The 139,854-nt window shown below is 34.6% G+C and overlaps 17 protein-coding genes, 1 long non-coding RNA gene and 1 other non-coding gene across 26 annotated transcripts; 9 read left to right on the plus strand and 10 right to left on the minus strand.

Moving 5' to 3' along the window:
* Window positions 1-2,470: 2,470 nt before the first annotated feature.
* Window positions 2,471-5,022, plus strand: LOC130748323 (serpin-ZX-like). The gene is made up of 4 exons (XM_057601503.1): window positions 2,471-2,523; window positions 2,921-3,318; window positions 3,405-4,220; window positions 4,662-5,022. The coding sequence occupies exons 2-4, from the start codon at window positions 2,941-2,943 to the stop codon at window positions 4,728-4,730; spliced, it is 1,263 nt and encodes a 420-aa protein (XP_057457486.1). The 5' UTR covers window positions 2,471-2,523; window positions 2,921-2,940; the 3' UTR covers window positions 4,731-5,022.
* A 14,526-nt stretch (window positions 5,023-19,548) lies between these two features.
* On the plus strand, window positions 19,549-25,030 carry LOC130745235 (monothiol glutaredoxin-S15, mitochondrial-like). The gene is made up of 7 exons (XM_057597405.1): window positions 19,549-19,708; window positions 20,253-20,384; window positions 20,495-20,594; window positions 21,835-21,901; window positions 22,736-22,814; window positions 22,907-22,983; window positions 24,740-25,030. Exons 1-6 carry the CDS (start codon window positions 19,640-19,642, stop codon window positions 22,952-22,954), a joined length of 495 nt encoding a protein of 164 aa, XP_057453388.1. The 5' UTR covers window positions 19,549-19,639; the 3' UTR covers window positions 22,955-22,983; window positions 24,740-25,030.
* LOC130749826 (egg cell-secreted protein 1.1-like) lies at window positions 23,769-24,161 on the plus strand. Its single transcript, XM_057603192.1, has one exon. The coding sequence runs from the start codon at window positions 23,769-23,771 to the stop codon at window positions 24,159-24,161; it is 393 nt and encodes a 130-aa protein (XP_057459175.1).
* A 59-nt stretch (window positions 25,031-25,089) lies between the features above and the next one.
* Window positions 25,090-30,080, minus strand: LOC130745234 (uncharacterized). Of its 3 annotated transcripts, none has more exons than XM_057597403.1 (10): window positions 29,943-30,080; window positions 29,174-29,272; window positions 28,736-28,850; window positions 27,613-27,649; window positions 27,409-27,478; window positions 27,222-27,326; window positions 26,855-27,005; window positions 26,371-26,453; window positions 25,838-25,931; window positions 25,090-25,548 (listed from the first exon to the last, which is right to left on the minus strand). In XM_057597403.1, exons 2-10 carry the CDS (start codon window positions 29,202-29,204, stop codon window positions 25,464-25,466), a joined length of 771 nt encoding a protein of 256 aa, XP_057453386.1. In that variant the 5' UTR covers window positions 29,205-29,272; window positions 29,943-30,080; the 3' UTR covers window positions 25,090-25,463. The 3 variants fall into 3 exon arrangements, with proteins under 3 accessions (XP_057453386.1, XP_057453385.1, XP_057453387.1); XM_057597402.1 differs by lacking the exon at window positions 29,943-30,080 and adding an exon at window positions 29,471-29,907; XM_057597404.1 differs by lacking the exon at window positions 29,943-30,080 and adding an exon at window positions 29,407-29,907.
* A 6,987-nt stretch (window positions 30,081-37,067) lies between these two features.
* LOC130748567 (cytochrome c oxidase subunit 5b-2, mitochondrial-like) lies at window positions 37,068-41,128 on the minus strand. Its single transcript, XM_057601789.1, has 6 exons — window positions 40,879-41,128; window positions 40,722-40,804; window positions 40,303-40,353; window positions 38,771-38,837; window positions 38,289-38,368; window positions 37,068-37,428 (listed from the first exon to the last, which is right to left on the minus strand). Exons 1-6 carry the CDS (start codon window positions 41,000-41,002, stop codon window positions 37,375-37,377), a joined length of 459 nt encoding a protein of 152 aa, XP_057457772.1. The 5' UTR covers window positions 41,003-41,128; the 3' UTR covers window positions 37,068-37,374.
* Window positions 41,129-42,160: 1,032 nt separating this feature from the next.
* On the plus strand, window positions 42,161-44,442 carry LOC130749735 (uncharacterized). Its single transcript, XR_009023060.1, has 3 exons — window positions 42,161-42,885; window positions 43,498-43,637; window positions 44,128-44,442. It is a non-coding gene; the product is annotated as an uncharacterized LOC130749735 (long non-coding RNA).
* Window positions 44,443-45,252: 810 nt separating this feature from the next.
* LOC130749734 (beta-galactosidase 7-like) lies at window positions 45,253-47,928 on the plus strand. Its single transcript, XM_057603108.1, has one exon. The coding sequence runs from the start codon at window positions 45,288-45,290 to the stop codon at window positions 47,763-47,765; it is 2,478 nt and encodes an 825-aa protein (XP_057459091.1). The 5' UTR covers window positions 45,253-45,287; the 3' UTR covers window positions 47,766-47,928.
* Window positions 47,929-48,444: 516 nt separating this feature from the next.
* Window positions 48,445-51,416, minus strand: LOC130746175 (protein DUF642 L-GALACTONO-1,4-LACTONE-RESPONSIVE GENE 2-like). The gene is made up of 4 exons (XM_057598722.1): window positions 51,259-51,416; window positions 49,830-50,041; window positions 49,427-49,727; window positions 48,445-49,263 (listed from the first exon to the last, which is right to left on the minus strand). Exons 1-4 carry the CDS (start codon window positions 51,326-51,328, stop codon window positions 48,725-48,727), a joined length of 1,122 nt encoding a protein of 373 aa, XP_057454705.1. The 5' UTR covers window positions 51,329-51,416; the 3' UTR covers window positions 48,445-48,724.
* A 3,068-nt stretch (window positions 51,417-54,484) lies between these two features.
* Window positions 54,485-60,650, minus strand: LOC130746174 (boron transporter 4-like). The gene is made up of 14 exons (XM_057598721.1): window positions 60,538-60,650; window positions 59,889-59,994; window positions 59,705-59,787; window positions 58,490-58,682; window positions 58,272-58,410; window positions 57,654-57,819; window positions 57,405-57,571; window positions 56,964-57,137; window positions 56,771-56,866; window positions 56,462-56,578; window positions 56,039-56,361; window positions 55,473-55,752; window positions 55,253-55,378; window positions 54,485-55,022 (listed from the first exon to the last, which is right to left on the minus strand). Exons 2-14 carry the CDS (start codon window positions 59,990-59,992, stop codon window positions 54,984-54,986), a joined length of 2,007 nt encoding a protein of 668 aa, XP_057454704.1. The 5' UTR covers window positions 59,993-59,994; window positions 60,538-60,650; the 3' UTR covers window positions 54,485-54,983.
* Window positions 60,651-64,122: 3,472 nt separating this feature from the next.
* On the minus strand, window positions 64,123-71,084 carry LOC130742576 (protein ANTI-SILENCING 1). 2 transcript variants are annotated; one of them, XM_057594669.1, is made up of 10 exons: window positions 69,768-71,084; window positions 69,178-69,346; window positions 68,695-69,044; window positions 68,209-68,235; window positions 66,965-67,057; window positions 66,550-66,628; window positions 66,006-66,096; window positions 64,991-65,111; window positions 64,522-64,638; window positions 64,123-64,399 (listed from the first exon to the last, which is right to left on the minus strand). In XM_057594669.1, exons 1-10 carry the CDS (start codon window positions 70,119-70,121, stop codon window positions 64,325-64,327), a joined length of 1,476 nt encoding a protein of 491 aa, XP_057450652.1. In that variant the 5' UTR covers window positions 70,122-71,084; the 3' UTR covers window positions 64,123-64,324. The 2 variants fall into 2 exon arrangements, with proteins under 2 accessions (XP_057450652.1, XP_057450653.1); XM_057594670.1 differs by lacking the exons at window positions 64,123-64,399; window positions 64,522-64,638; window positions 64,991-65,111 and adding an exon at window positions 65,147-65,894.
* Window positions 71,085-73,039: 1,955 nt separating this feature from the next.
* LOC130743324 (serine decarboxylase 1-like) lies at window positions 73,040-75,507 on the minus strand. The gene is made up of 6 exons (XM_057595520.1): window positions 75,167-75,507; window positions 74,856-75,059; window positions 74,542-74,773; window positions 74,233-74,426; window positions 73,964-74,100; window positions 73,040-73,822 (listed from the first exon to the last, which is right to left on the minus strand). The coding sequence occupies exons 1-6, from the start codon at window positions 75,201-75,203 to the stop codon at window positions 73,169-73,171; spliced, it is 1,458 nt and encodes a 485-aa protein (XP_057451503.1). The 5' UTR covers window positions 75,204-75,507; the 3' UTR covers window positions 73,040-73,168.
* A 1,365-nt stretch (window positions 75,508-76,872) lies between these two features.
* LOC130743323 (uncharacterized) lies at window positions 76,873-81,954 on the minus strand. The gene is made up of 7 exons (XM_057595519.1): window positions 81,287-81,954; window positions 80,438-80,745; window positions 79,429-80,160; window positions 79,121-79,249; window positions 78,321-78,524; window positions 77,664-77,864; window positions 76,873-77,365 (listed from the first exon to the last, which is right to left on the minus strand). Exons 1-7 carry the CDS (start codon window positions 81,540-81,542, stop codon window positions 77,243-77,245), a joined length of 1,953 nt encoding a protein of 650 aa, XP_057451502.1. The 5' UTR covers window positions 81,543-81,954; the 3' UTR covers window positions 76,873-77,242.
* A 16,955-nt stretch (window positions 81,955-98,909) lies between these two features.
* On the plus strand, window positions 98,910-102,816 carry LOC130745342 (ADP,ATP carrier protein 1, chloroplastic-like). The gene is made up of 5 exons (XM_057597524.1): window positions 98,910-99,804; window positions 100,463-100,717; window positions 101,076-101,219; window positions 101,303-101,650; window positions 102,223-102,816. Exons 1-5 carry the CDS (start codon window positions 99,022-99,024, stop codon window positions 102,574-102,576), a joined length of 1,884 nt encoding a protein of 627 aa, XP_057453507.1. The 5' UTR covers window positions 98,910-99,021; the 3' UTR covers window positions 102,577-102,816.
* A 2,194-nt stretch (window positions 102,817-105,010) lies between these two features.
* LOC130742386 (root phototropism protein 3-like) lies at window positions 105,011-108,034 on the plus strand. Its single transcript, XM_057594489.1, has 2 exons — window positions 105,011-105,939; window positions 107,351-108,034. The coding sequence occupies exons 1-2, from the start codon at window positions 105,202-105,204 to the stop codon at window positions 107,894-107,896; spliced, it is 1,284 nt and encodes a 427-aa protein (XP_057450472.1). The 5' UTR covers window positions 105,011-105,201; the 3' UTR covers window positions 107,897-108,034.
* Window positions 108,035-108,341: 307 nt separating this feature from the next.
* On the minus strand, window positions 108,342-112,055 carry LOC130749071 (nuclear matrix constituent protein 1). Of its 2 annotated transcripts, none has more exons than XM_057602358.1 (7): window positions 111,830-112,055; window positions 111,594-111,709; window positions 111,386-111,504; window positions 110,786-110,948; window positions 110,454-110,677; window positions 110,030-110,351; window positions 108,342-109,840 (listed from the first exon to the last, which is right to left on the minus strand). In XM_057602358.1, the coding sequence occupies exons 1-7, from the start codon at window positions 111,986-111,988 to the stop codon at window positions 108,742-108,744; spliced, it is 2,202 nt and encodes a 733-aa protein (XP_057458341.1). In that variant the 5' UTR covers window positions 111,989-112,055; the 3' UTR covers window positions 108,342-108,741. The 2 variants fall into 2 exon arrangements, with proteins under 2 accessions (XP_057458341.1, XP_057458340.1); XM_057602357.1 differs by having other exon boundaries at window positions 110,030-110,354; window positions 111,830-112,054.
* Window positions 112,056-113,241: 1,186 nt separating this feature from the next.
* Window positions 113,242-117,126, plus strand: LOC130749567 (kinetochore protein SPC24 homolog). Of its 4 annotated transcripts, none has more exons than XM_057602942.1 (6): window positions 113,242-113,510; window positions 113,886-114,027; window positions 114,129-114,230; window positions 114,440-114,513; window positions 114,630-114,761; window positions 116,801-117,126. In XM_057602942.1, exons 1-5 carry the CDS (start codon window positions 113,333-113,335, stop codon window positions 114,734-114,736), a joined length of 603 nt encoding a protein of 200 aa, XP_057458925.1. In that variant the 5' UTR covers window positions 113,242-113,332; the 3' UTR covers window positions 114,737-114,761; window positions 116,801-117,126. The 4 variants fall into 4 exon arrangements, with proteins under 4 accessions (XP_057458925.1, XP_057458928.1, XP_057458926.1 ...); XM_057602945.1 differs by having other exon boundaries at window positions 116,856-117,126; XM_057602943.1 differs by having other exon boundaries at window positions 116,910-117,126.
* A 4,151-nt stretch (window positions 117,127-121,277) lies between these two features.
* LOC130743109 (pleiotropic drug resistance protein 1-like) lies at window positions 121,278-128,827 on the plus strand. The gene is made up of 21 exons (XM_057595222.1): window positions 121,278-121,822; window positions 122,443-122,563; window positions 122,674-122,847; window positions 122,949-123,108; window positions 123,353-123,429; window positions 123,556-123,609; window positions 123,709-124,383; window positions 124,498-124,814; window positions 124,910-125,070; window positions 125,153-125,256; window positions 125,343-125,487; window positions 125,573-125,650; window positions 125,741-125,865; window positions 125,963-126,295; window positions 126,455-126,745; window positions 126,842-126,925; window positions 127,020-127,153; window positions 127,255-127,482; window positions 127,581-127,752; window positions 127,937-128,191; window positions 128,290-128,827. Exons 1-21 carry the CDS (start codon window positions 121,497-121,499, stop codon window positions 128,551-128,553), a joined length of 4,278 nt encoding a protein of 1,425 aa, XP_057451205.1. The 5' UTR covers window positions 121,278-121,496; the 3' UTR covers window positions 128,554-128,827.
* Window positions 128,828-129,487: 660 nt separating this feature from the next.
* TRNAD-GUC (transfer RNA aspartic acid (anticodon GUC)) lies at window positions 129,488-129,559 on the minus strand. The gene has a single exon. It is a non-coding gene; the product is annotated as a tRNA-Asp (tRNA).
* Window positions 129,560-137,104: 7,545 nt separating this feature from the next.
* On the minus strand, window positions 137,105-138,167 carry LOC130749832 (uncharacterized). The gene is made up of 2 exons (XM_057603195.1): window positions 137,211-138,167; window positions 137,105-137,131 (listed from the first exon to the last, which is right to left on the minus strand). Exons 1-2 carry the CDS (start codon window positions 138,165-138,167, stop codon window positions 137,105-137,107), a joined length of 984 nt encoding a protein of 327 aa, XP_057459178.1.
* Between the last annotated feature and the right edge of the window lie 1,687 nt (window positions 138,168-139,854).

The following is a 139,854-nucleotide window of genomic DNA, read 5'->3' on the forward strand; positions in this document are numbered from 1 at the left end:
ACGAAAACTGATAAATGAGACCACTACTTTGTTCTCCCTTCAATGTTCATGATGGATCTAAACAAATGAAAATGAGTTTTTTCTGACTCTTCTTACCTCCCCCGCATTTTTCTTTTTCGCAAAATTATGTTCCCAAATGAACACTTAAACATTGTGGATGCAAAAGGAAATAAAAATGAGAGTAATTGGAGAGAAGAACCTGAAGAGAGATCGAATGGAAAGAGCTTCTTATTTGAATGAATAGGAAATATCATGTGTAGTGATCAAATCATCACTATCAACTCTCTTTCTTTAAATATTAATGAATGATTGATTTAAGTGGAACATGTGCGATTTTAAAAATGATTTTATTTCCGAATCATGTGATCACTAGAAGAGCCGATGAGCAATTTTAAAATTGCGTGTCATATTTTAGTAATTTATTAAATATGAAGCTAAGATGTCGAGTTGGCACATAAAAAATATTCACTCTCATTTCATGTCACCTGACCAATTTTAAACTGTAAGTTACAAATATGAAAATCACTACAAGAATATCATGACTTACTGATGGTAAAAAACCGTCGACGTGTCCTACCAAAGATTTACCGATATTAAGCTCCTCGACAGTAATTTACTGATGGTTTTTGAAGAGTGATCTGTAACTTAGCATCGGTCATAACCATTGGTATACGACATCAATCGTCGTTAAGTTACCACAACACAGATTGTCAATAATAAGCCGATCCGAATGAAAAACTAAAAACCTTTACCAGGGATAGAAGTGCTTCATTGGTCAAAAAAGTTAATTTTTAATTTCTTGCGCGACAATATAATAGAATTCATTTATAGTTTGATAAAAAGTTTCCATATTATTATATAATATAATATAATATAAATATAAAGCCTTTCATTCAATTTCCATATTTAGTCAACTTATAAATCAATAAAATAATAATATCTACTATATACAAAATTAGGAAACTGAAATAATGAACATTAAAATTAGGCTTAAATATGTTGGAAGTCCCTCTAAAATAGGGGTGCTTTGGTTAAGGCCCCTACAAATTTTTTTGGGTGGAATAAGCCCCTAATGTGAAAATAATATATGGTGATAAGCCCCTACCGTGAGGTTCCGTTTAATTTATGATGATTCTGTAAACGGCGTTGGCGTGTATTATATTTTGTGAAAATTATTCAATTAAAGAGGGTGCCACGTAAGTAAATGAGGGATCAAAAAATAAAAATAAAATGAAAATCCAAAGTAAAAAACACAAGTACGTTTGGGGATTTTACTTGAGTTTTTTACTTGGGTTTTTATTTTTTCAACCCTAATTTACTTACGTGGCACCCTCTTTAATTGAATAATTTTCACAAAATATAATTTACGTCAGCGTCGTTTGCAGAATCATGAGAAATTAAACGGAACCTCACGGCAGGGGTTTATCACTATATATTATTTTCACATTAGGGGCTTATTCCACCCAAAAAAAATTGTAGGGGCCTTAACCAAAAGATCCCTATTTTAGAGGGACCTCCAACATATTTAAGCCTTAAAATTATTTAATCACAATTATAATTTTTAATAGTTATTCAATAAAAATATGTCAATAATATGTAAGTTGTTTTTACATATATTTATCATATTTATAAATAACGATTCAAAATATTTAGACACTTCTAGATTTGAATCTTTTTTTATAGTACATAAATATAAATTTTTGAATTGTTTAAGTATTTTGAAGATTCAAACTAGGAATCGCCTCCTCAAGAGGTGGAAGTTATCCTCTTGAAGGATACGTTTGGTATTGTGTAGTTTCGGGTCTATTTCTAGTTCTTTTCCAATGTATAAAAAAAAGAGGATTTTACTTCTACTAAACTAATTATGAATAGGTTTGAACTTTCATAATATTTTCCTAATAATTAAATAGAAATATGATATACTTTTATGGAGTAGAAATATTATAGATATAGATAGATAGATATAGACAGATTTAGATATAGATATAAATTTTAATAAATGTATTAATATTATGTAATTGAAATTAAAAATTTATTATAAAATAAATTTTATATTTGTTTATTTCGAAATTTTTAAATAAATTGTTTTGAATTAAATCTGATAGTTTTTTTTTTGAACTCAAATCTGATAGTTTTTTTGTTTTTGTTTTTGGCAAACCTATTCATAACAAAATTTCGATTTCAATCTGATATTCATAGTTGTTTTGTGTATCTTGTAATTCATAGTTTGAATCTTTTTTTTGGGTGAAGATTCGTAGTTTGAATCTAAAACATTAATTTATATTAGATTACATATTAAATTAGATTAGAATTATATTTTTTTAGATAAGCAAGATTAAAATTAGAATTAGAATAAGATTAGATATTTTTCGATGTATAAAAAAAAAGAGAATAAGATTAGATTTGTTTTGTTTTTGGCAGATACACTACATTATATATATATATATATATATATATATATATACCGTAACAACATTCACTTGGTGCCTCATCTCTGCCCTAGCTGCTCTAATAAGTTTTGAGGTTCGGTTCTCCGGTCATCTCTTTTCTTCTATGACGCTTTTAATTTGTTTATGAGTTTAACTGTTTTTTGTTAAAATTTTAATTGCTTTTCGTTATTATTTCCTCAATTTGATTGATTGTTTAGTAGTTCAATATAAGGTTATGGCGAGTGAGGGTGTGAACTATAGATATTTTCTTAATCTCACTGAGTGACAGGATTTTTCTTGTGGTAAAAATATGTTCTGTTCTTGAGGGTGATAGGATGTTGTTAATATGCATCCTGTCCTTTCTCAAATCAAATTGTGAATCAAATTGTGTCAGTTTCAAGTGTCTGAGTTGAAGAAAAAAATATGAGTTTGGGATGATTATAATGCAATTTTCTCCATTTAATTTGAATCATTGCTTTCTTACTGTTTAGGATCGGATTTTGAACCATTAATGGACCTCAGAAAATCAATGAGGTGCCAAAGAGATGATGTTGCCCTCAGTATCACAAAGCATTTATTCTCAAAAGAAGAATATCAGGAGAAGAACATGGTGTTTTCACCCTTTTCTCTCCATATTGTTCTTAGCGTCATGGCTGCTGGTTCACAAGGCCACACACTCCACGAGCTTCTTTCCTTCCTCCGATCTGACTCCACCGACCATCTCAACACTTTGTTCTCTCAGCTCGTCTCTGCTGTCGCTACTCCTTCACATTGCCTGTCTTATGTCAATGGAATATGGGCGGATAAATCGGTTTCCCTTTCCCATACTTTTAAACAACTTGTGGCAACTCATTACAAAGCCACTCTCCATTCAACTGATTTTACCAAGGTAATTTTTTTAATTCGATCCAAAAAATCCTTCTGTTAAAATGTTTATGAAAAAAATATAATTAATTTTCATGTGTGGTTTGAAAGGCTGATCAAGTGTGCCATGAAGTGAATTCGTGGGTTGAAAGGGAGACCAGTGGCCTTATCACAGAGCTTTGTCCCTCCAAGGTAGTAGCCAACTTAACCAGCCTTGTCTATGCAAGTGCACTCTGCTTCAAGGGGGTGTGGAAACACAAGTTTGATGCTTTAAGTACATACCATGCTGATTTTCACCTCCTTAATGGTACCTCAATCAAGCTTCCCTTCATGACAAGCAAGAAGAAGACGCAGTATATTAGAGCTTTTGATGGTTTTAAAATCCTCCGTCTTCCTTATAAGCAAGATAGCGATAAAAAGCGCCGATTCTCCATGTGCATTTTTCTTCCGGATGCAAAAGATGGACTTTCAGCTTTAATTGAAAAGTTGGCATCAGAATCTGGTTTTTTGAAAGGCAAGCTTCCTCGGCGAAAAGTGCAAGTCATTCGTTTTGGAATTCCAAAATTCAAGATTTCTTTTACACTTGAAGCTTCTAATGTGTTGAAGGAGCTTGGAGTAGTTTCTCCTTTCTCTCAATGGGATGCGGATTTTACAAAAATGGTGGACTCTCCTTCAAATGGAGTATATGTTGAAAGCATGTTTCACACAACTTCCATTGATGTAAATGAAGAAGGCACTGAAGCTACGGCATTGGAGTTAATGTTCGCGAGACTGAAGTGTAGGACCCGTAATCCGAGTATAAATTTTGTAGCTAACCACCCTTTCCTCTTCATGATCAGAGAAGATTTGACCGGAACAATCCTTTTTATTGGGAAGGTGCTTCATCCCGACGGAGAAGCCTCATCACTAAAAGCCACGTTGGAGATGGTTAGTAATTTCAATATCTGATTGTATTTTGTGACTAGAATTGTTTTGTTGTCCGATTGAATATTGATGCCAACCATATGGGAAAGTTACACTTCTTTTTCACTTGGGGTGTGCATTTTATAATGGACTAGGTCTTTCGTTGGCATAGTATTTGTTACTTGAATTTTCAGCAATTCAGGCTTATGATGTGTGGAGTTTGAGAATCAATAGAACACAATCATGTTTGAAGTTTCCGCTAAAAGAACTCAATAATATGTCTTACATTACATAATTCCTTCTTTAAGTGAGAATGAAAATAAAGATAGTTGACATAAAATTTTAGTTATCTACACCTGTTGTGCTGTTGCATTATTGTATGATCGATATATTACAAGTGTAATTTCATTTTGCTACGTTTTAACCATTTGACTTACTTTTTTCCATAAAATATAAATGTTTTAGGAGGAGTTCTTCAGAAGTGCCAAAAAAAGGAGGAGTTTTTTTAAAGAACAGTGGGGAATAATCTACTGATTTTGAACCGGAGGGAATCGGGAGGAGGAAGATAAGGGTGATGACGGCAATGATGATAAGCCCGATATTCCACCAAAGAGGAAGAGGTCCAGTAGAAGTGGCTCCATGAAATTGTTTCACGCTCTCATTTATGATTATGTTGCAACATTATTAGGTTTACTAGTTTTGTTTTGTTGGTGCATATTGCATAGTCAATATTAGTGGGTTAAACATGTGATAGAACATGGCTTCAAACGAAGTTGTAGTGATCCTCCTTGTTACAAACATATAAATGAAATTAAAAATATGATATTAGTGGTTGATTAATTGATGTTTTTCTGCACTGTCCTTACTTATTATATTACTTATACTAGATTGGTCATTGTTAGGTTTTGGATGAGGTGTTAAACTGGTAAGTTGAATGACAAGAAACAAACATGATGTTTGTTAATATGCTTAACTGGTATCATGTTAATATGCTCCATCAATGCTTTCTTGGAAAAAACAGGAAATGGATACTTCTTGCAAGTTCATTACAATTAGACAAGTTAAGACTTAAGAGTGGTAGGAACATATTTGTTTAGTTACAATGGATACCTTTTTCAATTTTTTCCCCTACCGTTCTACTCTTTGAAGCCCAGCTGAATTATATATAGTGTTGTTGGTGAATTGTGATTATTGGACCTTCATTGTTAAAAAAGTACTAGTTGGCAGGCAAAACATGAATTCCTTTTAATCTCCTATTCTTTCACTGCCTTAATATGATGCTTTTTGGAAGCTTAAGAAGAAACCCGATGCACAACTGGAAGAAATCCTCCTGATTGAGAAATTGATTGGAGATTGTGTTGAAAGGATTTTTACTTAACCACTTTCGAATCCCTCAAAATTCGATTGTAGTACAGCAAGGGTTTTTATCGTCCTCAGGGAATTGAAAATACAACGCCTTTCTCTAGTCGAATTACTTGAGCAATGGATTAAAAGTTGATTGTGGGTTGTTTTGGTTACCGATCAATAGCATATGGAAAAACACAACAAACGATAGTAAAGAGGATTGTAAACAAGTTGAGAAAATGGTTGGGATCGGGTTTCATCAATTAACTTCGTTGTATTCTATGATTTCACATACAAGCCATGATTTATGATTGATTTCATCACACCATTTCTTTACTTCATCATAGTTCCCTAATGACAAAGATTATCAAATCACTTCCCAACTATCAATTCCTTGAATAAATTAGAAAGCAAGAAGCATTAAACTTAGGTGTTCATTGACTCTTGAACTAACTCTATTCCTAGAACTTAGATTCAAGAGATGGGTTTACCTATTTCAGATTTAAGAACAAAGTTTCCACTAAGCAATTAAATCAAATATCAAGTTCTAGTTGATCAATCTAAAGCTAGCATTAAGAACAAGATAACCCATTGAAATCATAACATAAAACATGAATTCATATATGACAATCAAGATGAGGACATAGAAATCAAAAGATTACTTCCAATCCCAACACAAAAAGGTTTAGCTATCCATTTCCATGGAAGCTTTCATGCTTACAAGAGTTAAAGAGAAGAAATGGATGATCCGTGCCGTCGTCGGCGTGTTCCCAGCTCGACGGAAGGTAACAAAGCTCCCAATCTCTCTATCCCTCTTCCTTGGTTCGAGTTTCTGTGTCTTCTTTTTCGTTCCTTTCGTTTCTGTGCTGAACTTTGAATTTATATCATTGCAGATCTGTTACAGGATGCTTAGCACTCCACTTTAGGTGCTTAGCATCCTGTTTCTTCATTATGAAGGATGCTCCACCGCCAGGTGATGCTAAGCACTCATGGGACACTCTTAGCACCCTGTTACTTCATGTTTAAGGAATCTCCATTGCCAGATGATGCTTAGCACCCTGGAACGCATGCTAAGCATGACTGGAACAACAAGGTTGATTTCTTGTGATTTTTAAAAGTTCTTGAGTGAGATTCTTCAAAGCTACATAGATTTCTTCATTTACAAGCTTTCTTTCATCCAAATGATGCACTTTCTCAAATACTCTTCAACCTACAACTGAAATTGAGATTGAAATCATTTTCTACATAATCAACTTAAAAGAGAGTTACTTATAAGAAATTTCTCATTATTACCATAAATAAGTGCCTAAAACATAATGTAAAACATGGTGAATATGACACTTATCAGATTGTCGTGGAGATCAACCATGGCTGGTATAGCCCATGCCAGTTTCTGAAGCTAGTGCCTGAAACAATAGTCTCAGTAGTTCAAATGGATTAAAATGAGGTGCTAGTGAAGACTTATCACTACAAAAAAAGTATTTTTAGTGGCATTGATATTGTTAAGTTGTGGCATTTATTAAATGCCCCAAGTGTTATTAGTGACATTCACCTTTAAGTGCCTCTATTACAGGTGCCACAACTGTTTTGTGCCATTTTTTTGCTTAAATGCCGGTTTAGTATGCCACAAATCGCTTCAGGCATTTTTTAAATGCCACAATTGCATCTACCATTGTATTAGGCTCAAATTTTACTGACAGCTTGTAAATGCCACAAAATGCATCAATAATTATTTTTTTTGACAGCAAAATGAATCAATAATTATTTTATCAAATATAAAGGCATTGATATATGGATCAACTATCATTTTTCCAATGCAGCAAAAAAAAAAAAAAAGGATCAACTATCACATTATACAAAATAAAACGCAAGCGTGTTGTCAATTTCTAACTTAACCACTGATTATTTACACAAGATTATAGGTTCTTACAACTAAGTATAACACATCATTTACATAGTCAAAATCCTCATTTATTTCATAGTTTAAGTTGAACGTAAACACTAATTGCACAGCTAAATAGTTAACTACCTACATACAGGGCCGGTCCCGACATTTTGAGGGCCCTGGGCAAATAATAAAAATGAACCCCTAAAACTTTTAACGTTTGAAATTTCATCAGAACCATTATGTTGGTTCGTTTGACAACTGACCTCTTGCAACCCGCCTATGGGTCGTATGTTCGAATCTAAGCAACGTGACCGCCAAAAGGTGGAATTCGAACCCGGTACATAAAAGTAACATACACAATTACTACCACTAGACCAGCTGAAGTCATTAATAACATCTTGAACATTAATTATTATAGCTAAATTGTATTTTAGGGAAAAGTTTAATGAGATTTTTTTTTGGGCCCCTTCTTTTTGGAGGTCCTGAGCTGTGGGCCTACTTGCACAGGCGCAGGGCCGGCCTTGCCTACATACAATCTAAATCTAACATTTCCCAGCATTGTGCACATGTTTTGTGCTGTCACCTACAAAGAATTTAAGAGGAAAGGTAATTAAAGACATTAAAATCAAGAATTGTTGAGTAAAAACTTGGACAAAAAATAATTGTAAAAGCTAAAATTTTGAAATCTGAAAGCAACTAAATCAAAACAATTTTCTTTTGATTGTAATCATGCTTAGGTAGTTATGCAACAAACCTGAAAGCTTCCATTACTAATGCAAGCAAATTAGTATTCCAGAATACCTGTTCATAAACAAGAGTTACACCAATAGATCTGCATCCAATAATAAAAACAGAATATATAAAACAGATTTATGGAAAACAGAATATTCAGATTGTTTTCACTCTTTGGTGTTGGTTCAAACTTAAATTAGTATTCTCTTCCATACCTAATGTCTACTATTATCATGTAGAGCCATTGATTTTAACAGCATCTTCGCATTGTGGTGTATTGTGATGCCTCCTAAACTGTGGTGGAAATTTGATCCTTAATGTAATCTTGCTCATGATTGCAGTTGCAGGCGTAAGTCACTATCTGATGTATGTAACAAGTTAATATTTTTTGTTGTTTAAGATTTCTAATTCCTTCAAAAAGAAACAGGATGTAAATTGATCGGGTTTTTTTATTGGCAAATTTTAGTTGTTAATAGTGTTAGTAAATTAGTCTCTTCTCAGAGTTCGAACCCTCATTCACCATAATCCCACTTGATCGGTTTTGATCTTTCAAATACTATTTCGTTTATTTTCATCTTCGAAGTACTAAGGTGATCAATCTAATATATTTGAAGGACCAAAACTACTATTTATTGTGTGCAAATTTTATGAAACATAACACGAGATTTTTTTTTTCAATGCAGAGCACAAGGCTCACTTTGACTTTTTTTTTTTTAATTTTCTAGACTTAATAACTCTTTTGTCTCTCACTTATCACGATTTTGCACTTTTTAATCCCTTCAGAAAAAAAAATTAGCAAAATTAGTCCCTCTCATTTATACACTTTTGCCATTTTAGTTTTAAATAAGGATCATTTTTACAAAAAATTAAGCAATGTGGAGGACCAAAAGTGTTATTTTTTTATTGGGGACCAAAAGTGCAAAATTGTGATAAGTGAGAGCCCAAAATAGCTATTTTAAAGAGACTTAATTGCACATTTGCTCCCTCATCCTTTACCATTGTGCGAAGTCGCTCTCCATGTTTAAAATGAGTGAATTTCCTTTCTCATGTTTCAAATTGTGTTGCCGTTAATAATGGAGATCAGACAGTGAACGTCTCCTTCATTCATGTAACTCGCGAGAAGAACAGAACTACAAATTTTCTAGCTAGGAAGGCCAACCGGGAAGGAGCACCGCGTAGGATTAGGGGCCAACCACCCTCTGATATTTATGCGTCATTGTATTTAGACGTCGTAGCTTAGTTGTTTCTTGTGTTTAATTTTCCTCTTGTCACAAAAAAAAATTGTGTTGTCGTTAGTTTTCCATCCAATTGCTAACGGCGGTTGCTATTTTCACCTCCTCCTTTTACTAACCACACCTTAATCATAAATAAAAATAAAGAAGATAAGTTAAATACAATTAAGGCTTAATTGCATTTTTGGTCCCTTAAGTATCACGTTTGTGCAATTTGGGTCTCTCATGTTCAAAACGAGCAATTTGAATCCTGACATTTTTATTTTGTGCAAATCAAGTCCCTCCGTTAGTCTGCCGTCCAAATCGTTAACGGAAGTTAATGACGTGGCACTCATTAATCTACTTGGCATTGATTAGTCTACATGGAGGGACAAATACAAAAAGAAATAAATAAACCTAGTTATATAAAACACACGTGACAGACATGTGCTTCAAAAGATGCACCATTATCATCTTCCCCATTTTTCTCTTCTTCCACAAGCGCGCCATCTCCGCCGTCAAATTCTTCTCCAACGACTGTCTCCTCGCCTCCTCCTCCGCCACAAGACTCAAATTGCTCGTTTTGAACATGAGGGACCCAAATTGCACAAGCGTGATACTTATGGGACCAAAATTTCAATTAAGCTTACAAATAATAGAAAATTAAATTAGTCAAAAGTTTTTTTTTTTACAATGAAGATAGAAATTAATTTTTTTTTAATTTAGTGTAGGTGGTGCAGATAGTAAAAAGGGGGGTGAAAAATAGCAACCGCTATTAACAATTGGATGGAAAGCTAACGGCAGGACCCAATTTTCACAATTTGAAACATGAGGGAGGAAATTCGCTCATTTTAAACATGGGGGAGAGAATTCGCACAATGATAAAAAATGAGGGAGCAAATATGCTGATTAGTGACCCTCCCTAACAAACTCTCTCTATTCCTTAATTTTCGTAACATTCTTCTAATTACTGATTAATTAATTAGATAATATTCTTATGGTTTTGTCTAAAATGAACTACATGATAGCGAGAAACTCTATTATTATTTTATTATATAATAACACAATTATTTTCTTTGTAAGGCAAAAATGAGGTATTTTGGCGGGAATTCCTTACACACTAAACTTGCGTGACCTCAAATAGCATGCAACAGCACCTGACCGAACGAACTGCAGGTAAAATTAGAGAAGTGAAAAACTAGTAATTAAAGTAATGAAAAGCTAGTTATTACAAGTAACTTGGTTCTAACAAACTATAATTATGAGCTTAACCGTTTAGCCTGGCTATAAATAGAGGTCACTCCTCCAAATCCCGCCAGAATTTCAAAACAGTGTTTTCTGCATTCTTGTTCTTGGAGAGTTCAGCAACCATGGTGATCTTCTTCTCTTCCATTTTTCTTTCTCTCACTGCCATAGTTTCATCTTTCCAATTCATTCATTCCTTCTTTCAGGTCGTTGAACTTGAAATCACTGAGCTGGATGAGGATGTGGATTCACCTCTTTTGGTAACTACTTCGATCATTTACACTGCATAATCGATCTGAAATTTTGTGTGTGTTGTGTTCTTCCACTGCTGTGTTGTGTTTCCACTAGATCACTCTGGATTTTGACGTTAGTTTTAGAAATTGATGAATAATATTGGTAATTAGTTTCAGATCATTCATTTGATTGCATATTATTGTTCTTGATCAAAAAATGCATCAAGTTGAAATCACTGCACAGGATGAGGATGAGGATCAGGATCAGGATTCACCTCTTTTGGTATTTACACTGCAAATGCAATATGCAATGCATAATCGATCTGAAATTTTCTTGTGTTGTTTGTTGTGTTTCCACTAGATCATTGATTTCTCCTCTGGATTTTGAAGTTAGTTTTAGAAATTGATGAATATTATTGGTAATTAGTTTTACATCATTGCATATTATTGTTCTTGTTTGTTCTTCCAGGTCGTTGCACAAAAGATACACGAAGTTGAAATCTCTGAGCAGGATTCACTGGTGCTTAATCATTTTCCTTCATTTACATTGCACTGTGATTGTTTAATCGATACAGATTTCGAACATTTTTTTGTTCTTCTACTGCAATGTTTCCGGTACATGTATAGTTTATTGCTTTTTCTGGATTTCAATTTTCTTTCGTTATCAAATTTCGTCCGAATATTTTCGCTGTTTTAAATTCTACATATGTGATCCCTGCTTTAACAAGTTTTGTTTGAATCACAAGTAGTAATGTAATGATCATCCACTAGGCTTTACTACTAGGAATTAGAGTCTGAATTTTGACATGTCTAATCTGAAATTTCAATTTCCAGATGAGAAACATGCTACAATTTGCCTTATTCAGTAGCTGTTATGTCAGAGGACTATTTCCTGAGAAGTACTCCGTTCCACCATTAGGTAATATTTGTGTTTGAATTCGCTGAACTTCTAGGATACGGTTTTCACTTCCTTGTACTGAGAATTCTACTTCTTTTCCTTGCAGGTGTCTACCATGACTTACAGAAGAAATACCTGAAGACGCTTCTATTGTGTGTAGCGGATGACGCAATCATTGAGGAATATGCATTTAAGACTTTTGATGACTGCAATTTTGACTTCAATGAATACCGCAATCCATATGTGGTTGCTCCAATAGGTAATTAGGATCACTACTTACAATTTACTTTACTTTCTACACTAGTTTTATTTTTTCTAGTTCTCTACAGTTTGTAACTCAATATCTAGCTAGGCTGTTAGTTAGTCTTTAACATATATAATATATATATGATGATCTCTACCTCGCTCAGATACCCATGTCCCTGTGGAAGATGAGCAGCAATTGCTCCGGTGTCACCTTGATACTTTTGAGCTTAGTGACATTCTCTCAAATTTTCCAGACATCTCAGTGGTACTACCTTTTCATTTTCCTCATAATTGTTAGCTACCTGTTCAAATGTTTCTTTATTTTTTTGTTTCTAATGGAAGTGCTCTGTCAGGAAACTGTATACAAGTTCACCTTAGTGAAAGAAGAAATTGATGGTCAAATTCCTCAAGTATTTGACAGAGCTTTGCAAGTTGAAGATCTCTTATGCATGAAAGTGAGTTTTACTTCAGGTTTTTCTTTTATGTATATCTTTGAACATCCTGGTTGGTTGACTAGTAATCTATGGCATGTGTAGTCACAATTAATTATTGCTGAACAGCTTAAGAGATGTTTAATGCAAATACTTAATAAATTTAATTTTTGAATTGTCTCTTATCTTTCAAAACACCCTGCATCATCTGAAGAGTGTGTAGATGAAGTCTGTATCTATATACTACCTAATATATGATCATGGGAATGTAATTAAAATTGATTATTAACACTGGTTGTAGGGAACTTATGTGGAGGGTATGAAGGAAGAAGTTCATTTGTCAACTGGACATGAACTTATTGCTGGTGCTGGTGGAGAAGGTACTTACAAGAAAGTCCTCCAAGTAGTAGTTGCTCTTCTCTTTAGCAGCCACAGTCCCACAACATTGGTAAGTATGATAGTTTTACAATTGTAACAATAGATAGTTTCTAGAATATGTGATCCATGTTTTTGCTAAATGATAGTAACTTGTTTCTGAAATTTAGGTGCCAAATATGAGAGTGAAGCACAAGCCTTCCTCAGACAAGTTAAGGGTAAAAAATACTCAGAAATACAAGCGTGAATCAAGGGGTGAACAGCATAGACATGTACCTAGAAAAGCAGCTCTTCTCATAGGCATGACCTATGCGAATCAGGAGGACTCATTGCCGTCTAGTGTTATAGAATGTCATGGTATGAAAGAGATTTTAAGAAAGTATTATGATTTCAGTAAAGATAATATACTAACCATGACTGAGGAAGAGAAAAACGAGTTGCACATACCTATAAAGGATAATATTAGATGGGAAGTAAGAAAGTTAATCAAAAATGCAATTGAAGGAGACACCTTATTTTTATATGTTACTGGTCATGGACAATATGCCAATGGACAAGCAGCCATCTCATCATCCGATGACAAGCCACTCGTTGGTGAGTTTATTCAATTATCCTTTTAATGTACTTGTTGTCTTTTAGACCATCTATCTTTAGCTTTACAAATTAACTAATTACTTCTCTATAAATTCAGAGACCTACTGGTCAAGGCTTGGTAAGAAAATTTCCAGTGGAGTTAGTCTCACAGCAGTCATGAATACATGTTTTGGAGGAAGATTTTTTGAAGATGCTAATGTTGAAGGTAAAGGAAACATTATAGCTTACTCACCATGCGGACCACAGGAAATTCTTGTGCAGGGACACTTCTATCACAGAGTCTTAGCACCAATTATGATGGAAGGGAGGGGGAAGTCAAACCAGGAGATTTACAGAAGAATAAAAAGCTCCCTGAAAGTTGTTGACCCAAATGCAGATCCAAGATTTCACTGCCCTGAAGAAGAATTGCCTAACAAATTTCTCTGTCAGAGCCTACCATGATAGAAGCTAAATTTCACTTCTACACGTGTACGCAAAAAATTCCAACAAGTGAAGCATTTCCCTCTTCAAATTGATCAAAGCCTCAACTAATCTTGTCAAAGATCCTAATCATTACAATTTTTTCTTTTTTTCTTCACTGGGTTTTTCTCAAAAGGAATTTTCTTAGTAAGGTTAATTGAGGTATAATTTGAAGTCTAGCCTCCATTGGAGTTTTTCTTTTAAGTGTTATTTTGAGTTGTAATCTTCTTGCTACTTGTTTTTTTTTCTCTTCGTGTTGAGTTAAAATACCCCTTTATACTTCATTTCAATATACTTTTTGGCTCTACCAAAAAAAATTGACTTATAAAAAAAATTATGTTTAAATATTCATTATCATTAATAATTTAAACAGACGTTGTTGACTCTCACTTTAATGGTAGTCACTCTCACTTTAAAATAAAAAAGTGAATCAAAATCTTTTTATATATTGGAATAATAGATAATTTGCATTCACACAATTATTATCTTAACACACATATCAATTTACTATATCAATCTACTATAAAAAAGAAATTTTCTCACTTGCATCCACATTTGAGGTTGTTTGTTGTGGTTGGATGAGATGTTGGTTCCATTGGTAATGCTTCCGCTTCCTTTCTAATAGCAAATGACATGAAACGAAAAATTTGAACTTAGAATCCTTATATAACAATGTAAGTTCCATAGGAATGGAAAACGTATTTGGAGATTGAACAATATTGACAATGAATGAATTATGAATACAATGGGCAATAGAAATAGTTGAATAAAAAAAACACTGCAGAAGGAAAAAAATCAATCATTCTTACACAGAAAGAAAGAGAAACTACCTCTGTCTGTGATCTTTGATCTCTGTTTTTGCAGAGACGACAGACAATGAGTGAGTTTTTTTTTTTTATAAGCAATAAGAAATATATTGAATAGAAGTACAAGGGGTACTTCAACCCAATACAAAGAGAAATGAGAAGATAGAAAGAGACAATGAGTGAGTGAATGAGGTTTGCGGGGTTTAACCAAAATTTAGGGTTGGAAAAACCGTTTTATTTCAATAAAAAGTAAATAAATTATATGAGAAAAATGATGATGCACACTAATCTCTCGCCCCACGGTTAGCGCAGTAAGCGGTAGGGGGCTGACCAATGAGTTTTCGAACCCCCAACCACTTGCGTAAAAATACTATAGTATAATTATATAAAGTATAAATATTAAAACAATTTTTCATTATAAAATATAATCGAAAAATTATTATGTTGAAACATGTGAATAAATTATATTAGAGTTTTTGATGCATTAATGCTTATATTAGAGTTTTCTTTTGTGTAAATAAAAGATATTACTGAAATTTAATAATTAATGATTAGTATTATTTTTTAGGGTTAAAAATTATAACTGTCCCTGGACTTTGAGCGATATTTGAAAATCGTCCATCGCCGAAAAATTATCTTAAAATCATCATCAGACTTTCAAAAACAAATTGGACCCGTCCCTCCGGCAGCCTCAGGTCCGGCCAGTTGCTTACGTGGCTGTCCACGTCAAACTGATATGACTCAAAATATTTAGATAACAAAAATAGAAGACCATATATCAATTGAGTTTTTAAAATTTTTCTACACCATCAACCAATCAGATTTCAATGACGTGAGAAAATTTTTCTTTTTATTTGATTTTATTAATTGATGTGACACATCCTTAAAATCTGATTGGTTGACGGTGTAAAAAATCTTTACACCGACGGTGCATCATCATTTTTCTCATATCGAGTCAATTTATAATAGTTTAACGTTTTTAAAATAAGTTACAAATAATATATTTATATAAAAATAAAATAATTACATCAAGTTAGTTAGTTATGATAAATTAAAATATTATAAGTATTAGTTTATGTAATAAATATTGATTTAATTATAACACCATCAAAATAATATATAAATATAATTCAATAACACTAAAGCTATTTATTTTTCTAGAAGATAAATAAGAAATGTCAAACCTGCACAAAAAGTAATTTTTTTCTGCTATACATTCTAATTATTTGCTTTATTTTTAAAAATTATTTGGTGTGTTGCGTACGCGTACTCGTAGCACGTGCCGGAGCGTATGACGAACTTGGTAACTATGGAGTCTATTCTATGTTTGGGTTGGGTGCTTAATTGAGAATAAGACATATTTGTCATTGTAGCAAACTATTCACGCCGCAACACCGCAATACGCGCAACTACAATAAATGCAACCGCGACCGCAACCGCAGTTTAAAACCCTGTCAGATGTGCAGTTAGGCTTAAGCTTAACCTTGCTCAGGCTTCACAAAAATCCTGGTTCCGTCACGGCATTCAAGTAATTTTAACAACTTAAGTTCGAACATGTTCAATTCATTTATTTTTTGTTTGGGGTTTATTATTATGGTTTCGGTTGTGGAGGGGCATGATTTGTCAAATTTTATCATTTATACTCAAATCTTAGTTGATACTATTTTAAAATAGATAAACATATCTTATCTTATTCTAATCTATTATAACAAAAATCATAATAATATAAAATCTAATTCCTCTAACAAGATATATCTTAATCTACAAAAAAAAAACTAATTCCATGTTTGCATTTGCGTGCAAATATACAAAAATGGTCTCAACAACTTTCCAATGAACGTGAACTTTTGATGAGCACTCAAACGTACTACAAAACCATTAAAAATTTCTAACCATTCAATTGTGAAACACTGCATTTACATGTTAAACCAAAACAACTAAATTTTAAATATTTGAAATACTTTCAGAAACTAGATTAATTTAACGCGCCGTGAAAAGGCATTCAGCACAACTCATGTTCCTTTTCTACCAATGTAGAGGGTACCTGTGCCATTAAAAAAACCATACAAAAAGTTTAAAACTTAATATATTTAAAATGTCTAAGATGGTAAACATATATCATGTGGCAATGAATGGGAACAAAAAGGTTAAAAAAATAAGGGAACATTTCATAATAACATTTACCTTACGTTTACTGTGGATCATCTTCACTTGCTTCTTGGGATATTTTGTTCTACTAGGGGAGTGGTAATAAACTCTCCCTATACGGATAACGATACTCTGGAGCATGCATGCTACGCAGCCCATTAAGGTGATGCTTGAGCAAGCCTCCATCCTCACTCAATTTCATGATATTTTTTCCATACATAAGAAGTGCACCATCTTTAGTCAAGCATATGGGACCACGGCCGTCCTTGTTTGGAATAAGAAAACATCTAGTCCAAGAAGATGACACTTTATATTCTTTCATGACTCATATCTCATCGTCATCCCATCACCAAAGAAATGGAGACCAAGACATCCTCCTAGTACACTTAAACTACAATGATGTTCATTGTCACGGTACAGTTTCACACAATCATCTGATAGATGAATCTCTGATAAACTTCTATCTATTAAGGCCCCGTTTGGAAAAACAGCTTAATTAAGCGCTTATGGTCATAAGCGCTTATGACATAAGCGCTTATTCATAAGCTATTTTTAAAAATTTATTGAAATAAATTAAAAATAAGCTGTATATAAGCATAAGTTGTTTTTCATAAGCTGTCCTGAGTAGCTTATGAAAATAAGCTGAAAATAGCTTATGGCAGGTCATAAGCTGTTTGCATAAGCTCTCCCAAACACTGGCATAAGAGCTTATGCTGTCAGATAAGCTCAAATAAGCTCTTCCAAACTGGGCCTAAATCAAAGGGAAGAATAAGTACAAGCCCCGTAGCCTTAGATTTAACCATCCAATGAAGAGACTAATTCAAGAACACCCCAGCCCTATCATAAGGATTTTGATACTGATCATATTCAAAATCAACACCATAAATAAAGGAAGGCACATTGGTTTTCAATGAGAAAACTTGAATCCGAGGATGAGAGTTCTTATCCGCGTCAGAAAAATTCTGTGCAATGTTCCTGCACGAATACGATTGTCGTATGAAAACTAACAAGTAGTCATCTGTTGATTTGTCATATCCAAAGCCGTGTAGAATATCAAGCAAAAACTCTTTTTCGCGGTATTTATATCCTGTATTTGGGAGGGACGGATCAATCTTATCATATGAGACTGGTATTTGCCTATGGGTACCGGTTCAGGGATTCCAGACAACGGCATCACCAATCATATTGCCCAAAAACATAATCCCTCTACAATAACCAATAGCCCAAAGAAGACGACGAGAACTGTGAGCGCTGACAGGAAATGTAAGTATATAGCGAGGGCGTGTGCGAGGTGGTGGTGGTGTATGCGGATAGTTGAGATACACGAGATCAGGGTCCTTGTCGTCAGTAAGTGATGCCGCCTTAAATTCTATGGAACCACCAAAGAATCCTATAATAAGACGATCAATTGGTGTGGCGGCTAGGTCAAAATGAGATTTAGCGAATTGGGGATCGGAAATGAGGGGGAGCCATAATTTGCACACACATTTGAAACGTATGAGAGATTTAACTGACAACCTCAACAGAATTTCTACCAGCATATCCTCAAGGAGACTGAAGTTCTTCATCCTATTCATTGTTGATTAAAACTGGTTCTGCAAAATGAAATTATGCAGATCCAATATTTGTTAAGTAACCAATTATTCCAAAAGCTTAAGCTCTTCTGTAAAGATCACATTAAATATTATAACAATATCACTATATCAGCAATCATCTATAAAAAAAAAATTTGAGCAATCACATTTAGCATAAGTAAAAGCAGATGAATGAAGGAGAGCAGAAGAAAATAAATACTTGGAATTGAGGCTCAACGACGATGGAACCCCAACTCTCTCCGTCTAATCCTCTAAAAATGTGAACGTCGATGGTGCTGATGCAATGGAGGTTAAAGGGAATAATTGACCAAGTTCTAGATTCTTCATTTATTTTTAAAATTTTTATAAGCCTTTCATTTTTGTTTTGCTTTTTGACCTTTTCTTCTAAATTGTTCCGCATTCAGTTCATTTTTTTTATTTTGAATTTTCGGAACTTTATTCTATTTTTATTAATATATTTCAGAACTTTTTATTATTTTGAATTTTTTGACCTTTTCATGTTTTTTCTTTATTTTCAATTTTTGAAGATTTATTTTATCATTACTTTTAGAATAAAAATTCGGACTTGAGTGAAGCGGTCAGCAATTACCTCCTATATGGAGTATGTCTGACCTTGTTCGGGCTGTTATTTCCAACCAGGGACGGATCTACATGTAATGGTATATGCCCCACCAATTTTTTTTTTTTGATAGTATGAATGTTAGTGTTATTTTAATAGTCACCTACTATATGTATGTATAAATATAAATATAGTTATTCTAATAGCATTTGCTCCCATTAAAACATTTTTGTTAAGGTAAAATTATATTTTTGTATTGCTACAAATATATATGTATATTTTGCCCCCATGACATAAAATTTATGGATCCGTCACTGTTTCCAACGATCGGATTGACATTTCGAACTTGGTCACATTTGAATATTATGGTGTAATGTTACACGACCAAGATGCATGGTTATGCGAACAAATTTTCTCTCGCGTCTAGGTCACTTACATATAACATTTTAAAAAATTAAAAAGAAATGTAACATCTTTATCCTATGTAAAACTTTTTTAGACTAATGATAATGATGCATATCCATTAATATTTTTGTTAATATGAAAAAAACAAACTCATATATACATACATATATTTGTATATATATCATGTAGCTAAAATTTATAGTATTTCACTCTGTTCTCAAACGCCATTGCTTCTTGTTGTTGTGTTACCTTCCTTTCCTCAGAACTCAGAACCATGGTGATGGCGAAATCCTTGTCTAGCATCCTTTTCAAGGGAATCGCAGCTCGTTCTCTCACCACACCGGTAAAGTTGGTTTCTTTTCAGTTTTGTCTGTAAAGTTTCATGCTTTCTGCACTAAACGCTTATGGGCATCCTTTGTTTTTTCGATTCACATGGTGGTGGAGTGTTACAATGAGTAAAGTTGGTTTTTTTCGTTGGAATAGTTGAACATGGGGTTTAGGGTGTGCAAAAAAATGGGGGTGATTGTGTCCCAATCCAGAAATTGCTTTGCTTTGTTCTCAAATCATTCTGATTTGAAATCACTAGTTATCTTGTTATGTCAATTACAACAATTGGAATATGAGAAACTGTTTCTTTTTATTCAATAGGATTTGGCAAATTTGGATCCTTCATTTTTTTATACTGTTATCTGCTTATTAAGTTTAGATTGGCATTTACAACTTACAAGCATATGCCAACATGGTCACTTTGTTTTTGGAGAGGTTGGCTTAATCTATGAATCAGTATTGTAATTCAGAAGACTAGAGTTTTTAGTTCTTCAAACTGTGTGTTGTGTTTTCTTTTTTGTAATGGTATTGGTCTTTTCCTTTAATGTGTTTGTTTGCAGATGACTAGTTCCTGTTATCTTGGAATGAGAAACTTCACCAAGGTGTCAGATGATCCCGACACACATGATGACTTCAAGCCAGCTAATAAGCTCGAGGGTACTGCCATTTCTTTGTCAAATGTTGTTGAGCAGGTGTGTATCATGTCAATTGAATCTTGTACACGAAAAATATATCAATTTTGTTGTTGTTCTAATGACATATTGAAGTTGAGCTGTTGTTCACTGTGGTTAATGTTTCCCAGGATGTCAAGGATAATCCTGTTATGATTTACATGAAAGGTGTGCCTGAGTTCCCACAGTGTGGGTTTAGTTCTCTTGCAGTTAGAGTTTTAAAACATTATGGTAAGTAAAGTATATTGTGTGATATGTATTTTATGCTTCATCCTTTGTTATTGTAGAAATTACATGTTCTAAACTCATCTCTTCATAGTAGGAGTATTGCTTCCCATGTTCTGAAAGTTGTGTATCTATAATTTTAATAGTGTAGACTCAGAAATCAGAATGGACACGAAGTTGCATTTCTATTAAACATTATGGTGATTAATTTGCTAAAGGCAGCTGACATCATAGTGGCTATTGTATTTCTATCTGAATTGAGATTCGGATCGTGAATCGGAAGACCTATTTTCCGAACTGTGAGTAGAATCTTTATTTGTATGTTTTATGTAGGATACATGATACAAAAAATAAGTCATAAATTGAAACACAAGCTGATATATCATGTAAGAAACCTTAAAACAGTCCAAGACAAGCCATAAATCCAAATAAGAAGAAAAACAGGGGGTGTCTGCACAAAGTCAAGTATCGAATCCCTCCAAAAAACACCAATAAGATGAAAAAATGTAAATTATTTTTCTACTTCCTATACTTAGATCCTAGTAAATGATCATAATCTAACTAATTGAATGATTCACCATCCCCGTGTTCAACACCAGCCCATTGCAATAACAAAAATTGCACAACAACAAGAAGCAAATTTCACAGGAGGAAACATGTAAGCAGACGGAGAGAAGTGTTGAGCATAAAGGGACCAAAGGGGGACTAGAACCGATAAAAAACAAGAGACATGTTTCTTAGGTGAGGCCAAAATTTCACTTGAATCGATAGTAGTGGGGACCATTAGGGTTTGATTGCTCTGAGAATGTTACATGGGTATTTTAGAGGTAAAATAGTCTGGTAGCTCTGGCCCTTTTCGTGAAGAAATTAAAAAACCACCAGAAACTGATATAGGTTTTGCAACCCGTGCCGACTAAAGTGCTACCCGTGTGCGACTCTGAATTGTGTGATTTGTGAATCATGCGATTCAGCAGCAAATCGTAATAGTGCGAATCAGCTCAGCTCGGATTTCGCGATATAGATTGAGATTCATGTTCATTTTAGATTCACAATGTGATCTGTATCGCTACCTCGAAAAACTATATTGTACATATCGTGTGATCAATATTGTACCTTGCTTTTAAGTTTTAAACAAATTTTCATAGTTTTGTTGTTCTTTTAGTTTACCTATGGTCTAACTTGCATTACTAGATGACAATTGAATAAGTTGCAGTTATAATTATATATTGCTAATTTGGTATTGCAGATGTTCCTTTGAGCGCAAGAAACATTTTGGAGGATGCTGAACTGAAAAATGCTGTAAAAGCCTTCAGGTAAGTTTGATCTTACTGGCTATATCACTCTTGCTTCATAAGAGTAGTGATCATAAGCATTAGTAAATATAACATTTATGATAATAAATGAAATGTTATCAGAAAAAGGAAGTAAATAAAAATATAGACTTGTTTTCAGTAGGAACTGAAATTACTCATATACAGTGTGAAGCATCAAAACATTATTTCAAATTGCATTGTGCGAACCCAAATATTGCAGTTAGATTCAAAGTTCAGACTATGACTTATAAATCATAAAACTTTAAGGTAATTGTTTTTCTATCTTAAACATTGAAATTTTCCATTTCAAAATTGCAATTGTGGTAAAATTGAAATTTTGACATGCTTTGATGGCAACGTAATTCAATGAAGGATCGCCCTGTCAATGGACTAAAGATCATTGACATGACATGAGTTTGAAGATCGAAATTTGTTCTCTTTCTTTCTTTCGGTTTTGTGTGACTTTGTTGCGGTCGATATGAGTATATCTAATGAAGTTTTGCTTGTTTTAAGTTGGCATTTGTTCATTTAAACCCCATGTTATCCAAACATCTGAAGCTCAATCATGTAATATCCGCTGGTAAATCAGCCAAAATATCTTTGTATGTTGTGAGTACTTGTGCATGCGTTATGGAAACTTGTGCAAAAAATTTCCTATTATTTTGCATTTGATGTGATAAGACTGAACATATTAACTGGTTCTTTGACATGGTAGTACAAGTCTAGCTGCTGTCAAATTTAATTACTTTTTCCTTTTAACAACTTAATATTTGACAGATAAGTCAAATGTATGTTTATGATGTTTTACTGTTCTCCCATGTCCATTGTCTGCAGTCACTGGCCAACATTTCCACAAATTTTTATTAAGGGAGAGTTTGTTGGTGGATCAGATATTATTCTTAATATGCATCAGGTAAATTCTCATTTAAAGAGTTGATTATTTTGTATTTGTACTTATTATTTTGTATTTGTACTCCTGTTTAATAGTATCTTACATCCATGTAGACTGGTGAATTGAAGGAAAAGCTTAAAGATATTGTGTCCAAGCAGTAAAAGCACAATCGAGATGATGAAATTTGGAGGTAGGTTAGATTTAGACCGATTTATTCGATGTAATCTCTTTGTTTTGCTGAAAGATGACAAGTGACTTTTTTGTATCAAAAATTCTGGATAGTATTAAGTTACTTACAGGATCAACCACACATTTTTCCTCTAGGAAGTGTTGGTTACATGAATCTGTCTAATGCCATATCTTTGCATAGCAATAAGTCTTTAGGAATAAGTCTTATGAAGTTTGTGAATGGATCATTTAATAAATGGTGCATCTACTGAGGACTAAAATTTGATTTTACTCTAAAACTTATTTTCAAGGTAATAAATATAGGAATAACAATATTAAAAAAATAGTTATTATTTACCACTATCTTATATTATATTCAATTCTTAATTGGAGAAAATAAAAAAAGAACATCATTTTCTTTGATTGAACAGTTAACTATTATTATTGATTTGATTTAATATGAGGAAGATAACATGCGGGTTATTAAGAATGGAGAATATGAACAGCTTGTATGATTTAAGAATATGATAGCTCAAATGTAGTAATATATTGATGTTGATTTACTATTTAAGAAATCCTATAAATGAAAAATGTATAGAAACTTCCTAATAAATATGAATTATGAAATCAATAGCCACTACTTTGCTGAGCCGTTTTCAGTCTCTTCACTTGTCCTGACCTTTCCTTTCACCAATTCCTGATAGAACCACTCTCACCTAGCTCTATATAAAGCTCACCCCAGAGTCACATACTCATCACAAATACCTCTAAATACATATCTCTCTACTCACTCTTTCTCTCCCAAAGATGGCCTCCACTCACAAGCTCATTGTTCTTGCTCTGATCATGATGGCTTTTGTGTCCAGCAACACTGCTGCACGTGCAATGAGGTCGCACTCCTCGGCAACCCTGGCTGCACGGCTCAAGCTAGATGGCGAGTCACCTCCAAACTGCTGGGAGTCGTTGTTTCAGCTGCAAGCATGCACTGGTGAGGTCATAACATTCTTCCTCAACGGTGAGACGTATTTGGGCCCGAGTTGCTGCCGGGCCATAAGGGTGGTGGGCCATGACTGCTGGCCTGGCATGCTTGCTTCCCTTGGTTTTACATCACAAGAGGGTAATATTCTGGAGGGTTATTGTGATGCTGTAGAAGAACCACGTTCCCCACCATCACCACCTACTGCTGAAGTGCTTCCTTAATGAATAAAGCTACTATACTAGATCTTGTGCTTTGGTTAATAAAAGTCATGAGAGATTTTTTTTTCTGTTTTTTATTGGCCAGATTATGATATGGAAAATCTGTATGTGTTCTGCCACGTTATTCATTATATGAAAATACAGTGAAAATTTAAGTCATGAAAGCTTCTTTGTCTTGTTTTATTTTTTCTTCTCCATTTTTTTGTGGAGCATTATTATTATTATTATTATTATTATTATTATTATTATTATTATTTGTTAGATTGAATATAGGTTACTGGTCCATAAGTCGACTTAGAGTTGTCCCTTGAGTTACTGGTTGTTTTGCATTTATCAGATCATTACGTGGTGTTATAATCGGTTAGTTAATGCGGGGGTTATGAACTTATGATTCCCCTGGCTTATGGCTTTCCGCCTCCTAGCTTGGTCGCGAACATCAACCCTTCCTTTAGGCCGGCTATTCATAAATAGCTTGACATTACTACTATTCCTTGTTCCTGCATAGCCCTGTACGTGTACAATGCGTTTTTTTTTACTTATTATTTTGTACTCCTGTTTAACAATATTTTGCATCCATGTAGGCGGCTGAACTGAAGGAAGAACTTAAAGATATTATGTCCAAGCTGTAAAAGCTCATGTGAGGACTGAGGTGATGAAATTTTAAAGAGAGGCAGTTTAGATTTAGGCCTACTTTTGCTGAAAGATGACATTTTGTGACTTCTTTGTATCAAAATTTCTGGATAGTAATATTATGTACTTACAGCAACAGCCATGCCTTTTCCATTGGATGGTGTTGGTTCCATGAATCCATCTAATGCCATAATGTTTGGATAGTATTATGTTACTTGCAGCAATAAGGTTACACTTCTTCATTTGTATGTGATGCAATGATTAATAACTGTCCTGATTTTTTTCTTATAAACAAACAATATTTTTAGATATATCTCTCTTGAAATTGAAAAATAAGGAGGCCAAGTTCCATGCTTAGTTACAACAATCATAAAAAATACTAAAGATCTCTCCAATAGGACAACTGAGGCAGTCCCTAGATTCTACAATAATAATAATATAATGAGAGGAATACTTATAAAAGAAAACACATTCAGATCTTTATGACTCAGGAACATGACAAAAAGGGACCCAGAAAATGAATCCTCCTCCTATTGATTATATTATATACCCCCAAACCATTCCATGATCTACCTACTTGTACATGTGCAGCTGCATGTGCTAAGTGGACACCTCATTCCCTGTTATTGCTCCTTCCACAGGCATGCTCTGTCTGATTGATGATGATTTTGTCATTTACGAGGTTCCATCAAGCCCTAGCCTTGAACTAAGCCAGGTGGAAATCTCATCCATCTCTCTAGGAACTGTGTAATGACCAAGCCTGCACGCGTGACACAAAAGGGTTATTGCACAACTGCTTTAAAGGAAATGGATTCTAAGTAGCCAATTTTTAGTGCAGTAGTAACTGCAGTCAAGCAATCTCGGCCATTAGATAAAAATGGAAGAGCTCTGGCTCTAAGAAGTAAGAACATGTCTTAAGTAGGATTTATTTCACTGAAATAAGAATCATCCAATCTCCGTCCTATTGGCGAGGTTCCTTAACTGCAGTGACTGCATAAAAAATTGACTATAACTTAAGTGGGATTGTTTTGTCTCAAATAAGAAGTTACCCTTCATAGGATTTGAATGCAATGTATCGAAACCCTGCTGAACTTAAGGATTGAGCAGATTTCTCTCCATATTTGCAGAGGACTACATCATCACCTACAAAATCAGTTTTGGAGGTTGTATATATCATTTAAAACTTCAACATAAAGTATAAACAATACAATTGCATTCATGCTTTGATGTAAGCATATTGATGGCAGCAAAAGGCTTTGATATAAATAGCATGTTTGGATGGACAATGGTTCAAAATTCAAAACACGCTAACTTTAGAAGTTTTTTTAGAAGTTATACTTATAGATTATCGGCATATTTGATTATGAGGTTTCTCACCGCAGAACATGCACATTAGTAGTAAAGATTTTATTACTAATGTGCCCAGACTAACAGAATTGGGTTTAATTGATAATGAGAGCAACTGGGAATTTCTATAATGCAGGCTAGAATCTTATGCAGTAAAATAGTGTTTAATACAAAAACATCCCTGTCAGATAAAAAGAACTAATGACATCAGTTGATAAGATTTATAGATACTTACTCGTTCCATGGCACAGCAAAATGGGCAATGAAGCTGCTCGCCTTCTTGCTTCATGTGACACTTCTATCTTGTTCCTTAAGCTCCTACAAGTTGCAGGTTCCACACAGTGGTAACAAAATGAGTTTCGCACATAGTACAAGGACTAATATATACTTCTCAATAAACGTTAAGAAAAGATTATTGGGAAAATGATGGGAAAATAACACTGGATGTTGCTTCCATAATATATCAGGAAAGCCTCTTGTTTCAGTACAATGACTTAGTTTTTGTCAACATAAGTGCTACAAGGAGTTATAGATGGGACTAATTTTGAAGTGGTCCACCAGTGATCCACTGTTGATTGCCGTTGATTCAGGATCGTCAATTGAAAAATCATTATATCAACGACTGTTAATGGTGGATCATCAGTGGATAACTTCGAAATTGGTCCCCCTTATTACTTCCTAAGTGCAACGCTAGGAGAACAAATTATCTTATAATATACCTTGATCCTGGAAGCCAGCCACTTAGTCCAACAACTGCTCTTAAGTTGACAGGGTATGGGATGCCATTTCCATACCTTCCCATGGCAAAACATGTTGCAGAGTATAGTGATATTGCTGCACCCATGCTGAAGCCTCCAATGCCAACTTTTACTGTCAGGCAATGAATTTTCAACAGAATGAATCTTCAAGATATCAATTATATGTAGAACCAAGAAGTATGAGTTATAGATGAAGTTACATAATAATAAAATAGAGTTTGATAAAAAAAAAATTAATTCTTGGATAAGGGTTATAGATGAAGAAAAATTCATTCTAATGTAGGATGATATCAAGGGACCTAGTAGAATTGCAAAGTTTGGAAATTACCATCAGCTGGCTCCGTTGACAATAAATTAGCAATATGTGCTGCTGAAGCATCTAAACCCTCCCAGTCATCGGGACCATCTTCTGAAAGTTCTCCCACATCAAACCCTGATTAATATTCAAATTAGCAAGTTAGACTTCTTTTCTCATAGAATTAACCAAGTAAGAGGAAGGAAGCATTTCATATTACATGCAGTGCAGGGAAAACCACCAAGTAATGCCACAGGACGGGTAGGAGCAGTTGGGCAAATCCATTTTATCTGTATCATACCATATCATGAGAAACATGGTATTAGTAACCAAGTGTTAAACATATTATAGTTATGAGGGAGAATATAGCTTAGAGAAGCAATTAAGATAATCTCAAATTGAATGAAGGTGTAAATGTTTTTACATTTGGAAGTCGAAGAGATTCCAGCAATTGAGATGAGCTGCAATGAAACAAAGTTCAAAATCAGATAAGCATATCTCTAGCCAGTAAATCTGACACCAACTCGGAAACTTTATGAAATTGTCTAGCATAAAGTACTCAACAATGAATTGAAATGCTCAAACTAATGTGATCACACTAAGTGCATGTTTTAAATCTGTCTACAATTGATTATGCTGGAAAAATCAGTTCTGAGGAAAAAAAAATTGATCCAAACATACTACAAGAATAAAAAACATTTCTGGAACGTGCTTCTATTCATATAATATATTCTTCTGTGGAAAGCCACGTTTAGTTCATTTGTGAAGAGAAAAGCAAGCAAGCTTGTGGTCCGGGGTTGAGAACTTAGTATATACTCCTCCCAACCAAGCTTCTAAGAACTATTATCACTACTTTCTTCAGCAGAATATATTCCATATAGAATCTAAACAGAAAGTAGTTCAAAACTGAAAAAATTCAACATCAGGAATACTTATTTTTGGATCCTACCGATATACTTCACATACTTTCTGATCAAATTTTCATCCATCGCATACGGATTGTGTACTTAAAGCAAAGAATGAGGCAAAACAGAAAAAGAAATGAGTAGGAGAAACTTTTTGGATTAGAAAGAAATGAAATCTAGCTGCAAGAGTGTGAACTCCTTGAGCTCCCTGACCAAACATTATTGAGTTTGCGTGCATGCTTGGAAATCATTCTAACATTAATTCCAAAGCAACAATCAATTATGACGAGAAGCTTCTGAGTTTCAGAATTGATTCTAAGAAAAGAGAAGTTGATCGGAACATGCCGTGTGAAGATTGGATTAGAGTAAACAAAGAATATCTAGCCTTACCTCAACTTTATACTTTCCCATCCAAAAGCAATAAAGAGCAGTGCAAAAATGGGACAAAAGGAAAGGTTGGGAAGTGAAAAAGGTAAACTACTAGAAAAAAAAAAGATTGAAGGTTGAACAAGTGAGAAAGGAAGAAAGCATCAAAGGAGTCACCTAGGAAAAAAATATAGAACTGGTAGGAGAATGAATAACTAAAGGTTATGAACAATATTAGCATGCTTATAACAAATATTGAATTGATAGCATCTATACCTCAAACCATTATCACCAAGGCCATGCAGCCAAACAATAGTGGCTTGATGTTTTCCTTTAGGCCTCACTACATGTGTCTTCCCAAACTCAAAAGCTCTTCGAGCAGTTCTACTACCTGCAATTGTAGCAGCTAATGAATAATAATCCTTTAAATGGACATCAGCATGTTAAACAATGCAACAAGCTAGAAGGAAATGTATTATATGTATATGACATGCTCCAATAATTGATTGATATCAATCTACAAACTAATAACACGTTGGTTACAGAGTGAAATGCTCAAGGATCACTTTTGGTTAGAAGCTACAAGTTACAAGTATTAGCTTCTAAGTAAACGTACATTGAATTCAATGCAAATCATGAAACCAAACATGCAACAATATCCATGCAAGTTCCAAAGAAGGATAAAGGACTAGTAAGTGGAGCAAAAGAACAAACCAGAACCCATGTGGGGATGTGCATGACTCATTTTGCTGCTTGGAAAACTGTTCAAAGCACTCCCCCACCTACTGAAACTTCAATGACTATGAAGAGTTTCTGCAATGAAGAAAAATACAGAATGGTGATGCCCTTTTATACCAAGAAAGGCATGGTGGAGCTGGAATAAAACGTGTGAATAATGAATATGCATTTCCGTGTAAGTATATTGAGTGAACGGTTATAGTGTTTGCCTGCAACCGCCTAGAAGGGTATCCATCAAAAGGAGAAGTAAAGACAAAGACAAAAGCATGAAACCTTTATGAACAGAGAGAATCAAAACAGAGAAAACAGAGCACAATCATCCATTCTCCTAAGCCGCACAGCTAAGAGAGAGGGCTCTGGACTCTCACAGAGAAAGAATCTATGCTTGTGGCCAGTGCTGGCCAGAAAATAAAGCAAACCACTGGAGAATATTACTGAAAATAACAAAAGAATAACCCAAGTTTGTAAAAAAGAAAATATTTTTTTTCACAATCATTTGTTTATGAATTTCTGCATGATTGAGGATACCCATTAACCTCAAACTAAAAAAAATCCAATTTTTGCACATTCTAGAAAAAAGGGTTCTAGAAAAAATGGAAAAAAAATCAACAAGAATTGAAGTTTGAAAAGGAAGCTGAGAGCTTCTTGGTATTTTCTCCTGCTTTCTAGTTCTTAACAGGTGACAATTAAGCTGGACTTCATGTTAGAATTGACAAGGAAAAGCTTTGGAGCTTTTCATTCTAACCTTCCTCTCTTTTCCTTTCTTGCTTGCCACTAAACTTGGTAGCTCAAAGCAATCCCCCACTTAAAGAAACGTTTTGTTTGTTTATACACATGAGAAATAGCATGAGTCCAAAAGCTGGAGCTTCACTTATGCATGGTGACAAAATAATTATAATAAATAGTATTAATAAAGGAGCATTTTTTGTAACATATTTAGGTGAAAAATAACATCCTAAAATCTCCATTTAACATATTTATGTGAAAAATAGCAGACAGGTAACATCTTTAGAACAAAAGTATAGAAAACTTTTAGGCCATGATCTTCACCAAAAGGAATCTTAAGAAAACATGACCATTGTTTATTGAATCTCAATGACATTATCCCAATTCTAAAATATTACTAGATTTCTGCATATCTTTGGCTTTGTCAGTTACATCTTACAAGGGGCTTTAGTGGACTCCAACTTGAATATATCCCACTTCTTTTCTTTGGCTTATAATTATATGGCTTTCCATTTTCTGTGTCCAAGTTGTGCAGATATTTGCAGCTTTGATTCTCACAGTAATAATAAATGTGTAATTTATCACAAAGTGAAAAGTGGACCTGGCATATATCCCAGACTCAGCAAGATAAAAATTGAGGTATACAGAGGTAGAGCCACTAAGTATGTATATAGGTCAATGAGTACATTCATTGTGCACCACTATGTCTGCTCCCCATAAAATACAGATGAAGATACTCTGTCCCGATTATGTGTTTGTCTCACCAATAAATTTGTGCCATGTAGACATTATTAGAATTTGGAAGACCTAACTCTACCCCAAAAGTTAGCTTAAAAGATGATGATATCTGGAGCGTGAAATATTCAAGAATGAACATCTGCGGGTAGCCCATATTTGGGTGGTCTTCACTAAACGGATCCAAAGTTAACCTCTAATACCATATTAGAACGTGAGATGCCTAATCTAATCCAAAACTAGTTCAAGAGGTGAGAGTTACCTTTCCATATATACAGGTTATATTGGTCATATTTTGAGTCAATGTAACTTAACAGGCATGAATATGAAAATTATAATTTTACATTAGTGGTTTTTAAATGACATGACATAATTTAATTTATACGATAGGGGAAGGGGACACTTGATTTCTGTCGTTAAAATAAAGCTTACTTGGAAATCATGATATATGTCCTTCCTTCTATCCACTGAGTTATAGTTTGGCACCGTTCTTTCTGAAGTTCTATGCTTGCATTGATGGAGATTCTGAACAAATTTGAACAATTCAAATTGGATATGCTTAAGATTGGAATGTAATCAAGCTCCAGAAGAACTCTTGGACAATTTATTTTGGTTTCTCTGCCTAATGTCAAACCCTCATGATGTGCTATTCGTTCTTCATACCAAACCTTACATCATTCATGTTTCATGCTTTCTTCTAAAGTTAGAACTTTTGAGTGAATTATCCTCTCTAACATTAGCAAGTCCCCACTTGAAAAAAAGTGAATGCCTCGCACACTATTCTTTTCCTTAAAACAGTATGAATTACAGTGTCAATTGTTGACACTTTTTTTTTTCCCTTTTAACTACTATGGTACAAAGATAGTTATGTTTTTTTTTTGAACTAAATGTATCCTACCCCACAAGAAATATTATGAGTTAGAAACACTCAAATGTTATTTGAGTCAAAAATATTCACATTATAGTGATGGTGAAATTAGCTCTTCAGCAAAGTTTTTTCTATTCACAATATTAAAACCCAGGACTTTGCTTATAATATGAATTAGACATGTACGAGCTGAATCAACTATGGAACCACCTATTCATAAAAAATAGTCTGTTTATGTAAGCCTGGTGAATTATGAGGTTTTATTTGGAACTTAGGTAGGAGTGTTTTGCTTTAGAGTCCCTGGTAACATAAATGTAAATTAAAGCATGCAGCCCATTATCCTATTCCTTTAAAAAGGAGAATACTACAATACACTATCTGTTTTAAAATTGCACACTTCATGTCAAACGTTTTTTATAGCCTTCAAAAAATACATCATCCGGTCATTATTATAGGCAAAAAAATAATATTTTAGATTCATTGAATAAATAATGTATCTAGTAATTATTATAGACTAGATACATCATTTATTGAATGAATTTAAAATTTTATTTTTTGTTTATAATAGTGACCGGAGGGTGTAGCAAGATATTCTCAATTTTAGAGGGATTAACAAAGTATACCAAAGCAAGTTGATGGTGGAATTTTTTCGGGAGTTCATGAGGAATATCTTTGGAGATATACATTGCATAAAAAATGTTAAAAATTAAGGTTTGGCTGTATTTAAAACAGTGTTAGGGCAACAAAAAGTAACATCAATATTAAATAGGTTGACTTAAACTGCAAAGTTGTGACATGGCAGATGCTAGTTGGTTGACATGTTAATGGTTGAGCATCTAATGCACACCAAGGTAAAAAAAAATAGCGGGATTTTCCCTCACCTAAGGAGAGCTTAGGTCAATTTTTTTTTTCTATAACAATGAATGTTGTACACACTTAATTCTCTTTAAGTTGTGTCTCATATTTGAGTTTTATAAATAAAAAATTCTGTTGAAAAACTAGTCACATTAAGATATAGATGTTCATAACTTGAATGCTCTGTTTGAGTGGTACACACTTAATTCTCTTTAAATTGTGTCTCATATTTGAGTTTTATAAATAAAAAATTCTGTTGAAAAACTAGTCACATTAAGATATATGTTGATAACTTTAACATAATTATCTCCAATTAAGATACATGTGGTAAAAAAAATATATATCAACTTTTTCTTTTGTCAACTCTTTACCAGCCCCACACTCAAAATGAAAAGAGAATAGCTCCATATCCTTAAAAAAATTACAACAGTACAAGTAGGAGCGTTTGTTTATGAGCCGACAAGAGATGCTGTTGGCACTACCTTTCTCATTGGAAAATAAAGTACTGTTTGGTGGGTGTAATATTGCAGATTAGGAGGCTAAAATAGGCAATGCTTTGCAGTAAAGGGAACATATTTGAGTATCTAATTGAAAAAGTGTGTAAACTTCAAAATCTGAAATGTAGAGTGTACCTGACCATTTTCAAATATTTTACAAGTTTTGGTTTGATATAAGCTGGCATGCACACTGAGCCAAATATTCCTTTGATTGAAGAAACAGATAACAAATTGTGACCAGAAATTGAAAAATTTGTATAGGGAAAAAAATAAAGAATGAATTCATTAAAATATATTTTGTTGATTTTCTATTGTAAACTAAATTCCTCATTTTGAAAAAGTTGAATTCTTTAGTTAATGTGAGATTTCTCAAAATATCATTAAGTTCCCAATAGCAAATGATCAAACAATTTCTCGTCATTCCTCATATTAACATACCTAAGCATTTTGACCTCGTACTAGTCCACACTCCGGACTCTGCAAAATGGAAATAACAGTTGTAAGGTACACACTATTCTATCATTGATCTCTACATATCACCCACATCTCTAACTTAAACGTTAAAGTGTCATTACAGGTACTTTCGAAGTCCCAACAAGGTGGAGCCACCTGAAAATCACCCTCCAAGCAACTGTTCCCCATCTAATAAAAAAATCACCCTCAGTTTCGGTTGATGATTAAGCAAATGCTTTATTCACAAATTAACATGACTTATGGAATATATGCAATTCATAAACTATTTTTATAATCTTATCAAAATACTTACATTACATATGTGATTAAACCATAAGATAAAGTCAATTAAAACTTTAATTTTGAAGGAATAAGATGTTTGTTTGCTTTTTAAGATATTAAATTTTTTTGTTTTGGACTTCACCCAAACATACAAAACTTCTAAACTATGTTATATCAGATTTTGAATTGGATGGAGGAAGACATAATTTAGCAACTTCCACCGCCAACAAGATCTATGTTTTAATAAGTGTGATTATCCACTTATTACTTCAGCTGCAAAATGAGGTTTTGATTGCTATGTAGATTTCAAGTTTTAGTATGATTATGGGTGGACCAATATCAATTACGAGACAAACATGTTTAAAAAGTTAAAAAGTTGAGCTCATCATTAAAAGTCAAATATAAATGATAAGCCGCTTTGATATATTGCAGTTCATGTCATGTTTGGTCCCGGTTGAAATGATATGATCATCAATGTTACGTTTTGGATTATCTTACGTGAATATTTAGCAATTTAATTATTTAAGACCATAAAATATTATTTAAGATATATTGGTGATTGCACTCTTTCCCTCCTGTTCATGATGACGTACTAAGAAAATCCATTATGCAATTATCTAGATTTGGGCAATAAGAAGTATCTTGATTCTTGTCATTTGCATGGTCCATGCATGTATAAGTAGATAGAGAAAGTGATTAAACAAACCAATATTCGTATTAAAAATAAGGCTTAAATATGTTGGAGGTCCTTCTAAAATAGGGGTCCTTTTGTTAAGGCTCCTATAAAATTTTTTGGGTGCGTTTGCAGAATCATCAAAAATTAAACAGAACCTCACAGCAGAGACTTGTCACTATATATTATTTTCACATTAGGGGCTTATTCCACCTAAAAAAATTTGTAGGGGCCTTAACCAAAAGACCCCTATTTTAGAGGGACCTCCAACATATTTAAGCCTAAAAATAACTTAAAAATATTTAGGGAGCCGTACTACAATTAAAAAAAGTCTATATAAAAATACTTATAATTGATAAAGAAATAAAAAAAATGGAGGAGTCGTAACCCCTACCAAGTACCAACCCCCATTAAATACGCTTATGAATATCTTGGGTGTTCAGAATAACCTTTATTGATAGACAATGAAAACTTTGTCTTGTGATTGACGTTGCTATCCATTTATGTGAGATATTAATAGAGTGTTTTTAGAAGATAAGAATTTCTGATTACTCACTTAAACCTTGAATAAAATTTATTGAAATATATAAATTGCCCCCCCCCACCCCCCATTAGATACGCTTATGAATATCTTGGGTGTTCAGAATAACCTTTATTGATAGATAATGAAAACTTTGTCCTTGTGATTGACGTTGTTATCCATTTATGTGAGATATTAATAAAGTGTTTTTAGAAGATAAGAATTTCTGATTACTCACTTAAAACTTGAATAAAATTTATTTAAATTTCTAAATTGCCCCCCACCCCTCCCCCAGGTTTGTTGAAATGTTAAGTAGGTATGGGCTCATAATTATTTTCCATAACAATAATAATTCTGAACAATAATAATTTTGTAAGGTCTATTTTCTTGGAGGTATTAGGTGGGGTAGATCCGGCTGTTGTAGGGTCCTTGTTGGTTTTCCTTTATTTTTTTTTTTATTTTTTTTTTTGTATTCCTCTTCATCTATCCTCTTGTATTGGGTTGAAGCACCCCTTGTGCTTCTATTCAATATATTTCTTATTGCCTATCAAAAAAAAAAATAACAATAATAATTCACTTTCACAATGGAAAAAGTTGAGGTTGAAGATTATAAAAAAGAAGTGGTAGTGGTTGAAGATTTAGTGAAAAATTGTACTAGGGTTAAGTAAAACATCTTCAACAAGAAAATGGTCCAAAAAGAACTATACTTGGTAATGCTTTGTGTCAAAAATTTCCTTCACCATCGTAATGCTCATTTGTTTGTGCTTGTAATTCGAATTAAAAAGAAAATGACAACAATTTCCTTTTCATTATTGGTAAGATGGGGATGTGAGTGAGGCTATGAATCTATTCTATTCTGATCCCAATTTCTTGATTTAAATTTTATTACTTCAATATGCTCACGTGTTGTTTCAAGGGCTCAAAAAAGGGCAAAAAGCATTTGGGATGCACGTTCCTAAAAAAAATTGTTGTCATTTCAATATTCTGTCGCTGTAAGCTTTTTTGTTTCCTTTCTTGTGTTCCTTTGGGAAAAATGAGGTTGGTGGATTATTTTTTAAATCATCCGGTATCCGATTTTAGATGATAAGTGTATTGTATTGAGATTAAATTAGAGAACTCTTTTTACACACTTAATTTGTATTGTCAACAAAACTACTATCTCATAGGTGAGATGGATGGACTTTACCCGAATATCTCCTCTCTCTTTTTTCCCTATGAAAAGATAAGAAAATAAAAAGAAAATGTATTTTATCTATTTTTTCTTTTAAATCTCTGAACGAAATAAATTCCCTGTCCCCACTTACTGGTTTCCTTTTAAATCTTCTTCTCTATTTTTAGAAAATTGCATTTTATTTTTTTCTTTTTTGGAAAAAGAAACATGTCAATGTCATGGTCAAGAATCTAGTTTTTTTTTCTTCAATTGGAAAGTCACCCTAATTTGGATACCAACCAACAAATCTAGATCAAAACATTTGTGGACCAGAACCGTCGAATTTAAGATTTGGGCTAATATTTACTTAGTAGGCCCATGAATTCAGGTCACTATTTCTGTGAAAAGCAATATAAAAAGAAAAGTGAAGCATGACTATGAACTGAAGACGTGGTGTGAAGCTAGCAAGTGTTGACACAATTTTTTTTATTGTTACTAGTAATAAAGCTGACACATTATTATTGCTAGTATTTTTCAATTACTCTATATCAACTTTAATATTGCATAATATGCTGGCAAAATTTCTGCCAAAATACTAACAAGGGCCTTTTATCTTTTACATCATTTAATCCAAATCATATAAAAAACATTTTAAAATTTTGGTTAAATTTGTATATATTTAGATGAACCTAAAATTAATTTTGAATGATCAGTATATAGCTTTATGCATCTTTGACAACAGTATATAACTTGAGTTTAATTTCTATGGAAGTGTAAATACAGTCATTCAATTAGAATTGATCAATTCATCATGTCATAATTAAATTTAAAAATATTTAAAATAAAAATGGAGAAATGATTAATACATGTGTAAAACTTTTATGCATGAGTAATGTTCATTTTCTTAACTTGCAAAACATACTTTAATTCGAGTATACTTTTACTCACTTGCATGATTTAGGTCCGTAAAGCAGCGGAGATTCTACAATCTACATATTCTGCTCATGGGAGATTTCTCCACGGGACATTGCTCAAGTATATACCACTTGAACCATCCACCCATTGTACATATTTAAGCATTGCTAAAGAACCATAGTATTGCTATCAACTATTTGGCAGATAATAACAGAATTTGATAGCTTAAAACTCAAAGTACTTCAGGTTCTACACATTTGCACTGTTAAAAAATCTTAGTGTTGCTATCAATTATTTGGCAGAGAAAAAATGTCAGCCTATCAGGATTTAATATCTGAAGGAAATGATCAACCTGCATCAAAACAATCACAGAAACTCTCTCTAAAGTTGCAAAACCGCATGGTATATAGACCAAACAAAACAAGGCCTCTTTGAAGGCTTGAGTGTAAAACAATGTCTTTCATCTTTGAAAACATTTATTCCTGAGGAAAAGCACAATGCAATCAATGGTGATCGCCATGTCCATAAGGATCACCGCCGGGTCCCACCACTTCAAGCTGTAACGAAAAAACGAAAAAACAAAACAATTAGTTCCCGTGAGATTTTAAGTACCCATTCAGTGTTTGGATCCGTTGACACAGATGTTACGCACACTTCAAGATAAAAAAAAAAAACAGAATTAGGAAGAAAGCTTCTTCACACTGAACTTAACTGGTACCTTGAGTGCATGTCTTTTTAGTTTAGACATACACTGGACTGATTTCTGAATTAAACATAACACCAGCTCAAATGTACATTGACGCGGTAATGAATGGTGACAATAGCAAAAGGTAACAAATCAAATTCAGCAAATTTTTTGGTTCAAGTTAATTAAAAATTTACTTCAAACTCAAATTAAGTCCATCCCCACTGCATTGCACCTGAGGCTAAAAGATTAGTTATTCTAAATCATCACTTATTCTCATGAGGTTCATACCCAGGTTAAATCATTGACCAGAACTCATAACAATTGCTTCAAATGCTAATCAATGCCAAAAAAATGTTTTTTAAACTTTGTTATAATAGACGCGTCATTTCCCACATTCACTAATTTAGAATGCTGATTCTTGCTAAAATAGGAACTGCATATTTACACGGCAACATGCTAGAAGTGCAAAAACCAAGCAATAAATTATCAAGGCAGATTCTGGAAATATTAGAAAGGGACTCAAAGCATGTCAAAAAATAGATCTTATACGAGCCGCATCAACCGGGGCAGTCCATAATAAGTAGTGGCCCTTGAAAGTTGACAATATGTAAGCAGTTAGTGCAACTGTGCACATGCAAGCAAACAAGTAGATCATTTTCAATCTACAAACATATCTTGACATTTAACTCCAAAGAACAATAAAATTCTTAAATGTGATTCTCAACTTACCACAAAATACTGTGCGCACACTGGACACTCATGAGGCTTGCCTTTCTCCAGCCAAAACCAGACAACATCATGCTCATCCTCTGCAGAAAAAAGCAACTTTTTTCACCAAATTCCAGTATTAATTTTTCCCAGATTGTGAAAGTTGACACAGATTCTTGTGGAACTGTGAGTTGTGGTGATCAGTTATTGGGCTCAGGTGATAGGCACAAAATATTAAAGGTGTATTCAATAAAGAAGAAAAGTAGGGCAGATGTGTATTTCACTGAATGAGTTGGTTAGGATGGGAGAGTGATATTAGGGGGCATAGTGGTAGAGAGGAGTATCATAGTGGCAGAGAAGAATCTCTATGTAACAAATCTATGTATGAGCCGTAGGCTGTGGTGGTAATTGTAACCACTGATACTTGTAGTCTCACACAAAATAATACTTCTCATTTTCTCTGGTTTCTATCAGATTCATAAAGAAAGACAAGAAACACTTACCACCTTCGCCACCTGGGCATCCAACTATCCTTCTGTCAAAGTAAGACCTAACAACAGCAGGTGCTTCCTATGAACCAAAACAAAAAATGGAATCGAACATGAATAAAGCATACTTTAAAACAATTATCTCCATAAGGAGTTAGGACAATGAGAATCTATACTATATAAAACTAATATTTCCACTTAAAATAAAGGAAAAATGAAGAAAAGAAGAAACATGAATACTTTAGCTCTGCCAATCAATGAAAGTGAAAACCAGAAAGTAAAAAAAATATTGCCGTCACCATTTCCTTCTCAAAATCTTGAAAGTAGGGAAAAAAAAACTAGGTAGTAAATTTATTATTAGCAAAAAAATTTTAACCAAAAATGAAAATAGAAAACATACTAAATACCTTCTAAGAAACTAGTGCATTCCAATCACGGTTGAATATAAAAAAGGGCATTAGATCCCTTGATATGAGAGGAAGAAGAAGACCCTCACACTTAATCCAAGTTGCAGAGCAACAACTCTATATATAGTTTAAGTACGTTTTTCGTTTCATGTTTGGAAATCCCCAAACGGTGGCTGGGTAAAAACTCAACAACCTCTAAAATCTCACTAGTTTTCCAGACTCATGCTTACTCTTCATCTTTCACAACCAAGTTTGATGAAGTTATTAAGGTTAAGCTACAAGTTTGTCAAGTTGGCTAACAACTTACCACTATCACCCATGAAAAGCTATAACACAAACATCCTCAACCTTTTTAATTTCTTTTTTAAGGCATCTTTATGTTCTCTGAGGATTGCTTCTAAAGAATATCAAACATTGGCAACTTAGCCTCCAAATGTAATAAATATATATATATATAAATATAAATTGTATGTGTATATGTGTGCGTGTAACAGTATATACATATATACATCAAATATTTGTCCAACAATGTAGAAATCCTGTTCAAGAAGAAGCTGCCGAGGATTGCATCTGAATTCAACTCTATAGGCATTAGGGCACCAGTAAGTGATTATGCTAATGTTATGGATTGTGCTATTCGTTCTAAAAATGTAACCTTCACATTATGAATTTTATAAGATATAATTTTAAAAAACTCATTTTCAATTTGGTCCTTATTGTCTGTTGTTGATATAGTATCATCAGTTGAGTTGGAGTAATATATAACATAGTGAAGTGTGGAGACCAAATTGAGAGTGGGGTCATGCATTGACACTAAAAATATATTAACCTAATGTTAAAAAGATTAAATAGAGTTCACATTTTTATCTTTTAATGTAATATGGCTACAAAAACATTCATGCAACTTTCTACCTTACAAATCTGGAACTATGAAAAAAATAAAAGGACATAATGGAGAAGACAATTAGAATATACATATCTAAAAGTAATTTTTAAGTTCAAAAAACATGTTTTTCCAGAATCACTTTTCTAATGCACACACATAAGGAAGCAGCAGCAAGCAACAACAGACATGCCACAAGTCACACAACTATAAACCTTTGCATGCATATAATTTCACAGAAAAGCAATAACACTAACCTTTGTCCCGAAAGGACCTTCTGGATGGTTTATCTCAAGAATATCCCTTCCCTATACAAAAAGAAACAGATTAAAAAGAAATTACAAAAATCCTTAAAATGAATGCCAAAAAGCACAAACAGACACAACAATACACAAAAACTGATCAGAAGACACACATTTAAAAAGGATATTATATTATTATTACACAAACAGTGATATTAACACAGGAACTTCCTCAAATGCACAATGTGCAAGTGGATAAATATGAGTAAACCCTCAATTTTCATCCCCAGTATAAATAAATCAAATATGTGATTTATTTAGGTATTTGACTAACTTGAAGGTAGTGAAAAACAAATTTAGGGTTTAATCAGATAAATACCACAGAAATCAAATGGATTCATAATATACAACACGATCGGTGAAGAGAGGGTTACCTCAAGGTCAGCTTGAATCTCCTCACGCTCGTGGCCAGTAGCGATTGGGACGACATCCTCAACCGTCTTCTTGATCGAACCAGCTGCAATAACCAACCAACGAAAAATGAATCAAATCGAACGATGAGCAATGCAATCGGAAACGAACGGAAAATACCTGATTGGGTGGCGACGTAGCGGGCGGCGACGGCGAATCGGAGGGCGGATCCGGGGTGAGGAGAATGAGAGAGAGTTGCAGAGAGGGATTTGAGGTGAGGAGAAGTGAAGAGTCTCCGCCACATGGTTAGGGTTTTTGGATTTCAGAGGGTTACGACGACGACGACGTTTTGAATTTGATGCAGCAGCTCTCAGGAATAGTGAATGGAGAAGAGAAGATGCTCTTTTTCTTTGGTTTGGAAATGAAAATGGAAGACAAGTGAGGGAGTAACGAAACTAATCAGCATGTGAGTCACGTGCCAGACACGTGCATGGTGTGTACAATTATTTAACATGAGCCAACCCATGGGCTCAAAAGAACATTTCTCTTGGATAAGAAACTTTGAAGTTACTAACTTGGTTCACTTTATGGGCTAGCTAACATCCACGGGCTTTTGGTTCACTTTAAATTATGAGTCAATAAAATAGTTAGGTGGGTTGACAAACAAAACAAAAAGTTAGGTGTCTTTCTTATATTTTATGTGTGTGATAATTTTTTGAAGCCTTAATTGCACATTTCATCTCTAATCTGTTAGGGTGATGCGATCTGAGTTTCTGTTTTCAAAATGAGGGAGGGATAAGAGTCCTTGATGTTTTCTCCGTTAGCAACTTTAACCATTTCATGGTTTGCATTCTCTCTCTATGCGGGTAGACCAATGTCTATCTTTGCAGGTGTTTCTACAACATTTTCTAGCAGTTGCTAATATTGACGTGGTGGACGGGTGGTAAACCGACGTATATGTTGTGTGGGAAGCTTGCAATCGAGCGGCTTTGGGGGAGGGGGGGGAGATTAGTTTTCTTTTGAGGCGGCCTTGCAGCAGTCTGCCGCGATTCAAAGCTTGTTAGTGGATCAACCTGTGTTGCAGGCTCCTTCGTCGCTAGCAACGTCATGGTCTCGTCCACCTCGAGGTCGGGTCAAGGTGAACTTCAATGCAGCGGTTGGGCCTGATGGCAGGCTGGGCATGGTTGTCCGGGACTTTGAGGGGGAGGTGTTGTCTGACACCCAAAGTGTTAAATCACTACATCAATCAACTTAGTTCAAATAAATATGATGTTATAATTAGGGTTAAATATGTTATATTCTTGACATACATATAGGGTGAAATTTAAATGAGTCACTAGAATTTCTTTTATGTCTTTTGGTCCTTGATACTTTTTTTTAAATTCAAATAAGGATAAATGATGTAATTATATTACTTGTAGTCCTTATAAAATCTCATTAATCACTTTTGGCCCTTCTCCCCTTTTCACTTCTTCCTCTTTCTCCTCCCGCCCAACCTCCACAACTACCACTCAATTTCTTCTCTTGCTTCGCTTCGTTGCTGGTTGTGGTGGTGAGGAAGAGTGCTAGAGGGTTGTGGTCACGGTGAGGGTCTGGGGTGCTGTGTCAATGCTGGTTGGGGTTTTCTTGTGCGTGGCTTTGGTGCGGTGGTGCTGAGAGAATAGCAGAGAGGTCATGGAGTTTAGTTGTGACTGATGTGCATTGAGGAAGAGACTTATGCTGTCATGGTGGGAGGCTTGAAGATGATGAATAACAGTGGTGCTGAAGAATCACTGGTGTGCAGGAAGGAGATGCAGAGCATGAGGGTTTTGAGAAGAAGGATTAGAGATTAGTTTGTGTGTTTTTTTTTTTTTTTGCTGGACTAGTGGACTGGCTCTGCTTTGGCTTCAATGGAGATGAAGGTATTTAAAGGACCAGCTAAAAAAATGGCAGAAGGGAAGAGGGATGAGGAGAATGTGAGGGGGATAGCTATGGAGGTTTATGGAAATGCAGGATTGAGATGAATTACAGAGGGATTTGAGTTGGCATGCTTGGCATTGTATTTGATGCATGAGAGAAAACAGGGGAAGAAGTCTTTCTGGTATACATACAATAGTCAATAGGAGCTTGATTGTCGATGATAACATTACCAAGAAAGGAAGCTAATATGTGTGAAGATTAGTTTTCACAAGCGATGACTTCCAAATGGTAACATTGAAGCTTTACCTACTAGACATGTCACATGACAATCATTTGATAAAATGTTTGAGTTATGTGTTTCTGTTCTTGTTCTTTTCGATATCAATATGTGCAGAAAGTTAGGTGAGGTCAGTGTATACTTATTTATCTTTATGTTGTATTTGTGATGAGTATTGATTTCATTTTCATTATCCTACATCATGACTTCTTTGCATTTGCTGTTCCCATTTTTAAACTTGTCTTGTAAGTTGTAACTTGTAAGTACTCCAAGACCTGTTGCATCAAAATTTGCAGCTGATTGATTCTCCTCCTTACTTTTCTTGTGTGTTTCATGTATGGCCTAATTCTATTAGTTTTTTTGCTTGATGGCTTTTGTTTTGTTTACTGTGTTCTTAGTTCATTAGCTATGCCTAGTTACTTATAATTTTTTGAGAAATTAATTGATTTTAGAATTTTATTAATCTCAGGTGTTATGGCTTTTTATATAGATAAAATGCAGAAATGAACTGAATTACCAATGAGGTTGTGATCATGAAACTTCCTTGCAGATAGGATTGCTCTAAATTTTGTAAACTCATCTATAAAGATTCACAAGCTGACATGAAAGGTGATAATTTGTAGGTGTTGAGGGATGAAAATGGAGTGGGGAAGAGGCATTAGTCCCTGGAGATGTGATCAGGATCAAGTTGGGAGACATTGTGCCTGCTGATGCCTGTCTCTTGGAGGGAGATCCTCTTAAGACTGACCATTCTTCACTACTGGTGAGTCCTTGCCTGTCACAAGATTGAGCATTCTTCATTTGATTTGGGGTAGAAGAGAATTTTTCAAATCTTAATTTGTTTATTTTGACACTAACAAATCTGTATGTGTGGTGTTTTCTAATTTGTTATTGGTTGTTTTGTTTTGGCTTATCAAGTCAGGTCCTTTTAAATTTAATCGTGTGGTGTTTGCATCTGTGTGTAGTTTTCAACAAATTTAGAAGATTGTAGGTGTAAGATTGAAATGCCAGACTTGTGCTTGAGTAGATGATTCTTACCGTGCCTAGAAAATTATTTGTTTCGTAAGTGCTCAATACATATATTAAGTTGCTTATGAATCTGAAGTAAGGATGTGCTATGATGTATTACTGGATTTGAATGACATTCTTTCTTCTTCCTGTCTTTGCAACTTTCCAAGGTTTAAAACAACCAATAATTTTGGATTATAATGTCTTACTAATACATTATGCGATACTTATTTTGGCGCTATCAGACTTCCAGTAGCTGCTAAACAACTTCTGGAGCGCAACTTGGGTAGAAACCACACAAATTGACTTGTGCACACATGGAACTGGCAATTGAGGTAAGTGAGAGGAATTTCAGTAGCGGCTGTCTAAAGTCACCAGCACTTGCAACTTAGGCTCCCACTAAAAACTATTTTTTTTCGTAATGAATTGAAAAGGAAGTTAATTTTTTCTCATATTAAAATGAAATGTTGTGAGTGTGAGAATTAGATTTATGAAAATTATTCTTGTAATTTCTTACAAACCAGACTTATCTTCTGGGTTTTAGAAGCTGGTGAATTAGATTAAGGAAAATTCTTATTTTGTTATTATTTCATTTATGTATTTTAATTTATTTTTTATTATTTCTTTTAATATGATCAGATTCAATGAAAAATTCAAATAAATAACAAAAGAAAAACAGGGTCATCCTTTGTCGGGTTGGTTAATTTTTAGGACAGACAGACTAAGGTCAAATTTGGATTAAATTTGATTTTTATTAGCTCAACTAACACTTTAACTCAGGCCACCCGGATAGACTTGTTAGGCTTAATCTATTGATAGATTTAGTTATTGTCTTCATGTCAAAATGACCTTAGGACATGATACCCTCATGTTGATGGATAGCAACAATGGTGTCGAATCTATCTTTGCATGTTTTTTCACAGTAATCATGTGTCACCATACATATCGAATAACTACAAATGTTATCTCCACCATCTAAGCAAGTCCTTATTTGAATGTTGACAGATTAAGACGATAGCTCATCACACTCATAATAGATTTTCGTGTAACAAGTAATAGCAAATTTAAGATTGTAGCTAATTGTTAGTTGCAGATAAGTAACCAAGAAGATAAAAATATAAAAAAGATATAACAAATTTAACTTTGTGTATATCATCATTTCTGTTGCATAATTGGATATCTAGGGAAGGATAACCATAAAAAAGTCAAAAGGACATTCCATCCATATCTATAGGGTGCATATCCATCCTTACATGTCTATTCCATAATCACAGACTCACATACTATTTTAGCTAGGAAGACAAAATCAATTAGTTGTTTATAAGTTATTTTAAGTAACTAATGTTCTTATATAAACCTTGCGTCCTATTTAGTATCTACAATAACTCATTGTGAACAATCATATATGAGAGTAATGGGGTCTATCTCTTGGGTTGGGATTCTTCTTTTGAGCCTAGCTCTGCTAAGCTCATGCCTCGCGGTAGAGGTTAGTTATGATGCAAATGCTCTTATTATTAATGGAGAAAGACGCATTATCTTTTCTGGTGCAGTCCATTATCCACGAAGCACAGTGGAAATGTGGCCAGACATTATGCAAAAGGCTAAGGATGGAGGTCTTGACGCCATTGAAACTTATATCTTTTGGGATCGCCATGAACCTGTTCGCCGCGAGTATAATTTCACCGGAAATTTGGATTTTGTCAAATTTTTCAAGTTAATGCAAGAGGCTGGGTTGTACGGCATTCTAAGGATTGGTCCTTATGTTTGTGCGGAATGGAACTATGGAGGCTTTCCACTTTGGCTGCACAACATGCCGGGGATTGATTTGAGAACCGATAACCCGGTTTACAAGAATGAAATGCAAATTTTCACAACAAAGATCGTGAACATGGCCAAAGAAGCAAATTTGTTTGCATCACAAGGAGGACCAATTATTCTAGCTCAAATTGAGAATGAATATGGAGACATCATGTGGGGTTACGGAGCTGCAGGGGAGTCATATCTCAAATGGTGTGCACAAATGGCTCTAGCACAAAACATTGGTGTTCCATGGATCATGTGTCAGCAGAACAATGCTCCTGCGCCTATGATCAACACTTGCAATGGATATTATTGTGATTGGTTTAAGCCAAATAGCCCTACAAGTCCTAAAATGTTCACTGAAAATTGGATTGGGTGGTTCCAAAAATGGGGTGAAAGGGTTCCCCATAGAAGCGCTGAAGATTCAGCATTGTCCGTTGCACGTTTCATCCAAACCGGTGGGGTGTTAAATAATTACTACATGTACCATGGAGGAACCAACTTTGGCCGCACGGCAGGAGGCCCATACATAACAACGTCTTATAGCTACGATGCACCAATTGATGAGTATGGAAATTTGAATCAACCCAAATGGGGACACCTTAAGCAGCTTCATGCAGCAATAAAATTAGGGGAAAAGATTCTCACTAACGGAACAAGGACAGACACTGATTTTGGCAACAGCGTCACACTAACAACATACACGGATGCCACAGGAGCAAGGTTTTGTTTCATTAGCAATATGGACGAAGGCAAAGACGCAAACATTGACTTGAAAAATGATGGCCATTACTTTGTCCCTGCTTGGTCTGTGACCATTCTCGATGGTTGCAACAAAGAAGTTTTCAACACTGCAAGAGTTAACAGCCAAACCTCAGTAATGGTGAAGAGGAGTGATGATGCTTCCGCAAAGCTCACTTGGGCATGGATAGTGGAGAAAAAGAAAGATACCCTAAATGGAAGGGGAAGTGTAAAAGCACACTCACTTCTCGAGCAGAAAGAACTAACAATGGACGCCAGTGACTACTTATGGTACATGACTAGTGTTGATATCAACGACACCTCCGTATGGAGCAATGCCACTCTTCAAGTGAACACTGAGGGTCACACCCTTCATGCTTTTGTTAATAAGAGGTATGCAGGATACCAACATAGCCAATGGGGAAATAACTTCACCTATGAGAAAGAAGTTTCTTTGAAGAACGGAACAAACATCATAACTTTACTTAGTGCCACCGTTGGGCTTCCAAATTATGGCATAGGATTCCATAAGATCAAGACTGGCATAGCAGGTGGTCCTGTTAAGTTAATCGGAAGCAACAATGTGGAAATAGATTTGTCAGCCAACCAGTGGTCTTACAAGGTCGGTTTGAATGGCGAGAGAAAACGTATTTATGATCTGCACCCACACGCCGGTGTATCATGGAGGACTAATGGATCTTACCCTGTTGGAAAACCCTTGACTTGGTATAAGGCAGAATTCAAAGCTCCTTCTGGATCAAACCCTGTGGTGGTGGACTTGCAAGGCTTGGGCAAAGGACATGCTTGGGTGAACGGACACAGCATTGGCCGTTATTGGCCTTCATGGCTTATCGGCACCAATGGATGCAGTGACTGGTGCGACTACCGCGGACGCTATAAGAAGGAAAAGTGCAACACCGGTTGTGGTGAACCATCACAAAGGTGGTACCATGTGCCAAGATCATTCTTGAACAATGACAAGAACACATTGATTCTGTTTGAAGAAGTAGGTGGAAATCCTCAAAATGTTTCCTTCCAAACAGTGACAGCAGGAACCATTTGTGCCAATGTATATGAAGGCCAAACATTAGAACTAGCATGCCAAGGTGGACAAGTAATCTCACAAATCCAATTCGCTAGCTTTGGCAACCCACAAGGGCAGTGTGGTTCGTTCAAGAAAGGAAATTGGGAAGCTACCAATAGCCAATCTGTGGTTGAAGCAAATTGTCTTGGAAAGAAAAGTTGTGGGTTTACAGTGAACAAAGAAGCATTTGGTGTTACAATGAGTCCAATGCAAGTAAATAATGGTGTTGCCACCTTAGCTGTGCAAGCAGCGTGTTAAGTCAATGTTTTCTCCAATCAAAGTGGAAATGAAATTTTTTAAATTTTAACATGAATATTTTTCCTTATGTGTTTTGTATATCTACTGATTTCAAAGGGAGATTTTTGTATGACATGTGTATCATGGGAGAATTGTGTTTTATTTCTATTAAAACAACTAATTATTCAAAAAGTTAAAGCTGTTAGGTAAAAGATACATGAATGATTTTATATTATTATTCTAACACGTCCTCTCTCACTTCAAGTCCAAACGGATAAAGTTTAAATGAACTCTTGCATGAAAGGCGTGTTAGAAATAATAATATAAAATCATTAATGTGCCCTTTATTCAACACATTTTCAGCCCTCACGATCAAGAGATCCACCCTTTCAACTTTGGAAACTCCTCCAAAATAGCCTGTCATTCCTCCATGATGGCAAGAACCTAACAAAATGAAAAGAAATATCCAGAACCAAGGAGCAGCCCAAAACAAGGACACAGGGTCTCTGTAATAGGCAAGTGTCTTGTGCCCAATAAAAAAATAGTACTTATATAATATGTACTACTAAGACTTAAAAAGAGGTATCTTATTGGCCAATTCTTTAAGGTTAGCAAAACCCTCTCATTGAAGAGGAGGAACCAGAGCAGTATCCTTGATAGAAAATTTGAAATTATAAGTGAGAAACAAAACAACTCTCAATTGGAAAACATGAAAACAAGTGTAGCAGATTTATATTATAATGTAAATTAAATACATGAATGAAACTCCATAAGCTCACTCAACAACACTTCCTATTCTTACATGAATTACCCTAGAGTATATATGCTTAACTAAATAGATTAATTACTCAACATTTTGATTTCATTATAACATGTTCGTATTAACTTCTTTTCCCTCAAAACCAATCTTGAAACCCAAAAGCTGCTCGCCAAAGCTTCTTCACAGAATTGATTCTGACTTTAGCTACACAATCTCTTCATCAAGGGTGTTTGTTAGGATAGCGAACACTGAGCAATTTGACATCATCAATAACAGGTCCACAAAGAGAACCAGAGTTATCATTCTTCATGGTGTAAAATGTGCTTAGGAACCTGATGCGAGTTCGTTCTGTCACAGCCTTAAACCTTAGTTTCCCTGTAACAGACCCTCCTTTGCCCTTAGATTGATAAGGAACTTGGACAGTGTCTTGACCAGCAAATGCTTCTACCACCATGGAACCTTCACATGCATTGTTGGCATCACCAACAGAGAATGTGAGGTCATAAACCTTGCCAATGTAAGTGATCACAACTTGTGCAATAGCACTTTCTTTTCCTGCAACAAGCTCAATTGCTCTTTTTCCCTCAGGCACAGCAAAGTGGTCAGAATCAACATACTTCACAGCCTTCAGAGACTCAACTATCCATCCTGGTAAAGGACCATGACTGTCCTCAGCGTGGGGTGGGATCAAAACCCCCCAAGACTCACGAGGAGACATATAAGGACCTTCTTCAAAGTTCCCATTTTTAAGCAAATTGTCTGCATCAACAATGTAAAATACCAAATTTAGTCAACTTTATGTGTGTCCCAAAATGGTAATTCAGCTATAAAAAAAAAGTGCATATTTGGAAACTCATTCGAAAATCACATTGAAGTCAAAATCATAGTCAGAAGAGCCCAGAGAAAGAAGAACTCAATTCACCTCTGGTTCTTCTGGGTGGGTTCAAAACCTTCAAGGCAACAGAATCAATAAGTGGGCCACAAGCTGGATCCTCTTCAACACCAGGGTTATGGATCACAATTTCTCCTTCTGGATAATCTGCTCTAAACCCACAAGCAAATGATTCCCAACCATTGCTACCATACATTGTTTGAATGGGGATGATTCCCCAATCCTTCTTCTCATTGGTTGGCACCACCGACACGTTCAGCTTCTCCTCCTGCGCGCATGTGCGGGCCGCGCTGAACGTGATCGAGTAGAACAACCCCTTAGCCAACTTCACCTGTTAAAAATACAATATTAAATATTAATGATCGAATCTAAGACCTCTGCTTAAGTTGACGATGACATATTAAAAATATAACATATATATATATGGTCTAACCTTCTGCTTAATGGAAGCTTCGTTGCCAAGTCTAACCGCGTATTTGCCCTCGGGCACCACTAGCAACATGTCGCCTTGTTGTTGCCCTGACTTTATGTATTCGACGAACCCTGAAGTTGTCCAATCCGGAATTGCATCCTTCCCGGTCACCACTGACCCTTTCAATTGGACTGGTTTTGGCCCTTTCTCGAAGCCACCATTTGGCAATGGACCTGAAAAAATTTGCAAGCACTTGCTGAGTTCATTACTCTGTTTTCTACGAATTTAAATGAACTAGTTGTAGTTTCTTTCTCAAGACCACTTTTTGGTCTTGTTCCCATGTGAGTATGTGATCAGTATCATGTTAGTGCAAGCTATGAGCACATGAAAAACTGACTAAGCCACGTGAAGAGATTGCTCAATGTTAGTGCAAGCTATATGTCTTTTATTTCTATAAAACTGATAAATTTTAGTTTTGATTTTAATTTATTTCTAATCCTTAAAACTATTAATATTATGTACTTGTGATCCCTATTTTTTAAATATAGGAACTATGCATGAATGGAAATTGAAATAATCAGCATTTTTTATCCTGTTTTATATTGTCTATTTACACTTTAGTTCTAGTAACCTATATAAGAACATAAAAGTGATACATTTAAAAAATCATGTACAATAATATATCCGTAAATTAAATTTTTATGCGAAAATATTATAGTACTGGGGCATAACATTTTTCTTTTCTTTGTTTGAATATCAAAACTACAGCTTTTGTATCACCATATGTTGCTTTTATTTTCAGTAAATTGATAATTTGATGAAAAAAATGGAAAAACTAAGTAAGAAAGGAGCTGAAAATGGGATAAAAGTGAAAATAAGTGGACAAAATTAATTATTCCTATGAGAAATATGATAAGCTATCTCATACATGACACAGCAGACTTTTCCTACGATTTTTAGAAAATATGGTTGAACTATAAGAATTGGTTAACTATGGACAACTATTCTAGTTCAAGCAGAATGAACATTTGAAAAAAAATGTAAATCTGAGGGTTAATTTTGCCATGGTAGAAAAATTAGTTTAATATATGAACAATAATAGAATGCCTTAAGATCTAACCACTACAAGAAAATCAGAGATTAGAGTGAGTCAAATACCGACACTAATGAGGTAAACTACAACCTGATGCAGAGCAAAACTACTACCATTTCACATGGACATGCAAAGTTCCAAATTGAAGTACAAGGAAGAAAGGTCAGTTCTAAGGCTTCCAGTGAGTGAATTGGATCAAAGCATTGCATCGATATCAAATCCTTTTAAAATGAAAATCAATTTTGAGAAGAAACTAATGTGTCTCTCGATGTGTCGGTATTGATTTTGAGTAAAAATATGATAGTCGAAAGATTTTGAAGCAGAATAAAGAAGTGATTGGAGTTAATTATAACTTACCATCTATGAAGGACAAAGCAGTGTGACATGCTGAGATGAACAACACTAATAGCAGCTTGAGCTTCTGCATTTTGAAGAATTGAGAGATAGAGGGAGAGAAAGAGAGAAAGAGAGAGATTTATGTGAGTAATGGTTGAGTTCCAAGTTCGTGTGAGCACCCGGTTTTATTTGAATCGTTACATGAAAAGGCCACTGAATTTTGTGTAAAACTACATTAATGCCACTGGAACTATCCTATCCTAAAACCATGCATTTCATCAAGATTCCTCCAATCCATTGTCCAGAAAGAGATAGCTTTGCCCTGAAGACATGTTAATATTGCCAAACACAAGCATCAACAATATAGTAAAAATTACTTCACTTAATTCAAATTTTATAATAAACTCATTGAATGCTTCTTCTGTTCTTCATGAGTAACGAGATTGACATCAGATTTTGTTTTTCTAAGCGCATATTTCACATAGTCGGTAGTCATGAGAATAATTTCTGAATGCTTTCAGATCACGTTAAGTGAGTATCTCACTCCTAACAAATCATTTTCCATGTGCAACATCTAAGAATCGAACTATGAATTAAATGTTTAAGGAACTCAATTATATCATACTATATTAGTAAAATTATCTGCTTTCACATCATAAAGCATAGTAGAAGAAGATATTATAACGTACAACATGCACTTTATCATGTTATCCATTAATATTATGTTTTTTACCGTGATATTTTCGAAAAATAATTGAAATTCAAAACATTACGATTTTAGCTACTGATATACTATGTACCTATATTTTATTTATTCCAGCCTAAAATTGAAGAAAGAATGGTTTGACGAAGCTGTTTTTATTGGAGCCAGCAACGTTTCCATAGTTTAAAGAAAGGAATTTTCTAAGGCATATATAGTAAACAATTTGACACGTGTTGTTTATACAGACATGGTTTTCAGATTTTGCATTTGTGAGGGTTTATTTATGTGCTACAATACATTCAGATTCAGTAGCTTCACATTTCAGGCGATGATTTCATCATGGGAAAGGTGAGACAAAACCATTAAAACCCACATGCAACTTCAATCCACAACATATATACATTGTCGGTGAGTGACATAGAGTGAATTTTGAGAGAAACCCTCCACATAGCTAAAGTAGTAAAGGGGTAAATCACCTTACAATCCAAGAACAATTTTGATTTTAAACACTCAATCCACATTTTTTTTCCCGAGTCTGAATTCTAGAGAAAGTCACTCTAAGAGTAAAATAAGTTATTATAACCACTGAATTAATTTATTGACTTTTTAAAGTATGTGATCGAATGGTTGTGATATTTACTTTACCTATTGGAAAATATCACATTAAGGATAGCTCAAGTGGTAAGAGTTAGGGACATAAGGGTTGGGTGAGATGAAGGGTTCAGGGTTCGAACACTAAGAATGACTAATTTACTAGTTAACATCGCTAACAACTAACATTTATCTATAAAAAAAATATTAACTAAAGATATAACTAAGATAGTCCTTATATTGAGAAGACACTTCTCTCACATCTTGAATAGGCTTTTTTAAAGTAGAGTAAAGTCTCTCGAATTTTAATGTAATAATATGACTCTCTCTATCTTTTATCTTCAACATTATACTATATATCACTTTTTTTTCTCATTTTAATTTGAGTTTAGAGATTCAATTAGAGTGTTCATAAAACATTTTCACACTCAGCAATGTTGTGTTAGCTTTGTTTCTCATTTGTGTTGACACAAATTGGAGACCACACCCCTTAACATATTGACTGAAAAGTAAAATTTTGTAACCCAAACATTGATTGACAATGAGTTTAGTGAAAATCCAAACATACACACCCATTTCTCTCCTTCATCATCATCCCTATACCCTAACAAATTAAAAGAAATAATTAATGATGAATATGTAGCTCTTTATCCTTGTTTGTGGTTGAACCATATATGATCCTAAAACACATGGCGCTTTGAATATGATCATGTTCTGAGAAGGTGCGTTGGGTCCAAGTTGAATCACAAAGACAAGATCGCCACTCATTTATTTAAAATTGGTGAATGTTGTCTTCCAAATAACATGGTTTCATGGATGCCCTCGTGGGGATTGAGCAGAGTACTCGGATCAACATACAAACCTGCACTAGATGATGATTGTTCAGGGGAATTAATGGAATAGGAAATGGGAATTTAAAATGGGATCCCTCAGATCCTATCTTAGGCAACCCATGTGACCCTAACTTATTTTAATTTCAATGTGCCTACATATTGGTTCATAATCTTTATTTTTCTTTTGTTTCTTGTTTTGTGGTCGGCAATAATAATGCTATAAATTTTATAGATTGAGCAAAATTGGGTATCAAGAAATTGATACTGATTTAGTGGCAGGTTGGAGAATAATTGCATTCATGTACACGTATTAGGTAAGGATTAACATGGTTGCATGTGGTTTCATCTATTAATCCCGCCGCATCTATCTATCTGGATTGGGTTTTGTTATATTCACATTGAACTTTCTCTCATCACATTTTTATTCACTTTGTCTTTCCATTACCTTTTCCTTATCTTAGGCAGCTTAGGACATAAATGTTTGAGAATTCTGGTGTGAGTTAGAATCTCATTTTTAACCAAAAATATAGGTGATGTAAAAATTACTAAACCAAAGAACCGTAATTTTAGAGGGACCTTAGACTATGATAACAATTGGGTTTTAGATCCTCTAAAATTATGGTTCTTTAGTTTAGATCCCTCTAAAATTATGGTTCTTTGATTTAGGTACCTCTAAAATCATGCTACATCAGCGTATGTTAGGCGATTCAGTAGTTAATGGACAGAAAGTGACGACAAGAGCTAAAACCTCAGCATTATTTTTCATTTAGGAGTGTTTTCCAACAAAAAATATTTAGAGAGGTCTAAACCAAAGAACCCTGAATTTAGAGGAGCAAAAACGTATTTAAACCTACAATAATTATTAGTGTGTTTGGTATGAAGTTACTTTGGGTCAAAGAAATGGATCCAAAATTTTGCTTTCATGTTTTTTTCTTCTTAAAATTTAAAAAGATAAAATTTGGATTTCCAAATTATCAATAGGGAAAACTAAATGATATCTAACACACATTGTAGTTGTTTTTTCTCATAAAGGTCATACTCTGATCGGTTATTGTGTATTTGATTTAGAAATGAAACTACTTATAAATACATTAAAATTGTTAAGGAGAACAACAATATGGAAGGAACATCTACCTTGCTCATATCATGTCCATATCAAATATTTTGTACTACAAAACACTGCTGAAATAAAAAGGTAAAGTAGAATTTTAATTTAAAAGTTATGGGAATTCTAATTTGTTTCACTGTTATCATCATCTAGAACTCAAAATTATCTTTTCTTTAATTATTGTTATTTTAATTTTAATGTCTTTGCAGCACTTCACTCCCTTCTCAAACGATGACAATGCTACCTATTGCTCCTTTTAGTGGGAACTAGAAATAGACTTTTCACTATTTATTTGCTAAGTTAACATATAAATTGCACAAACTATGACACTAAATCACTCCAATGCTTAATTACAGCAGTTGGAAAAATTCTACACATATTGCAAAACTTGATCTTCATCAATACATCAATATCATCATTTCCTTCCTCTATAAGTGACCCTAGAGCTGCTTGGATTGGAGCAGTAGCAAAACTTGATCTTCATCTATACATGGATATTCATCACCTTTCCCTAACAATGAGAGGGTGGATCGATTTTATCAGGATAAACCTGTAGCATAAAATACAATACACTTCTGTGAGGGAAAGAATAAAATTACTAAGACTATGTTTGGATACCTGTTGGCTCCAGCGCGAACGGATGTTAGCATGAGTTTCAAGGCAAAAAGTGAACAGAACTTTCTTATTGATCAAGATGAATGTCCGTTCATGTCACACTCAACCGGTATCCGATTTCACAAAGTTTCAAATCCAATTCAAGAACAGTTACATTGTGGTTACCTGGCTTTTTCTTTCCTCACTAAAGCTACCAGTTCTGACCTTCACCTCCCCTCTATGAGTAGTTAATTCATCTAATATTTCAGCATCATCTATTTCCTTTGATCCAGCTCTAGGTGATTCCACCTCCTGGAACAAAATAAACCAGCCCTTTTATATCCCATATTGATGCCTAAAAGAGAGATGAAAAAAATCAAAAGTGATAAAGTTAAGCATAACATACCCTGAAGGATTTATTGAAACCTGATCTAGGAGCACCAGATATTTCTTCATATTCAGCCGCATCTAGTTCCTTAAGATGCTGTGGTTTGAACAGCTTGGGGAGTATGTGCTGCCTCAATGTGATAAGCAAAAAGAAAGGTAAAGGGAACAACATTCCAGCTATGGGAATCCATGTCACTCCAAAACAAACCAAGAAATATACACATTGGAAGAGTGTGAATAAGACAATGTATTTGGAAGGAACTGACTCAACAAAGGATGCATGATCTCCTTCTAACAACCTGTCAAAATGAGTTGGCATTAGAAAGAGGATTCAATGGAAATCATTTGAGAATGAGATTGAAATCTTCTGTCCTGAAAGCGTGTCACATTCTCTGTCCCACCAATAAAATGTTGACATGACTGCCATGTAAGTATGAAACTGCCCCACTCATGTGTTTTTTAGTTGACGTGACAAGAATTGATTGTTGGTGAGACAAGAAATTGAGACACCGTTTGAGGATAGAAGATCTTGATCTTTGACAGTGGAAGTTTCATGATTTTGTTGAAGTTGATGAAATCACTTACTTGTACCACCTACGAGGTCTAACAAAAAGAAGCAATATCCTTTCCCAGAATTGATTCCCTGGAAGACTATCAATAGCCATGTAAGCAAAGTATCCCCAAAGAACTGAAGTTGGTATCTTTTTTATGGCAGGCATAGCAAAGACTGCTGCTCCCACAAGGAGTGATTGTAAAAGATTGCTCACTCTCTGCTCCTTTACTCTAACAGGCAAGTATGCATCAATGTGTTTCTCAGGATCAAATGTCCTCTTGCTGTTGTTTCCTTTATCTTCACCATTTAGGACAACCTCTTTCAAATCCTCTAGTTCTTTGACCACTAAATGACTCTGCAGACAGCCATATTGAGGAACAATTAGGAACTTAGATATTTGGCAATTAGTTTTTTTGGGCAAGCCAAGGGGAAGAGGATGAAAAGGCCAGGCTTACATCTGGACTTTTATCCATTTCTATAAACACTTCTTGCATCTTCCCATATATTTCAGAGTTGCTAGCATTCCTCCTTATGCTTTCCTTGGCACTTTTGATCAATTCTTTTTGCATCAGCTGCACCACATTTAATAGCCAATTCAGTGCATGCTTGGAAATCATTCTACTATTGATTCTAAAGGCAAAAGTAATTGTATGGAGAAGCTTTTGTGAGTACTTTTTAGGTGCCAGAAGTGATTATGAGGAAATAGAAGTTGATGCAAACATGCTCATAATACTGGTTACATATCCCAATACTTAATTACCCACCTGTTTCTTGAGAACAGCCAGGCTCTTGGTGTGCATAGGGGATTGAGGCAGAACTCCATTTGAAGGGGGTAAGCCAATTAATCCACAGAGCAAAGTCTTTTGAAATATTGTTTAGACAAAGCAAAGCATAAGTACTGATTGGATGACTAATGTGAAAGAAAATTAAACAACTCTATACAAAATAGACGTATACCATGAATCCTAGCAACGCTATGTCATAGTGATATGCAGAAGGTTTCCTGAGATTGAATTCTTTTGGTTGTGCCATCTGGGAAGCGACACTGTGGTCAAAGAAGTAAAGCCCCGCTACCATTAAGGCAGGAATAAAAGCAGCAAAAATATATGCAGGTGAAACCTTCACCATATCCTGCAGCAAATGGCAGATCAGTAATTTCCAAAACCAGAAAAGCAGTAAGTGGCAAAGTGATGACTTAATGCAATATGGTTCAGGAAAAAGTTCGGTCGACACCCCATTTACACCTACACCCAGAGTGAGGTAAAAATAGATGAGCGAAATTGGAAGATATGATGATTGACGTGATAGGAAAAGAAAAGAGAGTTATGAAGAGAAAGTGGGTGATTATGTGATAGAAGAGAAAAAGATGTATGAGTGAATCAAAACTCTATTGATTACTTTGATTACTGTCCAATGTTGTAAAGATGAAGACTCCCAAGCCAGAGGAGCAATGAGTCTTCTGGGAACTCCAGAAGGCACTTTATCAGCTACTGTGAATGAAAGAGCTGTCCACACCACCACCATGAAAGGCACCCCATAGTCTGCAATGAAACTTCTGAACCAGCCTGTTCAATAAACAAACTAGGTTAGTTTCCCAACTCCAACCATGGAAATTGGCTAAAATCACTTAGAATTCACTTGACAAACCTGAGCCATATAACCATGACCTTGCTCTTCTGCTTTTAAGAGCAGTATATAGAAGGCCAAAGGTGAATATAACACCCAGCAGTCCATTTGCATACAGCCAATGATATTGGTACTTCTCTGATGTTGGGTCTCCCTCTTTAGGAACTTTGAACTCATTTATCATTCCCTGAACATGCAAAGACTTGTATCAAAGGCCTTCTCTCATGTGTTATATACCAAACCATAGTTTGCATTTGATAGTTGATACCTAACCTAACATTTCACAAATTTGTGATGAACCAACTATCCCAAAAGCTTAAGTTTTTGGGTGAAGAAGATACATGAATGATTTTATATTATTTTTCAAACAAAGCCGCCTCATGCAATAACCAATTGGACTAGAAACGTGGACGACGCTTGGATTGAATTTGAAATTCAACTTTTTCTTGGAATAATTGAGAGAAACAAAGATCAAACTCTAGAGCACTAGTCATAGAGACCTAACTGTACCTAAAAAATTACCTCAGATATGACAATTGTTCTACCTCGAAGTTAGCTTAGATGTGGGGATTGCTCTATAATTTATAACCACTTATTCAATCATATTTCCAGTTATTGTGAGACCTTAATAAAACTGACCTTGATAGCCTCTTGAAGGAACAAGACTGTGATCAACATGCTAAAAAGCTCACCAGCAATCCTTGTAAATCTATTGATGATATTGCCAGCATTGAATATTGCTAGAAGAAACAGCAAGAGAGCAGTCCATACACAAACCCTGAAATGTCATGATATATAAATCACACACTGGTTACAAAAAAAGAACTTGGGGACTGTAAAGAAAATGTTTCTGTTACCATCCTGCCCAAGCCAAAAACAGTTCTCGTCCCAAGCCATCCCTATCTTTGGCAAAGTTGTACAAATATGTGTACATAAGGATAGTGGGTTCTGCTACTCCTAGTATCAGGAGAGGTTGCCCACCCAAAATTGAGTGTATGATTCCACAAATGGCTGTTGAAGCTAATGTTTCTACTGTGCTCAAGCTTCCATCTATACATAAAACAATCAAATTTTCAATACCAGTGGAGACCAATTTAGGGAGTGTGTTAAGTGTAAGTGAGAGTGAAAGAGAGTGAAGAAGCTAAACCTCATGATATAAATTTTCAGCCATCTATACTGTCACAATTAGCTCCTCACAACTTCTCACTTGACACACATTATATATATAGGAACTAGGAAGCATATTATAAAGTGAGAAGTAACTAAGATGAACTACTCTTAACTGTAAAATAGTATATGTTTTAGAATGGTAGGGGAGATTTTCATTTTCAGTAATGGAACCAGAAAAAAAATCAATAGAAAAGGGCAGCCCTGTGCACAGCACAAAGCTCCAGCATGTGCAGGGTACAAGAAGGAGTTCGACCTCATTTGGTCTATTGTAGAACTTGAACCCGTGACCTCAACCAGAAAATATCAATAAGAAATGCAAAAGTTTAACACATTAAGTAAAATCAACAACGGCTAATTGAAGGATTCAGTGTAAAAATTTAAGAAGTGTCTATTTGAATACTATTCTATTAAAGAAAAGAAAAATCATTTTAGCGGGTCAGTGCTTAATTTTGGGTGCACTTGGTCCCTGTGCAATTTGATAATAGAACATTAGAGCATCTCCAATGGTTATTTCAGGGTTGGTTCTTAAGATAAGAACCTGTTTCTTAAATTTGCAACTCATTGGACTCATTAGAGGAAGCTGAAGTAGAGGTTCTTATTGACCATTTTTAAGGTCCATTGCTTGCGGAAGCAACTGGTTCTTAGTGTTTTTAGAATTAAGAATCATTGTTTCTCTCTCACTCATCAACATAAAACAAGAAATATATGCGATACTGTGGGACCTAACCAAAGTAAAATAAGAAACCGTCATCGGAGCAAAATCAGTTGCTTATGGGTTACTTATATCAATGTGATGTTTTTGTGCCCATAGAAAATAGTGATAAGCAACCAACTAAGATTCCTAGCATTGAAGATGCTCTTAAAATTCATGGTAGAAAGAAGAAGATGAAGAAATAACTAACCTGTGGCTCTGCTGAGCTGCTCGCCAAAGGCAATAACAGGTAGAGCAGAAGCAAAGAAGACATAGGTAGTAGGGGCCAAAATCCTGTCATCAAACAGATAGAGAGTGTGTACATTAACTTTCAAATTAAAGAAGACTCTTTATTCAAGATCTTAATTCTGATAGATAATAAGAAACTTAGTTACCCTTTTCCTGACTTGAAGCCAGAAGTCCAATCATCTTTGTAATGCACTGCTCTTCCTCTATAATCCTCCACAACACCCTTACAAGGTGTTTTCAAGCTCTCCATTTCTTAATGCACAAGGTAATCATCACAAAAAATTCATATAGCAGATTATATTCACACAATCATAGAAAAATTAATCAAAATTGAAAACATAACAAGACTTAATGCATGCTTTAATCATGTTGGTTCAGTTTCGTTTGGTTTGAAATCAGGGCACATGAACCAAAAGAAATGTGAAAGTATACAAAAATGTCTGATTGAATTTGTCAAGAATTTCTGATTGATCAGCGAAAAAATTGAAATGGGAAAAGGGAAGAAAAATCAAAGAATTAAAAACAAGAGATTTATCAATCATCATGGTACAGTTCTGAAGACAAAAAAAAAATAAATTAAACAAGAAAACAGATTTTTTGTGACACAAATTAACACGACACGCAAGAATCGAAGAGAAATCGAATTTGTGTGAATTTGCATGTAACATGCAACGAAGAAATAAATCAAAACCCAAATTCAAAAGGGTATTATGATGCAAATTGATTTGAGAAAATTAATGAAGAATGTGGATGATGATCGACGTGAAGGGAGTGAGTAAGGTTGAATGACAGTACCGGAGAGGTTGTTGTGAGACGAAGCTAGCTACAACATATGATGAGTGGGCAAATCAGTTTTTGGGCATGTATGTATTTGTAGAATCACACTTCACACTCATTCATATAGGACCAGACAGAGAAAGAAAGACAAGTGATGAGGGTTATGAATAGAAATATAGATAAAAAAATTTAGGGTATTACATTTATTCCTAAAATTAATTTTAACAAAAATAAACTCAAAATAATCTAAATAGTTTAGTCATAAATGAATATGATAAAAAACTTATAATAAGCTTAAAAGAATTTACCTAAACATTTGGTAAGGTAATGTTGTGTTTGATTGAACGTAATTTGAATGGAGTCGGTCATTGTCTCTAAATTCTCAATCTACCGTTCGGAGGTTTTCAATTTGTTAAGTGGAAATAAAGTGTGATGATCTACCTCATAATTGATTTTGAAGTGCAAAGTACGGTGGAGAACTGATTTTCACATGTTTGAATATTTTCTATCAAAATCAATTGTTGACTCAAAATCAATTATAGATAACACATTATGTTGTAGCTTATGAGATAAGTAACATCAATTATGAGCTCAATTTTCAATGTTTGTTTAGTCAGATGTCATTCAATGTTTGTTTAGTCTGATGTCATTCAATTGTTGTAAGCATGTGTATGTGTTTATGATATTCACACTCATTATTGTCACTATACACAAAAAATAATTCTAATCAAATGAAATTCTCTTAAAAATCACTTTTCTATAAGTATATTCATACATAAATTACATTAGCTCAGCTCACATCTAAAATACTTAATTTTACAGTTTCACTTTGGCGTTGTTTGCTTCTTCTTCTGTAGAAGGGTATTGACAAATTCCACAAGTTTAATTGCGGCGTGTATGGAACCAACCACCCTCTAATTTGATTGCGTCGTTGTATCTTTGACGGCCGCTACAGAGTAGTTTGTTGTTTTGTTTTGTTTTTCCGCATGTAACCTAAAAATTCCACATTTTCCGATGTACCAAAAAAAACCTAAAAATTCCACAGGTTTTTGTTTTTGTTTTTTTAAAGCCACAAATACCACAAAAGTATCCCAAGTGGTCCAGATCCTTGTTTGGGTTTACACTGTCACAAGATCCTTTCCTGAGTACTGCCAGACTGATCAGCAAATATCAAATAAAAGGAAATTGAAGCTGATTGAAAGTCACTTTCGTCAAATGAAGAAATTGCTTGGCTATGAACAGCTGTTAATTAATACCTTCATTATTTCTAATGCACGTATTTTTCTTCCCGCAACACCCTACCTTCATTTTCATCAAATCACATGAATAATGTTTTTTTTTTTGAAATAGAATAATGTTTTAGTACAAATTGAACTCGCATTGATTTGATTTAGTAATTTTTTAATTGATTTATTTAATTAATGAGAAAATTTGTAAATAAACATTACAATAATAAAATATATATGTATTCACATAGAGTAAACCAAAAAGATGACCAACTCAGAACCCTGACAAAAGTAGGTCACCTTCCTATAGTCATCTTTATATTAAGTTAAGTGAACATGTGGATTATAAGTGAACATTTTCCTTCTATAGTATGAAAGATAAAGGACCTTTGGGCCTTATACCAATGCGCCCCAAGAGTCCTTACACGGTATAAGCAGCATATAGGTAGATTATCAACATATGCGGGCTCTAAATCTAAACGGTAAATACTCAAGGAGTCAAGGTTTATGAGTGAGTTATTCGTATAATGAAAGAGTAAATTTCGCCACATTACATAAAAAGTCCCCTAGAGACATTAAGGCTCAACTAACCACACAGTGGCGGCCCAAAAGGCCTTTGAATCGCTTCATTAGGAGAATCGTCTCTGTCTTGTGCATCTCCGACGAGTTCTAGATCATTGAAATATATTTTATTGATTAGAGTGGGTAAGATACTCTATACAAATATGAGAATGAATCAATTAATACCAGAAGAAGACTCATATTTTTTATACTTTTGATTCTGCCTTAATTATTTTGATCATATCTTGTAAACCATTTAAAGGAATATAATGCAATGAAGACGCAACAGGCAAAAGAAACAAACGATTTAAATAACAAAAGACGAATGGAGCAGAATAAGATCATAGGAGGGCATGGTCAATGCTGATTTCAGAAAACAAAAGAGAAGCTAGGCATCATTACTTTTTCAACCTTCTATCATGTATGAGTTGAAATTCATGTGTATTTCACTAAATTTACAGGTCTTCCTTCTAATTTAGTGGCTTTAATTTTAACTATGGGTCTCTCTGTTCTAATTTAGCGGTATTAATTTCAACTAATAAATGAGAGAATATTAAAATTAAAGTGTTCAAATGAATATTAGTAACATACTTTTATGAAAAAAATTAAAATCATTCCACTTTCACGAGATCCAAAGTGGTCCAAGTGTGGGTTTTCAGGTTTCCTGGGTATTGCAGTGGCAGGAAAAAGTTAAGAGAAAAAGAAACTCTTGAAAGCAATGTGTAACTGAATTAGGAAGATCATTTTCGTCATGAAATCAAAGCAAGAAATTTCTTACTCTGTTTCATGGATAGGTAGCATAGGCTTTGCCAGGAAAAGCTATTGGTTTGGTACTTTGGTTACGGTTCCAAGCCACTTTTGTTATTTTGGTGAACCTACGAATTACAATCAAAATAGACTCATCAGGAGACCGCTTCAAACTTAACGCGGACACAGGTGGTGCATGACTGTCGTCAGCCCGTGCCGTAAGGTGTTGGGTTAAGTCCCGCAACGAGCGCAACTGTCGTGACAAAATTTTAATATTTTTATGGTAGAATATGTTTTACCCTAGGTTATCTAAATGACCTAGGTAAAATTTGAAGTACATTATCATAATTTTTAGTCATATTTAAAATAAGTGAGGCCAACAGCGTAGCAGATTGCCTTGCCAAATCAGCTCATGTGTTTGGCTTTGGCACGCAGGTGCTGCAATTTCCTATAGTGGAATGTCATAGTCTTCTTAGTCAGGATACGGAGGAGGCCCTAGCTTCTCTTCGCGCTCCTGCTTGTTAGCGGTTCTCGCTCTTCGGGGCCTTGCCCCTCCATGTTACCAAAAAAAAAAAAAATAAGTGAGATAAAAAAAAATTATTTTATTTTATTTATTTATTTATTGATTCATTAAGGTGCGGGATTTTTTTTTGAACATGAGGTAAAATTACTTGATCATGAATCATTTACGTTAAAAAGTTGATTAAACATTTACGATATTAACCAATCATACTTTTTTAACGATGTGCCAAAAAAATAATTAAATACACTAAAAAGTTGATTCTCTTGCATTTCTAAAATATTATTTGTTGGGTGTATAAAAACTTTTATGCTTGTTTATAGAAATTATTTCCTTAGTTAGGGTAGTTTAAATGATTCATGAGAAAATTTGGGTTAAATAATTTATCCTCCAATCACATTGAATTGCATAAAAAAAAATTAATAATAATTCATGTCAGTGATTTGAATTGCATTATTCATAGCATGTACCACATGATTCATTGTGTGATGCAAATTATGGGTTTGCTTACTGGCATCGAATCGTGAGATTTGAGTGAATCCTGAGATCTTAACAACTATGACTGCAGTAAAGAAACTGTTGCATGTATCTACAACCAAGTTGTTCAAAATACAATGTACTAGTATCAGTGATATGAATTTTTCCTGTACCTGCGGATACATAACCAGGACATCCTTCTTTTCTATCAAAGTTCTCAATTTTGTAAGATTTCTATACAAAAATGTCAGGTATTAGAAAAAGAATGACTTAACTAGGAGGCTTTCAAGAAAAAATGCTGTCTGTTTTTAAGTTGACTCTTTGCATCTTCTATCTCCTTCATTTGTACCTGTAAAATAGAAAGGAAAAAAAAAACAGATTAACTTCAACCATCTAGACAAGAAGTTCAATAAACAAGATTGTAGGTGATGCAATGTCAACACAAGAAAAAAAAAATTCAAGATGCTCCACCTGGTGTAATGCATTCCAGCCTGCATCAGATTTCTCATATTGCACCATCCACTCAATGCCCAAAGGATATTCAACCGTATTGCGCTGGGCACAATGTGATGTTGATACTGCATTTCTCTATCAAATGCAAACAACACATAACGTAAGGCCGCAATAGAAAGAACTTATTTAAGCTTATCTCATAGCATAAACGCTTATATAAATGTTTGGGTAAGTTCATGACCTACTTGAAGTTGTTTTGAGTTTATCTTCATAAGTTTCTCATATTAGCTTATGAATAAACCTTTACCTATAAACTATTTTGATAAGTTTCTCAAATAAGCTTATAAATAAGCACTTACGTGAGAGGAGCTTATTGTCATAAGCGCATAATTAAGTTGTTTACCCAAACACACCCTAAATCATATTTTTTAACATGTTGGGATACAAGGTAAAAAATGAATCAATCAAGCTAGGTGAGTTAGGTTACCATCTCAGGGCGTTGCTTTTGACGCGCAAATCTGTCGAGGACAACATGGCCAGGGAATTCACCTTTCTTGCATGGTTCAGGCTCTGTTAGAGTTAGAGTTCCCTTCTCCGCATAGACAACCCTGCAGGAAACTTCCAAGCAGTAAGTATGAAGTAGAACAATGTTGTGTTGTAAAGTTTAAAAATGCTTTAGAAAAATTAGAGCCATTTAATATCAAAGTTATCCCTTCCATTCTATGACGGATGCAAGAATTTTCATAATGCATGGATCGGCCAATATGGCTAGGATGATCCAGCTTTATTAGTAGTCTCGAGATTAAGCCATGAATACATTGCTTATAGAAAGAGTTTTGTTGCTTATAGTAATCCTACTTAACTCACACGATTGTCTCCTATCAAGGACATCTATACTTCCATTACAATAGCAGATGATAATGGAAAAAGAAGAATGCACATTGATTTGCATTATTTAATCAGTTAATCCTTCCCCGCAGCATCAATGCAGAATCCCTGCTTTTGTTTTTATTTATCTAACCTAATTGTGAGGAAATATTAACTCAAACCATTATTCTGTGGTGACTTACACATCTGCGCATCTACGATCCATATATCAATGAATTAGAAGATTGTGTTCCTCAGATCAGAAAACTCTAACCAGCATTTGAGAGAAATCAAACATTTGATCTGATCTGATTCAACTGAATAAATATACAAGAGTTTCACAATATATACAAAGTGAAGATGAGTACACAGAAGCTAAAAATTTACCACTAACAACACTACATAATTCCCCCTTTTGCTAACTAACTCTCTAACCCTTAACTACTTCTAAGTTCTAACCGCCTTTCCTGCTAATTAAGCCATCCTCCTTTGGTTTATTTAACTGCTCTGATAACTTCAGTACTCTGAAATGAAAATAATGATAAAAGCACTAAAGAATATTAAAGCCATTCAGCTTAATTCTTTTGCATTCAACAATAACTTCAACATGAAGAACAAAGCCACAAATGAAATACCTCCCTTCTCCGAGAACAAGGCATCTCTTATTCAACTCAAATATTGCAGATTTAGCTGCATCTTTTGTTTTGAAAATTACCAATGCTCTACCTGTCAGCATTTGAGGAAACAAAATCAATTGGTCTAAAAAACACAACATCCTTGATATGTACCAGTGAATTTGATATTTCTCATCATACAAATCAGTGACGGATCCAGAAATTTAATGTTGTGAGGGCAATATATAAATATAAATTTGTAATAAAAAAAATTAACATATACTATTAGAAGTGAGGACATTTTTTATCAAACGTGACACAAGTGAGAGCACTTTTTACTAAATGAGCATAAAAAACCACATACTTTTACTACTCAAGTGAGGGCACATAGCAATGTGGGACACAAGTGAGGGCATTTAGCAATGTGAGACACAAGTGAGGGCATTTTTTACCAAATGTCCATAAATGCCTCAACACTTGCATCCGTCCCAGATACAAATGAAAGATCGACAATAAAATGAAACAAGAGATTGTTTTCCAGTTATAAAGATCAAACGGTAAATACCATAATATGGATTGGAACTCGGGCTCTGTTCTATCATCCTTGCCTCAACTTTCTCTTGGAAAGCATGCCAGACAAGATCCTGAACAAGAATTGAAGGAATTTTTTTAAGAATCAAGACCACTACACACAAAGACCCAAATCTCGTACTAGGAGAGGGAAAAAAACTTGTTTCACAACACTTTTCAGTAGTAAGTATAACAGATCTACAAATATCCATATTAAGTCTGTGCTGATGATGAAATTTCCATAAAGTTGGCCATAATCACAGTGGTCCTAATCTTTAAAAGTTCAATGAGCAGTACAAAATTAGCTTATTATATCATCATCTTAACACTAAGGTACATTAAACAAGCTCTATTGTATGGAAGATGAACAAACAACAAGAAAAGGTTTTGAAAAGTTGCATTTTATATACCTCAACTTCAGATGAAGTAAATGATGGATCCAGATTATCCAGTAAAACCAGGGTATCTAACTCTTCAGCTCTCTGTAGTCTTTCTTCCCAAGGCTACAAACCAAATCATTGTGAAAACAATCATTTTACACTATATCCTTATGATTCATAGAAGTATATAACTTGCATTTACTCTCTCAATCCTTTTTAACATGTATTATAAATAATCTTCTTTAAGCAAATATGGTTGGAAGCAGAGGAAAGAGTGGGAATCTTTACAAGGATCGAAGAACAAAAAACTTCAATACATTCATTATTTTCTGTTATAAAACACACTTCTTTTGTAAAATAAAAAAATGTTTGATCACGTTTCGAAAATCTAGAAAATTAATGTTTATTAATTTTAAAATCCAAATGAGGTTAACATCACTTTTCTTAAACCAATCTAGGCCAGTTTCATGTATTCTAAACATGCCAAAAGAAAATTAAAAACATTTAAAAGTAGTCATATGTAATTGTTGGTGCGACATTTACAATTGACTTTAAAAGGATGTTATTTAATATTTTTATTGAAAAAATAAAGACGTAAAATGAAGAATAGTCTATGGTCTGAATGAGACTTAAAAGACAGCAACCACACAATTATACAAAGCATTTTACATGGGAAACAAATTTCTCTTAGCTAATGCACACACACACACACACACATGAAATTCTAGACTAGCAAGCAGCCTTATAGTTTCAAGCAAAATTCTATTCTTTAAAAAAATCTCTTTTGCGGGTAAAAGAAGCAACTTTCAAAAAAATAACTAGTACTTGGCAGCTAATTTATCTCATAGTCATACCCTAAAATTATTTGATGTAAGAGCTTAGAAAATGAGTGCTTTTTACATCAGAAAAATACAGATAATATAAGAAAAGACAAGCATAGTCTGCTACTATAACTCCACTCCAGTACTTCAATCATTAAAAATGGAATAATTCAATAGTACACATGATGGAAAAAGTTATTGAAACTAAAAAGATAAGAAAACCTGTTTGTAGTTATCGATACTAGATCAAGAAATGGAGATGATGCAAACAAGTTTAGATCCTAGAGTGTAATGCAGAAGTTCCGAGAGAGTACAGAACCTTCAATGTAAACACTATTTACATATTATTTTTAAGCACAGACAGCAGCTCCATTCACTACCATCCAGAAATGAAAAATGATCAAAATCAAATCAAGAATCCACAATAAGTATAAAGAAAGAAAAAAAACTCACCATTTTCTTAAACCACTTTCTTCTTTCCTGAAATGAAGAAAATGGGGGTTGGCCGATCAGAACAGTGACTGAAGTCATATATGAAACCACATCTACAAGTTACAGATTGTGAATATTTGTTTTTGCTACCACCAAGATTCTCAATCATTTCACATTGCTTCAGAAATTAGGTTCCCCAGTTACACATTGTGAATATCCAGTGAAGAAGGGGTATTCTACATTTAAGGAGTGTGTGATGGAGGACTCAAATCATCGCATTCAGATCAAGTTTGGGTAAAAAGAAAACTTTGATATAAGATATATATAATGATGATGAACCTTTCATATTTCTATATTATGTGCATGGTTAAATTCTCAAGTCTCAACACACCTAACAAGCAGATAAGTTATGGTGTTTCTGTTTCTGATGCACTCCCCCCATCTAGGATTAGTATTTTAAAAGAGCAATTAAACTATGATAACCATCATGGGTTTTCAGATACTTACTGCACCCGGCCTTTCAGTCACCTCAATGGCTTTGCTGCATGTTTCGTCTGTTTTATCCTGTATGAGTTCAGCCTCCTTCTCAATGAACTCCTCTTCCTTAGGGGACTTGCTACTTGGACTAATGGCTGGCTTCTCTTCTTCAATCTTCCTCTTTTTAAATGGAAAAGAATTCGACGATTTCTCTGGCAAGACAATATTAGGAGGCATTGCTTCAGCTTTATCTTTAACTCGATAGGGCAAGATATCAGAAGGGTCAGTCCTAGTCTTTGTCACAATTTTTCTTGGATTTGTCCCAACATGCAGATCATTTCTGATTTCATTATCTCCCTTCCTATTGAAGAAATGCTCCACTGCAAAAACAGTAACACGTGAACTAATTACCTGGGAACATAAAAAATAATCCAGTAACTGAAAAAGTAGTTTCTACATGTGGTGTGTAGAGTCTAATTAATGAAGATTGCAGGTTAAGAGACATGAACTGACCTTCAATTCCATCAATCTTATCAGCAAATTTATCAACAAGTTCAAGCTTTCCAACATCAAAAGTGTGATCGAAAAAGTAGTCTGCCTTCTTTAAATCAGTATCAGATGGTTCAGGGTTTCTCCTGTCCTTTGAAGTGCAAACAACATTGCATTTTCCAATAATTGCTCCCTGAAGACAACATTTTTAACTTCAAAAAAATGACAAAGTATTTCATCCTAATTCATAACAAGAGTCTTGTTCATTTTTTGCCTCAAAATGAGTGCTAGTTCCCCATGTCATAAAAGATTTTTTAGCATGTTTTGGAGATGAATATAAGTTACAAACAATGAAGTCATTCGCAGAATGACCATTTCAGCTAGTGCCAATGGGTTGCATAAGAATCATTCTGATCAGACCAAAATAAGCTAATATATATTACCTCCAAAGATAGTTCTCTCACTGTATCCAGTCAGTCATGATCATAATTATTCAGACCCCTTAAACCCCGAATTTAACAACAATTTCATCTCCAAATTATCATTACACAGTACAGTACAGTACAAGTACTCAAATCTTTAATGAATTCATACAACTAAATTAATGAAATTACCAGATAATTGAGATTGGAAACACCTTTGCCCACACCAGATGCCAAGAATAACTCATCCCAACTTGGCCGATAATGCCCCATGAAATTGCGAATTTCACCAGGACGAAGAAACCAGACAACTTTCACCATCTTATTATGACTTGGCCCCTCATACATCCTCACAAGCTTACCTATAGAAGTTTCTACATGACGAGCGTCGTAGAAATAAGCACAATCATAAAGAGAGTACTTCACACCCTCATAAACAAATGACTCATAAAACTGGATGGCTTTATTTTTCACACCAACTCCCCTCTTACGACCCCACTTAAAATCCTTCAAATCACCACCACTTTGTTCAGATTGCAGTGACATTGCCTATTATATGTTCTTCTAGTCACAAATGCCAACACAGATAACACCTGAGACAATATTAAATCATCAAATAAATACACAGCATTACCACCAAAAATAAAGAACAAAGAAGACTAAACAAACAGTGAAGTACAAGATGCAATATATTATTACAGCAACCTAGGAAACAACAACCCATTAATGAAAAAATTAGAACAATAAATTCATCATGAACAGAACAATCAATGGAACTAACAATGATGAAGCACTAGTTGTAAACATGCAACAAAGGTACCACCTTGATTTCAAAAAAAAAAAAAAAACCCTTTGAATGCAGAAAAATAGGAAAAAATAGAAAATGGGGTTAGAACGTGGGAGTGAGTGGGGTTCGTTCGTGCCTGACCAACACAGCAAGAAAAAACAAAAGGGGTTGATCAAAACAAGGGAAAGAATCAGAAAAATGGTTCCTTTCAGCTGGGGAACAACACTACTAGTACTAATGCCTATGAATGTGATAATAGCATTGTAGAAACAGAGTAAAAACAGAGGTCAGTTCAGTTCAAGAACAATGTTGAAGAAGAGAAGGAAAACACAGCATCAGAAGCAAAAGCATGTTGTTGTTGAATAGGGAAGAAGGAATCAAGAGGGAAAATGGGAAGAAAACGATTCAATTCTGCTTACCGTGTCCGTACAGCAAAAGAAGCATGCAAGGCATGAGTGAAAAGGGGGAATTGAGTTTGGTGCCCCACCCCTTAGGCTTTGCACCCCACTTTATTAAATACGGAATTTAAAGTTCCGTATCAATACGGAAAATAAAATTCCGTATCTGTTTTAGTATATAATGAGTGGTTGAAAATGTGACACGCATGCTTAAATACAGTACGGAATTTTAAGTTCCGTATTCAATAGGGAGAATACGGAATTTTAAATTCCGTATTTGATAAAGTGGGGTGCCAAGCCCCATAGGTGGGGTGCCAAACCCAACTCCCGTGAAAAGGACAGACTATCACCTTCTTAAAGAGCTTTTGTTTTGGAGTGTTAATGCTCTCTATTTGCTCTATGTTAGTTAGTGAAGAAAAGAGAAGGATGGAAAAATAGGAATTGAGTTTGATATGTTTTCACATATTTAGTTTGGAAAAAAGATGGAAAAGCTACATTAGGTGTGATTGTTTTTCTTTTTTCTAATTTTGGAAGGGAATAGTGAGATGTGGAAGAGTAATGTTTCGTTCACACATGGTATATAACCTTGTGTTTGTTTATAGCCGTTTAGCAAGAAAGGAAAATTAGATAAGCGATTATGAGTAGAAAATATCCTTGTGGATATCGATGGAAAACATATCAAGGTAGAAAGAAGAAACATAAATATCTTAAATTGAAAATAAATTTAATAAGTGAGACATAAATTATTTGTAAGGGTTTATATAAAAAGATAAAGTAGTAATTATCTAACATACGTCTCTGTTCATTCCTCTTTTCCTTTCATCTCCTCTTATACTAAACAATCTAAAAAATCACTTCGCTTTTACTCTATTTCCTTCCTTCCACTTTCTTTCCCCTCATTTTTATTTTATTTACAAACAAAGTGTAAAAATCAATTTAACTTCCTTCCTCTTTTTAATTTTTACTTTGTCACGCCTCAAAATCATAAGAGATAAGTAACTGCACAGAGACTATCACTCTAGTATGGCAAACATTATCTTCACAAAATCATTTTTAAACAATTTTTAAAAAAATATACATGTTCTTGAAAACTTATAAAATTGTGATAGGTCTCCCTTGTATTTTCAACATTTCAAAAAATAAAAAAAATCTATCAAATAAGATATTCCATATCTAGACTTCCAAAAATGTATAGATTTCCAAATCCCAAGTGAAAACTATTAAAATAAAGCATCAATTAAGAGTTACATGTCTTAATAACTCGATTGATAAGGATAGGGAGTAAGTTCATCTTTTCCAGACCTAATCGGACATACAGTTCCCGTGGAAGATCAGGTTGGTGAGCCGTGTGATGAGAAACCTTCCCGCCCAATTTGGAAAGCACTGAATTAGAATGAGAGGTTCACCACCACATCATTGCATGCAAGGGGAGCTCGCTCGATTCACAAATTGGTCTGACTCGTAATTCACTTATATAAATTCATCTAAGATATCGAGAAACTTCAAGATATCCAGACGAGCTAGTGGTTGGTAAATCGAACACCGACAACAAAATTTGAAGCCTATAAAAATTTTAGCCAAGCTTTACCAATCATAACATACCATAAAATCCTCAAACTTGTGCTCAAGCCCTAAAAACAAATTGAATGAAGTCTAACATACAATAGAGTGGCCTTCTTTAAATATTTAAGTTGTGAGTGTACCTTAATGAGCTGAAGTGAGAACTTCTTAAGGATAAGTGCAATTCTTCTTCCTAAGGGTATAATCCTAACACCCAAAAATCACCCAAGATTTTCTACATTTGAGGTACCAAATTTCTCCTTCAATGATTTGTATTTTAAGGAGGGATTTTAGGGGTTTTGTGAGAAAAAAGTAGGAGAAGATAGGGGAATATGGGTGTTATCATAAGAGAGGAAAATGGTGATATAGAGAAAGTGATGGGGTTGGGAACAGAAAGGGAAAAAATTATAGAAATTAAGAGTCTCAACAGTCTTACAAGGTTGTAAATTTTTTTTTTTTTCATTTAAAATGAAACGGTGCGTTTCAACTTTCTTTCCCTTTTTTTCCATCCGAACAAAATTGGTGTTTAATTTTAAATTTATTAACACAAATTTATAAAAAAATAAAATCTATTTATTTAAGTAATTAATATTAGTTTAAGTGTTACTCAATATGGAAATTTGTGCTACATCACTTCATGAGCAAACAATTGATAATTTGACTTCATGAGATTCAAGATTGAGTGTCTAAATTTACTACAGAGGCTGGATGAATAAATCTAACTTCAAAATAAGGCTATTGTTATTATTGAAAAATTGGTATTTAATGTAGAATATTCAATACAATAGGTGAAATACATACATGTAACTTATGGTTATAACCATTTTATCTATGAATCCTTGTAGAGTTTAACAATTGACGATTACATCCATTTTGTCAGTTATAATAGCATGGATCACATTTGTGTTATTCAGTGCAGCCCTCCCTTTGTCAAATGAATTATGCAATGTACAAGCACAATTTTTCCCACCAACATTGTCTGCGATGCAAGGAGGCTTTCTTTGTCCACCTTGAAACCAAAAGGATCGCTTTGTAACCAGTTCACTAACAAATGAGTCCAGCATTTCAATAGTGACGTGCTGCATCACAACCACATGTGCAACATTTCCTTCACAAGACAAATTCCATTTTCGTACAAAGTCATCATCTGGAGGCCTTTCAAACACAACGGTATTACTAAACTCATTTCGCATTGCACCAATATCATTGTCATGTAGTTTGTCCAGTAAGTGACATGCTTTTGTGATGCACATTTGTGCTTCCCTCTTAAGTCCTATTAAACCTCTTTCTTGGAGTGCATACCAGAGGAAGATTGAAGCAAGCCCACAACGGCTACCTGTGATTGTGACATCCCTCGATTCAATGTATTCAACATCTCTAGCTAGTGCATTGACATGTTCTGTACGTGTTATTACAACACCACAAGGAATTGGGCATCCTAAGAACTTGTGGCCAGAAATAGATATACTTCCGATAGGCTTCTTGAAGTTAATCCTTGGAGCCTGTGCAAACATCCATCCAATATTATAAAATGACTTATATTGACCAAGAAATCATATATATATTGTTTTTTTGTATGTGAGTCATCATCATACCAATAATTTCGTAAAACTTAAATATTAGGGTTAATAACTTTCACTCACTTGTTTCAGAAATGGCAACATTATTCCAGATAGAGCTCCATCACAGTGAATATAGAATCGATCATGAGGGAAGCCACTTTCCTCAAGTGTTTGAATCACAAGATCAATGTCATCAATTGCTCCTTTCATAGTTGTTCCTGTATATTTTAAGTACACAAAAGAAAAATGGATTTAGCCAAGTGTGTGTATATTTTGTACACGGGCTAGTGTATGCTTAAGCTTGTTAATTATATGTCGTGCACTTAAGTAAGTTATCAAAGATGAGATACCTATGTTTAGGTTGATGATGGCGGGTTTGTCCTTGTGAGATAAAAGTAAAGCCTTTAAATTAGCACAATCAATCTCACCCGAGACCAACGTATTGACCTTTACACATTGCATTCTGTACATCCTTGCTATTTTGAATAATGAATAATGCGAGTTGTGTGATGTATATAAAATTCCATCTTGAAATTTTTCCCTCCTACATACATTAAACACAATTGAAAGATCTTGTTTAGAATATATAAACATGTGCAAGAGGGATTACTTGTAGTTCTTTGTAGAGTTTCAAAGAAATGAAATTCAACGAAACTTACCCCATTAAAATCCCATGTAAATTTCCTTCAGTACCACCTGTGGTAACGTATCCCCAATACTCACCCTTCTCTATCTGCCATAGTTTGGCGAACCAATCAAGCACACAAACTTCAAATTCTACTGAATTTTGACCATAGCCGCTCCCAAGAAATGGATCACCAGCATTGTTTAAGTGATAATGCAACAATGGCATCAAGGCGTCATAGTCAAATTCTTGATTAACGGGAAAACCTGCTTTGGTTGGTATCATTAGTAAAAATGTTGCTATTGAATAAAAGAGAGTTAGAAAACCCCAAAATATGATACTACATACCTAAACAACGCGACTTGTTTTGATTTAGTTTCACCACATATTTAGCAATTGTTTTGGACAAATTAACACGTGTCTCCCCGAAACCCTTGGTGATGTCGAGGTTCATATATCCTTCATTCTCTTGGATTTCCCCATTGATCTTCTCTTCTATTCTAGAAGGCTTATTGATTTGTGGGACCTCCTTAAGTAAGTACTCTTTGAATGCTGTAATATGAAAAGATATTGTTAGGGGGTTAAGATCACATGATTTTTATTTTCGATATCCAAGAAAAAGAAAAAAAACAAAAGATGCAGAAGGGAAGAATTCTTACCTGATTGTAAAAGGGATTCAAGAATCATGTCCTTCATGTTTCTGAATGATCTGAATCTCCTTGCTTTCTCTTTCTGTTGCTTTCTCTATGTGTTGCTTTCTCTCTAGCTTTGAACTTCACACTGTGTTTTCTGCTTATGTTGTATGTGTGTGGTGGTTTCACTGCATTTATATAAGGTGCATCCCCGCACGGCGAAAGCGGAAAAATCCCTACACTGGTGGGTCCTCGCATTTATATATTGACCAGCTATAAAAATGTGATTTTCTGTTCTCTCTTTTTTTATTTTAGACAACAAGCATTCCACACGTTGGTAGGAGTCAAAGTTAGTCGATTGCATTAATTTATTTATGTGTACTGATCAATGGGAATAACGTTTCAATTTGCAACAACTGCTCCATTATTTTGATACAAATAAGTGAATACAAAAACAGTTTAGCAATGAATTATCAATTGTTAATTTATAGAATACAAACAAAGAACAAACTTAATAATGTTTAGTGGAGTTGTCTAAATCTTAGGGGACTAGAAATTTCATCTATCTTAATTATTCTTAAGTATCATTGATCCACCTAAACTTAGAGTGATTTAATTCAAATCTTTTCATGAGTTGTCAAAACAAACCACGTTTAGTAAGTAAACGAAAAATAAGTAGGTAAATTTAGAGTTATTCTTTGGAGAAATGATAGACACGGAAACAAAAAAGTCACTGGATTAAATAAATAAATAAAATGGATCAGATTTGTTAGTAGAATCAAATCAAATCAAATCAGATGAGGAATCAAATCAACATGCTAAATCAAATCAACGTGAACACAATTAATGTGATAGACAAAATGGGGATTGTTGATTACAAAATATAAAAGTTGTTTTAGCATTTGTATAGTGCTGCAAAATATAAAACTCAGCATTTTTCTCACTTTCTTCCTCCTATGTCTCATTTAATATTATATTTCTCACCTACCACATCCATTTTTTACTATCACAACTCTCAAAATGCACATAGCCTATAATCACATTTCTTTCTTCTTAATATGACTAAACTTTAAATAGAGGCACTTCAGTCAAAATATTTATCAAAATTTTTTAATATCCCATGCATAACTTCAAAAAAACTTATATTTTGGAACAGAGAGTCCTTATTATTAGCATTTACTTATTTCGTTGTAATATCCCTTTCAAAAAAAATGATGTAATACCTCAAAATTAACTTAGAAGACCAGAATTCGGGGAAGAAGGAATCCACAGAAACAAATGGAACGAATCATGAATCAAATTCTCCAAAAAAACTCAAGGCCCATTTCTCTCTTTTTTTGGGTACAGTTCCGAGTTTATAAACAAAACACAAACAAACAGAAAAACCTAAGGCAAATTTCTACTATCCAAAGCAAGCAAAGGCAGGCCCATGTCTCTCTAAATCTACTTATACACAAGAGTTTTATTTTTAAAAAAAATTAGGTTTAATCTTTTGTAAATAATTGGCTGCAATAATCAGACTAATTAATTAAGTAAAAAATTTAGACTAGGTTGTGATCTAATTTATCTCAACCCCCTAATCTGAAGTTTTTTTACTTTTTTAGGTTGAATACCACCTCATCGTCCTCACTTCATCAATATTTCTCGCAGACAATGTCGAATTTCACACTGCTCTTATCTTCAATCGCTAGAATAAAAGCTTGAAATTGAAAATAAACATAAACACTACATCATAAAAACAACATGCTAAATTATATTCATGATCAATCTGATGATAAATTAAATTTACAATTACGTAGCCTACTTCCTACTTTCTTATAGTGGGAAGTGACAGGCAGCTCAATTGACCATGAATATTGACAGCTAAAAAAGAAGAAAAAAAAAAGCATAGGGAAGAGGAAGATACATGTTAAAGTAAAGCTAGCACATAAAAAACCCAAGAGAAGATACCTTTGATCTTTCGCTTGAAGTGATATTGCATAAAAAGGAAGGGAAGAGGAAATCAAGAGAAGGAACCCGGAAGGGACAAGGGGAGTAAAAGAAAGGAAGAAACAAAGCGCCCTACAAAGGATTGACCTCTATTTGAACTTGTGAAGTGATGACCTATTGACTTTGCGAGTTATATACAGAGAATAGCTTACTAATGAAGGCTAATATAGCTGCAAGCAACGCCTTTGGACACTCCTCATGGGGTAGATGGCCACACCCTGATATTGCAACCAGTCTCTGCAAGAGAAATGGGTAATAGAAGTATTATTAAACCTTGAAAAGGAAGTAATCATATGGCATGATATAATGTGTTTGCACTGAAGTTGCTTTCGGTTGAACGCCAATGTTCCCCGTTCTCTCCTTTCACATTTTGTTCATTTGAAAGCAATATTTAGCTTTCCCATGCAATAAAACATCAGGTCATACTGAAAAAATTATTTTCTACCTTCCGATTTCCACTCTGACCATTCGCACTCTAACTTCTCATCCTCATAATGTGCAGAATTAATAAATAGATGGGGACATGGATACTTACAGAATTTACAAATTTTGAGGCCATCGCCTGACATGATTTCAAAGAGACAAGTGAATCTTCAGCGCCAGCTATAACCAACACTGAAATGTCTTTTACAGCATGTAGCAATGATTCTGAGTTTTTTGCCGAAAGGATGGTTTCAGATGACAATTTACCAATCTCATGAAGTGCTTCATCCCATCCTTCTACATATAGAGGAGCCTAAAAACATGCAAGAACAGTCAGGTGTAACACAAGTCTATGAAATTTTCTCCCGAAGTGATAGTCAATATAAAAGCATGAGGAACAAACACCCAGGGAAAAGGTAAGAAGGCAGATAGATCACATAATTTTTTTTAAGGTAAAGTCACAAACAATGAGTATACTCTTCTACCATGATTCACCATTATATGGAAGAAAAAAAATGGAGAAAACTCAATTTATGGTTGCTTTCCAGAAAATGATGAAACAAAAAGAAAATACGTAAAACTAAAAAAAACATGAACTCTACCTAAATGATCCCTGTGTTTAATTAGGTAACTTAAGTTTGTGAGAGTAAATTATATGGCATGAATCTCTGGGTTGAGTAATAATTTTTCATTCTATACAGTTAATTATCTCTGCAGTTTGAAACACACAAAAGGAAAGAGATATCAACACGTGGCTTAAGGTACATACCTTATAGAGTGTCAAAACTTCTGTTGTCAGTTTGGTAGCATCATACCATGAACGCCGATTCACCACTTGAGTGATTTCAGTTCTTAGTAGTGGCCGAACCAAATGCTTCTTTCCAAGTGAGGTATGCAGAAGGATTCTAGCAAAGGAAGGAACTACTTCCCTTGACAAGCTAACATTTAACAATATAACCCCTTTCACAGTAACCTGAACAACACAAAACAGACTAAACAATTTAACAACAAAAAGTCAAAAACTTAAAACCTCAGTCATTAACAATTAGCTTACTAGAATAACTCCACTGAATTCGAGTAACATAATCAATGTAAGTGACATCTTCATATATAGACTCGAAGAACCATGTGCCAAGTTACGTAACCGTTAAATACTTTTTCTTTTCTATGAATTCCAGGTTTTTGCTCTGTCTTGTGTATTTTATTGTGCAATTAGTAACTAACATCATAAGCAATACCCATATATGAATATGTATTCTAAGCCCAATATTACAGGAACCCTTTGTTCCCATTAAGTAGGGTAGCATCCCATGCCATTCTAATCACATATCATGACAAGAAACTCAATAAAACTACAAAAACATAAAATGCTAGCGCTTAATTTCTCAACCCACATTGTTGTTTGGATGGAAACTTCAAAGGAACCTTTGCTATCATAATACAAATCAAATAACTTCTTTAGTTGATTAGGTCTACTTTACAGGTAACTCCAGATAAAAGCTCTGCAGCACAATGTAGCTAATAAATTAAATATCTATTAAGGAAAAGAATGCAGGGAGAAATACTCACATTGAAAGAATTCATCGATGTTTGAACTCTTTGTGCAGCCATCAGAGCAAGCAACCCTCCATCATCATGACCAATTAGCACAACTGAAGAAAATCCAAGCTCCGAACAGAAAGATAAAAGCAGGTCAACCTGTAAACCAATTATCCATCAAAAGTGAGTCCATCATTGCAAAGGCTGTTTAGTTGAATATTAACTGAAAGCTCTAGGCATTGAAAGCCAGAAATAGATTCTCCCCTTCAAAGGGAAGCAATCGCATCAGTACTGAGTGCTCTCAAAAACAGTTAAGACTATGGGTAACTAGTAATTACCTGACTTTCAAGTTTATAAGGATTAGGCAGTTCAGTTTTCTCCCAATCCTCCCGCCGCAGTCTTGAAGTCAATCCCCAACCAGGTCTATCAAATGCAGCAACTGTGCAATTACTCTGCTGAGCTAGAGATCCCATTACATGCCGCCAAGAGAAGACTCCTCCCCCAAACCCATGTATTAAAACAATACCCACTTGGCCAATGCCCTCTAAATTTTGCTCGAAAGACAAAGAATCTGATTTAAGTGTTTCATCATCTTCATGGATTTCATCTAGATGCAAAACAGGGAGATCTTCTGAAAGATGGGGAGAAGTTACTGAACCATCTAAGAGAGGAGTATGTAAAGATGAGCCATGGAATTGATTGCTATAGCTCCTGAAAAGTTGTCTCTGGATGTTTGGAGACACACATGTCAAATGTCTATTAAACTGCGACAGACCCCCAGACTTTGATGCAGTGCTGCAAAAAGCACTAGATTCAAGCAAGGATTTTGAGGACAAGGTAAGCAGAGGTGGACCAGGCAGGCTGAGCTTGTAATGGAGAGTGAGACCTTGGCAGGTGATGAATAAGCTGTCCGAGTCTGCAAGTAACCTGACTGGCACTTCTTCATCACGAGCTGCTCCGAAAGGTCGCCGCCTCATTTCACTGTCACTTTTTGGGGTTCGACCCCCAGAAGGTACAGGAGAGCGTGGGACCTTCTGATAGCCAGAGAATACATTTTTGCATGAAAGGACCTGCTCAAAATTAGGCAGAAAATAAATATTATTGTTTTACAAGTGCATCATCAAATCAAAGTAATCAAAAATTTACAATCGACCAATTTAGGCATTGTGAATTCAGAAAACTCCTCTTAGAGCTGGACCGATATACATGTGCGTCATCAAATCAATATTTTTTTTCAGTAATTATAATGGACCAATCAAAGTAAATATTACAACCACTTACGAAGAATTAAGAATAATAAAAACAATATACTGAGCACTAGACCAAAGATGTTGCAATGAGACTTACAGCTTCAGGGTCAGCTCGATGAAACATGAGCTTTCTCCTTGCTCTACAGCTGGTTCTATAAGCAACCACAATATGGCCAAGGGCAAACACAACTGACGAGAGAAATAAGACAGGCATTCCCCATGACTTTTTCAAACGGAGTATCTTCCTTGTAATGGAAACTGAAGCTTCCGCCTCAATCTGGGAATTCACGGTGGAAACACAAGCTTTCACTGAAAGAACAGCAATAGAAACAAAGGAACACACAGTCACCGTTCCAAGGTAAGGTCCATGTGAGAGAGCAGGACCATCACAAATGGAATAAACACCTGCATTCATTCACAAAAAAACCAATATGAGAACCAAAGTTCAAAAAATGTACAAAATTAACATGCAGAGACTATCCAACTACTGCTCCTTCCACAGATTCTATACACAGAATACAAATTAAGAAGACTATAACTTCTTCTGTAAAGATAATGACAAAATTTCAAGGGAAACCAGAAAAAAGTAAGATAAACCACCCTTCAATTCCTTATCAAAATTTCATGTACAGCAACCAGGCTTGTTAATAGCGCGCTATAGCGGCTCAATAGCCTATAGCGTGACGCCCTGGGGTTCACCGCTACTCCACTATTTGCCGCTATAGCGTTTTTTGGCTTGCCGCTACACTACGCTATCCGCCATTAACAACCCTGACAGCAACCCAATACAAGTTTTATCACCTAAAATCATAACAAGGCCTTTGTTGATAAATTGATTGTTCATCATCATCATCATCATCACCATCCATTATAATATTAGAGCAAGCAAAAACCGAATGAAAATGGCGCAAAAATGTGATGAGAAAAAGGGGAAAACGGATCATACAGATAATGATGAGCGATCGTATGACTGAAACGAGAGGAATGTCCGTCAACGAGCTCTTAAAATCGTATCGACGCAAATGCTCCTTGAAACCATAGCACCTGACGCACGTGAAGCTGGAAATCAAAACGCAAGGAACGAGCACATCAACCGCCGCCACAAGCACCGGCAGCGAGGTAACCAGCAGCGACGCCACCAATGCCGCGACGAAGAAAACCGTCCGAGCGCACCGGCGAAGCTTCTCGAAGCCCCTAGCCATGAAATAGGGATCCGGTAACGGTTCCCGGGTTCGGAGGAAGAGCGGTTAGAAATGAAATAAGTTAATTAGAGAGATCTCTGAATCCGAAATCCAACTGAAACCCTAGCTTAGCTAAATTCATTGAGTACAGTGGTGGTGGTGGTGTTGTTTTCCGGTGGCGTTCATTGGTTGTTTCCGGCGGCGGCAGAAGGTGGTGGTCGCCGGAATGATTGCTTGGGAAGCAAGAAGAACGCCATGAACGACGGCGACGGCGACGGCGATGATGCTAGGGTTCCGGTGGGAACGGAGGCAGAGAGAGAGAAGGGGTTGAACGATGAAAAGCCCTTCTCTCTGTGAAATTGTTCACAAGTGTTTTAAAGTTTTTGAAATCAAATTCCCAATCTCTTTCTTCTTGTTTCTTCTCTTCTCTTTACCTCTTCCCTTTTTGAATTTTTTTTAATGTGTTGCTCTTTTATATTCTTTTAATTCTTTCATTATTTCTCCATTTTTTTTGTGAATTCATTATTTCTCCATTTAAATACAACTTTACACTTATTTAGAAACTTTAGATAATAAGAAATTTACATAATATATGTAGCACAGCTGGTAGATAGTTGAAAATTTAAGCATTAGTCGCTTATTAAGAAAAAACTTAAAGCATTAGTCTCATACATGTTTTTTTTTACAGGATTAGTCTCATACATGTTTACCACAGGGTGCGTGGGAGAAAAAATATATAACAATTTTTTTTACTTTAGATGATATATATATACTTAAATTAGATATTTCACAAATTAGGTTAAGTTGATAGACATTTCCTAACAAATGTTTGTCCATACACAATAACTATTAATTTTAAATTATTATTAGCAATTTAATCTATAAGGGAAAATAAACAAATTAAATGTTTTCTTTACGAAAATGAATTAAATGTTTACTAATTTAAAAATGTAAAATTATTTAAAATTTCTTACAATGATTAAAATAATTTTATATAATATGTTAAATAATACTCTTAATTACAACACTTATAAAGAAACCAATGATCAACAACACATCATATGTGCTCATCTGGTAAGACCAGATCACTTTCCCATAGAAGACTCTGTATTCAATTTTGGTTGTCAATACACATGAGGGGTTGTGTTAATGGAAAATATGTAAGTATTTATGTATGGAACTTATGGTCCTGATTTCATGTTATGGTAATATGGTTGGAGGTGAGCCAACGCAAACTTTTTATTGAACAAAAATTATTGGCAATAACTACTCGCATTGCTGGAAGAAGGAAAGTAATCATTAGTTAATTCGAATTAGAATGATTATTTATTTGACATTTTACACTATTGATTGATTCACAGCCTGGCACCTTTTGCAAACACAATGCTCCATTTGTTCATATTTATTCCAGCCATTTATTCAGAATGTTTATTTTATTTTCTATATTTGTTGCTTTAATTTTAAAATAGACATTAGAGCTGGAGAATCATGAGTTCATGACAACCAATCAACACATCATTTCTTTTAAGTGTGGGGAAGAAGGCTTAATAGTCGGGTTCGTGGCAATAGTGTTTTTGAAAAATAAATAAATGAAAGTACTAACGGCACGATCTTCTTGAGCCCAAACGGTCGCAATTTTTTTTAATTTGACCAGAAGAAATAAAACTAATATTTTAACCACACATGCTGAGTTGTTACTGAAGGTTTAGAAATCTAAAAATTACTATTAATAGGGTCTAACACAGTTAGTAAATAGTTCAACTTCTTAAGCATTTAGTTGAATATTTGATATTTATACGGTTTGCATAGGAAAAAGGGAGTAGTCTCATGTATATTGACTATAGAGATACTTGGAGAAAAAAAAAACAAAAAACTAATTATTGTTGTCATTTTATCAAAACACAATGATAATTAACTTTTGAGAGTTGTATTTATGCACATGTTACGATGATTCCAAAAGGCATGTTTTTCATATTTTTTAAAGAGATTAATGATTGTGCTTGTGAGCGTAAAACATTTTTACACGAAATATTCAATGACTCAAATATCATGTATTTAAAAGCACTTATGTTAAAGAGATGGAAGGATTCAGTCACCACATAGTCAGTTTCACTCAGTGGTCAAGGTTATTAATTTGCTGTTACTGGGGTGAAGGGCTTGGAACCGCCAAATCAGATTCCACTTGGGTGGCAAGTAGTGAGGGATAGGTTATTTTGGAGATGGAGTAAAAAAGGAGAGTCAAACCAACCTATCTACATTTGCAGAATATGAAGTTGGTCAGTAATACAGGAACCTCGAGGGTTATGAAGTTCCCACGAAAGAAGATTTGGTCAACAACGGTCCCTAATAAACTGAAGCACTTTGCCTATCGTGCGGCCACTAATACACTTTCATGTAAGGCTAATTTGGAAAGGAGAGGAGTGGACGTCCAAATTGAGTGCCATTTATGCAAACAACTTGAGAGCGAGAATGTGAATAACTTGTTCCTACATTGCAACTGGTCTCGGGTAGCATGGTTCTCACACCCCCTTAACTTGAATGTTGACGTTGTATAGGTTGAGTTCACCACCTGACCTGGTTCACACATGTTCTTAAGACCCGGGGATGTGGAGGCTTCTGTTGCGGTCATCCAAGGCTTCTACGAGGTCTAGAAGGCTCATAATGAGGTTGTCTTCAACGAATTATTGTCTGATCCACATACTGTTGTGGAGCTGGACATGGTCGCATTAGGAGACTGGAAGGAAGTTCAATTGCAACGCTCACCAGGTGCAATGGCGTGTGACAAAACACCTCGATGGCAAGCCCCGCGACAAGGATGCTTGCAATTGAACGTGGATGCTGGGAAAACAGGTAATAATTCCACTGGCATGGGGTTGATAGCACGAGACAGTAGATTCACGTTTATGTTTGCTGCAACACATATTGAGGGTCCAAGGTTAGAGACTATTGTGGCATTACATTGGTGTTTGGAAAAATCACACAAGCTGAAATTGGATGCCATTATTGTTGAATCTAGTTCACTTTCGGATCAATGCATTGAAGATGGGAAAGGGTCCTCCGGACATTGAAGCTGTCATATAAGATTGCAGATATGTAGCTGGTTTTTTCCTTGTTAGTTCCATTAATCATGTAAAGCGAGAAGCAAACAATGTGGCTCATGTACTAGCTTTAGTGGCGTGTACCTTTCCCGGTACCACGTGGTGGGATGAACTCCGACTTGTATTTTCAACTGCACTTTTTGCATATTGGCATATTCGGCTTTCAATGATTATTAAAAGTTATGCACTTTACCTCAAAAAAAATATGTTCTTTTTAATTTTATTTAAATAAAAGTTAATTTTCTGATTTAACAATCCATCATCAAGTGTTTGTGTAAAAAATGTTCACACACACGGTGCATTACCATTGATTTTTTTTTAAATTCTTTAAATCATTATTTGTTGCTCTTAAAATTTTCCATGTTTAAGAGATGTATGGTTTTTTAAAGTGCTCTCTCTTTTACATTGGTGTGGTCAAAAGAAGTGGATCTTTTCTCCCTCGCATGGTGTGAGACAAAAGGAATGCTTTTGTAGATATGGAAATGGGACACTAGGGCAGCTCAGAAGACTAGTGATCGATGATACAGTGATGATATCTGAGGCATGCACTTATAATCAATTCTACCATGGATCTGCTCCATCACCTTTTCCTCTTTGATGACAGGATCCTTTGTTTTTATATGCATGTATGCTAATGCGTAACCAAAGGGGTATCTAATAATTCACAGTTTTTTCTGTTGGAAAAAGTGAAGAATCTCTGTTTTGCTTTGTTATCTGTTGTAACATGATAGAGGCAAGTTGGGAATCTCCCTTTTCCCTTCTTTAATAGGCTACAATGGAATAGGGGCTAATAATAGAACCGTAATGTAGGCAGAATCAAACATAGCTTATATTTATATCTCTTGCGGTTAAATATAAAACTAGAGCATTCTGCCTACTAGTATCAGGCTCGTATGAACTTGGTTAAAAAAAGTGATTTAGAAAAAACAGAAATTCATTTATGTTTTTTACAAAGGTAATAAGTGTTTTTTAGGGGAGATAATAAGTGTTTTTCACTTTTAAAAGAGATTAATTTTAAACTATTTGATCATAAAATTATAAAAGTGTTTTTTCATATGAAATCACGCATTTTTTGCAAACACATTGAATTATTTAAGAATAAAGATTTTGGAAGTAGTTGCAGCAAAAATCCTATACTACTATAAGTGTGGGATACGAAAAAAAATATAAACTATACTACAACTGATTTTGAAAATATTTGATATACAAAAATCTTTGCATCAATATGGTGTCGTTGTTAGGGAGTTTCCGATGATTTGTGGTGACCCCAAGCTCCTTATCAGGAAGCTCAAGCTCGTGAAGGAGATCCCATAGGACTTCAGGTTCCAAAGTGGTGGTGTCGCAACACCTTAGAAAGTTGTTACGACACCACCTCCAACTAATCGCGACCTCAACCCCAAAACCACTAACATCCATTGTGAATCGAGGTCCAATATCGACCCAATTAGGGTTTGGGCTGGTGTGAATTTGAAACTCAAAACAACAACAACAACGTCGATGACGATGTGGTTTTCGATTTCTTTGTGGGTGGTCATTGGGCAAACTTAGAGTTGTCAGATATGGTTCTAATTCTGACTCGAGTCATGAGGAGGGCGAGTTTGGTGTTCAATTGGTTCTGAGTTTAATGATTTTGATGGTCTAAATCTTCCAGAGCCATGCAATAGTTTATAATCAAATTATTAGTTGAAAACTGCTAGTAATACCCATTTTAACATTCACTTTCCTTTATTCTTTCATTGATTTGTTAAAGTTCATATTGGGTCTACTAAAAATTTGGATTCCACTTTCGATTTAATGGAACTCATGCCACATGACTGCCAATTAATGAGAAAGCAATAAAAAAAAGGCTAAAAAACATTTTTTGCCCCTGATGTTTCAAGTTTGTGCAAATTCTGCCCCTACTCTATTTTTGTCGATGTTTATACCCCTGACGTTTTCAAACAGTGCACCGTCTACCCCTCCGTCAGTCAGGCTTTCTCAGGAGAGGTTCCTGAGTAGATTGGAGAGATGAAGAAGAATATATGAAGTTGATGATGATCAAGGAAATGATATAAATTAAATTTTCTTGACGTATATATCAATTATGTATGTAACTGAACAGGTTAAATGCATGTTTTGCTACTTACAAGTCTTGAGTTTGAATCTCTCATGTCCCCTTTTTCTAATTTCACTTGTAATTTTCAAGTGGCATGTCCAAAAAATATATAAAAAAAGTCAAATCAGCTCATTTCGTTAGTTTTTTAACGTCTGACTAACAGAGGGGTAGACGGTGCACTGTTTGAAAACATCAGGGGTAGAAAGATCGACAAAAATAGAGTAGGAGCATAATTTGCACAAACTTAAAACATCAGGGGTCAAAAGTGCTTTTTAACCTTAAAAAAAAAGGTATTAAAATGAATGTTGCTAACAATCTTCTTTATAAGCGAATATTTTTTGTGATGAGTCCGATGTGTATGCAAAGCGCAAGTGCCCTACCGCATTTGAAACGTACAGTTGTTACCAACATCCAAAGTTGATTACTCAAAATCTTCTTTAGTCAAGCTATTAGCACTAGCAGTATAAACTATAATTATGAAATATATATTATATAGAAAATTTTCATTAAAGAAAGAAGCCAGGTCAACTGAGTAATATAAAAAGAGTATTTAGCTGGTGTCAGGTGGCTGTTTTCCCACTTCCAATGCTCAAAGTTCCAAACAAGAAAATAACTAAAATACAAACAACAATGAGGTGTATCCAATTATTATAATCAGATAATATATCAATTAAACATTTCAATTTTTATATTAATTCACTCTTAACTTTCTCTTACACTTAATTTTCAATCACTTTCTATTCCTATATCTACTCTTCCTATTAAATGAGATATCACATCTCTCTTTCTTTTAATTTCCCCCCTATTAAGTGTAGTTGGGATCAAAATGTAAACATAAATTTATTGATATTTATATGTTCATTCTCCTTGTAAAAGTATGAAATTTGGGGACTCTGTCTCTAGCCAAAAACTGATGAATCAATAGAAGAACCTTTGTCCATTACATTATTTTATATGCAAACCAAACAATGAAACAATGACACCCTTAAAACGCTATGCTCTGTTTTCTCTTTCACTGTCAAGGCAATCAGCACCAAGAAGCTAATCAGTAATCACAACGCCTGTAACAGTGCATGTGTCTGTCTGGCGTGGTCCCTTTCGTACCAACCAGAGCAAGATTCTTGTTTGGATTGTTGTGCTTTGAACCTGTTATATTAGTGAAACATCCTTCATAATTATGTTCTTAGTAAAGATACGTACAATAAAATAATTCCAAGAAAAATGTCCAGTTTTCTCTTTTGCAGGGAACAATAACGGACGATATGTCATATGCCTAGCTAAAATATTTTGCATCATCTTCCGCATGATAAAGCACAAATTGTCTCACCAATCATAATCATAATACAAGACATAGAGGCTAGAGGCCTAGAGCTATATAAATATAAAGGAGAACAAAATTGTCCAATAATACAACAGATTAATAGATTAATGATCGTTTGTTATAATATATAGTCGGATAAAATTAAATTTGATAGAATTCAGTTTGAAAAAATGAATTCGCGTTTACAAATAATATGCAAAAGTAAATATTATCTCATTGGAACAAGATTTGGGGGTTTTGTGCAACTAATCTTTGACGGTGCAATTTGATGAAGTTAGCATTAGAGGTAATAAGGGCTTTCCAGATCTTACTCAGGCACCTAAGTCTTATGAGGATTTTCACTGGAAGTCATGACAAGACCTCTGCAATGAGTTCTACGGGAAGGAGCTGCTGACACAACGACTCTGGTGGAGAAAGGATGTTCATGAGAGCGGAAAGCACCATTGAAGTTAGACAATAGGATGAGTAGATTAGATGAGGTTGAAAAATAAACCTTTACAACTATATAGACACTCGTTTTTGCCTTTAGCAAAAATACAACTGAATGGGCTTAAGTCGACGTATGTATAACACCACAACGAGGTTGTTTTTAGGAAATCATTATCTCAGAAGGCTTGCATAAAGACTTCATCAAGGTATAACGCCTCAGGTATGACCCTTACCATGTCTAAAATACATGTTTTGAAAATCATTTGTTGCATGTGAGAGACCGCCACCTTATCCCGAACAAATTAAAAACCTGCCGTGGATTTTTTATATACCTAAACCCTAGATCATAAACCTTCTAAATTGGTAAAGATCCCTGAAGATGCTTATTGGTTTTTTTTTTTTGTCAATTCTTATTGGTTTATTATTGTGCTATTTTTTTTGTCATCATATAGTACTGTATTGACAATGCGTAGAATTGAGTTAAAAAAAAAGACAATGCGTAGAATTTATTATTATCTCCTACACTGGACCAAAAGCCCAACAACAATGACCCAAGTAAACTGAACTAACATTCAACCAAAACAAAACTCATTGACCCGAAAAAACAAACAAACTCAAAACTATTTGTTGATCCCCGAAAAAACCTACAGTGTAGTCCGTGGACCAAAACAATAAAAAGGTAAGAAAACCCATATACTAAGGTAAATAAGATTGGGCTTTGGGCCCTAAACCGGCCTTTGCTCAATATACTAAGCACTTTTGACCAAAAAAAAAAGATTCCTAGTCCAAAAACAAAGGGAATAGTCGGCCGGTTGAGTTCATATCAGCCGACCAATCTGGTTCGGTCAGACGGTTTGGTTTAATTTGAAGAATCAACGGGTGGTTTGTATTCTGGTTCGATCCAGCTCTTGCAACATTGGTTTAAACATTTGAATGAACTCTAAAAGAAAATTAATAGAAGAAATTTGAGAGAGAGAGAGAGCTATATCATGGAGAGAGTTAGACAAGAGATTCGAAGTCACATATGTACGTGTTTGGTTCTCTTTTAACTTAGAGAAGAGAGGGTTTGAGGGTGTGTGCAAAGTACTCTTTATGATCTTTGTGACTTGCGAACAAACTACGGAGCCAAGTTTTTTATTTCTTCTTGTTTTGTATTTTATAGTGTGGTTACTAAACTGCTACAAGGTGTTTTCTCTCCACAAATGTCTTTTAACATGATTTCCCCCCTTTTCCCTCCACCTCATTTTTACTTTTTTATTTCTCATCTAATTAATGGAGTGATTCATCACTTCATCCTAACATTTGTGAATTTTCCTCATGTAACCAAAAAAATCCTAACATTTGTGAATGAGAAAAACTTATTAGTCAACTCCATGTCGTTTAATGCAATGATTTAGTTCTCTATTTATAATCTGTTTCATTTATTCTCACGTGCATCGCAAGTGTTCATACAATGTATTAGTACATTTAGTCTTGCCCCTCCCTCGTTCACTCAAATTTAGTTCTATAATTTATCTAACATATTGATACCCATAAACCTACTTTTGTAATCATAATGCATGATTTAATGCAAATACCCAGGTTAAATCTATTGAATTCTTGGAGTGCTTTAATTTCCAAGTAAAACTGACCACAAACAAGTGGTATATATCTGCAATTATACCAAGGATCGAGCTATGCCTCCAATCCAACATAGTACAGTCAAACGTATACTTGGATTTTGTTGCTTGTCAAAAGGGAAGGAAAATTAGAAGAAGCAACACTTAAGAAGTTAATTTGAAGCAATCACGGCTTTGGACTCCCTTTCTTGTACGTTCCAAGAAAGGCAGCACAAACTCTTATCTTCAGGCTTCAAGGGAATACCAACAAGCAGATGAAACCAACAAGCAGATGAAGTAGGTGAACAAATATGCATGAAATTACAAGCTAGTTATACTAATACTTGAGATACTGCGAGGTAACATTAATGCTCCTACAAAACCACATATCAAAATCAGATTTTTTTTTATTTAAGAGATTATTTTTTATGCACTAATAGTGTAAAAAAATGTACATAGTTATTTAATCACATTTTTCAATTTATATTTTAAATATTATTAAATTCAAAATTAATTATGTGCTAGTTAAATGAACAGAATGATAGCTCAAGTGGTAAAAGTTATGAGACATGTAGGTTGGGTGAGGAAGGTCCAGAGATCGGGCCTGATCTCTGAAAAATGCAATTTATTTTTCTAATGTAAAAAATAAGGAATATAAAACTTATTTACACTTTGTGAATAAAAATTAATTTCATTTTCAGCCATGCTCATATCCTCATATGCAACATGTTTTGGAATAGACAAAAATCTATATATATATGAAAATAATGTTTCCTTCTAGAAGCCTATGCCACATGCCCCTTCCTAAATAATTCATTTTCCCTACAAGAAAAAAAAAGACATCCCACTTTTTTTGTTACAACATATTTCATCTCTCACCCTATTTAATTTCATTTATTATTAATAATTCCTTATTCCATATGATACACTTGAATCTATATTTTTAAATGTTATATTTATGAAAGTTTGTAACAATTCAAGTATTATTACGAATCTTTTTCTTTTTTTTTAATTTTAAATATAAAAATAACTTGAAATTATTTTAAAAATAAATCTAACATTAATTTTTTATTACAAATTCAAAAATAAGATACACACAAAAAATTGGAATCCTTTGTATGTGCAACTCCAACAGCAGTGTTGATAATAAATATTGAAACTTTTAATTTAAAATATCATTATTTTCTAACCTATAACTATAACTATATCTATATATATGAAAATAAGGTTTTCTTCTAGAAACCTATGACACACGACACCCCCAAAGTCTTCCATTTTCCCTCCAAGAAAAAAAAACTCATCCTACTTTTTTGTCCCAACATAAAACCATGACTCACCATAATTGTTGTGGGCTAATTTAATTACAATTTTCATTTTCAGTTTTCTTTTATAATCATAAATTTGAAACAATTGCAAAACACATGCCTAACATTCAAAAAATTAAACAATACGGCTAACTTAATTACAATTTTCATTTTCAGTTTTCTTTTTTTTTTATGTAAAAAGAGATATTAACAAAAAAAAGGATTGAAACCCATATTCTTTTTTATTAATTTTTTTTCACAGCAAAATATATTGAAACCCAGCTTTTTTTTTATACAAAATTATTACAACACAGCTTTTAAAATAAAAATTTCATAATGTTTTAACATTATAAATAAATAATGCAAAATTATAATTTAAAACCCCTTTTTTTATCAGAAAAAAACCCCATATTTTTTTTTTACAAAAAAAAATACAACACAACTTTTAAAATAATACCAAAGAAAAGATGATTTGCAATACAATTATATTAAAAATTAGAAATGTTTTCCTATTTTTAATAACGATCAATGCTAAACAAAACACATGCCTAACATTCAAAAAATTAAACAATACGACTAATTTAATTACAATTTTCATTTTCAGTTTTCTTTTTTTTTTTTATGTAAAAAGAGATATTAACAAAAAAAGTATTGAAACCCATATTCTTTTTTATTGATTTTTTTTTAAAGAATTTAAACACATATTTTGATGCAGTGGTTATTAACAATTGAAAACTAATTCTAATGGTTTTCAACATGACACCCCCAAATTCATCCACATTCCCTCCAAGAAAAAAAATAATTCTATTTTTTTGTCACAACATACAATCAAGACCCACCCTATATATTATTGTCTTATTTAATTAAAGTTTTAATTTTGGTACTCCCACATTTTTTACTTCATATGATCATCTCGGCAAATTTCAAAAAAGAAAAGCATATGATCATCTCTCACCCTATTTAATATCCTCTACTATTATAAAATTTCATATTTTTAATGTAAAATTTACTTGAAAATATTTTAAAATATATCAAATATTATAAGAAAAATAAGAAATTCAAAAATATCAACATATAAATATTATATCATTTATTTTAATTAGTTTACAAATATTAAATAATTTATATAAGTAAAGTTTTTCAAATTTGAATTCAAATTAGTTAATTAAGGAATATAAAGAGCAATTTAAACCAAATAATTTTTACTACATTTATGACTCTTATTGTTACAAAGATATATGTGCATATATTGGTCAAGAAATTGTAATGCCCCGTATTCAAGTTCTCTACTTCGCATATTTTAATTATTTAGTTAATTTTATAAATACTTTAAACATTTAAATTAACAAGTGCTTCAAATTCAAATCATTTCTTTAACACAATCAATTTTGTGATTCAATTATAAAAATACATTTTTAAATGTTTTCCATTATTCAGGGATATCAACTCCTAATCATTTCATGGAATGAAAAAAAATATTAATAATTCCTTATTTAGTTATTCTAATTAATATAATATAATAAAAAATCAAATCAGAATATATTTTTTGTTAGCAATTAAGACACACTAATTTAAATTGTAATTCTTATATGTTTACTATAAATTATAAACGCGAGACCTTCCCATTCGTTGTAACTCACGTTTCTTCATTATTTTTACTCATTCATGTTTCTCTTTGGTTGCATTAAGGAGTTTGTTCAGATGCAATAACAATTTTTTAAAGGTACATTCTTTTTCACTCACGTTCTCTTCCCCTCTCATTCACTCCACCATACTCATGTTCGCCCATTTCCAACAGTTTCATTCATATGCAGAGTTGATTTGCTATAGGTACTTCTTTAAAATGTTTTTGCTTGGATAATATACCTTTAAAATTAGTGCCATACACATTTTTCCTCTTTAATGTTTCTTCCAGGTAGCAGATGCTTCATGATAATTAACTACATGTTTTGAAGAAGGTGATTCTTTCCTTCAGAGTTTATTTTAAAAGCTACGTTTTCCAAATAATAATTTATCTATATCTATATAAATATGAAAAGAATGTTTTCTTCTACAAGACCTATGCCACATGTCTCCTCTTAAGTAATTCATTTTCCCTCGAAAACAAAAAAAATTATTTCAACTTTTTTTATCACATGAATTGCTAAGTTTAATAATATTATGGCCACATACACAATACATTAATAATTTTAAAAAATGTTTAGAAAAATAATAATATATCAACAAAAGTAAATTGCCACATACCAGTAACCACATTTATTTTATTTTTTGTTACACTCAGAGGTAAATTCTTTTTTAATAATAAAACATAAGTAATACTTATAAAAACTATCAAAGTAAGGATATAAATTCCAAATAATATTATTTTCAGCCCCACCAAATTTTTGAAAAGATGATACAATACATGAACATCTCTGAACCTATTTCATTTCATCCATGATTAAATTTTTTTTATTAGATTTAATTTTTTTTGCAAATTAATCAATTCTGATTGTAAAAAAATTCAATTTTTATTTTCCCTTAAATTCTTTTTTTAAGATATATCAAATATTAAAAAAAAATATTACAACTTTGCAAATATGATTCATAAAAATAATTGGAATCCTTTTTTATTTTAATTAATAATATACTAAATACTAATAATAAATATTCGTAATTATTTCAAATAAAAATAAATATTGAATTTTTTAAATTTTCAGCATCATTATTTTTTATTTTGAATTTTCCAAAAAATTTCCAATTGAATAAATTCTTCCTATTTTAGATACTACAATTTTTATTAGGGGTGTAAACGGGTATGGTCTGATCCATGAACCCGATCAAACTGATCCGAACCAAACACATTATGATGGATGAGATTGGATCATTGGTTCGGTTCAGATTTTTTTACTGAATCTGATCACCATCGGTTCGGGTATCATATTTGGGGATTGAAACACTTTCAGCCCATTACATTACATATTTATATTTGTATTAGAAGTGTTATTTTTATTTCGATTATATGGATTATGTCATTATTGAATGTTCTGTTCTTTGAAAATGTTAGATTTTTCTATAGTTTTTTATAATTTTTCACGTTTTTAGAATAATTTTCGTGCATATTTCCAAATAATATTTTTTGATTTTAAATCCGACCATCCGGACCGAACCAATCCGAACATGTTAGAAGTAAAAATCATAAATTAGAACCAATCCGATCCGATTACACCCTTAATTTATATTTCTTATAATTGAAATTAATGCCTCTAATTAATTCCTAAATTTAATGAGTATAATTCATTATCTTTTTGAAATTCAAATTTTAAAAACGTTGATGCTCAAGAATTGATAATTTATTGGAACAATGAAATAGTTTTTAATAAATAATGAAAAAATTTAATTATATTAGACAGGATTAATTAAAGAATTGAATTTTCAAAATGGAATATTCCACATTTTCGAAAATAAATTGATATAATTTAATTAATGAATCCTTAAAACATTAATACTTACAATTTTGTTGATATGTTTGATTTCTGATTAATTTTTCATTGACAAATAATGAATATCTCATTTTAGGAAAAAATTAAACATTAATAAATCAAAATTATTAATTTAGGAAATAAAATTACATGTTAAATTTATAGCATTAGTAACAATTTCAGCATCAGTGTGTGCATATCTCCTCGACAACAAGGCAAGGACTTCCATTTTCCTCCTTTTTGTATTCATCCTATACTTCTTCTTCCCATTTTTGGGATTTCTTATGAAAAAAAAACTCATCCTGTTTTTTTTTCTCCATTCGTCTACTCCATGGTAAGTATTTTCAACCTTCTTCCATATTTTCCATACTCCACTCTTTCCTCCCTTTCATTTTTCTGTTTCTCAATTCGTTATTCGATTTCATGTTTATGAACTTTCACTTTAAATTTTCTTTCATTTGAAACAACTATAGAAGAAAATAATTTATCAATCATGTGCAAGGTAGTGCAAGGTAATGCTTTTTATCTTAATGCGAAAATAATTAATTTTGCTATACATGCACATTGGTTAGAATTCATTTGCTCTTTTGAGACATTTCTCACATTATTTCTTTAATCTATAACATTCTCTTTCACCTGTTCTTTGTGACATTGTTTAATAAGTATTTTGATTTATTGTTTTCAGAGTTTTATTCCATTTTTTATTTTATAATTATCCACCACCACTATATGATCGCAATATTATTAGTTTATTATTATCCTTTTATTCACTCCTTTTTATTTGTTGTGTAAAATGATTTATTTCATGTTTCATAATAGGGTGCTCGCGGTTCAGTTTTAGATGATAAATTCATCCGATCCGATCGTTTCAGTTTTATAATTTAATCATTCAATCTTTTTTTTTTTCAAATCCGATCCGATCCGATCCAATTTTTATTAGTTTGGATTGGATTAGATTGGATTTCAGTTTTTCAAAGAAACTAAAAATCTTGAAATAAATAACGAAATAGAAAATAAAATCATAAAACAAAACAAGAAGAACTGGAAAAGTTACAGAGAGAAGATATCATCAATATTGTAAAAAATGAATTAAAGTACGCTTTGATATGATGATTGTAATTTGTAACATTACTGTATTTCATGGACAATATCTAATTAACTCTATCTAAATTGATTATCAATCAATGTTAATTACAAACGTGTTGTTTTGAGTAAGAGGCAAAGAAGCAGAACATTGATGGTTTCACTTTCACTGAATGAAAAGAAAACATATGTCTCCTAACTTGGAAAAGGTTAAACACATTACTGTAAATGTTTGAGTATACATGAAATAAAACATTATAAGTATGGTTAAATGGGTAATAATGCATGTCAAAATTTAAATAAGTAAATACTTTTGGTTTGGTTTGGATCGGTTCGATTTTGAACATGGGAACCAAAAACCAAACCGATCCATTAACAAAATATCGGTTTTTGCGGTTTTCAGTTTTTTTGGTTATCGGTTTTGGTTTTTTGGATCGGTTTGAGCGGTTTTAATTCCTCTGGTTCGGTTATAAATACCCCTACTTCATGATCCTATTATTTACTCATTCTTCTCGATTCACCATTATATATCGCTTTTTATGGGTGTTTTGATGGGCAATTGGTTTTGTTGGATGCTCCTTGATTTTACTTCTTTTTGGATGGTCTTTTCACCTTTCTTAAGGGTTGTGTATTCATGTCTTATTCCATCATTTATATATATTTCTATTTTCGGAAAACATAACAAAAGTCACCCGTGCAGGGCACGGGTAATTCCGCTAGTATAATATACTTAACGGATTGTTAGGCCACCATACATGTCAAATCACCGAATCTGCTCCGGTTTTTAAGAAGAGAGTGCATCAAGTTGAACTGCAATTTGTGTGGGGGCAGATGCAAAGGGAAAGTCTCTTTTAATTGGGCCAACCTCTGCTGTTAAGTCAGCCATTCATTCATAATTGAGTTCACGTTATATTACGTTCAGCATTCTCAAAATCAAACTTAAGCCCAAAAATATTTGAATAGTAAGGACTTTTGGCACATGAAATTTATCAAAGAAACAAAATTCGCTTGTTTTTTAAAAGGTTTAAAATAACGTTTTAATGTGATATTTTACATTTAGATTTGGTTTTAGTAGTTTTAATTTGCTATGAATTTCATATTGTTAAGTATTAGTCAATTCTCTAGCTAACATACAATCACTATTGTCACGTATTCAATAAAATTTAAGTCTTTTTTACTGTGTTAATTAACCAAAGTATCTCATATTCAATAATTGTGACTAATGATTAGCTATTTAATAATGTAAACCTCACCACCACACACTTCACGTTATAATTTGTTAACCATATTTAATTAGTTTTTTCTTTAAGTGAAAACTGAGATTACCATTGATCAGAAGTTGAAAGTGAGAGGTTAATCGGTCTTCTAACAAGATTGTTCTTACATCAAAAGAATCCAACTCATACCATACATAATTGGGAAACGAAAATGCATATTTAAACATAAAATTAGCAATCCTATTGCAATTGCTGAATAACGAAACTAGCTACTGGCAAGCAGCTTGCAATCATCTACAGATAGGAGCAAGAACTTCCTTGTGAAATTGATTGTCTTGCTCTACACTTAGTTCTTTACAATGAGATATACCTTAAAAAAATTGAGATATTAATAGTGGGAGCCAAGACTAAAATTATCGATAAAAATATGGATTAAAAATTAGATAGTAGAAACTAATAAAGCTCGATATTATTGTTAAATGGATGATTAAAAACTTATCTACACATTTTAAATCTTTTATTAATTTAACAAAAAAATAGAGGAGTTAAAATGGGAGGAAAGAAAAAGAGAAACAGAAAACGTAATTCAGAAGGAAAAAAAATTCAAAGGCATATTTGGTCATTGGAGAGAGGGTGAAGATTTTGGGAAATCCAACTTTGGCTTTTGTATTGTTAAGTAGAAGATTTTTCCAGGGGGGTTTTATCCTAGGGAGGTTTTAATGAGGCCTGTTTTGTTAAGTCTATTTTTAAGGGGGTATTAGGTGGGGCAGCTTCGGCATTGGTAGGTTTTTACTTTCGCTCTTGTTCATTAGTTTTCTTTTCTTCTCTCCTCTTCTTCTCATCTCTTGTATTGGGTTGAAGTACCCCTTGTACTTCTATTTAATATATATTTAATATATGTATAATTGCCTATAAAAAAAAAGTAGAAGATTCTACGAGTAGAACGCTCTTTCTGACTGTTTCCCTCTGCACGTTTTTCTTCTTATTACTGTTATTTTCACTTGTTTACCAAAAATATTCTTTTCAGTGTCTTCACTGATCTTTCCCATTTTTAGCAATTTCATTTACCACAATTTGTCTCCTAGTGGGTCAATTGATTTTTTATTTTTATATTTAGATGTTCTTTTAACCACAAACATTCTTTTTGACATAATCTTAAAGATCCAATTTTAACATTAGAGATCAAACAACTATTTTTAACCATCATTTTCGTCACACCTGTCTTGGTAATTTTTTTTTATATTTACCATCAAGCATTTTCCTTGATTTTTTTAAACCACAAGCTTCATTCTCTCTGAGACAATATTGTTTAACTCGAATGTGGTGTATGTCAAGAATCTTAATAAAATTGTGGCTTCTAAAGATTAAACTTTTGTTATAGGCTCAAATAACCACTTTTAACTATCAATCAACTCCAATTATGTGTATTTTTTTTTAAAATTTACCCACCTCCATAATTCATTCTACCAAACCTTTATATACCCCCGGTCACTATTATCAGAAATAAAAACAAGTTTTTAAATTCATTCAATAAATGATGTATTTAGTCTATAATAATGACTAGATACATCATTTATTGAATGAATCTAAAATGTTGTTGTTGTTGTTTTTTTTTTCTTATAATAGTGATTGGAGGGTGTATTCTGTAACTCTTACCACTTGAGTGAAACTTGCAAAAATGAATTTTTTTAATTTAAAATTGTTTTTGTCATCTTCCTAACCTGAAAAAACCCTTTTGAGGGTTTGGTAGATTCTATAGAATATAAAAGCAAAGATATTTGTATCAATCTCCATTTGAGAATAACATAATCTTCTCCAATCTCAAGCCACCTTATCCCTCCTCCTTGTCTCTCTTTTCCATTCTCCTGTTGTTGAACCAAAACCAGAGAGAGACATGGAGGCTGTTCTTCATTCTAGAGGGCTTCTTTCTCTTCCCCCAAACCCCAGAAACAGGGTCTTACACCCTTCCCATGGCTTAAAGCAAAGATTTTTCACTCCAAAACCTAAATTCCCATCTGGGTCTCCTCTTTCTTCTCTATCTTCTCATGGGTTGTTGTCAAAATTCAATCTTTCTGCCTCCAAAACTAATGTCTTTAGTCAAAAGGACAAGAAAAATTTGTTCATTTGCAGGGCTGAAGCTGCTGCTGCTGCTGATGGTGGGAAGCCACTGTTCGGGGAATCCGAGGTTGAAAAACCGAAGATTCTGGGTGTTGAGGTTGCTACCCTCAAGAAGATTATACCACTTGGGATGATGTTTTTCTGCATCCTGTTCAACTACACCATTCTAAGGGATACTAAGGATGTTTTGGTTGTGACGGCGAAGGGAAGCAGTGCTGAGATTATACCGTTTTTGAAAACTTGGGTGAATCTTCCTATGGCTATTGGGTTTATGTTGTTGTATACCAAGTTGTCGAATGTGTTGTCTAAGCAGGCTTTGTTTTACACTGTTATTGTCCCCTTTATTGCATTCTTTGGGGCATTTGGGTTTCTTTTGTACCCTCTTAGCAGCTATATCCACCCTGAGGCGTTTGCGGATAAGCTTCTTAACATCCTTGGGCCGAGGTTCCTTGGTCCTCTTGCAATCATGAGAATCTGGACTTTCTGTTTGTTCTATGTTATGGCTGAATTGTGGGGGAGTGTGGTTGTTTCTGTGCTGTTTTGGGGGTTGGCTAATCAGGTAAATTCATACTTTGAACTTTGAAATGAATATGAACCTGTTTGGATGCAATCAAAGAACAGTTATTGTAGCTTATTTAATGCATCTTTTAGTAGATATCCTGTATCATTATCATTGGTTATTGGATTGTTTTACTTTTCATATAATTGTTTTTTGTCATCTGCATACTGGTTTTTGATTCATTTTTTTCAGGTTGGCATGTTAAATTGTTAATGTTAATTATTCATTGATAGTCTGCCTCTTTCTTTAGCTAATAGCATGTTTGGAGACCCGTTCGGTAATTATGTTTAAAGCCAAAATCAATTCTTAGAGAAGCTCTTGTCATGTGAGTAGCTTCTATGTGTGAGAATTGATTCTAAGAGGAGAAAAGGTTGATCCAAACATGCTATAAGTTGCTAAGCTTTTGATGAGGTGCTTATATGTTGTTATTTCTGAATTTAATTCATGATCATCTAGTTGCTTATTTCCCTTGCTAATATGCATAAAATCTTCTGTGGATGTGATGTTGTCATTTGATTGCAGGGGAAAATGTTGCATCCTATTTTGAACTGCTCTATGCAATTTATTATGAATATAAAGCAGAAAGAGTATATATGATGCTATGGAGTCTTAGTCCTTGTGAAGGAGGATGCTAATATCTCTTTTTTTTCTGCTGCAGATAACTACAGTTGATGAAGCAAAGCGGTTCTACCCACTATTTGGACTTGGGGCCAATGTAGCCCTCATATTCTCTGGCCGGACAGTGAAATACTTTTCCAATATGAGAAGCAATTTAGGTCCTGGAGTTGATGGTTGGGCCATCTCTCTAAAAGCAATGATGAGCATAGTTGTGGGCATGGGACTTGTAATCTGTTTCCTGTATTGGTGGGTGAATAACTATGCTCCTCTTCCAGAACGTAGCAGGAAGAAGAAGGTAATCTTTTGAAAGGCCTGTACGATTGTGCATATAGTTGTTGTACTTGTACCCAATTTCATGCTCATTCCATTGTTTCCATTGCTTAAATTATTGTTTCATGGTTGAGTCTTCTAATTGAGTTGCTAAGACAACTGAAAGCAAAATAATAACAGCATTTCCCAGTTTTATCTAATGTGCCTTTGATGTTAAGCTGTCATTTTTGTAGTATTATTGGCTCACTTTTTTTTTGTGTGTATGACATTGTCCTAGCTATGTGGTGTTATTTATGTGCTAGAAAATACGAAATTCTGAAACACTATACTTCTTCAAATTGTTTAGCCAAACTGACATTTGACCTTGTTATGCATTTTTTCAGGAGAAGCCCAAAATGGGAACAATGGAGAGCTTGAAGTTCTTGGTGTCTTCAAAATATATAAGGGATCTTGCTACATTAGTGGTTGCATATGGAATTAGTATCAATCTTGTTGAGGTTACATGGAAATCAAAGCTCAAAGCTCAGGTAATATAGAACTTCCTTACTTTTGGTTTTGTTATTGGTTTGTTCTTTTCTCTCCCTCACACATGGCTCCGCAAATTATGCAGTATCCTAGCCCGAATGAGTACTCAGCTTTTATGGGAGACTTCTCAACTGCAACTGGAATTGCTACATTCATAATGATGCTTCTAAGCCAATTTGTTTTTGACAAATATGGATGGGGAGTTGCTGCCAATATCACGCCTACCGTCCTACTCTTGACCGGAGTTGGTTTCTTTTCTCTCATATTATTTGGCGGCCCGATTGCACCTATGCTAGCGCAGTTTGGAATGACACCACTGCTAGCTGCTGTCTATGTTGGTGCGTTGCAGAACATATTCAGCAAGAGTGCCAAGTACAGCTTATTCGATCCATGCAAAGAAATGGCCTACATACCCTTGGATGAGGACACCAAGGTTTGAACTCTCATCTGCTACTCTCTCATACTTACACTTAGTGGACATGAAACTTCTAATGATTTTGATTTTATAAATTCCAAAGACATTTCACTTTTCAAAGCTGTGATGAAGATTGAAAGTTATATAAAATCACGTCATCTTTAATTTCAATCATTGCGAGATCTAATGGTCAAAATTTACTCATGGCTCTCATATATAAATATTCCGATTACTTATTGTATCTTCTCTCCACCAAGTGTGCGTTTAGGTAAACAGTTTAATTAAGCATTTCTAGCAGTAAGAGCTTATGGCATAAGTGCTTATTCATAAGCTAATTTGAGAAGTTTATTGAAATAAGCTCAAAATAGGTTATTGGTAGGCATTAACTCTAATGCATAAGCTAATCTGAGCAGCTTATGAAAATAAGCTCTTGTGAGCTTATTAGTAGATCATAAGCTATTTATATAATAATCTCAGTGAATTAGTGAAAGTGTGAAACACTTGCACAAACGCTTATGCTATAAGATAAATTCAAATAAGCTCTTCCAATTGGGGTCTAATTATAACTTGTTTTATATTCTGTGCTGTAGGTCAAGGGGAAGGCAGCCATTGATGTTGTTTGCAACCCATTGGGGAAATCTGGAGGTGCTCTGATTCAGCAGTTTATGATCTTAAGTTTTGGTTCACTAGCCAATTCAACTCCATACCTGGGAGGAGTGCTTCTGGTGATTGTTCTTGCCTGGTTAGCAGCAGCCAGGTCCCTGGACACTCAGTTCACCGCCTTGCGTCGCGAAGAAGAGATTGAAAAAGAAATGGAAAGAGTGGCTTCAGTTAAGATTCCAGTGGTGGCTGAAAACAAGGATGGAAATGGTTCTCTTGCAAGTGCTTCTACAGCAGGTGACTCCTCAATTAGTCCTTCTGAAGCCTCAACTAGTTCTTCATGAGGGAAGTGTTAGGTGAAACTATTTCTTGTAGGTTATTGTCTACTCATCTCATAGAATAAGTTTGCTTCTCAATTTCTTCAAGGCCCATAGTTATTATTGTTTCTTTAATCCATAGATAAATGAGTTTATTCTCATTATGAAGGTTTTTAATTTTGTAGAAGCACATTTTTTTAGATAAATTAAAGGATGTTGTAATCACATTGAATGTTTTGAATTGATGCTACCATATTTCATTGCCAAGGTTGAATCTTAACATGGGCTTCATGTTGAATTTGTGTTTCATCAATGTCGACCCAAAGCCCAAAAAGTGCTGTTTTTCAACTGAATTGAGAATTGAGATCATAATTGTCCAAGCTGGAGTAGAATTATAACCTGCATTGGAATACAATTCTGCTCAGGCTTAGCCCAAATAAATACATTTTGGACTATTAATCTCGATTACGTGTTTGGATATTTGTTGAATGCACAACTTAAAAGAACCTTGAACATTTGACCAAAAAAAAAAGAACCTTGAACACAATTCATAGAAGAGTTTCACTTGCGATTTGCACTGATTCGAACTCTTCGGATATCAGTGAATGCAACATGAAAGAACTTTGAACCCAATTAGTGAGAAGAGTCTCGCTTAGAGTTCGCATTGATGCCAACTTTGAACACAATTAGAGTTCGCATTGATGCCAACTTTGAACACAATTTGTGAGAAGAGTTTGAGTTTCATTTACTACCGGTTGCATTTAACTGGAAAGAACTTTGAACACAACTTGTGACAGCTTACGGTTTACACTGATGCAAATCATTTCATTATTCTAGTATAGTAAATCATTTCACAGTAACCAAGTGAAGCAGGCCCATGGTACATTGGTACTCAGAGTCAGAGGTCAAGATGTCTGTTTCGAAAGCAACAAAATACTTACGAGCTTGGGTGTTGTGAATGTCTGAATGACTTGCTGGAATGCAAAACGCTAAACTTTGGCATTTTCATAAGACCCTCTCTCTCATGTATCCGTTTCCTTCACATCCTTCTAGGTTCCATCATTTTGTGCCAATTGCCAAGTGCATTGCATTCTTCATTCTTCAAATCAGCAATTATTAGTCTCAAATGATGTCTCATTTCTTATCTCAACGAATGAAATCATATTTATTTTGATTGAATAATTCTGTAAAAAATTTTACACCGTCGGTGTATAGAAATTAATCTCTAATCTTAATCCTATTAGCCCATGATCACCTTGATATAGTAAAAAATGTGACATTATAAAGAAAACAAACTAGCTACAACTCTTGCCGGTTTAAACCTATTGGATTAATTTAAGTGATACGTGCTTGATTATCCTTAAGCAATGTGTATGAAAAAAATCTCCGTTGGTAGAGGTAGCCCCCCATGATGTGGATGTTTTTTAGCTCGAACAAGATTAACTCTTCTGAAAAGATCTTATACAACAACAAAATAACCTATTGGATTCCTTGACATAGTATTCCACCCATGTAAACGGAATAAGTCCAAATCCCTCACGAAATACAGAATATGTAGAGAAAACAAACGAGTCTCTTTCAAATCCCTTTCAACTTAGAATCTGTTTTTGTTATTTTTGTTCTTAATGCTGCATATATGAGCAATTTGGTCTGTCTGTCGTAGTGTTGGTGCAAGCTGTGGTGTGTGATGGTGGTCCTATTTCTCTCCCAACAACACTTTCCCTATTCTCTTAGAAGCCCATAAAACTGAAATTCAGTATTTTATCATACTCTATAATGCAACGATTTCTTTTTAAGTATTTATAAAAGTAACTGCATATACCATTACCCTAGTGTCTTGTGTTCGTTGACTTGCTACATTTAAATATCATTTGAACTTAAATGACTAAAGGTTAATGAATAAAGAAGATTAAAATTATAAAATGGAGTGCATCAGAATAGAATCTCAGATAGCTATTTTCAATGAAGTGTACTGCATGTGAGCCAAATGATGGTTACTTCTATGCGTTCTCCACGTATGAACAAAACAAATCTTTATTGTTTACTAGCTTTGTGATGGAAAGTACTGATCATGCACATTTTCTAAAGGCATGGTTGTCATTAAAAGAGAGAAAACACAAAATATCAACTCTCATCGTGTATCATGTTTGAATCAACTTCTTTTTCCTCAAAATCAATTATAACAGCCATAAGCTACTTAGTGCATGTTTGTGATACACAGTGGAACCAAAATCATTGAGGATCACAAAAGTTGTTTCTTTCTACCGTGACTTTTCACCGTGTATCCAAACAGACCAAACCTGCACTTATAGAGGTTTTTTCCTAAAATTGATTTTAACTTTAGAATCAATTGTGGAAGAATTTCCATACATGCAAACGAGACAACATGGACACCCTAGTTTTCTTCTATGTCTCTCTTCCTATCCCTAACCGATCACATCAAGTATTACACTTGTCACTTGTGACTTTTCTCTTTCTTTCTCTCATTTTAATTTGTCTGAAAACACTAGCATGAGGTCTACTACCATTTTCCTAAAACATTATATAAAAAACAACATATGAACATGACTTTGCAACCAAAAGAGACTAAGTGAGCATAGCACTTAGCAGAGGAGAGGAGAGAATTGTGCCTGCACTGTTGTACTGACCAAAATGAAGAAGCAGGGTTGTGAAGAATCACTTCCAGAAAGAAGTCCAAGCCACTTATCCTCAGAATGCTGGTTCGACGATGCATGCATACTTGACATGGATTACTTCGTGAAGACACTCTCAGGCATCAAACAGAAAGGTGTTCGTGCTGACTTGGTTGGTTCCATCATCACTCACTACGCTTCAAAATGGCTCCCAGACATCTCTTCAGCTGAAAATGGCCTCACACAACAGCAGTTTGAGTCGTCCACAGCATCACCTGAATCTGTGACAGCATCATGGATGAAGAAGAGGTTCTTCGTGGAAACCTTGGTTGGTGTTCTGCCTCCTGAGAAGGACTCCATCCCCTGCAACTTCCTCCTCCGTCTTCTCCGAGTCGCCAACATGGTTGGTGTTGAGGCCTCTTACCGGCAAGAGCTCGAGAAGCGCATATCGTGGCAGCTAGACCAGGCTGCAATCAATGAGCTCATGATTCCCTCTTTCAGTCACACTTGTGGGACACTCCTTGATGTTGAGCTTGTCATAAGGTTGGTGAAGAGATTTGTGAGCTTGGACCATGAAGGAGCTAAAACTGGTGCTGCTTTGGTTAAGGTGGCTAAGCTTGTTGATTGCTACCTTGCTGAGGCTGCTATGGATGCCAATTTGAGCTTATCTGAGTTTGTTGCACTTGCTGGAGCTCTTCCAAGCCATGCAAGAGCTACTGATGATGGATTGTATAGAGCCATTGACACTTATCTAAAAGTATGTCCTTTCATTTTAGCTTCAAATTGCTTGATTAGTAGTGTTAGGAATATTGAGGAACAATGACATCAAGAGAACTTAACACTACATCTCCACTCTTAATCTTGGATCAAGATCTTATGGTCCCTAAATGATGTCTCGATTTCTTGTTCTTCAAATGAATTTTTGTCATGTCAATTAAAAGAGATACGAGGGGCCGGTTACAAACTTAACTTATATGATAGTTTTAATTGACATGTCAAAATTTTATTGGTGAGACAGAGAATGAGACACATTTTGGACACATGAGATTTCAATCCCAAAACCTCAAGTATTAGGCATATGATTGTCTCATCTCTTATATTGTCTTCAACAAACTCATTCTTAGTCAGGGAGGAGCCCTAGCGACAACAGGCTAAGGCTACACATGACACTATTTGGTGTCCAATTCTTTTGATGTCTTTTTCCTCAGCCTATTGTCCAGGTCCCCCCCCCAACAAGTAGAGTTAATTCCTGCTCTTCAAACTATAATTTTTTTTTGAAAGACAATGAGATAAGCAACATGAGGAGGAGGCATTCTTGATATCCTAGAAAGAGTTTCTTGTGTTGTCACCAGCATTGGATTTTCCGGGACCAACCTGGGCAAATTGGAAGTGAAATGACATAAATGTTTATTTTGTGGGGGCTATAGGATCATGGCTAGCTGTAACCAACATTTCTCTGAATTTGGCTTTTCTCTTGTCCACATTGTGGTCCATTTAAAAGGTGATCTAACTTTTTAGCAAAAATGAAACATACTTAATGATTACTTGAGTAACGAAAACTCTTTCTAATATAGATGTTAAAGATAGGCTTTCTAATAATACAATCCTGTCCAGTTTATGGTTAGAAGTTAGAACTTCATTTTACTATCTAAAAATGCATAAACCCTTTTGTCATGTATGACAGTACTGGATGATGCCACTAGGTGTTGTTCAAACTTCAAAAGTCATAACAAGAACTTATTGGCAAAAATTGACTTTAGCTTAACCTGCTGATAATGTTGTACCAAAACGTTCCTATATCAATACTGTTTGAAGACTTTTTAACATTTTGAAGAAACATAAAAGGACAGGAATTAAACAGAGAAAAATAGGAAGGATTTGAAGAAAATTTAGAGCATTATAGCACTATTTCTTGTCAAGAGTAAGTGCTCTTTGGTATGTTGTTGGAATCAAAGATGGAATTAGGAACACTCAAAATGGGACAGTCGCCTCCCAAGAAAAAAATATCTTAATCAAATAGTACTAAATAATGTAATCACCCCCTTGAAATTCTTGCAATGCACACTCCAATGTGTATTTTGCATAATTTGTTAAATTTTTGTCCCTCTTACTTATTTTTTCTGGTTACATCCCTGGTTGAAACTCTTACCGTTATGTGTTTGTTATAGGCACATCCAAGCGTGTCAAAGCAAGAAAGGAAAGGACTATGTAAGCTGATTGATAGCCGGAAATTGACGCCAGAGGCCTCACTTCATGCAGCTCAAAATGAAAGGTTTCCAGTAAGAGCTGTCATTCAGGTGCTCTTCTCTGAACAAACCAAACTCAATCGCCACATGGATTGGAGTAGCTCTTTCAGCAGCTTGAGGAGCCCGAATGGCAGGTTCGACCAGCCGACACGGTGTCTTTCAAAGCGTGAAATGAATGTTCAGCAGATGGAGATAAAGAAGCTGAAGGAAGAGGTTTACAGGCTGCAAAGCCAGTGCAATGCCATGCAAATGCAGATGGAGAGGATGTCAGAGAAGAAGAGTGGAAGAAGCTTCTTCAAATGGAAGAAGCTTGGGATGGCAGCGTTTAGTAAAGGCACGGGAGAGGTGGAGGATGACCAGGAAGAGGGTGAAAGGGAAGTTGGGTTTGGAAGGCAAACGCCTATGGACATGAAATCTGGGCTGGTCAAATGTAGGACTCCCCACAAGTTGAGGAAATCTATGTCCTGAGATCTGAGAAATAATGTAAGATAAGCCCTGTAGTATATGGAATAAATTCAATAAAGATGTGCTATACCTAAGTGGATGTGAAAAATTAAGAGTGGAGATGTAAAGATTTGATTTCCAGGATGAACGTATAATAAAAATGCCAATAATCTACTTTAAGCATGTTTGCATCAATTTCTTTTTTCTTCAAAAATCAACCTTGAAAGCCTGAAGCTACTCATAGTGTGAGTAGCTGTCTCACAGTAGCTTTTCCCCAAAATTGATTATAACGTTAGAACCAATTGTACAAGGATTTACATTAACTCATTGTTAATGCATTGATTTGCTTTTAAAATGAAATGATGCAACTTAATTTTCAACCAATCTACTTTATTTTTAACCTTCATAGTTTACACAAATCTGCATCAAGACGCTTTTCCTGCTTTGAATCAGGTATGTGCAACAAAGATTGTTTTTAGCACAAAACAGACATTGCAATATCAGATGAGATAACTTACAAATATTTAGCACAAACTAGCAGGAAAGAGAAACCTAATGCCTGTAGCAACAACAACAAGCTGTTATCACTTAACAGTATTTGACAACTTAAAGAATCTTTATGCACAAACCAAACAATAGAATAATTAATGCCTATATTTTACACACTTATTTTTCTCTTTTGTTTAGATTTTGATGAATTTCACTCACTTATTCAACTAGACCACTCACACAAATTGTAAAAGGATCAAGAAATAAATAAAGTGCAGCATTATGCATGGGCTGCTGCAGTGCCTGAAATTCCCATTGATTCATAATTTCAAACTTTCTTGATAGTTTTGATGAAACTGTTTGCTGGTGCAAGATCCTCATCACTGCAAGATCTTCCGAATGCGGTCCACACCTTTTCTCATCCCTAGAAGCAAAGATGGAGATGATGGGATTCTCCTCAAGGTCCTGGCACTCTCTGATCTAACAAGGCTTTTCCCCTTCTTGTGTTGTTCCTTTCTTTCCAGCCCTTCAAAACTATTAGGACCATTTCCTTCACCTGTGCAAGCTTCTTCAGAGTAATTTTTATATCTCGCAGGCATAACACTTATTGCTTCATTTTCTACTCTACCCTCATTCTCTTCCCAACTGTTCTTATCTTGAGGAAGGTGCAGCTGTTTCTCTTTATAATCAGAATCTGAAACTTTTGAGATCTTCAGCTCCTGCTGTGGGAACTTCTGATTCAATTTTTGTATTATTTCCTCAGTCCTAGAAGAAGCATTTTCATTGGCTTCTTGAGGATCCATTTCATCTTTTTTACTATTCTCCAAAAGCATTTCAAGCCATTTTTCAATATTCCCTTTGCCACGTTGCTTCCTGGTTTCTTCATCTTCCTCAGTTTTGGACTCATGAAGATCTGCGAATGAAGTGCCATAATGTCTCTTGCTTTCATTGATTTCTAGCTTCTGAAGTCTGTGTTCAATTGAACTTTCTTCATCCAAGGCAACATGTGCTCTAGTATGCTGCTCCTCATCAAGCTTTTCTTCTGTGTAATCATTATTAGTCGACATTTTCAGCTCCTCAAGCTTTTCTTCTGTGTCGTTGTCATTATTAGCTGGTATTTTCAGCTCCTCAAGCCTTTGCTCTTCATTTTCCGATGATAAGCCAACTTCAGACGCCTTTTGTTCCTCCTCCAAAAACACCCTGAGCTCCTTGTGCAAAGATGTCCTTGGCCTGATTGACGGCAGATAGAGAACAGGTTTACTGTCTCTTTCTTCACAAGTGGAATAATCTATTCTTGACCTCTTCCTTCCTTGTTCCCATTCAGGTCTAATCTGTTTCTCTATATCATCTCTTTGCCTATACTTCTTGTGAAGATCTTTCTCTGCATTATCACAGATTTCTCTTTGTGCTTCAAGTCTAGCCATCAGTGCATTAGCTGCAGCCTGGTTCAATCTTACCTGTTCCTTATAAATGACACTCCTGCACCAAAATTGTTATTTAATAATGTGTTTGAATCAATTAATTTTTCACAAGAATCAATTCAGAAACCCATAAGCTACTCACACAAGCTTCTCCCCATAATTAATTGTAAAAGGTTTCCAAACATGCACTAAATCAAGTTAAAGTTGTTACAATTTAAAGAAAAGTATGAAGATAACTGGGGCTTACTGGTGCATAGTGTCTCTAATCATCTTCTCCAGCATGGTTCTGTAAGAAGATTGAGCCTCCGCTAATCGTCTGCATTTTTCTGCCTTCCTCCTACGTTTTATGAGCGCCAATTCCAGGTCTTGAATAGTGAGCTTCTCTTCTTCATTTTTGAGCTTCATTTCATACACTTCATGATCTAGCTTCTGCATTTCTGCCTGCATTTTGGAAGTTTCTTCTCTTTGCTTTAGGGAATCTCTGGCCATGACAATGGCTTGGTAGGGGTTTTTAGCAAACCCTGGATCTTCATTTTCTTTCAGAAGATTGCCATTACTTCTTCTTGCAGCTACTGAAAAGGTTTTCCAATCAGAAGCTGGTCAGACATATAATCTTCAAATCAAAATGATCAATTCAAACTTGGCATGATTGACCATGCACCGACACTAACCTATTGCAGGAGACATAGGCCTTTGCCTCCTATTATGATCAAGTTGTCTTAAAGCCAATGCATCATAAGGGTCCCTTCGCGATTCTACTATTGCAGCTGGAGCAAGGCCAACTTCTTGTTTCAAGCCAATGAAGTGCTGTGGAAAAGAATGAGAATCCACTATTTGTGAAGCATTCAATTCATGATTTTCTCCTTCAGAGAACAAAAATGAAAAGCCTCTGTGCCTGTTTGTTTGCAAGAATAAACAAATATCATCAACCTATCTATCCACTAATGTTTAAGAAAAAATTGAGGAACATTAGACAATAAATAGACCAAAGGAAAAAACCTACCTGAAGTCAGAGTTTGAAGAAGCGAAAATAGACAGGAACTGGTTCACAGAGATACCCAATTGAAAATCCCACCATGGCACTAAGAATTCCAGTTTATTTTTCTTCCTTTTACAGGCTTGCCGCTGTAAAATCCTTAGATTGCTCAAAACAGTCAAGCCTCCCCCTGCAGACGAAATAAATCACAGTAATTTAGGCGGCATTTGGAAGATCAAATTTGAATGTTCATCTTATAGCATAAGCAAGTTTGTAAGCGATTTATCTATCAATTGTTTTGAGCTAATTTCATAAGCTGCTCATATGAGCTTAAGTCATATTAGTTTAAGGTTGCTTCCATGTGACTTTGCGGTCACATCTTCGAGTGTGAAATCAGCCTCTTGCCAAAATGCAAGGTAATTGTAATTTTGTAAACCTCAGGCGTAGCAGGAGCTTTATAGCACTAAGTTTCCCTACTTATAAGCTTAGTTTAAACTTACTTAAACAAGTTTCTCAAAATAGCTTTATGAATAAACATGAGCTTGTTCATATTAATGAAGTTGTTTGCACAAATGCTTAATTGAATTCTACACATTCCTAAAAGAGAAAGAGAGAGCAATTGATTACTTGAACAAGGAAACCAATGATCAATGTCCCAAGCAAGAGGAGAAGCTGAATCCGCATGATAATACAAAACATTCCCATATCCATCTACTCGAATCACCGCAGGATCAAAGCCAGCATTCCTGAAAATTGAATTAAAAAAACAAACAATACATCAACAAATTAATCTTAAAATTTCCAAATTTTTCATGAGCTGAAATTGCTTGCTTACCCAAGATGGTTGAGCTGCTTCCACAAGATACCAACAAAGATTTTCGGCTTCGTAGTTGGCTTAGCTTTTGGATCAATCAACGGAAACATCTGATCCAAAACACTTGCTCTCTCATCCTAATTGAAATCAAAAAATTCAGTGACAGACCCATAACTTGTTTTTCCCTCAAGTTCAAAACTTCACAGTAAAAACGAAACAAAGAGTGAAAAAGAGAGTAAAATTTCCAACTGGGTTACCTCGTGTTCGTGCAAAGCATAAGGGGTGAAAGTGAAGGGAGGGCCATGACTGTAGGGACTGAAATTTTGGTCACGGCAGAGTTTTGCGTAGGCTTTTGGGTACCCAAGGTTCTCGTTGACTGCCATTTCATCTTGAGCGAAGCCATAGTCTTCCGCCATTGTCAGTGTTTAGTTTCAAGTTTGAAGTTTCAGATGCATGCAAGGAAGAAGAAGAGCAAGAGCGTGTGTTTTGTTGATGGAGGACTCAACGGTCGAATTTGCATTTACTTTTTATTTTCAAACTGAAAATTAATTAATTAATTCAAAAATTGGTGTGTGTGGGTCATGTGTAACGGTTCCATGGGACATGTCACAATATTTTTGTGGACCAAAGTGGGCTTTGATATTTTTATATGATTATGATGGGTCATGGAATTCAAAAAGAAAACAAAAAGAGAGATGATGGTGAAGATTGTTTGTTTCTAATTGTTGAGGATTGGATCATGGTAACATTTGAAATCAGAAAGTTGGAAATGACTCATAACAAATTGGGGTCACCATCCAAAAAGTCACTTTTTATGTCAAGGCACATACACCTTAAAAGAGAAATCAAATTGCAATGTTTTGCTCCACTCACTCCTCACAAATTTGGACATTCCCCTTGATGTGAAGAAAATTTTCGATGCTCGAACACTCAGTACTCTTCTTTTGTTAATATCAATATAAATGTGACAATTTTGATAGTTTACATTTAATTTTTTTGAAAAGTATGAATAATTTACGACTAGCTATTCATGAATATGTGTCATAATATGAATGGAAGAAGTACTCACCACTCATTACTATGAGAGGTCTATAGCTTTTTCCCTTAGTTTGATTTATGGTAAATTTGTCATTTATCATTTATATTCGCAAGTAGGGATGCCAAGTAAGAATAATGTTAAATGTTGTTCTGACAAACTTTGAGGTGTAAGTGTATACTTCTTAAATTTAATGTTATTTTTATTCACATTAAAATTAGGAAATTTATTCATTAAACAAACAAAGTACAAAGAAAAAACAAGCTCCAACTCTAAAGGGATGCCATTGCCATCTCTCCCAAGTCCCAACAGAGTTTCTTTCATCAACAAGATTGTGTTAAAAAATTTTAAAAAATATATATGTGATATTCTATAACATAACAAGTCAAACTAAGGGAGTGAGAATTTAAACCTCTTTTTATGGGTTTATATTAGGTGGGTCTTAGATTTTCCCACCATAATATGAATATTCCCGACTCAAACAAAATTATTATGAAAATGTCTATAAGATTTTCCCACCCTAATGTGGTTCTTTTAAGATTGAATATTAGGTAAATCCATTAAATAATATATGAAGAAAGGGGTAAGAAACTTTATTAGTACAATATCATATAAAATTTTCCCTCCTTCCACTCCAATAAAAAACCTAAATTTCAATTTTGAAACTAATTCCATTCACACTTTACTCTCCAATTTCAAAGGGAAAAGCTTTCCCACAGCAACAATGGCGGATTCTTCCCGAAACGTCGACGTGGAGGAGCTGATCTCCTACAGCGACGACCTCCTGAAGGTGTTGCGAGACCCGCGTGACCTCAACGGCCTCTTCCACTGTCTCCAACACTCCCTCTCCCTTTCTTCCACATGCGACTCCGACCTCAACGACGCTCGCTCCTTGCTCCAAGGTCAATCAATCGCCTCAAATGGGTTTCAGTTTTTTCGCTAAAGTTTCCGTTTTTACGTTTTTTCTGCTTGCTTTCATGGTTTTAGGTTTTGCCCATCATGTTTTTTTTTTTTTGCTGAATTGCTGTTTTTTGGATTTGGAGTTGGCAAATTGTGTTATTTGAATGACCATTTTGAACAAATGCTGTGGAATTTGATAGAAAGTTTGCTTCTGTTTAAAGTGGAAGTAGCTTGTGCATGGCATGCCAACAATTACATATAAAAGAACTTGACTAGGAATTTCACTTTTAAGCAACTAGTTCATATAATGGTATCTACTATGAGGTGATCTTCTTGATTGTAGTGTCATGCTCTTGACCTGTGCTTGTATGAATCAGATTATCAGAAAAAAATTGATGCATACAAGCGAAAGATAGAAGAAGCTGGATCTGAGACGGTTGCTGATGCAGAACTGGATCTTCTGCAGAGAGAATTGGAGGAAGAACTTGAAAAGGAACGCTTGTTGAAAGAGGAGTTTAGATAAGTGTCTAGTTGTTTCCAGCTTTTCAACTGCAGGCTCTTTTTGAGTTATTTATTTTCTGACATGATATAATATCTTACTATCTATCTCGCATCAACACAGCCATTAGAGATGAGTTTAATGATCTAGAACAGCAACGAATGTCCATCCAAGAGCAAAAGAAAGCTTTACATAAAATTGAGCAAGATAAGCTGAGGACACAGTAAGTACATTGCCAAACTTGAATCTATAATTATAAACCTGCCATATACATGTAGTGTTTCTCCTTCATATTACGGTCTCAATCATGTGAATATGCCTTCTCAGTTACAATAGCAAAGTCAATTTATTGTTTTAAACTGATGAAGGTCCTTGACTTCTACATTTTCTATGTAAGTTGAATCATAAATGCATTATTCTCTTCTGTTTCAGAATGACACTTTCGATGTATGCTTCTGTCACAAATATTGTGCCAAACTTGGATGATCAATCCAAAATCTCAGGCTGTATCCTTTTGTTGAGAATACTACTCTCTTTCCCTTCATTTATTCTCTAAATGATATTATCTGACATCTGTCCTTCAAAGATACAAAAATTGCCTGCTCCTTAAACTTATTTGCAGACATTGTGGAAAAAGATAAAAATGCGGTTCAGAAGTTTGATTATGACACCACAAAGATGACTATCCTTGATGTATGCAATGACATCTGGAAAACAATAAGTGCCTGATGCACGTGAAACACGCCTATGTGAGGTGATACATGTAACAATATAACATTTCTCAACTTTGAGTGTCATGTTACGAATCCTGCAATTCACTTATTTATTGGCCAAAGAAATGTTTCAAATTAGTATAAATGACAATCTTGTGAATGTTGATATTGAGTTGTTGACTGCTGTCATAGGGGAAAAATTGCTTGTGGTGTTTCATTAGTTGGTTTTTCATGTCTACAGTTAGCTACTAGTTTGAATCTTTACATAGTTGACAACTTGGTGTATTAACCAATATGCTACAAAATACTCAACTGGTTCGAGCCGTTTGAGGTCTATGCATAAAGATTCTGGTGATGACACAGTACTAATCTAGGGCTCTACTAGAAGGTAATGTAATCTTTTAGTGAATTTAAAATACTAGACATTGAAATCCTATGTTTGGATATCAGAAGCTTAGAATTCTGAAGTTCCAGGAAATTTAATGGGGGATTTTCATTGGTTAAAAGTAAGGAAATCAAAATGATGTCAAAATAGGTGGAATTGTAAGAACAAGGTTCCTCCTCTTCCTCCACCATCAAGCTCCTTTCCCTTTCACCATCAAGCTCATCCACCTCATCTCTTGAGCTCTTCTCGTGCTTGCTCTTCAGTCTCACACTCTTTCTTGCGTTCTAGCTTTCTCGTGCTCGCTCTTCAGTCTCACTCTTTCTTGCGTTCTAGCTTTCTCGTGCTCGCTCTCCAGTCTCACTCTTTCCTGCTTCTAGAGTTTTTTCCTTTCTCATCGCACTCATCGTAAGTTATCCTCCCTGGCGCACAATGGTGCACAACTATTATCCGATCTCTCTATAAATTTTTCATTTTTTACTTTTTCGATTATCAACTTTTCTATTTCTTGTTCATGTATTTTGATTCTCACAACAATCTTAGATAGTAACTTCCATTTTGGGGCTGCTCATGCACTACATGGAACATATTAATATATGTGTGTTGTAAGGATGTTATTTGTTAAGTTTTTAGGTAGGGAAACTGAAACACCAGTGTGTGGGTTTTAGGAGTGGAATGAGGATGCATAAATTACCAGAGACATCAGAAAATAATTTAATAAAAATTTGTGAAGGTGATATCAGTAGCAGGCGTCTTTGCTGGGATTCCTTTTGTGGAAGTCGGAACTCAGAAATGATAATAGGTGGTGATTTTTAATGAGATCGCTGATGGGAAAAGAATTGGAGATATAGGTTGTATAGTCTGCTAGATGGAAAAAAATATAGCTGGTTAGTTTTCAATGCTAGATGACCTCTATAAATTCATGTACAAAGAAAAGGTGAAAGCTATATTGTCCATTCCACATCGATTCATGAACAAATTAATCCTCTGATGGTGATATTGGTTGGGAGGAACATTGTGGAATAGTTAGCAGGCGAGAAATCTAATTTTTTATTTTATGTTGTGTTTTTAGCCTTTTATATTAATTTTTCTTTTAATTTGTTGAAGTTTAATGTTTATTTGTGTAGAATGTGAACATATAGCAAAACCTGTTGGTGCGTTACGATATTATTATATAGGTGAAAGTAGCTATCTTGTTAGTATGTAGAGATTAACTTGGAGTTAGTTTCTGAGGTTGACAGCTTGTGTTAAGTTGAAGAATTCATGCTAACATGACCTTCTTCTGTATGGTTCTTTAGTAATAAGATAGAAAATGGTGTATGATTAGGGATCATTATATGAAAATTCTGTCAAATGCATTGCGTAGGGGATTTAGTTCTGATAGTTTGAGCTGTTATAGCTAGTGTGATTTCATAATTTGATGGTAGTAGTGTAGTTTGATACTTTGATCATTTACAATTTTGAGAGCATAATCATGATTTTCTTCACTACATATTACTTGATCGATTGCCTTCATGATGTCCATCTTGTTATATATATATATATATAAACAACAACAGCCTTGCAACACTAACGTTATTGAAATACATGTTTATTCAAACTTCTATATAGATCACATAGTGTAAACAGATGGGAAAGAAAGAATGGAAAAAAGAAAAGAAAAGAAAAAGATGAATTATTAATGTTGGTTTGAATCAGGGGAAGATCCCTACGTTAGCAATGAGCTCAACTTGGTTTCCTTGCCTCACTTCAGTTCACACTGTGGTCTTTGGAGCTGCTGATGGCATTTTACCCTTTGTTCAACTAGGTGGAAGACTTGCAGAAAGACTCTGGTTTATCAACCACAACATATTGACCAAATCCCCTTCTTCTGGGAAGCAATCTCTTTTTTTTAAGAAGGTATTCCCACAACCGACACTTATAAGACTAATCCCTTCGAGGTTTTGAAATCACATTAAATATGTAAACCTTTCCTGACAAATTCTTTTCCATACATACTGCATAAAAATCGAATCTTCAACTAATTGCTTAAGAGTCCAACTATTTATACCGTGCTGAACATTGTTGGTAGAATAACTATATATGTGTGTGTGTGATGTGTGAAAGACTTTCCTATGAAAGATTGACAGAATTCAATCTTCATCATCAGGTCTTATTATGACATTTTGTGGTCATGTGCGCACTCACTTCATATTTTTTTTTTTTTGAACTTCACTTCATATTGTTATCCAATATAAAATGTAGTTTTTTTTTCTTCTGGGAGCGGATTCATTTTTTATTTTTAGTATACATACTAAAAATGCTAGAAGCTTGTCGCCTTGCAAGAAGTAGCATGTCACAAAATTAATTTAGTATGTCACTCTTACTAGCTGATCAGACACACTTTTGCAGCTCAAATTCCCCCCACATTAGTTTTGTACTGTTTTGGATCAAAATTCTTAATGCCTTAGGACGAATTTTAGGATAAGTAACTAACTCACATGGTCACTGTAAGAAAATTTGTTTTAATGCTCAACTGTATCAATATGTAATGATGTGGTAATTAATTTTAGCTACTATATAGTTAACATGTCAAAGGCAAATTAATTAGGTAGTGAATCAAATGAGAATGCAAACAACTAAGTCATGAGTCTAATTATCACCATCATTCATGGTTTTATCAGGAGGCTAACCATTGTGTGGTGAAGATTAAGCTTCTTTGATCCGCGTACTATATGAATAAGCTGTAATTGATATGGCTACCATGATAAAAATGAACTAATTTTGTGAATTTAACCATTATGCAAATAAAAAAAACTAATCATGAGCATTAACAAGAGGTTAACCATCTTGGCTTTATTCACCGTTTAATTAGTTTACTTTTATCATAATAATTACTATATAATACCTAATTAAATTGCTCACATTATTATCTATGATTAACTTTTAAAATAAACTTTCCAACATGGAACATAAGAGTTAGTGACTCATCTTAGCCTTTGGCTGTGCCTTCCCTGTTTATTTTTTATATTTTTTAAAACACATAATATAGTCTCTATTACTATATATTATATCTAAAAAAATTAGGCCTGGATTGATAATGAATCCTTAAAATTTAATAGAAAAAATGATTGCGTGCCATGTTTTTTCTTAAAATAGAATTATAGTACAAGTGTACAGCCTAATCGTGATGGCTATCCCAGTAAACTAATTATATAAAATTATAAAGATAATATGCTAAGCTAAAGTTGATTGATCACATAAAAAATTAGATTGAAAAGAAATAGAATAATACATTATCTAGAAGGAAGAGTCATAAATTTTCTTCACGGTCAAGCCACCAAAATCGATTCATGAATTTGGATAGGAAACATCCCTAGTTCCTCTATCAATTTGTTTCTTGACTTTATGTATGTCATGATGTCATGCCCATGTATAAGTGCAAAACGACAACTTGCATAGGCTGCTTCACTGTATGAAGCAAGGGGCTGCTTTTCTCTCGCATCTAGAAGGCTAACTACTTCATGTATCCTAGTAATATGAGGCTATCTGGCACCGGTTAGCATTATTCGTAAAGAAAAAGTAAAAAAGCACTGGTTGGCAAGTGGCTTCCAAGAATCACGTCATTAAGTCACCAAAAAGGTAAAAGGTGGTTGGTTATTTAATCTAATCCTAGTAGACCAATAAAACTTTTCATAAAAAATGTTAACTCATTTATATATGAGGCAGTTACAACCCCATATTTTTGGCTTGAGAGTTGAGAGTTGAGAGTTGAGACTTTGTGAATAGGTGACTTAGGGTTATTTTGTCCTCTTGGGTTGTTGCTGTAACTGTTTTATCTTATTGAGGTGAAATATACATCAACCAATATATGAAATTTGAATTCTAAAAAAAAAAAGAAATATGTTTGATTTATGTCGGTTTCAAATCTGAGATATATCGGTTGGTATTTGAAGGTTTTTCAAACCAACAAGCCACTATATCGATTACCTTTAACACTTGATTTCACATTTTATGTTGTTATTTTCACATTTTAAGTGTTTGACTATTTGAGCGTGTTCTATGACTTCTATCAAAGTTTATAGAAAATGAAAAACTTGAACATGTAAATTTTAACCTACTATTGAAGCTATTTTTTGACAGTGAATCTCGCTTGTTTGCTTAGAGGGGTTTGATTTTGAGTTTGCTTTGGACCATTGATATATAAAATAAAAGGGAAAAAATCATGTACACAACTATCTATTGTAATTATTTTGTAACCGACTGCATGCTGGTCAATCTAGAAGTCTAATACTTATTGGTCTATCTAAAAGTTCTTTCAACGCAGAGAGAATTGATTCATTTTTATGACCAGCGTGTTTTTTAAGTTTTAAAATCAATCTAGAAGTCTTATATATTGTCAAGGTTTTGATGTTTCTACATAGTTGCCAAAATTTGGGAAAGGAAGACTAGAAACAATGCAAATGTGAGAAGTTTCAAAATTGGGTAGACACGCACATTACTAATGTTTTTTTTTATATACTCAAAATTGGAAAAGAAAAAGAAAAAAAATATGTCATGAGGAAAGAGATAAAGAAAAAAATAAAGCGTGAGATGTGTCATGTGTCTGAGTGTTCACATATAATGATAATGATATGGGAAATTTCCCTGCTGAGATATTATTACTTGATATTAATCAACTACTAAAAAACTAATTAATAATATTATATAATAATGTTTTTCTTTAGTTTTTTAAGGCATTCTCACAAGCGACAAACATGAGATTAATTTTCTGAGACTCTGAAATCTAACAATTGATTATGTTTTTTACATTTATTTACAATGTGATGAAATCGTACGCTATAATTGAGAAAATTATTATTATCATTGTTATTTTGGTCACGAGGATAATTATTACTAAGCTCCAACTTTGCTTCTTCTTACATCAAAATATCTCAAGATTCTTGTGACTTTCATTTCCATTGGGCTCCGGCGGCTAATATTTAAAACTGTCCTGCTGTATTAGCATCACCAAATTGAATATCAAACTAGAAAACAACGGCCAACTAGTCTTTTGTACCCACCCCCCACCCCCCCACACCCCCCCCCCCCCCCCTCCTATTTTTAAGTTCCTAATGTGTTGAATAGTTTCTTTTCTTTACAAATACATGTTTGTTTTTAGTAGGAAAGATAAAACAATAAAACTAAACTGTTAAAACATCTCTAAATAACATTGACTCTATCCTATCCAAAGGATCTTTGAGCTTTGTGTGAATACCACATTGAAGATGGACTCCTATACCAGCTAAGCAGTCAGCAAACTCGTTAGCATGTTTGAGCGAATTTGATATTACAAAGGAAAATAATTAAATTCACAACCAAAATTGCCCCTCCACCTTGAGAGAAAAAAATGATGTGTGATATGACAAAAAAGAAAATATAAATAAAAAAATATGTGAGGTGAAATATGATTTAATAAAGTAAGTATAATATAATATAAAAAAATTTATATTAAGAAATCGATCTTCAAAGATGAACAAGTAGGCCTAGTAGCCTTCCTTTAATTTCAATGATTATGGAACAATAATATTCCCTTTATTATTTTTTCTTTTTTAAGTTGATTGTTTTTGTGTGGGAATGTTAACTTAATTTGAATATTGTTGGTTTAAGTAATAGATGTTTGATTCTATTTAAGTAAGATTTCAAATTTTAGTTTTGTATATAAAAACTCATCCACCGAAAGAACTAGCCTCGAAAGAATATAAATTCATAGGACTCCAATGAGATTGTCTACATACATATATTAGATAGATGATGATTGATTCGAGTGATATACATATTAAATGAACTATAATAAAAATATTTTCACATTAACTCAACTAACCATCCACCCATAACCATTAAACTAACTACATGCCTTACTAGTTACTTGTTATACATACCTTCTAAGATGCAATACCTTAAAAGTAGCTGCTAGCATGAATAGATACATTTTTTTTTCTATAGGCAAATAACCAGGAAATTTCCTCATTCTTTATTTTGACCATTGGAAATAAATACCCTGTGATGTGTTGTATTTTTCTCTTCTTTTCTTTTCTGGTTTTATTATTTGACCATTAGAATAAAAAATGATCTCATACATTTCAATGTTTGACTCTTCAACCGCCGCCTCTATATTGGGAATCAAAGGTATAAATACACACTAGTTTCTCCATCCCACAACTCATTACCTTCATCAACAAGAGAAAACAGAAATAGCAAAGTTTCATCTTTCATTTCATTTCATTTCTGCATTCATTGATTCTTTCTCTCATCATTCACTAGCAAGCAGAAGAAAACAACACTGTTGTACTTGTTTAGTTTCATCATCACACAACAACAACTTTATCTTGTAGAAGAAGAAACAAGCTCTTGTTGTTCTTGAAGACGAACAATAATGGAAGGAACTGATATATACAGAGCGAGTAATAGTATAAGATCAAGAAGCTCAACAGTTTTCAGGAACAGTGGAGTGGAGGTTTTCTCAAGATCTTCTCGTGAAGAGGATGATGAAGAAGCTCTCAAGTGGGCTGCGCTTGAAAAACTTCCTACTTACAACCGTTTGAGGAAAGGGTTGTTGACAGCTTCTCATGGACCTGCCAATGAAATCGATGTCACTGATCTTGCTTACCAAGACAAACAGAAGCTTCTTGATAGGTTGGTCAAGGTTGCTGAAGAGGACAATGAGAAGTTCTTGTTGAAGCTCAAGGAGAGAATTGACAGGTAAACAAAACAATCCACTGATCTTGTTTCTTGTTTCATCATCAGCTACCATTCTTTAATCTTTACTTCACAGTTTTAGGTTGTGTTTCGTAAACAGATCAATTAAGCGCTTATGATAATAATCACTTTATCAAATAACTGCTTATTCATTGAGAAATTTATTGTAAGAAATTCAAAGTAGCGATAAGTATTTGATAGCATTTTTAATCCGGTTATGTTGCCTCAAAATCAATTATGGCCTTAGAAGCTACTCACAGTCACATACACTTTTTTCAAGAATTACTTTTGCCTTTTGGAATCAATTCTAGAAGAATATCCAGACATGCATTTATAAGTTAATGTGAACAACTTATGAAAATTAAGCTCGATAGAGCTTATAGGCTTTAGAGTCAATTGTTGAAGAATTTCTAAACATGCATATATAAACTAATGTGATGTGAGGCTTGAAATAGCTTATATGTAGACCAGTTCTATTTTCGTAAACATACTGAAACACTTACATATGCGCTTGTGCTATAAAGTAAGCTCGAATATGCTTTTTCAAACGTGATTTTACAATCTCATATGAGGCAATAACTTAACTAATAAGCTTTTTTTTCCCTCTTTTGGTCTACTACTAGAGTTGGGCTTGATATTCCAACCATTGAAGTTCGATATGAGCACTTGAATATTGATGCTGAGGCTTTTGTGGGAAGCAGAGCTTTGCCTAGTTTCATCAACTCTGCTACTAATGTCATCGAGGTAAGGAGGGGCAGTTCATGGTTCATAAACTTTTGGATTTCTTCTTTTCCATGATGTTCTGTTTTGCATTGAGCCTCATATTCCATCTTTCTCTCCATTTGATCTTTCAGGGGTTTCTAAATTTTCTCCATATTCTCCCAAGCAAAAAGAAACATGTGACTATTCTTAAAGATGTAAGTGGGATAATTAAGCCTCGCAGGATGACACTGCTTTTGGGTCCTCCTGGTTCAGGAAAGACCACACTCCTTTTGGCCTTGTCAGGAAAGCTTGATAAAAGTCTTCAGGTACATGAGATTTTCCTTAAATATCATTGATTCAAAGTATATTACTTAACATGAAAAATAAAAAGAGTCTAATTGGAATTGGATACCTATATTTCGTCCAGTTAACCGGGAACATCACTTACAATGGGCATGGAATGAACGAGTTTGTACCTCAGAGAACTGCTGCCTATATCAGCCAGCATGATGTCCATATTGGTGAAATGACTGTGAGGGAAACCTTGGCTTTCTCAGCAAGGTGCCAAGGAGTTGGATCACGTTACGGTTAGTCCTAATCTAATTTTACCACCCTGTAATAGCATGTTTGGATCAACTTCACTTTTTTCAGAATCAATTCTGACACCCAGAAGCTATTCACTGACAAGATTCTGTCTAGAATTGATTTTGATTTTAGAATCAGTTGAAGAGCGATTTCCAGACATGCATTTAATATTTTCAAAATCTAGTTTAGGATGGTATGTACTGTTGAAGCCTAATCATGTTTGGTTATTATTTTTGGGATCCACAGACTTGCTAACTGAGTTGTCTAGAAGAGAGAAAGCTGCAAATATCAAGCCTGACCCAGATATTGATGTCTACATGAAGGTGACAAAAAGAAGCTAATATCAATTTTCACTAGTTAAAAAACAAAAGAGGCTACATTTTCCTGTTTTAAAAATAGTGATTGGATTTAATATCTCTTAAGCTGACTGACTTTTGATGATATAACAGGCAGTTTCAGCTGAAGGCCAAGAGTCGAGCATAGCAACAGATTACACACTGAAGGTAATAATACTAATATAATGTTCAGCTTCATTCATGTCATAAATTGAAGTTTCTTAATAGACCAAGGTATTTATTTAGTTGTTTATTGTATGACTGCAGATTTTGGGGTTGGATATATGTGCTGATACTATGGTGGGGGATGAAATGTTGCGTGGAATCTCTGGAGGACAAAGGAAACGTGTTACTACAGGAGAGATGTTGGTTGGACCAGCAAATGCACTCTTCATGGATGAAATATCAACAGGGTTGGACAGCTCCACAACATATCAGATTGTGAGCTCTCTGAGGCAGTATGTTCACATTCTCAATGGCACTGCTGTTATATCACTGCTCCAGCCAGCACCCGAGACTTATGACCTTTTCGATGATATCATCTTAATCTCTGATGGCCAAGTTGTGTACCATGGTCCCCGCGAATATGTTCTCGATTTCTTCGAATCTATGGGCTTCAAATGTCCTGAGAGGAAAGGTGCTGCTGACTTTCTTCAGGAAGTAACTTCAAAGAAGGATCAAGAACAGTACTGGGTGCGCCGAGATGAACCCTACAGATTTGTCACTGTCACTCAATTTGCTGAGGCATTTCAGTCATTCCATATTGGTAGGAAACTTGCAGAGGAGGTTGCAGTTCCATTTGACAAGACTAAGAGCCATCCTGCTGCTTTAACCACTAAAGAGTATGGTATTAACAAGAAGGAGCTCTTGAAGGCTAACTTCTCAAGAGAGTATCTGCTTATGAAAAGGAATTCATTCGTTTACATATTCAAGCTAAGCCAGGTCAGTTCTAGCTCATAATCATAGATATAAAAAATTACTATCTTCCATTTTTATATTGATAATAATTAGACATGCATGATTTTGACTTATCATTTTGCTCTTGATGTTTTTCAGCTTTTCGTCATGGCCTTGATAGCTTTGACACTATTTCTTCGGACTGAGATGCATCAAAGAAATCAGGATGACGCGGGTGTTTATTCTGGTGCTTTGTTCTTTACATTGGTGACCATTATGTTTAATGGAATGGCTGAGATCTCTATGACCATTTCTAAGCTTCCTGTTTTCTACAAGCAACGGGACCTTCTGTTTTATCCCTCATGGGCATATGCTATTCCTTCATGGATTCTCAAGATTCCTGTTACAATAGCAGAAGTTGCTGTTTGGGTGTTTCTCACCTACTATGTTATTGGATTTGATCCTAATGTTGGGAGGTAAACATTCAGCCTTTATCTGTTATGAACATGTAAATGCTGCTTCTACTAGTATGCATGTTACTTAATGAAGTGAGGTCTTGAATTTTGTGCAGGTTTTTCAAGCAGTTCATTTTGCTATTCTTCATCAGTCAAATGGCTTCTGGATTGTTCCGAGCTATTGCAGCGCTGGGTAGAAACATGATTGTTGCCAACACATTTGGGTCCTTTGCAGTTCTCACACTTCTTTCATTGGGTGGCTTCATTATTTCAAAAAGTAAGTTCAATTAACTCACACATTTGATAAATAAAGTGTTGCATTTAGCTAATGCTTCTTGCATTTCATTGCCATGGAACAGAGGATATTAAAAGCTGGTGGATTTGGGGTTACTGGATCTCACCTCTTATGTATGGACAGAATGCTTTGATGATCAATGAATTTCTTGGGAACCAGTGGCACAATGTAATTTCTTGAGCTTGCAACATTAGATTTCATCAAAATTTGGGCTAAAAAAGTGCAAGCCTAATTTATTTGTCATCCAATTACAGGCTACCAACAATTTAGGAGTTGAATTTCTGGAAACCCGCGGGTTCTTCACAGATGCATATTGGTATTGGTTAGGACTTGGGGCATTGGTTGGATTCGTGTTTCTTTTCAACATGGCTTTTGGCCTTGCTCTTGAAATACTCGGCCGTGAGTATTTTTTCACATCCTTTGTGCTTTAAAGTTGTTAAAGTGATGCAACATTTTATTGATAAGTATGCTTCCTAATGTGCAGCATTTGATAAGACTCAAGCAACAATAGTTGAAGAATCAGAAGCTGATACAGCTGCTGAAGTCGAGCTACCACGTATTGGTAAGTACTATCTTTCTTATATCACTCACGAACACCAAGTGGAAAATATATGAGCTGCAAGCTAAACATTTTCTTATATTTGTCCTGCAGAAAGTTCAGGACAAGATGGTTCTGTTGTGGAGTCTAGCCATGGGAAGAAAAAAGGAATGGTTCTTCCTTTTGAACCACATTCTATCACTTTTGATGAAATCACATACTCTGTTGACATGCCACAAGTAAGTCACATTTCAAGTGATAAATTTAGCATTTGAGTTTCTTCTTCTATTTTAACTTCAAAAGAATTGAACTGACTCTTTTGGTTTGAACTGGCAGGAAATGAGAGAACAAGGTGTACAAGAAGATAAATTAGTGCTTTTGAAAGGTGTTAGTGGCGCATTCAGGCCTGGTGTCCTCACAGCTTTGATGGGTGTAAGTGGAGCTGGTAAGACTACTTTGATGGATGTTCTAGCTGGTCGGAAAACTGGTGGATATATTGATGGCAGCATAAAAATTTCTGGGTACCCCAAAAAACAAGAAACATTTGCAAGAATCTCTGGTTACTGTGAGCAGAATGATATCCACTCGCCTCATGTGACAGTTTATGAGTCCTTGCTTTACTCAGCTTGGCTTCGTTTACCTTCAGGAGTTGATACCAAAACTAGAAAGGTTAGTTAGTACCTGCAGCACAAGAAACATACATATCATTGTGGTTTTCCTTAATCTTCTAATGAAAACTTTAAGCTATTTATTGAGGAGATAGTTGTCTTTCTTAGCTTAGAGACTAATTAATTGCTCAAACTTGTTGGACTTGAAAATTGTTTGCAGATGTTCATTGAGGAAGTCATGGAACTGGTGGAGCTGAACCCATTGAGGAACTCACTGGTTGGTTTGCCTGGTGTGAGTGGTCTCTCAACTGAACAGCGCAAGAGGCTCACCATTGCAGTTGAATTGGTGGCTAATCCATCCATTATTTTCATGGATGAGCCTACTTCTGGTTTAGATGCAAGAGCTGCTGCCATTGTTATGAGAACAGTCAGGAACACTGTGGACACAGGAAGAACAGTTGTATGCACCATCCACCAACCTAGCATTGACATTTTTGAAGCTTTTGATGAGGTAAGTGTTGATAATGATAAATGAAGTTGTACTTTATAGTTTCTTTCTCCATCAGAATTGAATCTGACTTCTTATACATTTTATGCAAAATTCTAGCTATTCCTAATGAAGCGTGGAGGACAAGAAATATATGTTGGGCCACTGGGTCGTCAATCTTGCCATTTGATCAAGTATTTTGAGGTAGGAAATCACAAAGACTATTATAGTTCTTAAGTGAACCACTATAGTTCTTGATAGTAGTTACTGAAGTTTTCAAATAATTTCATTTGTGCAGAGCATTGATGGAGTGAGTAAAATCAAAGACGGATATAACCCAGCAACTTGGATGTTGGAAGTTACATCTACAGCACAAGAACTTAGTTTGGGTGTTGATTTTACTGATTTATACAAAAACTCTGATCTATTTAGGTGAGCTATATAATGCAAATGGATAAGAATTTATCAACTATAGTACTTAATTACTGTCTTGATTAGCAACAATGCTTAAACTGTTTTACATTATTCTTCAGGAGGAACAAGCAGCTTATACAAGAGCTGGGTGAGCCTGCACCTGATTCAAAGGATCTATATTTCGCAACTCAGTTCTCGCAGCCTTTCTTGATCCAATGCCAGGCTTGCTTATGGAAACAACGTTGGTCATATTGGCGCAATCCACCATACACTGCTGTGAGGTTTTTCTTCACTACTTTCATTGCCGTGATGTTTGGAACAATCTTCTGGGACCTCGGAGGCAAACAGTGAGTCAAACTTTAACAATAAATTCATAATAATTATACACTGAACAATAAATTCATCTCTCTCTACTTGAGTTCTGATTTCTGGTGGTGAATTACAGCAAAAGGAGACAAGATCTGTTGAATGCTGTGGGTTCAATGTATAGTGCTGTTCTCTTCCTTGGAGTGCAAAACTCTTCATCTGTACAGCCAGTGGTATCAGTTGAAAGAACAGTCTTCTATAGAGAAAAAGCTGCTGGAATGTATTCTGCCTTACCCTATGCATTTGCTCAGGTAACTAAAATCATTGTTAACTCTATTAATTGCACTTTTGAATCAGCTTTTCTGAGACTCAAAAACTTATGCTTCTCCCCAGAATTGATTCTGGATTCAGAATCAATTGTAGAAGGGTTTCCAAAAATACATGTTTAATACTTTAGTGTTCACACTTACTCATCTTAAAACCCTTTTGTCACAGATTCTAGTGGAGCTACCATATATTTTCTTCCAAGCCGTGACGTATGGTGTCATAGTTTATGCCATGATCGGATTTGATTGGACTGCAGAGAAATTCTTTTGGTATTTGTTCTTCATGTACTTCACATTGTTGTACTTCACCTTCTATGGGATGATGGGTGTGGCAGTGACACCAAATCACCATGTTGCTTCCATTGTGGCTGCTGCATTCTATGCAATTTGGAACCTGTTTTCAGGATTTGTTGTCCCAAGACCAGTAAGTGTTGCTAACCTAAGCTATAAATTACATTTTGAGAAGAAACATATGTAGGATAATGTATATATATGCTTACTATTGTTGTTTTTTTTTATCAGAGCATTCCAGTGTGGTGGAGATGGTACTATTGGGCATGTCCAGTGGCCTGGACCATCTATGGACTGATTGCATCTCAGTTTGGAGATATAACTACAGTAATGGACACTGAAGGTGGAAAAACTGTGAAAATGTTCCTAGAAGATTATTATGGTATCAAACATAGCTTCATTGGAGTTTGCGCAGTTGTGGTTCCTGGGGTCGCGATTCTCTTTGCATTTATCTTCGCTGTTGCAATCAAGGCCTTTAACTTCCAAAAGAGATAGATTACAGTCTTTCCCAAACCAGAAGATTCTTTATATTTTTGTTTCATTATCCTCCATTTAATTTCTCTTTACTCCTATAATACTTGTACCTATTGTTCATGCAACACTTGCAGAGGAAACATATTCCCCCCACTTGTTTGAAGCTTTTTTGCCCTTCTTTTTTAAATGTACAAGCTATGGTTTTGTTCCTATGATTTTGTATTGCTATTTTGGTTGTAATTAAATGTAATGTATTTTTGAGTTCATCCTATTACATCCATTTCTGATTTCTGAATTCTCTGTTCCTTTACTTCTCTTTATAATTGATATTCATTCACTTAATGTTGAACACGAACTTACATGCATTCAAACGTACTACAAAGCCATTGTAAAGAGCTAAAATTTTAATCAATCAAATAATTATATTTTCGAAATAATTATATTTTCGAAAACTCTCTATACAAATAATTATATTTTCGAAAACCATCCTTATATTTATTTGTAAGCGATAACACCCTAAGTATCCAAATGAAGTTGTGAAATACTGAAAATAAGTATATTATGCCTTTATCATTCGACTAAAAAATCATTTAATATATTTTCTATTTAATATGTTGGAGTTTATGGTAGACATTATATGGATACAATACATATTTGAAAGTTAAATTTGAGTAAAATTTAATAAAATTTATATGGTTGGCGTAAAAAATTTAACAAATTTGTTTAAAATAGTATTGTTTAGAGATGGAATACAATCATAATCCCTACAGTAGTAACCAAAGAACTTCCCAAATTTTTATTTGGATCAGATACTTACTATTTTGTTATTAGGTTATGCTGTTCGGCCCAACATTTGGTATTCCAAAATTAAAAAGCCCATGTTTGAAATAAAAAAGCCCAAGCCCAATTCACACTGCTTGTGTTAAAAAAGGAGCACAAAAATAAAAAAGAATAACGCCGTTGCCGGGGATCGAACCCGGGTCACCCGCGTGACAGGCGGGAATACTTACCACTATACTACAACGACTGTTCGATGCTTAATTTTCCTAACTTTTTGTATTTGACCTATTTTATGTGGCTTCTTTCCTTTTATCTAAGGCTTAATTGCACTTTTGGTCCCCCAACTTTGGCCTTTCTGCAAAAATCGTCCCCAAACTTTAAAATTAGCAAAAAACGACCCTGAAGTTTACACCCGGTTGCAAAATTGGTTTTCCGTCCAACTTCCGTCCAAAATCTAACTGAAAATGCTGATATGACATTTCTAAATTAATTTTAACTGAAAAAAATAATTTTTTAATAAAATAACATTTAGTCAGTTGCATTTTTAGTCCCCCACTCAAAAACCACCACTCCTCCCCTCCTCACTCCTCACTTTCTCCATCTTCATCAATACAAACCCAGAAAATTTGTAACTACTAAAATTAAAATCATCCCATCACCATTTTTATCAATTATTGTTCATCTTCATCAAACCCCCATCCCAGCAGCACCACCACCGCCAACCCCCTTCACCGAACACCACCATCAGCTCCTCTAAAACCCCAAAAAACCCATCCCTCACACACACAGATCTAAGGTGTCTTGCCCTCTTTCTTCCTTCTCAAATCCAAGTCCCAAACCATGAAGCCAAATCAAACAGAAGATGAAGCCAATCCAAACAAATCTAGACCCAAATCATAAAAAGGAGATTGAAGCATATGTGACGAAGTGGCTCGAGCAGTGATCCATTCTGTTATTGGATTTTGGATTTGTAGTTCCTCTTTCATCTCTTTCTGATTGGCACTTTAGGGATTTCGTTGAGGGAATTGGGGCTTTATTCATCTCCTGCTTCTGGTTTGGGTTTTGGGGAAGTCTAGTATGGTGCAATTGAGGTTTTCTGATTTGAGGATGAAGGTGATGAAAATGTTAGGGAAAGAGGTTGATGCAAATGCTCACTGTAATGCTGAGGAAGATGAATAAATTTGGTGACTGAATTGTGACAGATTATCTCTGTCACTAGTCCTAAAAATAAAAAAATTCTATTTCCTAATTAAATTATTAATATTTTTCAATTAAAATATTATTAAATAATATCACGTCAGCAATCTGTTAGGTTTTGGATGGAAGTTGGATGGAAAACCAAAAGTGCAATCGTGTGTAAACTTCAGGGTCGTTATTTGCTAATTTTAAAGTTTGAGGACGATTTTCGCAGGAAGGCCAAAGTTGGGGGACCAAAAGTGCAATTAAGCCATTATCTAATATTTGAGATAATTTCTTGGAGGTAATTTCTTTTTCAAGTTTCACTATCATACATTCTTCATCTACTTTTTTTTTTGAAAGGTTAAAAAATGCATTAGATAAGAAGTATAAAAGGGGGTACTTCAACACAATACAAGAAGGCAAAGTAACAAATAAAAAAACAAAAAACAACAAGAATTAGAGAGAAGAAGGGGATAGAAAACAGAGCAGATGCAGCTGCACATTGCTTGTAGAAGAATTGAATGCGAAAATGGCAATGTTCGTATTCTGTTCATTTAGTCATAGAAGTTCTGATACCATATCAAACAATCCATTATTTCAAGAGTTTAAATCTTGTTGGATACGAAACTTTTAATGGGTTTATCATATTTCAAACACATTCCAATCACTTGTTTCATGTTGTTTTTACTTTTTCCTGATTGAGAAGAATGAGAGAAATGTGGTCAGCACTTTCTTGTCCACCATTCTCCCATGATTATTTCGTTGAGGAAATTACTTGTTTTGTGCTTTTTGACCATATCATGTATATATTTTTTGTCTGCTTGTTGCAGGTTCATTGATTTATAAATATTTGGCCACTTTAGGAGCTTTTCGTGCTTTTTTTTTTCCTTGCAAAATGCAATAGCGTTACATTTGCTTGGTTTAGTTAACTGAGATGTGCCACCCCATTTATGGTATAGGACTACTAGCTAGCTTGCCTCAACTAGCCATGTCTCTTGGTCTCTAATCCGTCCAAGCAAGAAATGCACTCGTTCATAGCACCATTGACTGTGTTTGGTTTCTGAATCACAAACCAATTAGCATACGGTAGGGGAATCAATTTCTTACTGCTAGCCATGATTTTGTCTCTGAATACTGAACAGGGGAAGGCTGGATACAATGAATTTACCATAGGCAAGTTTAATTTGTCCTAATCGAATTAGAGCATCTTTGGATACTACTAAAGTACATTTATTGGAGTCTCAGCTTAGCTCAGTGAAGAGAGTTGTAAATTCGCTCTAATATGTGTTCTTTTTTAATTGGTATCCAAACAAACTCTTAATTGCTTACTGTTAGCCATATATTACTAAAGGTGGGTGTTTCCCTAATAAAAACAATCTACAAACTCAATTTTATGATTATTTGGCATGCAAAATATCAATGTTTTACATCGTTTAGATTTTAGAGTTTCATTTATACATTGCACCAAAATATAAAGAAATAATGTAAAAAATTATGAGTTTAATGGATATGCACTGACAGTGTAAAATAGTTTTACACAGACATCCAATTAAATTCCGCCAAATCAGAAAATATCTTATTCTTTTAATTAAAATTAAAGTAAAATGTAATTATCTCTCTTATGTGGCATGCTTTGATTGGATGACTGTGTAAAACTATTTTACACTGTCAGTGCATATCCATTAAACTCAAAAATTATTACCTTACTTTGGAAAAGTTAGCATGGCCGAAGCAAAGCAGCCTATAATAAAACAGTCGAAAGATGTGTGGTTTAGGGAAATTGACTATTCAAGGAGCATACCTGATCGATGGTGGTTGTGTTTGTTAAAATTGAAAGAATTCAGAATAATTGATTTATAAATTAAAATCGATAAAATAGTTACTCAGTAGTGAGTTTATAAAATAAATAAAAAACTTCTAATTTCAGTTAAATAATTAGAAATCAAATTAATACTCATAATCCTTAATTAAATATATAAGAAAATAAATCAATCTAAAAGATAACATTATTATCATAATTAATTTAAGATAAGACAAAAATATTATAAAATACTTTAAGATATGATCAAAATATTATAAGATATCTTTTTCATATTCCAACAAAATTGACATTCTCTGCTTGAGTGCATTTGGTTGGCCATTGAAAAAAACTTACCATTAATGATAGCCACTTGATCTTGATGAAGAACATTTGGATAATTAGTTATATATATATATATATATATATATATATATATATCCCGACTGATTGTTTGATTGGTAAGAGCTAATGGATATATGGATTGAGTGAAGAGGTCTATGGATTAATCTCTGAAGTGTGTACTTTATCTATAATGGGTATATGTGTGGTATGTCATAGTGCTATCTAGGATTAGATTCTCTTTAATTTGTAAGTACGTACAGTTTATGAACCTTTGAAAAAAAATATGAATTTAGAGAAAGCCACGGATGGGATTTCTTCCAATTAGGAACCATTCCGTGCGGTACTAACCATTGAAAACGATATTGATTTTCAACTTTTGGAGTACCTACGTAGCATTTTGTTTCCTTGGAATCAAATACAGACCCATGGAGGGTTGATTGAGCCTCTTTAGCAAGAGAGAGGTACCTCTCAATCACATTGATAAGATTAAGATCACAAATTACAATAATTAGATCCAAAATTAAAGATATTGGTCATTCACAATTTGAAAAGACATTGACCAAGTGAAAGAGTAGTCCATAGCTTTTATTTATTTATCTTTTGGAACAATGCTACTACATGATCTTCATATACTGGATGCTCGTGTGGTGGGATCAGAGAAGAGGTAGGAAACAAAAGATCACGCACGGATCCTCCTCACAATGTGACTTTGGACTTACATCCACGTCAATGTGTATATAAGATTTGAAAGGGTGAACATTGAAGCCGTGTTGAAAAGTTTGATGAAAACATTAATTAATTCGTCTTATTAATTAATCAATTAGATTGGTGCTAGTAAAACATCCCATTCACGAAATCGCAACACAAATCTAGCCCTTTCTAATGAGCTATTTTTGATATGATTGAGATTGATTCAGATATAATGTCCAATTAAGAAACTTGGATTATGATTTTTGACAAAAACACTTCAACAAAATCCTGATTTGGGTAAGTAGTCGTGTGATATGTTGGAGAAAACTGAAAGAATAACAGACTAACAGAATCAGAGAGTAAAAGAGAGCACACTAGAATTGCACTGAAAATTTTCTGTATTGATATATTGTTCAATCACAATCTGTTATTAGAGGCTTCCAGCCTTTTATACACAGTGCTTAAAACGCACTCAACAAACTAATCAAATGTAAACCACTAGTAAGCTGACACATCAGCAATTCTTATTTAACAAAACTAACTCTTGAATTATCATTTAACATTCCCTCCTAATTCAAGAGTCCTAAAGCTTTACAATACTCAGAGAGTTTCTCAAATTCTTAAATCTTTCACCCTTCAATGCCTTGGTCATGATGTCAGCTACTTGAACTTCAGTGCTGCAGTGAACAAGTTTGATCTTTTCTTTATTGACTTGATCACGCAGAAAGTGAAACTTGGTCTCAATGTGTTTGCTGCGCCCATGTGACACTGGATTTCTGGCTAAATCAATTGCAGCTTTATTATCAATCAACAAGGTTACTGCTTCATCTTTAAGAACTTCCAATTCAGCCAGCAAAGACAAAATCCAAAGTGCTTGGCAAGCAGCACTACATGCTGAAATATATTCAGCTTCACAGGTAGATAGAGCAACTACACTTTGCTTTTTAGAACACCAAGATACTGGGGCACCACAGAGTAGAAACACATAACCCATGGTGCTTCTTCTTTCAACTTGATCACCACACCAATCAGAGTCGGTATAGGCTACAAGGTGTGGCCTACCTTTCTCTTTTTGATGTGGAAACAAGATGCCAAGATCAGATGTCCCCTTCAAGTACCTTAGAATTCTTTTTGCAGCAGTGAGATGAGATTGTCTCGGATCAGCCATGAACCTGCTTATGAGACCAACACCAAAACTTATCTCTGGTCTGCTGTGATAGAGAAATCTCAAACATCCAGTGAGTTGCCTATAGAGAGTAGTATCTACCTTGGGCTCTAACTCACAATTACCAAGCTTGAGGTTTGCTTCAACTGGAATATCTGCAGAGTTGCAGTTCATCATGTTAAATCTCTTAAGCACCTCCAGAATATACTTTCTCTGGTGCATTAGAATTCCCTCCTTTGTTTCAGCAAACTCAATCCCCAAGAAGTAGGTGAGATGACCTAAATCAGTCATCTCAAACTCAGCCTTCAGCATACTTTTTACCTTTTCAATCTCCTCTGAACTACTCCCAGTTATGAGGAGATCATCAACATACAAGCACAAGAGTAAAATGTTGCCAGAATTCCCTGTTTTAACATAAACTCCATGCTCAACACTGCATTTCTGAAAACCTGAACTAGTCAAGAAGGAATCAATTCTTCTGTTCCAGGCTCTTGGAGCCTGTTTCAGTCCATATAATGCTTTCTTTAGCCTGAGAACTTTGCTTTCACTTCCTTTGACTTCAAAACCAGGAGGTTGATCAATGTACACTTCTTCATCTAAAGGGCCATTTAAGAAGGCAGATTTGACATCTAGCTGCCAAAGACTCCAATTCCTCCAGCTAGCTATGACCACAATCATTCGTATTGTTTCAAATCTGGCTACAGGAGCAAAAACCTCAGAATAATCAACTCCGGCTCTTTGCATAAACCCTTTAGCTACCAGCCTAGCTTTGTGTCTTGAAACAGTTCCATCTGGCTTGAGTTTGACTCTAAAAACCCACTTCACAGCTATGGACTTTTTGTTGGCAGGAAGCTCAGTCAGTTCCCAAGTCTTATTCTTTTCAATTGACTGTAGTTCCTCTTTCATGGCTTCAACCCAAACTTTGCTTTTAATGGCATTATCAAAGCTGACACTATCCATGTCAGATAGAAGAGCCATATGCATCAACTCTCCTTCATTTTCTACTGCAGTATCAGGAAACATTTGGTAGTCCCTCAATCTGACTGGTAAATTCCTTGCTCTTGTTGGTCTTTGATCAGCTGCTTGAACTGGTTCACCAAGCTGATCTTGAAATTCATCCTCTGAGAAATCTGGATCATCCAAAACCATTTCCACAGATCTTCCAGCTGACTGAGGAGTAGAGGTTGAATCACTTAAGTCTTTCCAAGCTTGTTTCTCTTCAAAGAAAACATCTCTACTAAACACAATTTGCTTGCTCTTTGGATCATATAGTCTATAAGATCCTGTAGGATTGTAGCCAACAAAAATCATTGCCACACTCTTGTCATCCAATTTACTTCTTCTTTGATCTGGTATGTGTTTGTAGCACAAGGATCCAAAAACCCTGAAGTGCTTTACTGAGGGTTTGTGTCCTGTCCATACCTCTTCAGGTACTTTCCCTTCTAACTTCTTAGTTGGACATCTATTCAACACATATGATGCTGTTAATACTGCCTCACCCCAGAAACTTCTAGGCAATCCTTTCTCCTTGAGCATGCTTCTAACCATATTAAGAATGGTCCTATTTCTTCTTTCAGCCACACCATTGTGCTGAGGTGTGTATGGAGCTGTCACTTCATGCACTATTCCATTTTCCTTGCAGAAGTTCTCCATTTCTCTTGAACAGAACTCACCACCACCATCAGTTCTGAGAATTTTCAAAGACTTTCCAGATTGTTTCTCAACTAGCTTTTTGAAAATTACAAAGTTAGTGAACACTTCACTCTTTGCCTTCAAAAGATAAACCCATAATTTCCTGCTAAGCTCATCAACAAATGACAGAAAATATTTGTTCCCTCCCAATGAATTTGTCTCAAAGGGACCACAAACATCTGAGTAGACTACATGCAGAAGCTCAGTAGATCTGGCAGCAGTAAAGGAGCCAAAGGAGGACCTGGATTGCTTGCTGATTAAACAGTTTTCACATGCTTCTTTTGAGGAACTAATCTGAGGAATTCCAAAAACCATTCCTTTGGAATGCAACATGCTCAGATCCTTGAAGTTCAAATGCCCAAATCTAAGGTGCCATAATCTGGATTGATCATCAACAGTTTCTACAGACATGCAGTGTGAATCCAGTGCAGTAATATTGACTTGAAAAGTTCTATTTCTTGCTAAAGCGACCTGAAGCACTTTTCTCTTAAAAGAATCAAACACCTCTAGGCAGTTATCATGCAAATTCATAGAAAAACCTTTCTGTAATAACTGTCCTACACTAATCAGATTGCTTTTTATGCCAGGAACATACAGAACATCAGTTATCAAGATTTTTCTACCATCCTTGCCTTCAATTAGCACATTTCCAGATCCCTCAGCCAATATACTCCTATTGTCAGCAAATCTGACCTTACTCTTCTTGGTTTCATCAAAATTTACAAACCATCTTTCGGTTCCAGTCATGTGGTTTGAACAGCCAGAATCTATGTACCAAGTATCAGAATTTGTACCTTTTGAGTTGGCTGTCATCATCAAGGTACTTGGACCTTCATCTGGACCTTCACCATCAGAGTTGATTGTCATCATCAGAGTAATTTGACCTTCATCATCAGAGTTGTCTCCACTATAGCCTTTTGCCATCAAGGTACTTGGACCTTCATCTGGACCTTCACCATCAGAGTTGATTGTCATCATCAGAGTAATTTGACCTTCATCATCAGAGTTGTCTCCACTATAGCCTTTTGCCAAATTTGCTTCATCACCATGCTTGTCTTGATGATCCTCTTGGCTTAGAGCCTTGCACTCAGCGGAAAAGTGACCTATCTTGTTGCAATTAAAACACCTTATCTTCTTTCTGTCAAACTTCTTTCTTCCACCTCTGTAATGATTTGACCCTCCTCTTCTTGATGAAGATTCAGAGGATTGATCACCATCAGTCTTGCTTTTCTCTTGACTATCACCATTTATGCTTGAATTTGACTTGTAATCTCTACCTTTTCCTTTCCCTCGAAAACCCCCTTTTCCTTGAAATCCCCCTTTCTTTGAGGTTGAGGCTTGAAGCGCTTGATCAGTTGATTTTTCAGTGGAACGCTCAATCAACCTCTGTTCATGAGCCTCAAGTGATCCTTGAAGCTCTTCAACCTTGATATTCTCCAGCTTCTTGGATTCTTCTATTGCCACCACAATATGATCAAATTTAGGGGTTAGGGTTCGCAGTACCTTCTCAACGATTGATTGATCAGTGATTTTCTCACCACAAGCCTTCATCAGATTGGTGAGAGAGATGATTCGATTGAAGAAATCAGCAATGCGTTCAGTGCTCTCCATTTGCAGCAATTCGTACTTGCGCCTCATCGTTTGCAACTTGACTTTCTTCAATTGCTCAGCACCTTCATTGATCTTCTCCAAGATCTTCCATGCTTCTGAAGAGTTTGCTGCTCCAGAAATCTTTTCAAAGTGTGCGACATCAACACATTGATGAAGCAGAAACAGGGCCTTACAATCTTTCTTCTTATTTTCCTGGTGCGCCTTTCGCTGCGCATCTGTGGGTTCCTTAGGAAGACCTGGGTACCCATTCTCCACTATGTCAATGACTTCTTGGAACCCCATGATCACCTTCATCTGGATTCGCCAACGATCCCAGTTCTTGCCATCGAGCACAGGGAGATTTGCTGGAAAATTTCCATTGTTGCTTTGACCCATCTTGTTCATCCCTTTCGTGAACACAAGCTCTGTATACCAGTTTGTTGGAGAAAACTGAAAGAATAACAGACTAACAGAATCAGAGAGTAAAAGAGAGCACACTAGAATTGCACTGAAAATTTTCTGTATTGATATATTGTTCAATCACAATCTGTTATTAGAGGCTTCCAGCCTTTTATACACAGTGCTTAAAACGCACTCAACAAACTAATCAAATGTAAACCACTAGTAAGCTGACACATCAGCAATTCTTATTTAACAAAACTAACTCTTGAATTATCATTTAACATGATACAATAATTAATTAGATCTCCAAAACATTTCGCCCATATTGAAACACAAAGCAGAACTTGCACCACAAAAGGGGGTTTGCTTCATCTCTTGATGAAATCACCAATTATTGGTTCAAAATTCAAAGTTGGGATTTAGCTGTCTTTCGCTTGGAGGCAACTCCAATCATTCCCCTGATGGAGTCATTAGGATACACTGAATCAAGCATCTTAGGGTCATAAACTCATAATAATCATAGCACAATAATGAGGGTTGAAGAGTTTATAAGTAAAATGATTCATTAACTCGTTTTCTTAATGTTATGTGATGAATGTATGTGAATAATGTTCAAATTAACTTGTGCTCTTAGCCCATGTAAATGGTAGTCAACCCTCACGAGCTATCAGACTGTGAATCTTTAATTTGCCCTGCCACTCTAAGGGTATGTTTGGTAAGGAGAAGAAAAGTTAGACCAAAGAAAATGAAAAGTAAGAAGGAGAAAAGAAAGAAAAATGAGTAGAACATGAGATGATTTTTAGGTTTTTATTTGGTTAAAGAGAAAGTACAACTGGTTGCTTGATCCGTGGAAGACGTTGGACCGAGACCGAGCAACCGCTCCCCATGCAGATGAAAGTCCAAGAAAAGAGGTCATGGGGCTTATGAGATCTGCAACCTAGGAAGTAGCATGCGGTGTGAAACCCCGATCGATTGGGGAACAGAGATCTAGAGTAGAGGAAGCCAACCTAAACCAAAGTTTTTCTTGCTCTCCAATCCCTATCGAGGGAGGTGGAAGAAGCAGAACTCTGACCTCGAAGGGGGGGACAAATACTTTTTTCCACCTTAAAGGAAAGCCCATGTCTCATAGGAAGCAAGCCGTAGGTAGGTTTCCCATTAGTAGGGTACCACTTTAAAAAAGACATGAGCAAATTGGCCCCTATAAAATAGGGGTGTAGAGACGGAATCGGTGTCGCTCCAAAGGAGCTCCCCCTAATGATGTTGCTCTTGCTTACCGCTACTGAAGAAGTAAGCAGTAACTCGTAGCTCAAGGGAACGGCGGGAAGGTCAAGGTCTTACTCCATTCCTATGTTAGTATTTAAACTATACTTATTTAATTTAAAATTAGAGAAATTTAATCAGTGTATTTAACATCATATAGAGAACCGGTAATGTGCTAGTTTAGTGGTAAGCAAGCTAGACCTCAAAAGAAAAAGAGCATAAGCTTGATCCGCAAAAAAAACATTTGTTGGGAGAAACATCTTCCGAACAGGTGAGAACATCCATAAAGAAAATTATATAGAGATTAAGGCAATGTTTGGCACACCAGCTAGCTAAAAGCTCAAGACCTAGCTACCTGATTGAAAAAAATGTTTAACATAAAAAGACATATTTGTATATTTCTTTTTTATATTTAACACTA

This window comes from Lotus japonicus, chromosome 3 (genome assembly GCF_012489685.1).
Source record: "Lotus japonicus ecotype B-129 chromosome 3, LjGifu_v1.2".
In the NCBI taxonomy this organism is placed as follows: Eukaryota; Viridiplantae; Streptophyta; class Magnoliopsida; order Fabales; family Fabaceae; genus Lotus; species Lotus japonicus.

Coding starts and splice junctions, on each gene's coding strand:
- LOC130748323 (XM_057601503.1), top strand. CDS start 2,941: ATGGACCTCAGAAAATCAATGAGGTGCCAAAGAGATGATGTTGCCCTC. Junction 3,319..3,404: donor ATTCAACTGATTTTACCAAG/GTAATTTTTTTA, acceptor GTGGTTTGAAAG/GCTGATCAAGTGTGCCATGA. Junction 4,221..4,661: donor TAAAAGCCACGTTGGAGATG/GTTAGTAATTTC, acceptor TAAATGTTTTAG/GAGGAGTTCTTCAGAAGTGC.
- LOC130745235 (XM_057597405.1), top strand. CDS start 19,640: ATGGTGATGGCGAAATCCTTGTCTAGCATCCTTTTCAAGGGAATCGCA. Junction 19,709..20,252: donor CTCGTTCTCTCACCACACCG/GTAAAGTTGGTT, acceptor GTTTGTTTGCAG/ATGACTAGTTCCTGTTATCT. Junction 21,902..22,735: donor AATGCTGTAAAAGCCTTCAG/GTAAGTTTGATC, acceptor CATTGTCTGCAG/TCACTGGCCAACATTTCCAC.
- LOC130749826 (XM_057603192.1), top strand. CDS start 23,769: ATGGCCTCCACTCACAAGCTCATTGTTCTTGCTCTGATCATGATGGCT.
- LOC130745234 (XM_057597403.1), bottom strand. CDS start 29,204: ATGAGTCATGCACATCCCCACATGGGTTCTG. Junction 28,851..29,173: donor ACATCCCCACATGGGTTCTG/GTTTGTTCTTTT, acceptor CTACAATTGCAG/GTAGTAGAACTGCTCGAAGA. Junction 26,454..26,854: donor GGCTGGCTTCCAGGATCAAG/GTATATTATAAG, acceptor TGCAACTTGTAG/GAGCTTAAGGAACAAGATAG.
- LOC130748567 (XM_057601789.1), bottom strand. CDS start 41,002: ATGTGGCGGAGACTCTTCACTTCTCCTCACCTCAAATCCCTCTCTGCA. Junction 40,354..40,721: donor AGATTCAAGCTGACCTTGAG/GTAACCCTCTCT, acceptor CTTTTTGTATAG/GGAAGGGATATTCTTGAGAT. Junction 38,369..38,770: donor ATGCCCAGGTGGCGAAGGTG/GTAAGTGTTTCT, acceptor TTTTTTCTGCAG/AGGATGAGCATGATGTTGTC.
- LOC130749734 (XM_057603108.1), top strand. CDS start 45,288: ATGAGAGTAATGGGGTCTATCTCTTGGGTTGGGATTCTTCTTTTGAGC.
- LOC130746175 (XM_057598722.1), bottom strand. CDS start 51,328: ATGCAGAAGCTCAAGCTGCTATTAGTGTTGTTCATCTCAGCATGTCAC. Junction 49,728..49,829: donor AAGCTTCCATTAAGCAGAAG/GTTAGACCATAT, acceptor TATTTTTAACAG/GTGAAGTTGGCTAAGGGGTT. Junction 49,264..49,426: donor CCCACCCAGAAGAACCAGAG/GTGAATTGAGTT, acceptor TTGTTGATGCAG/ACAATTTGCTTAAAAATGGG.
- LOC130746174 (XM_057598721.1), bottom strand. CDS start 59,992: ATGGAGAGCTTGAAAACACCTTGTAAGGGTGTTGTGGAGGATTATAGA. Junction 57,820..58,271: donor TCCTTCAAGAGGCTATCAAG/GTCAGTTTTATT, acceptor TTGCATGTTCAG/GGAATGATAAATGAGTTCAA. Junction 56,867..56,963: donor TAGCGTTGCTAGGATTCATG/GTATACGTCTAT, acceptor ATATTTCAAAAG/ACTTTGCTCTGTGGATTAAT.
- LOC130742576 (XM_057594669.1), bottom strand. CDS start 70,121: ATGTCACTGCAATCTGAACAAAGTGGTGGTGATTTGAAGGATTTTAAG. Junction 67,058..68,208: donor GAAAGTGGTTTAAGAAAATG/GTGAGTTTTTTT, acceptor TTTGGTTTGTAG/CCTTGGGAAGAAAGACTACA. Junction 66,629..66,964: donor TTACTTCATCTGAAGTTGAG/GTATATAAAATG, acceptor ATTCTTGTTCAG/GATCTTGTCTGGCATGCTTT.
- LOC130743324 (XM_057595520.1), bottom strand. CDS start 75,203: ATGAAGGACATGATTCTTGAATCCCTTTTACAATCAG. Junction 74,774..74,855: donor AAACAAGTCGCGTTGTTTAG/GTATGTAGTATC, acceptor CAACCAAAGCAG/GTTTTCCCGTTAATCAAGAA. Junction 73,823..73,963: donor TGTTGCCATTTCTGAAACAA/GTGAGTGAAAGT, acceptor ATGTTTGCACAG/GCTCCAAGGATTAACTTCAA.
- LOC130743323 (XM_057595519.1), bottom strand. CDS start 81,542: ATGGCTAGGGGCTTCGAGAAGCTTCGCCGGTGCGCTCGGACGGTTTTC. Junction 79,250..79,428: donor CTTATAAACTTGAAAGTCAG/GTAATTACTAGT, acceptor ATTGGTTTACAG/GTTGACCTGCTTTTATCTTT. Junction 77,366..77,663: donor CCTCAAAATTTGTAAATTCT/GTAAGTATCCAT, acceptor TTTCTCTTGCAG/AGACTGGTTGCAATATCAGG.
- LOC130745342 (XM_057597524.1), top strand. CDS start 99,022: ATGGAGGCTGTTCTTCATTCTAGAGGGCTTCTTTCTCTTCCCCCAAAC. Junction 99,805..100,462: donor TTTGGGGGTTGGCTAATCAG/GTAAATTCATAC, acceptor TTTCTGCTGCAG/ATAACTACAGTTGATGAAGC. Junction 101,220..101,302: donor AATCAAAGCTCAAAGCTCAG/GTAATATAGAAC, acceptor CAAATTATGCAG/TATCCTAGCCCGAATGAGTA.
- LOC130742386 (XM_057594489.1), top strand. CDS start 105,202: ATGAAGAAGCAGGGTTGTGAAGAATCACTTCCAGAAAGAAGTCCAAGC. Junction 105,940..107,350: donor CCATTGACACTTATCTAAAA/GTATGTCCTTTC, acceptor TGTTTGTTATAG/GCACATCCAAGCGTGTCAAA.
- LOC130749071 (XM_057602357.1), bottom strand. CDS start 111,988: ATGGCGGAAGACTATGGCTTCGCTCAAGATGAAATGGCAGTCAACGAG. Junction 110,355..110,453: donor GCCTATGTCTCCTGCAATAG/GTTAGTGTCGGT, acceptor AAACCTTTTCAG/TAGCTGCAAGAAGAAGTAAT. Junction 109,841..110,029: donor ATTAGAGACACTATGCACCA/GTAAGCCCCAGT, acceptor ATTTTGGTGCAG/GAGTGTCATTTATAAGGAAC.
- LOC130749567 (XM_057602942.1), top strand. CDS start 113,333: ATGGCGGATTCTTCCCGAAACGTCGACGTGGAGGAGCTGATCTCCTAC. Junction 113,511..113,885: donor CGCTCGCTCCTTGCTCCAAG/GTCAATCAATCG, acceptor TGTATGAATCAG/ATTATCAGAAAAAAATTGAT. Junction 114,514..114,629: donor TCAATCCAAAATCTCAGGCT/GTATCCTTTTGT, acceptor ACTTATTTGCAG/ACATTGTGGAAAAAGATAAA.
- LOC130743109 (XM_057595222.1), top strand. CDS start 121,497: ATGGAAGGAACTGATATATACAGAGCGAGTAATAGTATAAGATCAAGA. Junction 125,488..125,572: donor TGCTCTTGAAATACTCGGCC/GTGAGTATTTTT, acceptor CCTAATGTGCAG/CATTTGATAAGACTCAAGCA. Junction 125,651..125,740: donor AGTCGAGCTACCACGTATTG/GTAAGTACTATC, acceptor TTTGTCCTGCAG/AAAGTTCAGGACAAGATGGT.
- LOC130749832 (XM_057603195.1), bottom strand. CDS start 138,167: ATGGGTCAAAGCAACAATGGAAATTTTCCAGCAAATCTCCCTGTGCTC. Junction 137,132..137,210: donor ATGGTGATGAAGCAAATTTG/GCAAAAGGCTAT, acceptor CTGATGGTGAAG/GTCCAGATGAAGGTCCAAGT.